Source organism: Hoplias malabaricus, chromosome 5 (genome assembly GCF_029633855.1).
Source record: "Hoplias malabaricus isolate fHopMal1 chromosome 5, fHopMal1.hap1, whole genome shotgun sequence".
NCBI classification, from domain to species: Eukaryota; Metazoa; Chordata; class Actinopteri; order Characiformes; family Erythrinidae; genus Hoplias; species Hoplias malabaricus.
This window is the reverse complement of record NC_089804.1, coordinates 43,495,688-43,639,866: the sequence shown is the minus strand read 5'-3', so window position 1 is coordinate 43,639,866 and position 144,179 is coordinate 43,495,688. Positions and strand designations below refer to the sequence as shown.

Sequence of the window (144,179 nt, the reverse complement as noted above, 5' to 3'; positions counted from 1 at the left end):
AAAGATTAAAACACATGGTTGGAATAACAGGAACAGCCCTATCATGGTTTAAGTCTTACCTCACAGATCGCTATCAGTTTGTAAACGTAAATAATGTTTCTTCTACTCATACAAAAATGAGATTTGGAGTTCCCCAAGGCTCCATTTTAGGACCTTTACTATTCATATTATACATGCTGCCACTGGGCAGAGTTATTAGCAGGCATGGCATTACCTTCCACAGTTATGCAGATAACACACAGTTATACATATCAGCCAAACCAGGCGACAAACCAACACTAAAGAAAATGGAGGACTGTGTTAAAGAAGTGAAGCATTGGATGTCATACAATTTCCTTCTGCTAAACAGCGACAAAACCGAGGTTCTCCTTCTAGGTCCAAAACCTGCTATAAATAAGGTATCAGACTTAATACATAATTTTGACTTACCTGTTCTCCCGAGCTCATCAGCTAAAAATCTGGGTGTTATAATTGATTCAGATCTATCATTTGATCAGCATATAAGTAACATTACAAGAACAGCTTTCCTACATCTTCAGAACCTCGCTAAGTTAAGAAATTCCTTATTCCTCCCAGATGCGGAAAAATTAGTTCACGCTTTTATTACATCAAGATTAGATTATTGCAATGCACTTTTATCAGGATGCTCCAGCAGAAACTTGAGTAAACTCCAGTTAATTCAAAATGCTGCAGCCAGGGTCCTCACTAAAACTAGAAAATTTGATCATATCAGCCCAGTCTTCACTGGCTTCCAGTTAAATTCCGTATTGATTACAAAATTCTTACTCACGTATAAATCCTTACATGGTCTCGCCCCTGAATACTTGCAAGACCTCATCACACACTATGAACCACCAAGATTACTCAGATCTCAGGGCGCCGGCCTCTTACTAGTACCCAGAATTCATAAGACTTCAGCGGGGGGGGGGAGCCTTCTCCTACAAAGCCCTTCAGCTCTGGAACAATCTTCCAGCTAGTGTTCGGGACGCAGACACAGTCACTATGTTTAAGTCTAGGCTCAAAACACACTTGTTCAGTTTAGCCTTTGGCAACTAACCTCTGTCTAGTTTAAGGTTGTCATTTCAGGAACTCATGGACATGGAGAATCAGGGTAAACCTGGATGATGTGCTCACAATTTCTCTTGCTTGGAACGAAAGGATGTCTTTGCCTGAGCTCCTTCTGGTTTCCCTACTCCCAGTCTGTTACAGTCTGATCCGTCACTATACTAAAGAAAATATTCACATGCTCTTATTCTCTGCTGCACTCAACTAAACTAACTGCTTCCATTTTACTGTTGTCTGAGAGAATGGTGGCCCACTGATGGAAGATTGTTTGCTGGATTCTCCTGCGGCCCACACTAGACCAGACCAGACCAGCTGCTCACCTTATTATTATTATTATGTAGCATAATGACACTTCATTGGTGATCATTTAAAATTCAATCTATAGTTTGATCAGAGGAGGATGGGTCCCCTTTGTGGGTCTTGGTTCCTCCCAAGGTTTCTTCCTCCAGCCTCGAGGGAGTTTTTTCTTGCCACTGTCGCCTTCGGCTTGCTTGCATTGGGCTTTGATTTAAATGTTCTGTTTTGAAACTGTGAAGCTGCTTTGTGACAACGTCAGTTGTAAAAGGCGCTATACAAATAAATTTGATTTGATCAGTGACGGACCGGTGTGGAGCGGACAAGGATATTCTATCTCTAGGACGGGCTGAGATGGATTAAGACATTCAACGGCGCTGCAGGGGGCAGTGTTAAAACCTCCGAATCAGAGTAGCCCGCTCTGTGCGATCTAACGAAATGCCTCGTCATCTAATTAGTGACCTGCATGAATGGATTAACAAGATTCCCACTGTCCCTACCTACTATCTAGCGAAACCACAGCCAAGGGAACGGGCTTGGCAGAATCAGCAGGGAAAGAAGACCCTGTTGAGCTTGACTCTAGTCTGTCACTGAGAGGCTACAGGGGGTGTAGAATAAGTGGGAGGCCCGCCGAAGGCCAGCACCGGGGCGGGCTGTCCGTGAAATACCACAACTCTTACTGTTACCTCTGTAACCCGGTGTTTTAAATAGGCCCACCGATGTCTATTCTTTTAATTTATGGTGAATTAACAAAAAGTGGCAGGAATTAGAACTTTTTTTCGCCATCCTTGAGAACTTTAGTCATTTAGTCATTTAGTGGCAATGGCTTGTTCGCAGAGCGGGCAGCTATCCATCGTGACAGAATGACGGCTCTTGGGAGAAGTCGACCCCCTTATATACCCTGGTTTGTCCATAAATTTATTTATTTTTTTTAAATGATTTATTTATTTATATGATATAGTATTTCACAGGGTCAGGGGGCCCTAGGGTCCCGCTCCGCGCCGCCTTTGGCAGCGCCCTGAGGGGGTCCTAGGGTCCCGCTCCAAGCCCGCCTGAGCCCTGCTCGCTCAGGGTGTTCTTGGCTTCAGAGATCCAACTAGGTTTCTCAAAGATGGTGGCTAAAATTTTGAGTCTGACCTTAGTCTTTTTTCAGGGGTTTGGTGCAATGCACTCTGGTCTCAAAGGAGCAAAGAACTAGATCATTTCAGGCTGTCCAATTTGCCTCACCCGCTCAAAAGAGCAGAACGTGTCAAAAGTGGGTAGTCCTACTTGACCCGTCTACACTGGGTGGAGCTTAGATCGCGCAAGTCAGAAAACTCTCCCAAAACAAACTCAGAGAAAGAAACATTGTTTTTCAGCCAGGTTTAATATGATAACATATCCTATGAAATGACTAAAGTTCTCAAGGATGGCGAAGAAAGCGCTAATTCCTGCCACTTTTTGTTAATTTACCATGATTTAAAAGAATAGACATCTGAGGGCCTATTTAAAACACTGAATTCACATGGCCTACAGAGGTTGCTCTCTGGCCTGGACTGCCTATTTCAATTGTGGGTGTGTCCATAGAAGTCATGTGATACAGCAGTGAGGAATTTTTAATTTTATTTTTTTTTGCCACACTGGGCGGAGCTTAGATCGCGCAAGTCAGAAAACTCTCCCAAAACACACTCAGAGAAAAAGACAGATTGTTTTTCGGCCAGGTTTAATATGATAACATATCCTATGAAATGACTAAAGTTCTCAAGGATGGCGAAAAAAAGTTCTAATTCCTGCCACTTTTTGTTAATTCACCATAAATTAAAAGAATAGACATCGGTGGGCCTATTTAAAACACTGAATTCAACTGGCCAAAAGAGGTTGCTCTCTGGCTTCTTGTGCCTAGTCAAATTGTGGGTGTGTCCACAGAAGTCATGTGATACAGCAGAGAGGGTGTATTTATTTATTTTCCTCTCCACACTACATTTTCATACATTGCATCTGTATTTGGCCAGGGGGTCTCAGTTCTAATAAATTAAAAATGATATAATATGTGAGACATAGGGATGTCAGAGGAAGCCTCACCATTGCAATATATTTAACACCAATAAATTTATTGAGAGAAAATCCCAGTAACATTAGTCCTCATATCTCAGCTTTGGGATGGGATAGGCTGATAATAATCACACCCCTGTGTAATCCCTGCTCAATCAACATCGTGAGTTTGGAAGAAATCTGAGATGGTCAAAAATTTAGTTTAAAAAAACACAAAGGGGTACCCCTCTGTTTTTTTGGGTTAAAAATGTGACCTCCTCAGATCTTCTTCAAACCCACACAATGTGTCAGGGAGGTCCTGACGAAGACAATGGTGTGGTTATTTTTGCCCTACCACATCCCAAAGCTGAGATATAGGGACATGTTGTGGTCCATAAAATGTATAACTGTAAATTTCATGATGGGATTCCTACTTCCAGTGAAGCTAGGTAAACACACGAGTAGAAGGGTGCGATCAGAAAAGCCTAGTCAGTCCAATATATCCTACATTGCATCTGTATTTGGCCAGGGGGTCTCAGTTCTAATACATTTAAAATGGTATAATATGTGAGACATAGGGATGTCAGAGGAAGCCTTACCATTGCAATATATTCAACACCAATAAATCTATTGAGAAAAAATCCCAGTTACATTAGTCCTCATATCTCAGCTATATCTCTATAGCTTTGAGGTGAGATAGTCTGATAATAATCAAATCAAACTTACTTATATAGCACTTTTCACAACTGATGTCACAAAGCAGTTTCACAGAATTCCAGTAAGACAAAGATTTGACATGAAATGTAAAAAAAAAAAAAAAAAAGTAAAACCCTCAAGTGAGCAAGCGAGGGGCAGCAGTGGCAAGGAAAAACTCCCCCAGCTGAGGAAGAAACCTTGGGATGAACCAAGGCTCACAAGGGGTGACCCATCCTCCTCTGGTCAATCTACTGGTAATAATAGTTAGTAGTCCATGAGAACTTCAGCAACCACCAAGTGCCTTGAAGCTGCCCCTACACTGCAGTGTGGGCAGCTGATCTGAAGCATGGAGGAGGATCTCGACAGTTATCCATCAGTGTCCAGACAGACAGGTGGGCAGTCGTTTACTTGGAAAGATGTAAAGGGATGGAATTAGTTTTGAACTGTTTGGTGTTTGTAAAGTAGAAAACATGAAAAATTTCCAGAGTGTGGCTAATGACTCGGGCAGATCTGACTATGACAGCTTTAACTAAAAGGAGAGAAACCAGAAGGACACACAGACACGGGAGCATCCTGAAACACTGGCATCCCTCCACTCCACCGTCAACAAACCTGAGTGATCGCGTGAAGCGGCGGGACGACAGCACCATATATAATTCCCTGTGTCCATGGACCCCCCGGATCTGCCACCTTTATCTTTTGGTAGCTAATGCTCCCCCATAGATAAACTAAACAAATGAGTTTTTAGCCTAGATTTTAAGATTGCGACTGTGTCTGAGTCTCGAACATTTTCTGGAAGATCATTCCAGAGTTTGGGGGCTTTATAAGAAAAGGCTCTTCCCCCAGCTGAGGCCTTCTGAATTCTGGGAACAATTAAAAATCCAGTATTCTGTGATCTGAGTGAACGTGGAGGCTCATAATAGGAAATTGTATCTTGAAGGTATTACTATATATGAAGGTATTATTATATATAATAATAATGTAACATGTATAATGTAAATAATAATGGTCCTAAAATAGAGCCTTGTGGAATTCCAAATCTTACTTTAGAATAATTAGAATTTAGATTGTTTACTTTTACGAATTGATAACGTTCTGTTAAGTAAGATTTCAACCATAATAGGGCTGTCCCTGTGATTCCAACCATGTTTTCTAACCTTTCTAGGAGAATATTGTGGTCTATTTTATCAAAGGCTGCGCTTAGGTCAAGAGGCACCAACAGGGATATGTGGCCTTGATCAGAGGCAAGAAGATCATTTGTTATCTTGACTAGAGCTGTCTCTGTACTAAGATGTGGCCTGAATCCAGATTGAAATTTTTCATATATATGATTCTTATGTAGATATGAACTAAGTTGTTGGGCCACTGCTTTTTCTAAGATCTTGGACAGAAATGGCAAATTTGAAATAGGCCTGTAATTACACAGTGTACGAGCATCAAAATTTGGTTTCTTGATCATAGGTTTAATAACTGCTATTTTAAAAGCTTTGGGTACATGGCCCAGACTAAGGGATGAGTTCTGTATATATATATGTATACACACATACATACATATATATACACATACATACATATATACATATATATTATGGCAAGCCAAACAGGAAATATTTAATGAACACTGATATATATAGAATGAACGCTGATATATATAGAATGAAAGCTGACATACAGGGGTTGGACAATGAAACTAAAACACCTGGTTTTAGACAACAATAATGTATTAGTGTTGTGTAGGGCCTCCTTTTGCGGCCAATACAGCGTCAATTTGTCTTGAGAAAGTCCTGTACAGTGGTCAGAGGGATTTTAAGCAATTCTTCTTGCAGGATAGTGGCCAGGTCACTGGTGGTGGAGGAAAACGTTTCCTGACTCGCACCTCCAAAACACCCCAAAGTGGCTCAATAATGTTTAGATCTGGTGACTGTGCAGGCCATGGGAGATGTTCAACTTCACTTTCATGTTCATCAAACCAATCTTTCACCAGTCTTGCTGTGTGTATTCGTGCATTGTCGTCCTGATACACAGAATCGCCTTCAGGATACAATGTTTGAACCATTGAATGCACATGATCCTCCAGAATGGTTCGGAAGTCCTTGGCCATGATCATTCTATATATATCAGCATTCATTCTATATCCCCCATACTCAAATAGCGGCCTCCTGGCCTTTTTAGGCCCATTGGGCATCTATTTCTGGCCCGAGAGCTGTTTTGAAAAGTTTTTTTTTTAATTTTAATTATTATTATTTTTTTCAATCGCGCTGTCCGCTCTTATTTTGAAATCGCGCACCGCGATCTCAAGGCGAGGCTGGTGATTGCCTCCATGGCAACAATAAACAGATAGCAGTAAAGCCTTCGGAAACGAGACAGTCACTCTCTCGCTCAGCAGCAGCAACACGTTTACCGACCGGAGCAATAATGACATGCCCGAAATTTGCCCCAAAAGAAAACTGTGTTCAATGTTCATTCTATATATATCAAAGTTTATTCTATATATATCAGCGTTCATTCTATATATATCAAAGTTCATTAAATATTTCCTGTTTGGCTTGCCATAACACACACACACACACACATACATATATACATAAATATAAAATAATATATATAGAAATATAAAATAATATTCCTAAATTAATCTTATTTTCCATAATAAATAACAGAATGTCAGTTACCTGTAGATTTTTGCTCAAGTTGGAGCTGCCTGCTAGATGTCAAACAAACATTGCTCTCAGTTGTTTGTGGTAAAATGGATCATTTTTCAGCGTTAAGACTCCACTCTTCTGATTTGCTGAGTCATTTATTATAAAATCAGATGTATGTAACAAGGGGGTTGGGTTGTAAACCGGGGTGGGGATCCTATACTAGCTTGTGCACAATCGTTTTCTGAAGGGAAAGAAAATGATTGTTTTTAAACCAGAAACAATTTTATCACTAAAACACTATTAATCATTTTGAATTCGAACTCAAAATTTTATATATATATATAAAAAACAATTTTATACTTGGGATGGAGAATTAGGAAAAGTGAGCATATGAAAAACATGAATGCACTTATTCATAGATCAGGCATGGGGCATTTCCCTAGAGGCAAGAACATAGAAAACATGTGACTGTAATAAACACATAATATAAAGACATGAGAATTATTTTAAACAAATGAGTTTTATGGCAAAAAGAAATATTAAATGGTCAAAAGGATACTTGAGTTTAAAACTCAGGCCTGAAAAAAGGCAAATGGTAGCATGAGATTGTTTGGTACAGCATGATAAGACATCCTTAGGAGATAAGGATACCTTTTTAATTGGGCTCCTATGATACACTGCATACTAAGAAGATGAGGGTACCATTTTAATTGGGGTTCTATGGAATACAAATTAATTAAAAAAAATAGGAGGGGCAAGATGATCTCTCCCCAAAAAGTGTATGTAAACTGTGGTTTTCAGTATGTCATTGTGAGCGAGTCTGCAGGAGGCCTTCTGTGATTGCTCTCCAAATAAAGAACCTGCTGATCTTCCAAGAGGTAGCTTCATCTTTCAAGTATTTTTTTTAAGAACTAGAAACTTTTATTAGAACTTATTCTTTCAAATATTATAGTTAGACTAGATACAAGATTAACACGTCGAGGTAACGACATTTTGGTGGCCCATCCTAATGGGACTCAGAGACCGGTGGCAAAAGATTGTTATCAGCACCAGAAATTTTTGCATTTCATTTTGGGGGTGAGAGAACCAACCTCATTGTAGCATGCACATTAATACGGGTAAGCAGAGCCTTTTTTCATATAAATTCTGCATATTGATGAGCTTGTGTCTCTCTGCCACAAAAAGTTGTAATGCAGTTTGATATGTAAAGAAGGCTTGTTGGAAGAGAGGCATGATTAAAAAAACTTTTGAGAAAAAGGAGTAAAATAAAAAAAACAGCCAGAAAAAAGTCCAAAATACAGTTGTTGGTCCTTTAATAAAGCTACTGAGACTTGTGTGTTGTTTGTGTTTGTTTGTTGTGTTCGTTTGTTTGTTAGGGATTAGCCTGGCCGTAAACCCTGTTTAGAAGAATGAAAGATTTAGAAATCAATAGGGAAAGAAATTTGTAATGGTAAAATTTAGGAGCTTCATTCAAGAACAGTTAGTGTAATTTATTTTTCATGAACCTCAAATTGAGGGTTAGGGTTAGACTGTAAATTAAGAAAACAATAGACAATGAGCTCCAGAAAGACATTTTTTGGATACTGAGAATAGAAAAAAGGAGAGCGAGGTGTTAAAGCTGAGTAATTAAGAGGGTACATTGGGGAAACTGTAAGGTTTAATCATGGGTATTAAAGGTAAATTAGTATTGGAGAAAAAGGAGAAAAATTTGAAATCTCCATATAATGGCTTTTATTGGGAGAAAAAAAAAGAGATCAAGTTCCTCTCAATTTCGCTGGAGCTTTGAGATCTTATACTTTGCTTGGGGGGTCTCCTCTTACAAGTGTGTAAGGCCTAAGTTTCACTCTTGAAAAAGAGAGAGATGGCAGGACTTTGATTTGTGACGTACTGATAAAAGCCATGTTGATTTGGTCTAAATAGAAAATAATAGTTATTTGGGCAAATATAAATGTATGGGTGCTGTGCAGAGGTGTGGAGCTCCTGAGACTGGGTGCGTTTGAACTGTTTTTTTTTTCAATGGGTGTAGTGCATGTATGGAGTTTGACTGGAATGAGGAGGCTGTGCTTAACCCCAGACCCACTCACAAGGAATGCAGCTCCAGGAGAGCATTGTGTGTGTACAAAGAGACAGGATGAGAATTAAGAGACACACGTGTGCTGAGCTTAAATTATGTAAATAATACCAGTGATAATTGGAATAACACACACATAAAATAAGGTAGGGAATTAATGTGGATAAATTAACATGTATATATTTTTGTCAAGCAAATTTGTGTTACAGGACCACCAGAATAAAGCTGAAAGCAGGTGGTGTCATCAATACAAAGTAGGAGAAAGACAGAGAGAGAGAGAGAAAAGCCAAACTGAGTAAAGGGAAGTGTGAATTTATTCTCACACATACACAGGATTAGTTTGATTACACTACAAACACACAGTTTAAGTTGACGTAGTGAAGTAAAAAATGGGGAATAAGTTAATGAAACCCAAAAAAGATGAGATTACACCATTTTTCCCTGATGTTGTCTGAAGGGGTGGGAACGAAGGTAGAATTGTCAGAATGCATGAAGCAGTGGAATAAAAAAACAGCTAAAAAAGAAAAGCAATGGCCGCTTAGAGGTTCATTTGATGTTGAATTATGTCAGGAGGTGAGAGAGATGGTGGAAAGAAAAATAACTAGAACTAAGGCCCAGGTAGGGAGGAAAATTATGTTGCTTAGCAATAAATACAAGCTTTTGAAACTCATGCAATTAAAATGAGAGGAAAAAGTGCAGGAGAAAGAAAGGGAAGTTCCTGGAAAAGATAAGAGACACAGTGACTAAGGAAGACAGGGAGTTAAAGATAGACCCCCACCATATGCCCCTGAAATAAAGTGTGCAGCAGACAAGACAGCCAGAAGCACAACAGTATCAGAGACCTCCTGTATACTGCTGGACTTGTGGTAAGCCAGGCCACTACAGTTGTGATTGCCAGAGTCAAGAATGGTATTAATGGTGCCCAGGAGACATAAGGGGGGAGTATTTAAATTTGGTTGCCTCGACAGTGGCAAATGAAGAACCAGTTGTGCCAATTAGCATAAATGGTCAACACTTTGTGAACAGAGTGATTCAGAAAATCTCACAAGCATTGAGAATCAAACACAGACTAGGGTGTGTTTATCATCCTCAGTCACAAGGCAGAGTAGAAAGGCAAAATGGAATAATTTGTGCAAAGATTATGGCAGATAGAAAACAGAAAAAAACCTTTAGCATTGATGAGCATGAGAATGCCAACCAACAGAGTCATTCACCTAACGCCTCATGAAATGTTAACTGGTCGACCAATGCCAGTAACATACTTGAAGGGACCCACCCGTGGCCCCAACTTTGAACAGTTGCAAAAAGAACTACAAGAGTATGTCAAAAAACAAAAAACAAAAAAAAAAAAAACACTCCCATCAGCTGCACCCACTGTGCAACAACAAAGCACAGACACAGGAGCAGAAGCAAGGGACCAGACAACGCCAGCACCAGACGTCATCAAGCCAGGTCCAAGTGGAGTACAAAGACCAGTAACTAGGAGTGTCACTAGAGCTACACCACCATCAGCTGAAGACTCTGATTGATTGATGTTGAGTCTAGGCAACAGCTGGCAAACAGTCATCCAGGCTCTTTTATTTTTATTTTATTAGCTCAGTTTGAGGAGTGAGCCAAGCGCCACTTCTGCTTCAGTAACAAAATAACAGGACAACTAATTAACTCTGACATTATGCCTGGTTGGCATCCATTTAGACATCCTGGACTTTGTGGACTGAGGGGAACCACTTGTGTATTGTTTATGTTGTCCAGCATCATTGTGATAATCATTCTGTCTGCATGCATTTCTTACACACGTTATGACCCACAAGGTAACTTGAATGATACATGTGTTCACACCACTAAACACATTCACACAGGTTAGAATAAATGACACAGGTCCAGTTCTAATTTCACCCAAAAAGTGAGAAGCGAGAAGTAGCCTTATCTATAGAATCTATATGCAGTACGACAAACTTGGAACACATCAGAAGGATTCGTTTGTGAACGCTACTGTCCAATAAATAGTCAGCAGGTTTGCATGGGGACATCAAGTCTTTCACCAGGAGAATACAATGTGCTTAATGAATGGACATTGGTGAGAGGAAATAAGAAGTACACGAGGTCAAAAATATGCTTACATAAGCCAGGTATATCAAATTGTACTCAAATTCCAAACTGTGTCAATCCAGCTTCAACAAAACCAAGACAACAGTTTCATAAGATACGTTGTGCCTTGGCACTAATAATGGTACATCACCTAAATCATTCCAAGATAGAACAAGATTATTTTGTGAAATATTAGAATTTAGGAGCTAATAATACAATTACAGACATAAAGGGCAAGTTCCACTCAACTGGAACTCAACAAAATTTACAATGCTCAAGCCACGGGATTTTCACTGTTAGTGCACATTGTGACTTGCTGATGTGCTATGAAAGTATACACCTTAATTATTCACACAGAGTAGTCATACACAAATGGGAAGCCCTAGAATTGTACATACTAATGGGAACTATTGATTCAGAGACTAAAAATGTTACTAATGTTGACAATGATTGAATAGCGTGTTACTCTAAAAAAAAAGGGGTCCCAACAATTGTTTATATTGGGAAGTTGTGTTATGCCATTTATTCACAGTATGGTGGGCAAGATTATGTCTGGACTCACAGGACAATATCCTGTACTTCAACCTGTACAATCCAGTAGATCTTCTAGAACTATTCATGTGACATGTCATGTCCGACCTTACACCAACTCGGATCATCAAGTCATTTGACTGAGGTGAAGTGCTAGAAACCTCTCCCTATAGTCAGCAACGTGCCTATCTACGTGATGTAAAATCACAATAGGTAGAAGACAACATCTTCAGGAGCAAACAGCTTCATTGCATGTTTTATGTTATCCATGTATTTACTCATATGTTATTCTTTTTTTATTATTTGCTGTACTCAATTATCCATATATTCATTTGTATTTACTCATGAGAAAACGCAGTTGCATATGCCATTCTTGTTTATTAGGAACAGGGATAGTTAAGCTTGCTAAATATTTACATATACATTACTCCCAGATAAACTCTGTATTGTAAGGTAGTCAATATTAGGATGTAATTTGGCCTATTGGTTATCGGCTGATTAGCCCCAAAGACTGCTAATGGGTGTGAAGGCTATAAAGCCTGATGGAGAAAGGAGGACCTGACGATTCAGCATTATGGACCTATTACCCAAAGGAGGGTTTGTGCTTGATTGATGAGCATGGTCTATGTATATAAGCTGTGCAAGCCTCCAGTGTTGACTGACTCTTAAAGTCACCCAGGACAGTTTGTCCAAGAACAGTCGACATTTTCTAAAAGTTGTTATAGCCGTCCGTGCTGGGATGTGTTTTATTAAGGGTACCTGCCTAGTATTCTATCATACAGTAGTATGACCTGTCTGGGGAGGAATGATGGTATGTTTTACTTAGTTTATTTTTAGTTCAATATTATGCATTATTCAGACACATATATCCAGCTATTATACACAGTAAATATTAACAACTATATAAATGCATATATGCACCTTTATTTACACTTATAAAAAGATGCAGGGGCTCACGACTAGTAGTCGTGAAAGTGGGGAATGATGGAGAATTAGGAAAAGTGAGCATATGAAAAACATGAATCCACTTATTCATAGATCAGGCACGGGGCATTTCCATAGAGGCAAGAACATAGAAAACATGTGACTGTAATAAAGACATAATATAAAGACATGAGAATTATTTTAAACAAATGAGTTTTATGGCAAAAAAATATTAAAATGGTCAAAGGGATACTTGAGTTTAAAACTCAGCTGCCCGTGCAGCTGCACAGAACACTCAGAGATCGCGCGCGCAGCTGAACAGAACACTCGGGCATCGCGCGCGCAGCTGAACAGAACACTCGGCATCGCGCGCGCAGCTGAACAGAACACTCGGGCATCGCGCGCGCAGCTCGAACAGAACACTCGGAGATCGCGCGCGCAGCTCGAACAGAACACTCGGAGATCGCGCGCGCAGCTGAACAGAACACTCGGAGATCGCGCGCGCAGCTCGAACAGAACACTCGGGCATCGCGCGCGCAGCTGAACAGAACACTCGGGCATCGCGCGCGCAGCTCGAACAGAACACTCGGGCATCGCGCGCGCAGCTGAACAGAACACTCGGGCATCGCGCGCGCAGCTCGAACAGAACACTCGGAGATCGCCCGTGCAGCTGAACAGAACACTCGGAGATCGCCCGTGCAGCTGAACAGAACACTCGGAGATCGCGCGCGCAGTTCGAACAGAACACTCGGAGATCGCGCGCGCAGCTGAACAGAACACTCGGAGATCGCCCGTGCAGCTGAACAGAACACTCGGAGATCGCGCGCGCAGTTCGAACACAACACTGAGAGATCGCACGCTCAGCTGAACAAAACACTCGGAGATCGCACGCTCAGCTGAACAGAACACTCGGAGATCGCGCGCGCAGCTGAACAGAACACTCGGGCATCGCGCGCGCAGCTCGAACAGAACACTCGGGCATCGCGCGCGCAGCTCGAACAGAACACTCGGGCATCGCGCGCGCAGCTCGAACAGAACACTCGGAGATCGCGCGCACAGCTCGAACAGAACACTCGGAGATCGCGCGCGCAGCTCGAACAGAACACTCGGAGATCAGTTTTGAACTGAAGCTATTCAGTTTTTGGTGTAATTGTACAAGAGTCACAAACCAAACCATGTTCTTATAAAGCATCCTAAATCAAAAAGTTAATGATCACAGACTATGTCTACATATACCCCATAAACGTCATCATGCTCAGCCCTTACAAACCCAGTCGTGTTCTCAAAAACCAGCCCTTAGTCAGGTATATACACACACACACACACACACACACACTACAAAACGCATGTGTTGAATTCCTTAAGAGTTCAGCTAACATTGACATACATTAATAAAACCTACAGACGATGGTCATTGATGCAACAGAGCCTATATTTTAGTTTTTGCTGAATATGAGTGGAATATAAAAAGAAATACTGCAATTCCTGTAATGAAATTGTTGGTACAATCGCAGAACCTCCCCTTAACACTTTATAAGCCAAACTGTGCTCTCAAAGCAGTAGGAAGTAATCCCAAACAAAACCATTCAAAGAGTTAATGATCACAGACTATGTCTACATATACACTATAAACACTGTCAGTTTCAGCCTTTACAAACCCAACCATGTTTTCACAAAGCAGCCCTTAGTCAGGTATACACATACACACACACAAACTCCTTAGCTGTCTGATTATATATAGATCATACGGAGCACAACTTAATCATAATGAATACCAATATGAAATATTTTCAGAATCTATCCCTAAACTGTTAAATGTACTGAAATCATCACTGTTTCTGAACACTTCTGGATACTACACTGACTTTTGTAGCAAGTCCTCACAAACCAAACAGTGTTCTTATAAAGCAGCCTTAAGTCAGGTGTACAAGTCCACATCCCTCACTACTGCCTTAGTCAAGTGCAGAATAGGACAACATACACAACATATCTATAACACTGTATGTCTGCCCGCCGACACTCACAACCTGTCACATTTCTTGAAGCAAATACAGTTATCATTTGAATCGTGTTATGGTTTAGAGAAATAAACTCTAAACAATGTCCCATTCGGTCCTTACAAACCCAGTCGTTTTCTCTCAAACCAGCCCTTAGTCAGGTACACATACACACACACACACACACACACACACAGACAGACAGGAGGAAGAGGACAGAGTGAATGTTACTTTTATTAGTCGTAGGTCCAATGGACCCGAACATCTTGTATGTAATGTAAACAATGTGGGGGGGGGGGGGGGGGGGTACAGTGTGTGTGATATATGATCTTAACAAAAAATGAGCCAAGTCAGCTACAAACAGGCTCCATAGACCAGGATCATGGCTCTTCATATAAGAGGTGAAAAACACACAAGAGAGCAAAAGAAGATTCTGACTTACCTCATAGACCCTGCTCAAAATCTGTTCAAGAGGATCACACTGGCCATACAGACTGTAACCAAGCCCTTTCAGATGTGAGTGGATTGAATGGAAAGTCTCTTTTTTAACTTCAGATGGATTCAGTTATTGCTCCTTACTGAATGGACCTGGGGAAACATAAAAGCCCTTTCAAACAACAAAGACCTGGTCGTCTCCAAACGTAACCCAACAGATTCCACAGAATAAAACCTCACAAAAACAGCGCATTTCGTCATAACAGAAAACTACAAATCTCCAATGAAACTAAAAACAATTCATAAAGAGCCAATGAACTTTACAATCTACAAACAACCCTTGTTTACAACCTTCATTGTGTCAAAATTGTACTTCAATCAAGCAATGAATAAAACAGAAATCTGACTCACATCAAACTCATTGACCCAAGAGAAGCCAAATTCAGCCTCATCTAAAGACAACAGCCAAAATAACAACAAAATAAAGTCCTATTTTCAGAAAGCAACAAGACTGCTGGGAAAGCTGCTGAACTGAACCAAACCGAGACAACACAGCTGACTCCAATTAGTAATCATTCAAGTCCCAGACAGGTGGAGGCTTCATCCTGATTGGCCAGAAGATTTAAAGGCTTAAAACAGTGACATCTGGTGGTTTGCAGAAATCACAACAGCCATACTCTCCAGACTGAGCACACACAGACCCAGGATCAGTGTTTACCATTTAGCTGTGAGACAAAGAATAGAAAATGGCTTAGTTGTGAACATCTGAGTGAAGCAGGAAATAGCTCTCACTCAATTTCTTTAATTTTAAAGTATTTCAGTTTTTCTTCGAAAATCAAGACATAAAATCATTTTCAAGAGCTAAGGAAAGTATTAAATGCTTTCGAACTTCGTTGTACACCTTTGTTTAACGTGTAATTCAAAATTCAAACACTCCTGAATTCAGTGATGAATTCTTCTTGCTCACCATTTTCAATCTACTCAATTTTTGTTGAAAAATATTACTAAGGAGCAGGAGAATGTTTAAACTTTGAATTAAGATTATATGCTGCACACACACACACACACACACACACACACAAAGAAAACACTTTAAAACCTCTAATACATGTCTAATCCATATTTAAATGAAATACACCTACTGTAGAAGTACACCTACGACCCCAAGACCTCATTTGTTTCTACCTCCACTCAAATTATACCTGCTCTGTGGTGGGCCTGACCATTGGAGAATAAGATAACGTAACTAAGCATGTAGAGCAATAGATGGACTACAACCTGTGATTGTTGAACTACTAAGTGCTCTTGTGTGGTCAGTGGAGCTGATAAAATGGACACAGTGTAGAAACAAGGATGTCACAATGTTGTGGCTGGTGCAGATATAAATCGTTACACGTTTGTCCAGGTTTCTCCATCAAATATAAAGTAAAATCAGAGAAAGTGCACATCGGAGCCTCTGTGAACCAGCTGCAGATAAACTGCCAATAACAGGCTCTAGAGGGCGTTTGGACCACCAGAGGGCATCTGAACTCCAAAACTGGGTCCAGCTGGTTCTACAGGTTGGAGTCAATCTTTGAGAAAGTTGAGTGTTGCCATAGACCAGAACATAGTCCTTCAGAAACCAATAACATTGGATATTTTTTTTGTGTGTGTGTGTCTGTATCTGTATCTGGCTGTGTGTGTGTCTGTCTGACTGTGTCTGTGTCTGACTGTGTCTGTGTCTGACTGTGTGTGTCTGTTTGACTGTGTCTGTATCCGACTGTGTGTCTGTGTCTGACTGTCTGTGTGTCTGTATCTGACTGTGTCTGTGTGTCTGTGTCTGACTGTCTGTGTGTCTGTATCTGACTGTGTCTGTGTGTCTGTGTCTGACTGTGTCTGTATCTGACTGTGTGTGTGTGTGTGTGTGTGTCTTGTATACAGAGCAGCACATGTTTGGTGTCTTTCACTGGGTTTAAATTTACAGTTAAGTTTAGGGTTAGACCTGTGTCACTCTTTTTTCAACATGTTTTTTTTTTAGCTCAAGAATAGACATTGTGCACTTAAATGTGCAGAAACATGTCAGATTTAAGTTTTTCTCCAGGAGAGATGCTTTCCAATATGATCTGTGCATATCTACAGTAAAGTATACGAAGCTATATATATGTTTGTGTATAAATATATTTAAAAAAAAGAAAGTGAAATGATACATGCGTGTCAGCGCATGGAGTGAAGATGTTAAAGGGTAAACATTTGCAGAGATGACACAGTTTTTAATATAGTCTCAAAAAACAAACAAAACACTGAGGTGGAACACTGAGCAAAGAGGACAGACTTCCAGGAGAGGGCTTTGAGGTTTAAAGATAAAAGGTTTAAAACATATACTATGTACCTATAAAACTGACAAAACTGGAATCCTCTTTACAGGTCAGTGGAAAAACCCATGTATCGGTAAAGAGATGATCACACCTAAAGGGAATGTGAAAAACTAAGACTTTATTAATTAAAAATTAAGACTTAATAAAAAGTGAAGGAAAAGGGAGTATGGGACACAGGATGGCCTTGAGGCAAAAAAAAAAAAGCATTTTGTTAAAAACATGAACTTCCAGAATTAAAGGCTGGTAATTCATTATTTTTATCTTTATTATTAAAGAGTCATCATCTGTTGAAGAAGAGCCACAGAAACTCAATGAACCGCGTTGACTTTAGGGTTTACGCATGCACGTGAACCCTGGTGTGTCACATGGTCTCAACCATTGACACAGGTTCATGATCAATAGACCATGGCTAACTAAGCCGGGGAAGACATCTGTTTTTTCACTTACACATTGCAGACAATCCAGAGAGGGTCACAAACATCAGCAGAAGAGAGGCCTGTGACAAATTGTACCCTTTTCCTGATAAGAAGAGAATGAACTGCGGATTTAAGAAAAAAAAACATTTTTTTTTAAACCATGAGTGTCTTTAGTTTGATTTTTCTGTTTGATTTGTTTTTATTTAAACTACAAAAATTTTATCAAAATTTTTCATATTTTATGACTGGAGTTTTTGGAATTTTAGTCACCATCGTTGAGAGGTAGTACGACGTAGATGGTTCTCCAAAGCCAAGAGCACCCTGAGCGAGCCGAAGGCGAGCGGAGCGAAGCCAGACTCAGGCAGCGCAGAGCGGAGCCCTAGTGCCCCCTGACCTTGTGAAATTACATTTAATTAAAAAAAAAAAAAACTCTCAGCAGTATCACATGGCTTCTGTAGATTTAAAACAGTTTGAGTTTCCTCAGATGTGTGGAAGTACACATTTGACACATATTCATGGCACTCATCAGTTCCATCAACAGTTTGCAAGCCTCTGCTGTGTTGTCACACTTTGTCAATACCTCACTGCCCTCAACAATGATGGAAATATCAGCTGTATCCTCATCTCTGTCAGCCTGGACAACAAGGATCTTCAGGATGTGTGGTGTAATGAAAGAACGCTCAAGTGTAGTCACTTCAGTTGTACTCCTTGTTGAATTCCAGCTCTATAATTAAACAGATAGAGATTATGTACATGTTTTGTTCTCTTCAATATATTTTCTTTAAAAATATTTAATGAAAAACTGTAAGCTGTTTACTCATGCAGATTCATTAACTACAGATTCATTAACACACTTCAAATGTAAAAGATTATCAGGTTATAGTACAAACGATTATGCTACAACCGATGCTAAAGATCTCATCTAAACGTAAATTAACCTTCTATCTGCTTTTCTCCCTGCCACCTGCATTTTTCACTGCCCCAGTAGTTTTCTTACTGCAGTCCATCTTTACATAATTACATAAAGAAAATGAATTAGTTCATGTTCATAGTTAATTTTGAAAAATTTAACTAACTTCACAGCTCCAAAAATAAATTTCACATGCTTTTGTTTATTTTTTTTCTCTCAGTAAATAGGCTTCTACCGTTTTCAATATAACCTTCTTCAACCCATTAATCCTTAGCCCAAAATCACTGCAATTCCCTAACACGGGATTAGTGTATGTGGAATTATATATTTAAAACATTACATTACACCAAAAAACCAGCACTGAGATTGAGAATGTATTTGAACCTTTTTAGCTAGTACCTTAAAGTGTTTAAGCAGTTTTATTTCTTAATTTATTTCTTATATTGAAGGAAGCGGTTCTGTGTGAGGGGCGGCACGGTGGCGCAGCAGGTAGTGTCACAGTCACACAGCTCCAGGGACCTGGAGGTTGTGGGTTCGATTCCCGCTCCGGGTGACTGTCTGTGAGGAGTTGGTGTGTTCTCCCCGTGTCCGCGTGGGTTTCCTCCGGGTGCTCCGGTTTCCTCCCACAGTCCAAAAACACACGTTGCAGGTGGATTGGCGACTCGAAAGTGTCCGTAGGTGTGAGTGAATGTGTGTGTGTTGCCCTGTGAAGGACTGGCGCCCCCTCCAGGGTGTATTCCCGCCTTGCGCCCAATGATTCCAGGTAGGCTCTGGACCCCCCGCGACCCTAAATTGGATAAGCGGTTACAGATAATGGATGGATGGATGGTTCTGTGTGACATAAAAACCCACAAAAATGCTCACATCGTCTTGTAAAATATGCCATCAAACCTCATTCATTATCTGTAACCTCTTATCCAATTAAGGGTTGCGGTGGGTCCAGAGCCTACCTGGAATCATTGGGCGCAAGGCGGGAATACGGACACTTTTTTGAGTCTACCTACTAACGTGTGTTTTTGGACTGTGGGAGGAAACCGGAGCACCTGGAGGAAACCCACGCGGACACGGGGAGAACACACCACACTCCTCACAGACAATCACCCGGAGCGGGAATCGAACCCACAACCTCCAGGCCCCTGGAGCTGTGTGACTGCGACACTACCTGCTGCGCCACCGTGCCGCCTATCAAACCACATAATTACTCAAATTAAAATAACTCATTTATGAGCGACTGTCATGTCATTTAAATGTTTTCTATGTCAGAGGGGAAAAAAGAGCTAGCTAGAGTTAAACAGGTTATGTAAAGTTTGTCATTTGAAAAAATAAACTGTTCAACATTACTTATGTAACATATAGCAGTTTATAGAATAACGTACATAACATTAACAATGTTAACTACATTTGGGCGATATCAAAATACTTATGTATCCAAAAATATAAGGTTAAATTGAAATACTTACAATGATGAAGGATGAAGCTGTTCCCTGAGGCTGGTGACAGCTGCTCGCGCACCGCGGTCACAGAAAAGAGCGCGAATCTTCATCGTCTTCTTCTTCTGTGTTTTTACAGCGGTTCACTTCTGCCACCTTCCGTTTTCTCATTCAGAGTTCGTTTATTTTAGAGCTGTCGTTCCAGTCTAGTTGTCTTCAAAAACTTAAATAACAATGTCCTCCCTTCAACAGGGCACTGTCTCCTTATTAACCCTATTTATCATAATCATTTCTGTCGTTCGTGTCCCAGTCATTTGGGACACTTGGACCATATACAGGGTGCCGCATTCACGCCGAGACGGCAGCCAGCCGACAGTGCCAACGTGCAGCCAAACTTGGGCCATATACAGGGTGCCACATTCACGCAGAGACAGCAGCCAGCCGACAGTGCCAACGTGTAGCCAAACTTGGGCCATATACAGGGTGCCACATTCACGCCGAGACGGCAGCCAGCCGACAGTGCCAACGTGCAGCCAGAACTAGGCCAGATGCAGCGTGCCGCATTCACGCCGGGCCTCAGCTAGCCAACAGTGCCGACGTGCAGCCGGACTTGAGCCAGATACAGGGTGCCACATTCCCGCCGAGACGGCAGCCAGCCTACAGTGCCAACGTGCAGCCGGAACTGGGCCAGATGCAGCGTGCCGCATTCACGCCGGGCCTCAGCTAGCCAACAGTGCCGACGTGCAGCCGGACTTGAGCCAGATACAGGGTGCCACATTCCCGCCGAGACGGCAGCCAGCCTACAGTGCCAACGTGCAGCCGGAACTGGGCCAGATGCAGCGTGCCGCATTCACGCCGGGCCTCAGCTAGCCAACAGTGCCGACGTGCAGCCGGACTTGAGCCAGATACAGGGTGCCACATTCCCGCCGAGACGGCAGCCAGCCTACAGTGCCAACGTGCAGCCGGAACTGGGCCAGATGCAGCGTGCCGCATTCACGCCGGGCCTCAGCTAGCCAACAGTGCCGACGTGCAGCCGGACTTGAGCCAGATACAGGGTGCCACATTCCCGCCGAGACGGCAGCCAGCCTACAGTGCCAACGTGCAGCCGGAACTGGGCCAGATGCAGCGTGCCGCATTCACGCCGGGCCTCAGCTAGCCAACAGTGCCGACGTGCAGCCGGACTTGAGCCAGATACAGGGTGCCACATTCCCGCCGAGACGGCAGCCAGCCTACAGTGCCAACGTGCAGCCGGAACTGGGCCAGATGCAGCGTGCCGCATTCACGCCGGGCCTCAGCTAGCCAACAGTGCCGACGTGCAGCCGGACTTGAGCCAGATACAGGGTGCCACATTCCCGCCGAGACGGCAGCCAGCCTACAGTGCCAACGTGCAGCCGGAACTGGGCCAGATGCAGCGTGCCGCATTCACGCCGGGCCTCAGCTAGCCAACAGTGCCGACGTGCAGCCGGAACTGGGCCAGCTGCAGCGTGCCACATTCACAGCGAGACGGCAGCCAACCGACAGTGCTAACGTGCAGCCAGAATTGGGCCAGACACGGCATGCCGCATTCACGTGGAGACGGAAGCCAGCCGACAGTGCCGAGCCTGAGCCGGAATCGGCCCAGATCTACCTTGCTAGCTGGGAATGCAACAGCTCCTAAGGTGCAAGTTTCAGACACTTCTTCTCAATTTTTTCCAAAAGATCGTTTAACACTCCAGTTGGAAAGTTTGAAAGTACAGCTTGGTGGGGACATTATCACCCTCTTATGAGGGTGCCAAATAGGCCTGCTCCTGCAGAACACTACTTTCATGAAGGGCTGTGTGATATGGAGATACTGGCACTGAGATTAAATTGCAATGTATTATAATTGTGGTACTGTTTGAAGTATTACAAAGGCATTGTTAATACGAGTGTGACTGGCGTTGGTAATAAGGTACAAATGATTAAATTCTTATGTCAGGCTGGATTGCATGTATACATTAAAGAAAATAGAGGACTGTGTAAAAGACGTGAAAGGCTGGATGTTGCGCAACTTCCTCCTTCTAAACAGCAACAAAACAGAGGTTGTGCTTTTGGGTCCAAAGGTGGCAAGAAATAAATGATCAGATTTAATTTTAAATCTCGCTGACTTTCCAGTTAAACCTGGTTCAGCAGCAAAAAATCTTGGTGTCATAATTGACCCAGATTTATCATTTGATCAACACATAGGTAGTATCACTAGGACAGCTTTTTTACATCTTCACAATATTGCTAAGATTAGAAATGCCTTATCCCTGCAGAAGCCGACACATTAGTACATGCCTTTATTACTTCAAGGCTTGACTACTGTAACGCACTACTGTCAGGATGCACCAGCAGCAATTTAAGAAAACTTCAACAAGTTCAAAATGCTGCAGCCAGGGTCCTCACTAAAACTAGAAAATTTGAACATATCAGCACTGTTCTATCATCACTTCATTGGCTGCCTGTAAAATTCTGCATCGACTACAAAATTTTGTTATTAACATATAAAGCTCTACATGGGCTCGCTCCTGAATACCTTCAAGATACAATTTCCTATTATGAGCCTCCACGTTCACTCAGATCACAGAATACTGGATTTTTAATTGTTCCCAGAATTCAGAAGGCCTCAGCTGGGGGAAGAGCCTTTTCTTATAAAGCCCCCAAACTCTGGAATGATCTTCCAGAAAATGTTCGGGACTCAGACACAGTCACAATCTTCAAATCTAGGCTAAAATCTCATTTGTTTAGTTTATCTTTTGGTAGTTAATGCTCCCCCATAGATAAAGGCGGCAGATCCAGGGGGTCCATGGACACAGGGAATTATAGTAAACTGAGACGCTGGTGCTGTCGTCCCGCCGCTTCTCGCGATCACTCAGGTTTGTTGACGGTGGAGCGGAGGGATGCCAGTATTTCAGGATGCTCCTGTGTCTGTGTGTCCTTCTGGTTCCTCTCCTTTTAGTTAAAGCTGTCATAGTCAGATCTGCCTGAGTCATTAGCCACACTCTGGAGATGTTCACATATTCTGCTTTTCTACTTTACAAACACCAAACAGTTCAAAACTAATTCCATCCCTTTACCTTTTTCCGAGTTAACGGTTAAAGGTTTCTTCCTCAGCTGAGGGAGTTTTTCCTTGCCCCTGGCTTCCTCAACTGGGGATTTTTACATTTCATGTCAAATCTTTGTCTTACTGGAATTCCATGAAGCTGCTTTGTGACAACATCAGTTGTAAAAAGTGCTATACAAATACATTTGATTTGATTTAGTTGCGTCTGTGGACTAAAGTAATTTATTATATTTTGTTTAGTGTTGTATTGCTTCAAAATGGCAAAACATTATGTGTTTTAGCATCTTCGTTATTTCTTGTCATGGCTATGCGACGGCCTGTGATTCGAGTACGTGTTCATACCCGGATATCCAGTGTCGACTCTTCGAATCAGCTCAAAGAAAGTTCTGAAGTGTTTTGGTTGTCCATAAAGTTTTCATTTTTCTTTGTTCTGGTCCAACAGGAGGGCTGTGGGTATGTTCTGCGTGTCCACAGGATGCAGGCCACAACTATCTCTCAGAGTTTTTCTAATGGTGAAAAGGTTTGTACTTATTTATGTATTAAGAGTGGACATCTAAGAACAGAGTGATAATACCATAGTTTTTATTCTTTCTCCATGGGTCATTACTGTTCATTACCTCTCTCTTAAAGTTCACAGCAGGTGGAGATGACAATGCAGCACAAGTCTGTGTATAGAGGCCTGGAAAGTGAACATTGGTGGGTGCTCACCAATGATTCTACCACCTGTTTCCCGAGGTAATGTTATAGAAATGAATGGAAAGTATTTTTAAGGTGTTCATCAGTCTGTCAATGCTTCTACGGTTTAAAGATAATAACTCACGACTTGATAAACTTTCTTTAATAGCTTTACATCTATCTGCTTTAAGAATTATAAATAAAGCATTGTTTTCTAGGTCTGTGTGCTAGTGTTAGCTTTGTGCTAATCAAACAGCTGAATGGAAAATTAGCTGTCTGCTAAAATCTGTCTATTACTTGTGCAGTATGAAAATAGAAGGTCTATCTCTTTTTCAGGACTCACAGCTCCCACCCATGTACTTTGCCACTGTGAAGGCTGTGGCCTACATTAAGGTAAAGCTAGTACCAGTTTCAATAGTGGAGCTTTTCACCAAACAGTGATCAGTGGCAAAATGATTGTGGAGTAATTGTGATTAAACACTTCCTCTGCTCTTTCAGTGCGTTGGACGCCAGATTTCTGTGCTGACCGCCAACCTCAGCACAGAGTCGAGCATCACCTCTGTGACCCGCTCACAGTTTCTTGTAAGAGTTTCCTGATGATGTACTCTCACTGAATAAGCAATTACTCTTGACATTCTGACTTCCTGTACCTTATTTATTCATTGTTTTTCTGTGTGTTTTTCCAGCAAACCAAAGTGTCCAAGACGTCCAGCAGCACCCATATCCTTGAGACTCCAGTGGTTCCACAGCTAGCTTCCAGACCTCTTGGACCACCACCTGGGTTCCACTGAACCACATTTTTACCATATCTTTCAATGCATCTTTCATTTTACTTACATTTTACTTAGTGTATTGTGTAGCATACAGTTTACTCTGTGACAGCTGTTCTTATTCTGCTTTAGTCATTTTACATGTACACAGCTGTTATTTTACATGTTTATTAAAATGTGTGTTTTTTCTTTTTTTACAGGTGTCACAGCTATTTCACCATCATATCTCTTTCTCTCTCTCTCTCTCTCTCTCTCTCTTTCCCTCTCTCTCCACTCTCTAACTCTACTTTTAAAATACTCTTTTGTTAGTGTTCGTTTTTGAGGATTCCTAAAAAAAACTAATAAGTTAAAAAACAAAAAGCTACATTAGACTCTGATAAACCAGACCTACCAAATAAGAAGTGATTTTATTGTACTGCTTTAAAATATTTAGAAGCCAAATTCTTCACATGGCCAAATGTGAACTTAACTTAATAATTAACAAGTTTTAGCACATTATAAAATTGTAGTTTCCTGTAAGTAGTTCCAAAAACTAGTAGAAACCATTGTTCTTTTTTTTCTCCATTGACTATTGGTGAATTTAGTAGATTTACAATTAAAGACTTTTGCTTTGCACACTGTTAGCCCCCTTTTACCCTGCACTTCAATGGGCAGGACCCCCACAGGATGACCACATAGCAGGTATTATTCTCAATGCTGCAAGGACATTGACATGGTGGTGGTGTGTTAGTGTGTGTTTCACTGGTATGAGTGGATCAGACACAGCAGTGCTGCTGGAGTTTTCAAAACGTACCCAGGCATTGTCCACAGTTTGTGTTAGTGATCCTCTGGTCTTTTGGTCACGGGAGGCTGTTGGGTGGGTATTTTTGGTTAATAAACTGTTCTCAGTCCAGCAGTGACACCGAGGGGTTTAAAATCTCAAGAAGCACGTCTGTGTCTGAGCCACTTACCACTACCTTGACCACACACACTGTCCTGGGGGGAACCTTACGTTTGACCAACAGGTTGAAAAATGGCTAGGTATACAGGACAACATCCTGTGGGGTTTAAAAACTACAACAGCACTGCTATGTCCACTCATACCAGCACATCACATACTATCAGACCACCACCAAGTCAGTGAGAATGACCCATCACATGTAATATCTGCTCTGGGGTTTTACACTGGGAGGTTCCGAACACTAAAGAACATGGAGTGTAGCAACAAGACTACAGTCTCTGTGTGTAGAACTACAAAATACACATATACAGCCAGTGAAAGTGGGCAAACAAAGTATGCAGAGCAACAGGTGGATTATATTCTGTAGTTGTAGAACTACAATGGGCACCCATGTGGTCAGTGGAGCAGCTGGAATGGACAATGAGTGTAAACCTAGAGATAATTTTAATGTAAAAGCTGATTGTAGTATATTAGTTTTCAAAAAGTAATTTGAAGTGATTATATTTCTGTTTTAAGCAATTGACAGCCAATAAAAATAAACAATAATAATAATCATAATAATAATAATTAAGCACTTTTGATATCACAAGATAAACAGCACTTATTAGGTTATATATTACTATGCATAAATTATTCAAAAACATGTTTAACTCTAACAATAGTTTCATTAATTAGGTTAGTAGATGAATCCTCTTTATATAATCCAATGTGCAGTAACAAAAATAAATCTCCTGGTTAAAGTATTAAATAAAACCTTTATAAACTCAGTGTCTTGTCTGTCTTTCATTTACCAGTGTGCTCTTTACTTGTTAGCATTATGATCACGTTATATTAGTTAAACACAGCTCAAGAGAATGAACAAATCACATATTTATTTTAGATGTAGAAGTGCAGACAAAAGAAGAGTCTGTGATTTGTTCACTGTCTTGAACTTTTATTTAACTGACAGATTTCCTGTGTTTTCAAATATCAACTTGATTGTATTTTATAAACATTAACAAATTTCATATCTGCAACACACTCAAAACATAAGTAAATACATTAGGACAGGGTAAAATAAGAGCGAAAATCTATAAAGTTTGCAGGAGGTTCTGCGTTGTTAGATCTTTGTTGCATTTTGACACGAGCATGTAACACATTTCATTAAGACCCCAGAACTGTGTTAAAGAAACAGTACGTATGATCTGGGTTTTTGGCTTCTTAGTCTCCCCCTAATGTCTTTTTTTTCCAGCACTGTACTGAGGAAGGAGTAAGTACATAGTGTACTCTCTGCAGTGCTGAACACAAAATAAAGCAAAAACAGAGGCTCTGTTCTCCATTTTAAAGCTCAGTGGAGCATCAGCATGAATTTGAAGCTGTAATTGTGAGGTAAAAATAGTACGTAGTGTTCCTTTAACTTAGAATAGAAAAGGTGTAGAATATGTCTCTTATCAGCTAAAACATCCTTGTAGGGAGTGCTTCTGCTCTGTTTTCTTTTTTTCCACCTGTCTGTGAGAGCTACTCAACACAACTACTAATGAACACAATCACGTGTTATCCAATGTTTAACACTTCAAATAACTGGACCAGCAAGGTCCTGCTGGACATACAGACTACTAGTGGACACTAGTGAACACTACTTGAGATAACTGGGCATTGCTGGATTCTACTGGACATTACTGGATTTAGCTACACGCTATTGTTTGCTACTGATCACTGTATACTGCTGAAAGCTACTGGACACATGCTAGACACCACTGGCTACTATAGTTGACACATGAACACAACTACAGCATATTGGATGCTACTGGACAGTTTACATTACTGTAAATAACTAGTTATTACAGGAGGTTACAGTACACAGCTACAAACTACTGGACGCTACACATTACTGGACACAACTGGATGCTACTGGACACTACACACTATACCAGCTAAACCGGACACTACTGGCTACAAGTTGACTCTACTCAACAAAACTGCAGGTTATTGGAAGCTGCTGGACACAGCTAGACACACTGGCTACTACTGGATACTGCTGAACACTCTGTTGTGACCGCATTTGTCCACCAGGGGACGTTGTTGTCACTCCTCCTGTGTTCTCCTGTTTGCCCTATTCATGTTTTTTTTCTCCAGCGAACGCGCGACGGGAGCTTGTGCCTGAAAAGCTGAGAAGCTGGAGAGCGAGTCGCCGACCAAACGCTCGGCTCTCTGCACCCGGTGGAGCTGCTGCTGGGACCTGAACTAAACACAGCAGGCGTTCACTTACAGGCGGTCATCTGCCGGGACCTGACGCTACGAGCTCCGGCATCTGGATTAGAAAAAATAAGCTGCATCACCACCAAAAATCTGGAATTAATTCATGTGTAAGCGGGAGAGGAGAACCGCGGCGGAGAGCATGACACAGCCGCCCCGGAGGCCGTAGAGCAGGTAGGGGAGATGTGTGCTGAAAAACTGCGCTTTATGTTCACAATCGAGCTGTTTATCTCTATGTTGGGCGGTGTGTTAGCGATATTAGCGACAAACACTGCGTTTCGCCGGACCCTCTGGCACATTTGGAGTCGTTTCATTTGATTTGTAGAAGGTTTGTTCCACGAGATTGTGAAAATGTAAGCTTTTGAAGACGTTTTCTGAGTAGCTACTAGTTTAGCGTCGTTGTTTGCGTTAACCGACGACGTTATCACAGTAGCAGTTTAGAGAGAGATGGGGCTGCGTAGTGCATAAGGCTAGCAACTTGTCAAGTTTACCTTCTGAGGGGAGGGCGATACAGAGAAAAAACCACTACACCTAGGGTTAAAGACACTAATACACGAGATATTATCACGAAATATTGTCATGACAAAAACCAGCCTTTGAAATCTATGTAAATCTATGTGTGCAATCATTTTTATTGTGGCAATTTAAATACTGTGTGTCAAAATTAACAAGACTAGCATACTGTGCTCCATTTATAATGTAAGACTAACATATTTGTTCTGTGTAATGTCTTACATATTACTTAGTTTTAACTGTAAATATTTGGCTTAATAGAGAACCCGCAAATCTATGAATATGCAATTATACCCCCACCTCTATCTCCATTTGCAGCTCTCCCACTCGCCTGCAGCTTCAAAGCCCCGCCCTGCTATTTGTCTTGATTGGTTCTCTAGGTTTATGACATCAGAAATATTGGCTGTCCCAGTTTGTTTATTTGAGTTGGCATATATATATATATATGTATATGTGTGTGTGTGTGTGTGTGTGTGTGTGTGTGTGTATTAACAGGGACTTGATTATGACCCCCTCCATGTTTTTATTTCTCAGGTTACTGAGGCCAGCAGTCATGTAAACAAAGTCAAAAACTTTACCCAAGAACAAAAATAGCAGTTTGCCTCCTGCAAGTGTTCCCTGGCAGGGGTCTCTCATAATACTATGCTCTGGATATTATAATTTAGCCGCGACCTGACATCATCAACCTGTGTGTTCCCATTCAGTCTGTCATGCCTACAAAGTAAAACCAAGAAAGCCCATGCTGTAATAAGGTTGGATGCCATGTTAAGCTTGTGGCAGGCCTACATCCGAGTTTGCATCACATTTCCCACTTGTGTTGTTCATCTTTCTTTCTTTTTTTCTTTCTAAAATGTGGCTTTCACAACGCAGAACCCGTTGGACAGGTTACAGAATGACAAACTAGAGAAAACACCCAAGTCTCAGACTTCTAGGAAACGAGTCATGTTGACGCAGCCCTCATAAGGGTCACAAATATTTAGTTTCACCATCACAGATTTTGTAGCTAATCTTTGTAGGTAATAGTTGTTTCATGTTCTACTGACTGACATGTCTCTTATCTTTTTTCCCCACAAGGATGTGCCTGTTTTTAGATTTGAAAATCACGGTATGTTTTCCTGATCTGGAACTGTTTTCAGTTTGGTTCAACACAGTGTTGTATGGCCACCAGAATGGGGTTAGAGTCAAGAAAATATTGGAAATATGCTGCTCTGTTTGTTGTGTTCATTTAGCAAACATAATGTGAGATATTTTAAGGTCGGTTTGGTTTGAAAAGTCTGATATATTGACATAGAATTTCCCTGTTGAAACTGGCTGGACTTACCATATACAAAAATGGTTGTACTGCTTATTTAAAATGTATTTCTTTTATAAGATTAATAATAGAGTAAACTTCCAACTGATACAGCTAATCAAAATCAAATTAAATATATAGTCACAGGCTCTGTTATGGGGCAATAAAACATAATATCAGTTTGTCCGTTAAAACCAGGTGGTTTATGACAGACAGCACAATTGCTCTTAGGACATTGAAGTGTTTACTTCTTGGACCCAGGCCTCGATCCAACTTCCAACTCTGTCTATGGTGAATCATATCCTGTGTTCTTGTAGCTATTGTATTTTTGTGTTTTGCAGCTTACATCTTTCGGCACCTGCCAGGTTCCCTTTTTTTATTTTTGGAAACTGCAGGCTTTTCAGTCTGTGTTGTGCTTACCTGTAGAAATGTATGTGTATTTTTCTTGAATGCCTTTAATAAACCCACCTCATGGTGTGAGCGTGTAGAGTGGGATTCTGCTCATGATTCTCTGTCTCACCTGGACACAACCAAGTTAAGGCTTGGTTAAATGAGTGTGTACATATAAGTTAGAAGCTGAGAGAGAAGAGTGTCAGAGTCAGTATCATCTAAGCTCAGGGTAGGTAGCTGTTTTTAGAGCTGGGAACCCCCTCATGAAGCTAATCTTAGCTGTATGTGTGCTGAATTCTCTTATTTTTTTGGCCCCATCATGTGTTAGATTTTTTTTCCCTTTTGTATTAAAAAGTAAATGACTTATGAAGTAGTAAATGTATAATATGTAGTTATTTATATGGCCTTAAACTCTTTATTCCCAAGTATAATTGTTTCTCAACATTGTACATTGATTTTGTTTTTAAACGTTGTCAGCTTTTATCATCAACTTTGTTGATGGCCAACTGACTTTGTCGACTAGCAAATCCTTGCATCTTATTGATTGAGCATGTCTGAAACACACATGGGAAAGAACACAGGCCACAATCAGCTGCCAGCGTTGTGTGTTTGTTGCAGCTCGTGGGGCTCTGAGATGTAAGTGTGTGAATGTGCGTTTTATTTGCTGGTGGGTGGGTGAGTGGGAGGTTGTCATGGGGGAGGGGGAGGGGCATGTGTGTGGGGGTGGATGGGGGGCAGGGATGACAGCGGTCTCTTTGTCTCAGTTTCTCAGAGGCGTGTGAACGTGTCTGGGCTGGTCTGGCTCACGTGATGCCAGTGCACCCCTTTCTTCACCAACCCCCTTGTCCTTTGTTCGGCCAATCTGGGAGCTACCTCTAATTGAATGGGATTATATCCCAGTGGGGGATTGATTCCGGGGGCCTGAGGCTGGGCAGGCCTGGGGTCCCGACAGAACAATGCGGCCCCACCCTTGCGCCCACCCTTCTTTTTGCCTGCCCCTGCTCCCCTCCGGCCAAAAGGCCCAGCTTGGACGCTCGGCAATACGGAGCCAATGGAAAAGGCACGCTCCTGGGAACGGAGGCCAGCCAGAGAGATGCTGTCTAGAGGCAGATGCGTGTTAGCGCGTGTAGCACCACGATCCATCTGTTGACGTCTGGGCTGTTTGTTTACAAACACGTCTGGGTTTCTGAAGCTTTCCTGGGCTTGATAATCTCTATAATGTTTTACAATCGCAATATCTCAAGGGGGTTCCTCTTGCCTGCCTTAGCTGTGCCTCATGAAGACTATGATTTTGACTAGCTATTTCATCACTGAGTGTCATATGCACCTTTGTAGTCATACATATGTTCAGCTGTGTGCAAACAGGGACAAACAGGTGCTAAATAGAGTGGTTGACAAAGAGCCAAAAGGGAGATGGTAATCTCAGTGGAGTCAGTGTGTCTTCCTTCTGTTCTTTGACTTGAGAGTAGCCCTTTCATTCTTTATTAACACTGATAAAGACCCCACTAACTGTTGCGTTAAACTCCAGAATCACATGTGCTTGTAAATTTTGGGTGGGTGCCTGAAGGGGTCAAAGTATTGGGCAGGAGAAGACTCGGGGAACGTGTGTCACACGTCTGCTTCTCTTTCTTTTTTCTCTTCTTCCTTCTTTTTTACCCTCCTGCAATCTGTCAGTGCTGTAAAGGGGGGCTGGGGGTCTGACGCTGCTCTTTTGGCATGGTGTGTGAGAATTTTCTTCACAGCATTGTGGGCGGAGGGAGCGACCCGCTGCCGCTGTTGTCACATTGCGATAGAAGATGGAGGTCACGGGAGGTTAAACGCTGCTCTCATCAGAGAGAGATGTACAGACACCAAAAACACCACAGACATATATTTTCTCCTACATTCATCAACCCCACTTTGGAAACGCACATCCCATTATTCGTTTCAATCCCAATACTTATTTGTCACCAGCTCCACCTGATAGCTAATTCCCTTAGTCACACATGATGCCACTAACCTTTGAGGATGAAGATAAACACATGCTTTCTGCGAGGCCTTTGAAGCCAGCTACTACCTCTTTTCAAGCTGCCGCAAATGCAATGTCATTCGGCTGATCAATTTACTGGAAGACAATGCAAACGGCTCTGGGAGTTCAGTCACGTCAGAAATCCATTAACAACCACTGAGCAAGAGGGATGCCATTGTTTCATGGGGCTGGACGATATGGCCAAAATGTATATCACGATATGTTATTTCGATATTAACTTCAGTCGATAAAGATGTATTTCCGGAATCAATACACAATATAACATCCACAGAACACACAAGAAATATGACATTACCATCAGGCACAAGCCTCTTGGCTTTGTCAATATTAATATTTTTAAAATAAGATTAAAAAATAATGCGGTGAACTGACGGCAGCACCCTGTAACGTCATCAGTGACAGATGCTGTAAATAATTATAACAAATCAACATTTTTTATGAAAACATTTTATATTGGGATATATATTGAGATTGAGTTATTGTCTAGCCCTGCTATATAACGTTCTTTAAGAAATATATTGCTAAAACTGAAATGCAGAATTGGAGTTTGTCAGTATCATGTTATACTTTTATTGAAAATTCCCCAGCACTAGCTCACTGGGATTTGAGACACCTGTGAGATAACAGCCATGCATTTTTTTCTAATCACCTAAATACATTAACCCTGTGCACAAATAAATAGCAACATTCAAGCACCAGCTGAGTCTCAATAACTATGGGTCAAAGACAAGATGCTGCATTCATCAAATCTTAGAGTAGCAGGTTTTAACCCAATGTGGACTTTTCAGCTCTCAGTCCAGTGACTATCCCTCTGCAGGCCTTTTATTGGATGCTTAGCTTAGTAAAGCTGCACGCCTGATTTAGGGCTGTCTTCTAAGATTCAGTATATTTAAGGACTTCCAGGTTATTTGAATAGTGAAAAATTGGTCTGACAGCCCTAGTTTGAATGTCATGCGCCAGGGCTTTTATGTAGAGGAGCCACCACCTGTGTTGAATTTTAGCTCTTTCCGTAGGCCGAGATGATTATTCGTTATTTTGGTGGTGCATTTAAGCAGTGTTGTTCCGCATCTGTAGAAAACCCACTGACCTCCTGGCTTTGCGCGGCTCTGTGCTGCCGCAGGGCTGTGAGTGGAGACCCACTGCTTTGCTGCAGATGGAGCTTCCAGTGCTGATGGCTGTGTTCAGAAAGCTGAGCAAGCAAAGACAATCAGAGGCAGACTACCTTTTTTCTAAAACAAAATCCATCTGGGCTTCTCTTCAGATAAATGTAGCAGCTGTAATAGAAAACAACAGACAGAGCAGTGTTCTTTGATAAAAATTGGACATAAATTAAGTGTTTCTGTTGTTTTATTGCCAATAAACCCTTTATACACAGGACTGTTGGCATAACATACACAATGGCATTTTATGTTGTCACTGATGGGTTTATTGGTGAACAGCTGCGGTTTACATTAGTTATGTTAAGGAATATCTACACAAAGATAAAGATCTGGGGAGTTTTTAACAGCTTATGTAGCCAGATAAGTTTATCCAGAGCTCAAGCTTATTTTGAAATATCCACCTCTTTTTAAAAATATTTGTGCTGTTTTAAGACAATTATATTATGTGGAGGCTATTTTATATTTTATGGCTGATTTTGTCTTGTCCTCTCTCTCACTCTCTTCACAGAGCTCTACGCTTCTTCTGTGGACCACAAATCAAACTATTACCCTTAACTTTTTTTAGTGCCCCGGACCTGGCACCGGAACCATGTCTGCAGCACAGACACAAAGTGACAGCGAGCAGCGCTGGGGCTGCCTAGAATCCCTGGGCTTGAGCCCCAGAGAGCTTGTCCTAGCTGAGGCTCTGCAGATGGAGTATGATGCCTTGTCCCGCCTGAAACAAGACAAGGGTCCGTCCGGGAGGGTCACTCCAGAGAGCAGCAAGTCTACTCCATCCAGGACCGAACAGCCCACACCCAGACCTTTGCCAAGCCCACCTGGGAGTAATCTGCACCGGGGTCTCTCAGGATCCGATCCGATGCTCGACCTCATACAGCCGGGCGTATCAAACCCATCAAGGCCTTGCTACAGTAAAGAACCCCTGTACATCCTGGACAACCAAGGTAAACAGGACTATGAGGGGACATCCAGACTGTTGTCAAAAGGTCTGCCACCTCCTGATGAACCGCCGCCTGCGGTGCCCCCCCGAAACCCCATCCCCCAGCCTGATTCCTTTTTGGCCCGAAGAAGCTCAGCTCCTAGAGATGTGAACTTGTTCACGCCTGAGGTGGACCAGCCCAAGCTTCCCTCCGGAGACGCTATGAACTATGACAACCTAAATGACTCTCTGATGAGGCTAAATGGAGATTGGCCTTCGCCCAGGGGGCAGAGAGTTAATGGGGATCAATCGGGGAAGCCAGTGGCTCGCAGTAAGACTCTCCCTCCACAGGTGCCCCCTCGCACATACTTGCCGGGGCAGATGAGTACTAGAAGCAACCGCAGGGTTTCAGCTGATCCTGTAAGTGTTTCACACAAACATGGTCCCAGCTCAGTAAAATGTATTTAAATTTAGTAAAATTTAATATTCGCAAATAGGGCGGCACACTGGGGCAGAAGGTAGTGTCGCAGTCACACAGCTCCAGGGACCTGGAGGTTGTGGGTTTGATTCCCGCTCTGGGTGACTGTCTGTGAGGAGTTGGTGTGTTCGCCCCATGTCCGCGTGGGTTTCCTCCGGGTGCTCCGGTTTCCTCCCACAGTCCAAAAACACACGTTAGTAGGTGGATTGGTGACTCCAAAGTGTCCGTAGATGTAAGTGTGTGAGTGAATGTGTGAGTGTGTGTTGCCCTGTGAAGGACTGATGCCCCCTCCAGGGTGTATCCCTTGCCTTGCACCCAATGATTCCAGGTAGGCTCTGGACCCACCGTGACCCTGAATTGGATAAGGGTTACAGATAATGAATGAATGAATGAATGAATGAATAATATTCGCAAATCAGACTCTTTCTATTCTGTTAGGTTTGAGGAAGTGGGTTTTTTGGGGGGGTTTTATGAGCAGTTACTGGAAGTATTCTAATAACAGAAGTTAACTGGAATGTAATTATCATATAATGCACCTGTGTTTCAAAGTAATTCAGCTTAACTTTCCTTTAAAAAAACAGGATGTTCCATTGAAACAGGATGTGAAAATGTACTAAAAGCAGACAACATTGTTAATTTATTTAATTACAAAAACACGATTTTAATTGTTTTACCTTATGAAATGAACATATTCCAAATTCAGTGGCTGCAGAATGTCCCAAATGTTCCATCACTTAATCTTAAGACTCGGTTGATCCAGTTTTGAAAGCAGAGTTTAGGCCATTTGATTTACAAAACTGATTTACAAATCACTGCACAGATATAGTACATATAACATAGAAGACTAATAAGTATATAACACACACACACACACTGATCAGCCATAACGTTTTAACCACTTACTTGGTTCTACGCTCACTGTCTGATCTTTCAGCTCCACTGACTTTACAGGAGCACTTGCCTGTTGCTCTGCATATTTGTTTGCCCATGCAATAAAATCAGCCGTTCTGTAGCTGTCACACAGTTCCAGAATCCTGGGAGGTATTGGTTCAAACCCTGCCTCTGTGTGTTGTCCCCGTGTCTGAGTGGGTTTACTTCAGGTGCTCTAATTATCTCCCACGGTCCAAACAAACACACATGTTGGATTGGCTATTGAAAAGTGTCCATATATGTGACTGTGTGGTGATTTTTGAGGGGCTGTGATCCTGGCTGGCTAGCTTTTTAATTGCAAAAAAAGGAGATCTGAGCATTTTCTGTCTGTCATCCAGGTGTCATTAGGTTCCAGGCAAAATGGCTTTAGCTACGAGCTTTTCCAGGTGTCTGAGGAACGGGATGAAGAAGTGGCTGCTTTCTGTCACATGCTCGATGTGTGAGTTCCCATCTTCAAAGCTTCCTTTCTTCGTAATCTATGTTCTGTGTAATTCAAGATTCCTAATGAACATGTGGTTTGGTTAGCAATGAGATCTTTTGTGGCAGCACTGTTTTCATATATTTGGTATGATCCTGATTGCTATGATCATTATGGAATTGTCCACTTAATATATTCTTCATTGTGTGTGTGTGTGTGTGTTTGCAGGTTACGCTCTGCCTACCCATGCACAGAGCGCTCTAAGAACCCAGGCTTCGTCTGGAGCCAGAGTGTAGCACAGGAGGAGCTGCAGCAGGGGCTAGGGGTTAGCATAAAGGTCACAGTCATTAGCGAGCATTTCCGGGAGCCCCTCACCTTCACCTGTGATGGTAAGCCTAAGTTTAGGTTTCAATTCCAAAGAGAAATTAAGTCTAGTTCTGAAATACACATCATTTTGGATTTATTTTTTTTTCCTTTGAAAGGAGAATATAACCCAGGACTAAGTGTAATCCCTGTCTGCGAAACCAGCTCCAAAAGTTTAATCATGGCAATGAATATATCAGTACATTATTTGACCATTGCTGTCGTCTGAGTTCTGTTTGCTTACTGATGGTTCACACTTGACTCAGGTAATAGTAACTTCTTGATGAGGTGTGGTGGAGCAGGGTGAGCCTGTTAATTTACAGCACAGGGCATGTCACTGTCAGTTTTATTGAACTTAAGACTTGGGTCGATGAGTTCATCCAAAAATATGTCCAAAAACATATTCCTCGTCTTTATTTTTGGCCAGATCACTGATAAACGTTTTGATCTGTTTTTTTTCCACTCTTGGGGTGGAGAATTTTTTTTGTGACTGGTTTGTGAGTGTTGTATATCACCCCCCCCCCACCCCCCACCCCCCCGCGTTCTAGAACTTTTTAACAGGACTGAAGGCTTCCTTCTCAAAGACTAGAAGGGATGTCTCCTCTGAAATCTCTTAATGGAATTACATTTAAAGGGCATCCTGCCAGGCATCTGTTTTGTGTTCTCAATTAAAAGAACCAGCTTCTCATTCAACCGGCTGAGAGGAACACACACTCTCTCACACTCACTCACTCATATATGAAAGAAAGAAAGGGCAGTGGGCACACAGGATTAGAGAAAGGTTAAAAATATCTATACATTGTAAAATTGCAGTCCTTATTCCCATATATTCCATCTCATGGTGTGACAGCTGTCTTTTACCATAGTAATGTAGAGGCTTGTGGCAGATACACGATTGTACCCGTCTGTAATTTGGTACATCTTGATGTTTTTTAGGGCTGACTTGGTGTATCTGCTAGCGCAAGGTTAAAGCGATGCATGTCACATGAAGGCTCAAAATTATGACCAGCATTTCATTATCGGCCTGATTTTATGTGAATTATAATAAAATAGGCTGGAATATAGAATGTGAATCAGTTTCAGGGCGGGAATACACCCTGGAGGGGGCGCCAGTCCTTCACAGGGCAATACACACACACACACACACACACACTTTCACTCACACACTCACACCTATGGACACTTTTGAGTCGCCAATCCACCTACCAACGTGTGTTTTTGGACCGTGGGAGGAAACCGGAGCACCCGGAGGAAACCCACACAGACACAGGGGAAACACACCACACTCCTCACAGTCACCCGGAGGAAGCCCACGCAGACACAAGGAGAACACACCACACTCCTCACAGACAGTCACCCGGAGGAAACCCACGCAGACACAGAGAGAACACACCACACTCCTCACAGACAGTCACCCGGAGGAAACCCACGCAGACACAGAGAGAACACACCACACTCCTCACAGACAGTCACCCGGAGGAAACCCACGCAGACACAGGGAGAACACGCCACACTCCTCACAGACAGTCACTCGGAGCGGGACTCGAACCCACACTACCTGCTGTGCCACCGTGCCACCCCCCAGTTATAATCCAAAATAATTTAAACATTGAGAATTAACTTACTTATTTCTGCCATCATAAATTATAACATAAACAGTTATTTCCAAAGATGTCGAGCTGCTAAAGCTGTCTGCCTTTAATGTAGAATACCTTTTAAATTTGTCATAGCATATGTTGTTAACATATTTGTATCTCTCTGGACTTACTGATCCATCCTCACACCCTCTGACTGTCAGTGTTCTCGCTGTGTACACTCTGAGTCATGCCACTAGAGACTGTGTTTATAAGTAGACGGCAGCCTTCCCTGTGTAAGCATGCGTGGCGTGCATAACTTGTGTGTACCATTCCAACTTGCTTCCCAAAGTCGACGCTTGTTAATATAAACCAACAGTATTTTATTTCACCTTGGATTGCCACAGTCCTGTGATGTCATTATCCTCACATCGGCCTTAATACATACATGGCCTTTCTAGATTGTGTAAGAGTCAATGTTCGGAAAGAACCACTTAGAGGAAAAATGGTAGGAAGAGGAAGAGGGAGGAATGAAAAGAGAAAGGGTGAGACCTTTTGGTGAGCAGCGTCATCCAACCATAACTGTATATCTGTCTAGTCAGGCTGTAATTAGTGATGGACAGAAGGGTGTGGATGAATCTCTTTTGCTCCAACTCCACCTCTGTTCATTCTGGTTTTGTTTTCAATGAAGGAAAATGCCCTTCAGTGGGAAGCTTTTTCGTTTTCTCTGTGATACGTTGGTTGGGTCTGTCTGCTTTGTTAGATGCCAGCTCGGTGTAAATGGCACAGATGGTCAAGTTTATGAGGACAGAACAGGCTGGACATGTGTTGCTAATTAGTGACTTTTCATTGAGCAAGCCACCAGTGTTCTAATATCTATTGTATATCTATGTAATTTTTTTATTATTCTCAAATGAAGGCAAGCACCCTTGTGTGTAATTCAGTGCACTTTAGTCACTGCCGTGTGAACATGGTTTCACAATAGGCCTAATGTCATGTGCAGATAAAGTAGTTAAGAAAACAGCGTGTGTTCGATGTGTCCTTTACTGTAATTTAGATGTGTAATGTACTGTCCTTTCTTTGTCTCTGTATTCTCAGGCTCATCCACAATTGACCTGCTTATTTATCAAACTTTATGCTATGCTCACGATGACCTGGATATGATTGATGTGAATGACTACCTGCTTAAAATATGTGGCCAGGCAGAATACCTCAATAAGTAAGTAACATTTTGTGCTACCCGCTTGCTTGTATTTATTTTTTCTAGTCTGTCACAGGGTTGTTGTTTTTTTTTTGTTTGTGAAAGCACTTGGTAAGAGACCTGGGGAAGGCTGTACATAATAAAAAGTCTGGGCCTCCTCTCTTCTGAGTTGTTTTGAGGAGATGTTGGCCGGTCCTCCCGAGCTCTCCTTGACTGACACCTGCTTTTTACCCAACCCTGCATACAAGAGCACAACAGGCACTGCTCAAATTGGGCATCAGGCCACATTGAGCACTGCAAACTCCATCTCATAAAGCCTTGCTGTTGGCAGCACAGCTCCCAGGCCTTTCCACCTCCCCTATGGGCTCTGTGCCCATCTCACCATGGCAAAGGGCCTTTGGCATCCAGCCCATATCATGGCCAAATAAAAAAGAAGGAAAGCAGTAATAAGAAAAATGGTGCGGCGTATCATGAAAATTGACCCCTGGACATCGGTGTAAGAAAAAAATACGTCACGGACGCTTACCTCGCTCTGTGTTGTCGGCTGCTGAAGCTGTGGACGAAGATGATTCCAAAGAAAAGAGCTGGGGATTGCTGCTTGTGGTCTGTGGTGCAGGCAAACCCTCTTCATTCAGCGGAAGGCCCTCAGTTGTGGCTGTCAGAAACAAGCTGTGCTTATGTCTGTGGTAACATGCAAACCACATTGGGAATCCCCTCAAATACGACCACCGGTCTGAGGAAATCTCAGTTTCCTGTCACTCAGATATTTACTTACATATTAAGACCCACAAATGTGGCACGAAAGAGGTTAAATACTATTTTATCAAGGAACTCTTATCAAAACAAATATATGTGCACTCATTAACCAAAACATTACTACCACCTCCTTGTTTCTACACTCACGGTCCATTCTCTCAGTTCCACTGACCATACAGGAGCACGTTGTAGTTCTCAAATTACAGACAGTTGTTCATAAGTTGCTCTGCATACTTTGTTTGCTCACTTTCACTGACTGTATGCATGCATTTTGTAGTTTTACACACACAGACTGTAGTCCTGTTGCTCCACCCTGTGTTCTTTAGTGGTCAGGACCTCCCAGACTAAAACCCACAGGGCAGGAATTGTGTGTGTAACGGGTCATCTTCATAGCTGCAGTGATATGATGTGACAGTGTGTGTTGTGCTGGTATGAGTGGATCAGACACAGCAGTGCTGCTGTAATTTGTAAAGAATATCTACTACCCAAATATTACCTGCTCTTTTGGGGTCCGTTGGGGGTCCTGACTATTGACAAACAGTGGGTGGAGCAACCAGTGGACTACAGTCTAATAGTAGAACTACAAAATGCACATATATATTCTCATATATATATATATATATATATATATATATATATATATATATATATTCAGTCGACAGTGAGTGAAGGAACAAGGAGGTGGTAGTAATGATATGTTTATTTTGTTTATCAATAACTACCAGTTTTACCAAGAAAGCTGTGTATTTAGAGGGTAACTGAGTCATTTCTGTTTAATTAAGATTGGGAGTGTGTCTGTCATTAATCTGGAAACTAGGAAGCAAGGTGGTTAATCATCCAATACATTTGTTTTAAGTGTGCAATGATAAAAAATAATAACTGTTGTAGTTACCTATGCTGCTAAAATGGCTAACAGTTTCATGATGGTGACAGGCCTGTGTGGACTGCATGTGTTTCAACTACTTGGGAGCAGATTAGAATTTTGTTTTAAATCCAGTAATCCTGAGTACAGTAGTAAGAAACCCACAGGTGTGGGTGCATCTACTTGTGGGTGTGTATGTAAGAGAGAGTTTAAGAGAGCTGGATGTTATTTCTAGGGGCGCAGCTGGTTGTTCGGAAATGTGGCTTGCGTTGATAACCCTGAAAAAGTGCGAGCATGTGCAGAGCGGAAGGGACATCCTGTGTGTAGCACTGTTGTTATTTTTCTGCAGTCGTTGCCAGCACACTACAGTACCTTTTTTCCCCTTTTAATTTTATTATTACAGCATTGCGGCCAAACAAACACTTCTGCTAATCCTAACGGGGCAGTGGGGATCTTGCAATGGCCTTGGTTTTGTAGGATGATGTCAGCCCTTGTAAAATATTAGTGTACATTTATCACAGTGGCTGAGGAGATGGGTAAACGCTTCAAAACCTGGCCTATTAGGAAGAGTGACCACTTTTTAACTTCACTAATTTAAAAGTAATGTATTTGTTGTTGGCAAATATAAGGCATTTATGTGAGGAGTAGACTGACATATTAGCTCAGAATATCTCAGCCCACTCCTTGGAATCTACAAGAAGTACTCTACCATGATTCTCTGTCTGATCAGGCTCCAGCTCTTATTTCTAACATCAACTCCAATTTTTCACTCCTATCTGGCTGTTGGATTTCATTACGTTACGTAAACCTGATTAATTCAAACGCATGAGTGTTTGTTGGCATCTGTTTGCATGTTCAGTGTTTTGAAGCTTCGTGTCTTGCTAACCCTTTAGATCCCAACAGAGGTATAGACCAAGTTTGTGGATTCTTATATAGCAGATTTCTGAAAACAATGGGGACCTTTTCCTATAAAACCAGGCCAGCATGGCATCTATGTAGTATGGATGTGAGGCTATAAATATAATATCCAGGTCATGTCTTCTTCAGGTAACGTTAAATATCTGAACACAAACTACATTTTCACACCACAGAAACAACAATGAGAACTGTGTCAGATATTAAAAAGACAATGTTTATAGAACATTAAAGAAAGGGAGTTTTTATAGTTTACACTTTGAAAGGCATTCAGGTGAGGGGATTTTTTTACACTCCTGATTTTTAAGGGCTGAGACATGGATTCCAAGAGTGATACGCTGAGCAGGGTAGCTCACTCACATGTTGGAATCATATCAGTTACGCCTTTCAGTTAGTGCACTTTGATCCATTGGAATAATGGTGAAGATAGGCTGTGTGTTAATATCTAAAAGGCCTGTATGTTTAACAAGGTACTCTAGGAGCAGGGGTGATTTGTTAGGATTATTTGGACTATGGGCTAAAATTATTTTTGTTTCTTTCAGTTCTCAGACCCTTGCTGGCCTGGAGTATATCCAGCAGTGCCTCAAGTTTGACTGGGACATCAGACTATTCCTCACCAGGAGGAGTTCTGTAAACATTGAGCTGGGGCGCACGGTGAGTGTTACAGGGCAGTTAGCCAATAGGCTTTTTCATAGTACATTAGAGACATTACATTACTGAAGTGGGGAATGGGGAATAATGGAGGCTTATAACAGGTGGAAGATCTTGTTCAGGTAGAACATCTGCGTATATGGTGGCATATTGATTACATAATGGTGTTTGGGTGTGTCCTGTTTGTACTATGGGATTGGTAATGGTGTTACATCTGCTGTTTCTCTGATGTTAGGTATTAAATATCATATTTAACAGTGAATAATCAATAGTCATTTTAGTTAGTAATGTAAAACTAAATCATGAAGGTCTTCTCATTTTATGCTATGTATAATTTGTTACTGTTAGTAAAGAAAAAAGGAAAGCGAAGCCCTATAAATATATATTCTCTTCCCTTTCTCCACCATGTAACGGCAGCATGACGATGACGAAACCCCTAGCACCATGAATCACAGTATCCTCCTACAGGAGAGACCCATCAAGCAGACGGTGACGAGGTGAGGGAGGGGAGTAGTATAAGATAGACATCATTTCTTAGGATCTAAACAGGACCATGCACTAATCTTCTTTGATCATGTTCCATAGGGAAGCACTAACTCTGCTACTGGACACCTTTCATAATGAGGCAGAGTTCTTTGTCCTGTCAGAGGTAAGATAACATGGAATGTATATCAGATCTCATTACCAGTACTATCCAGATAAACCTGTGATAATAACATATAGATCTGGCCACTTTGCTAGACACATGTAGGTGTTTAAAAGCTATTTCTGATGTTGTCCTTGATATTTTTTTTTGTGTTGTTCAACCCCAAGCCCTTCATCAGTGGTCAGTTTCTGAATACAGAAACACTGTTGGCTGAGTATGTTTGAATAGAAAATTCAGTGGCCTTGGAGATGTTTTTCGTTGTTGTTGTTTTCTGATTGTCTTTAAACAATCCTGTTAAATATGACCTCATGCATCAAATGTTGATCTCTGACTATTTCAGAATAAAAGCACCTAATCGGCTGCTAACTTTGTGTGTAGTACTTGCAACTCTGCAGTTCTACAAACTAAAAACAGAGTGGGTGTGACTCTTTCCCTCTAAAAGGTTGAGTTGCCTCTGCATGTGGAGCGCTTGGTTCAATCCGTGAAGGCCCTGTGCAGCTCGCTCGCTGCTGTGGAAACACCCGACATCACGTTAGCTCTCAACCAGCTGCCCGCCTGCCCCTGCAGACTACAGCCCAGGGTGCAGAAGGTGAGGAGACAGACACACACGCACAGACATCTGATGCATGTGTCGATGTGTTATTGGAAGACTGACCGTGTTCTACTGGTCTGCTGAGTTGCATGCTATACTGCGCTCATATTTCTGTTGGAGTCTCTGGAATAAACACAAACGCTAACATCTGCACTGTTGGCTGATGTAGCTAGTTCATCATGTGAAGAAACTGAAAGTGTTAACCTCTTCACTCTACTGTTAACACTTAAAGCTAAAGCGCTAGTGCTGCAAGAATTTTCCTGACTGCTGTGTTCTTGTCTGGTTTCAGTTCTGCTACACAATTAACAATGTGAAAATGTTTGTGCATTTCCTCTTACAGGATGTGAGCGTGCTGGCAAAGAGAGAAACACGAGGTACAGTGTCCATCACGCCACACAAATCAGGCTTAGATAATCAGTCCACACTTCGTCACACTGTTGTTTAGTGCTTTAATGTTATTCATTGCATTATTGTAAACACTGATTTCAGTTACTGGAAAAGTAGTCTTACTTCAAAATATGTTAAAGGGGACATAGGTTAAATTCACAAGTTCATGTTAATTTGGATGATCTGGAAACTACTAACCCATAAATTGTGAAACAAGAATGCGCGTTTTTCTTTCAGATATTGTGCTGCTTTATTTGTGTATAGAGGCCCTCTCTGCAAGACATCAGAGTTAAGATATAACTTCTATCTTCATTGCTTCTGTGAAGCAGCTGCTTTGCACTATGTGTGAGCTCTGAAAGGGCTGTGTGTGGCTCATTCCAGTAGTTCAGCACAGCACTCCATACAAAGTGTAAGAACAGCGCTGGTGCTGCGGTGTTTGTTCCTTTGGGTATTTTGATTAAAGCATGTAACAGACATTTCATTAAGGTCCCGGAACTTGTGGAGAAGGCTTATATGTCCCTTTTAAATATATCTTTATTAGTCAACTAGAGCTAGTAAGCTAGTAAGATGTTTTTTTGCAGGGGTGTCTTACTTGTTGAAGTGTGTTTGTGTGGAAAGGTTCCTTTCCTTTAGCTGTAAAAATATGTTTTTAAACTGTGATAAACAGGAAGGATGCAGATCAGGATGCACTCTACTCACCTTCCTTTGGAATGTAATCTGAATTCCGTCTGGGTCACTAACTACACGAACAGCCCCGGGACATCAACAACTATCTCAGTAGAGCCTTGAGCTTTTATTTTGTCTAATTAGAGTGTAACTCATTTACATAATCTAATACATATACATTTTAGGGGACAAAACCTACAAGTTTACATTTTCTGAAGCTATTTGACCTGTTGAAAACCCTTAAACCTGAGTAAGGCATGTATATTGCATACTTATGACTGGTTACATACAAGCAATCCAAGCAGTATGTATGCAGACAGAATGTACAAACAACTCCTACACAGACAAGCCATTTCTTGGTTTCAGTTGACGCCATATCTCTTTAAAGGAAGAAGTCCTGTTAAACAGGATGTCACAGTGCGTTGTGTGTACCTTGAATGGTGTACAGACCCATCAGATACTTGTTGCCAGAATGTGTTTATGTAGAGAAACCCTAGACCTACTCAGTGTTGCTCTTGCTCTTATTCCCTTATTAGAAAAAATAGTCGAGAAGTTGACCGCGGCCATTTTGGATCTGGTGGAGCTGTACTGCAGCACGTTCAATGCCAACTTTCACACAGTGCTGCCGAGCAGCCGGCCCACGGTGCCCATCCAAGAGGCTGGAATGGTCACCAATGTGCTGTCATTCAACATATACGCTGCTCACCGCATCCCTATCACATGGGCCGCAAGGTAAACAAACACTACAGGGGAGCCACATATAGCACTGTGCAAAAGTCAGAGCCCACACTTTAGTTTAATTTTTCATATTATTAGATTTTGATTGGAATGCGAATTTTCATGATTTTGTGCCATTTTTTTTTCTTCTGACACCGAACAATGATTAAACTGTACACTGTAGTCATTTCAGCTGATTTCACACTCCTAGAAAATCATGTCATTCATTTCCCTTGTCATTTTCTTTGTGTATTTTATTTCCTTTTCACTGGGGATTCCAGGCCAATCCCACATAATTCTTGTGTTTTTTACAGAATAAACAATGAAACACTCAAAGGTATTTTCTTGAAGGCGTAATGTGAGAGCGTGGTGTTTGTTTTCAGTTTCAGTTTTGTGTTGATGAACAAGTTTGTCCATTTCATTGGGAAAGAATAACCCTAACAATCCTATGATTGCAGTGTAATTATTGTGTATAATTTAAGTGTATTTTAATGTTTAATTGTGCTTAATTTAACTTTAAAAATTGTAACACAAAGCCTCTTTTTGATAAAATCAAAACAGAAAACCAGAAAGCCACCAGATGCTGAAAATGGAATACATAGGTCTAATGTTTTATGTGATACAGATAAACAGACACATGGAGAGAGAGAGAGAGAATAGTATATTCTATCTGTCCTAGCTGACCACGACACAGTTCTATCCAGTGGGATTACATGGTATTTAAGGGGGTGCAGACAGAATCCCCTGAAAATAGCAGGCATTCTTTTCAATTCTATTCAAGTTTAATGTGGTTTAGTGTGTGTTTCTTGAACACACATCTGAATAACTTCATATTACAGATTTCCAGCCTGATCAGCAGAGCTGCAAAGTACAGACTACCCAATATCTAAAACCATGACACTCTGCTTAAAAAATGGTTCAGCCCATTTCTCTCTCCCTCCCACCACCAATATGGTCTCCTCCGCCTACTGACCCTGACAGACCAGTGGCCTTTGTCTCCCTATGAAACCAATGCTGACTGCGGATTGGGCTGCCACAAAGGCTATGGCATGGGAATTCGCTGTGGCCTTTGAACCCTTGGAGGCTGGGAAGAGGGCAGTCCAGGCACCTGTCAAATAGTGTTTGAAGTTGCAGCAGCAGTGACACATGCCATGTGATAACAAGCCCTGTAGATCGTGGACATGAAAATGACAACATTAATGGAAATATAATGTATAGTGAATACAAAGGGACCTCGGACTTGCTGTTTTTGTCAGTTGAGTTAATAAAAGAAATCCCAGGCCTGATGGTTTTTACTGTTACATTTTAAGAGGCTCAAAAATCCCATACACAAAAAAATGAAAAGTAATTTCTTCGGGCCCTACTTACACAGCCAACTGACTGCGTGCATAATACGTGCAACAATTCATTCATTACAAGGGTGTTTACAAACTTTGGGAGATGCCATGTAACCTTTCTGTGTCAGGTTCTGGCATTCCGTTTAGCTGGAGAATGTTTTCCTTTTTATTTAAAAAGGCCCCTTGAGAGCGCTTTCTCCTTTAAACATTTTCCCAGTTCCAGTGTCTTGGATTAAAAACACAAGAGGGTTATTGCTAACATGGGGTTTATTTGAAGAGGACTTTTCTGTGGAAATGGCATCCCTTGCTCCTGCAGGTCGTTCACTCTTATGGAAGTGACCTGACTGACTGAGTGACGCACTGCCAAGGCACAGCTGCGGTTACATTGAATAAAATGGGTGGATTTCCTTTGATTTTATGAAAGATCACCCGTTGTTTTGAAACTGAAATTTGAAAATGAGTTTCTTTCAGCAGGTTACTGTATGTGTTCACTGGTTTTCTTTCTCGTTTTCTGTCTTTCAGTTTTGAAGGGTTCTTCCTGTCATGTTCCCTCACCCATGGAGTGGCTGAATTGTGCGCCCCACAACACACCAGCAAACAGTCTGTCAGCAAACACCTCTTTCATCTGGTGGTTTGGGACCAAAGGTGAGTTTTAAGTGTACCCAGGGTTTGTATTTATCTGCTCCACTCAGAGTAGAACAGCCTTCATGTAATGTTTAGTTTAATTATTATGTTAGGGCTGGCCAAAATATACAGGTCAGCCATAAAATTAAAGACAGCTCCTTGTTTCTACACTCGGGGTCCATTTTGTCAGCTCCACTGACCATACAGGTGTTTTTTTTTAGCTCTAAAATTACAGATGTAGTCCATGTGTTGCTCTGCATACTTTGTTTAGCCACCTGTTGTTCAGTTATTAGTACCCCCTCAAACCACCACAGATTTTACCACAGGTATTATTTTAATGGTGGATAATTTCCAGCACTGACATGGTGCTGGTGTGTCAGTTTGTGGTGCTTTTATGTGTGGATCAGACACAGCAGCGCTGCTGGAGTTTAAAAATCTTACTGTCATGGCAGGGCTGAAAATAGTTCACCAACCAAAGTACACAGCTATCAGCATCCTGTGACCACAGATGAAAGATAAGAGGATGAATTCTGTGCAGCTGCAAAACAAGGTCTTCATATAAAAACAAGGCCGTTTTTTCAAATAGAGTGTAAAGTGAGTGGGCACAGTGTTTAAAATTTCTAGCAGCAATGCTGTGTCTGATCCACACCGCAACATAGCACACAATGAACCAGTACTGATTTGTTCTTTTCTAGTTAGGATTTACATTACTGTATAATCATGTATTTTAAGAAAAATCTAGGAAAGGCTAGTTAACTGTAGCAGTACTAAGGAAACATGGATTCATGAACTGTATTGATGTAAATCTGAATATCACTTGATACCATTGTGATACTAAATTTCACCAGTACACTATACAGCACAGTGTTTTCAGACTTTTCATTCTGTGACTAACTTGTGCAGTGCACTTTCATTTTTTAGAGACGTTTGAGAGATTGACTGGTGTTATTTATAGCCTGTACCCTGGCAAACATAGCAAGGAATTGCTTTGCATGTATATTTTAAAGGCAGATTCATCCAAAGAATGTAAACCCTGCTGATAATGAAAGTTAAGGAGTGGTTTTATAAAATCATGCTTATCTTCAGTATGTTTTCCTTATTTTTAATCACACTAGCGTTTAACCTCTAACCTCCAAATCTCAGTGCTGAAATTTCATGCCGACCCATGTTGAATGCCTCTGTTAAGAGGCGAATCGAGCTTTTCTTTTTGAGAAGCCATCAGTTGCACCACAGCACTGATTTATCTTACATGGTCAGTGCACGAACTAACTGTCATTGACCTTTTTTTGAAGTGTATTAGTAAATAGTAAGCTTTGCCAGTGAGTACGGATTGTTGAGTACGCAGGAGCAGGCCTGGGGTCCTTAAGTAAACACACACTGGGCCTCATAACAAATACGTAATGGTCTCAACCTCATCTGCCTCATTGGGGTGGACAGTAGAGATATTTTTAGGTAGTTCTCTGGTAGCCAGCAGTTCCTCTTTGATGTGAAGTTATGTTGTTAATAGGAAGAGAATTGTTGGGTTCCATTTCATCTCAGAATAACTGACACAATTATTTGTGGGTGTAGCATGTTTTTGATTTTTCAAATTTATTAATGAAATATGTAACCATTAATGTCATACAAACTTTACATTCCAAAGGAATTGTGCCTTTTTTGTTGTAAATAGATATGAACAAGGTGTTTTGTGAAATCCCATAATGGTTGCTTGTAAAATAATGTCATGGTCTTTTGAAGAGTTATGATTGTATTTTTGTTTCTGGACGGTGCAAGAAGGAACTAAGAAACTATACCAATATATCTGAACTGATATTCACCAGCTACATTTCAGGGGAGACCCGTGGTAGTGAAAAAAGAACCAGGTGCTTTGTACCAAAAAGCGAGTGGATTCGAGTAGTGTAGGTACCATGCAGTGGAAAAGCACGTTTTCTTTCTTTGCCGATATACTGATTGAACACAGCAAATCGAGTAGAGCGAGTAGCACAGGACACAGCACACTGGCTACAGATAATGGCTGGTCAACAAGCACTCTTTAATGCTCTGATGATGTCCTATAGCTAGCATGGTGTGTCTGAGACCTACAGCTCTTCATAATCAGGCCTGGACAACTCCTGATCTAGATACCATGCTGTGTTGCTCTGCCGTCGCTAATCCGTCTTTCCTGGTATGTCTCCTTTAGGATTTGCTTCCCAGTGCAGATCAACCAGTTGCCCCGGGAGACACAACTGACTGTGACCCTTTATGCCACCCCACTACCGCCCCCAGGAGGAGCAGAGGAGAAGAGCAAGCAGAAGACTCGCAGCATTGAGGCCCTAGGCTGGGTCACTATGCCCCTGTTTAACTTCCGACAGTGAGTTATTAGAGGCTACTGTTTTAAGCAGACTAACATCACGCTTTCATGGGCTCACTGACTACACCAGGTACTGTCCACACATAACAATGTGGTAGTGTTATTGCAACACTGTGCGTCTACATTGTGCAAATTGCTTGAGGTAATAAAACAGGTCTAACATGTCGCTAAAATGAAGATATCTGGCTCTCTGCTGACTCTCTGTGGAGGGTAGAGAGAAAACCACTGAAGTGGAAGAGCATGACATTTAAGTGCAAGAATTTTACAGGGGCAAAACATAAACTCTGGTTGCAAAGCTACACTTTGACATTTAGACTGACCTCAGATCTTTTCTCTGTTGTGGGAAAGACACCACAGTGCCAGTTTTAAATGTTAAGAACTAAGAAAGGGTTCAGTTTTGATACAGTGGTGTCATATTGAACAGTAGTGAAACTGGAGGCGTAGAGAGATTCAGGGTGAATCCCATTTCAGCCTTTAGCCCTGCCACTTGGCCCTAATCCTCCGTTTGTTTTGCCTAGGGATAGCAGTCCCTCGATTCTCGTTCGCACTATATACCCCTTGAAATTTTCAAATGAAGGGCTATGAAAGCCATGTAAATCAGCAGCAAGGTGGCCTCGCAAGTGAATATATAAAGACACAGATATCTGTATTTTTCCTTAAAAACTATGATAACCATTGTATTATCTTGGTTTAATATAGTTTCAATTATTATGTCCCATTGCATCATAACAAACATCATAAAATATCTCTATTAGTTTGCCAATGTCTCGCCTTAAACGCTGATGCAATTACAATCTAGCATGTTGGAAATGGATGTTTCAAACAAAAAGCCACCAAATAAGCAACTGAATTCAGATTCATATCACAGATTGTTGGGCGGCACGGTGGCGCAGCAGGTCGCAGTCACACAGCTCCAGGGGCCTGGAGGTTGTGGGTTCGATTCCCGCTCCGGGTGACTGTCTATGAGGAGTGTGGTGTGTTCTCTCTGTGTCTGCGTGGGTTTCCTCCGGGTGACTGTCTGTGAGGAATGTGGCGTGTTCTCTCTGTGTCTGCGTGGGTTTCCTCCGGGTGACTGTCTGTGAGGAGTGTGGTGTGTTCTCTCTGTGTCTGCATGGGTTTCCTCCGGGTGACTGTCTGTGAGGAGTGTGGTGTGTTCTCTCTGTGTCTGTGTGGGTTTCCTCCGGGTGACTGTCTGTGAGGAGTGTGGTGTGTTCTCTCTGTGTCTGCGTGGGTTTCCTCCGGGTGACTGTCTGTGAGGAGTGTGGTGTGTTCTCTCTGTGTCCGTGTGGGTTTCCTCCGGGTGCTCCGGTTTCCTCCCACAGTCCAAAAACACACATTGGTAGGTGGATTGGCGACCGGAAAGTGTCCGTAGGTGTGAGTGAATGTGTGTGTGCGTTGCCCTATGAAGGACTGGCGCCCCCTCCAGGGTGTATTCCCGCCTTGCGCCCAATGATTCCAGGTAGGCTCTGGACCCACCGCGACCCTGAACTGGATAAGGGTTACAGATAATGAATGAATGAATCACAGATAGTTAGGAGTGTGTGACAATATATGATTAAGGAACTCTTTTGAAGGCTTATGATGCCCTAAATTTAACTATGTTAACACAAGCAGCCCTTCTCTGGTATCGCAGAAGAGTGCTGCTGAAACGCTGCTTGATGTTTTTTGATGTTCAGATAACGTAAAAGGATGTCCCATTTTGTAGGGGAACATGCTAACCACTACACCCTCTTACTCAGTTCCAAGAGGCTACATAACACTCCAAAATGAGGGGTAGGGTTAAAAATAAGAAATGGGATCCCCATAGTATAATATTGAGAAGGACGAAGACCCTGCACCTGCTGCTGATTGGCTGTATTCCTTGTATGTTTAACATTCCACAGGCAAAGAGATATAAATGAAGTTATTTACTTAGGACTACATTCATATAGCGTTAAAGCATCAATGTGAATATACAGCATACTTATTCTGTAAATGTTTATCCCAAACAGGCAAATATAGGTTTTCTGACTTTATTTGTGTAGCATCGCTCAAGAATATTTATTCTTTGTAAATGCATAAGGAGAAGAAAAATGCTGAAAGCTTGCCAAATAGGCCAAGCACGCGTGTATTTATATTCCATCCCTGTCTGTGTCCTGTTGTTGTGATGCAAACAGCACTTGGAGGATGTTTGGGTGGTTTAAGCAAGGCTGACCCCCTCTGTGTGTTTTTCCTCTTTTGCAGTGTTCTGACATGTGGCAGGAAGCTGTTGGGACTGTGGCCTTCGACCCCAGGCAGCGGAAACGCCCGCTCCAGCACGCCCAACTTCAGCCAGCCAGACAGCGTCATCCTGCAGGTTAATGTCTTCTGTAGAAAACTATACACACCCAAGTTTGAGTGATGTATTCATATTCAGTTGCCCATGCCTGGTTTATTTGTTTATTTTCTTTCTTCAACATTTATTTGGTGGGTGGCACGGTGGCGCAGCAGTTAGTGTCGCAGTCACACAGCTCCAGGGACCTGGAGGTTGTGGGTTCGATTCCCACTCCGGGTGACTGTCTGTGAGGAGTGTGGTGTGTTCTCCCTGTATCTGCGTGGGTTTCCTCTGGGTGACTGTCTGTGAGGAGTGTGGTGTGTTCTCCCTGTGTCTGCGTGGGTTTCCTCCGGGTGACTGTCTGTGAGGAGTGTGGTGTGTTCTCCCTGTATCTGCGTGGGTTTCCTCTGGGTGACTGTCTGTGAGGAGTGTGGTGTGTTCTCCCTGTGTCTGCGTGGGTTTCCTTCGGGTGACTGTCTGTGAGGAGTGTGGTGTGTTCTCCCTGTGTCTGCGTGGGTTTCCTCCGGGTGCTCCGGTTTCCTCCCACAGTCCAAAAACACACGTTGGTAGGTGGATTGACGACTCAAAAGTGTCCGTAGGTGTGAATGTGTGTGTTGCCCTGTGAAGGACTGGCGCCCCCTCCAGGGTGTATTCCTGCCTTGCGCCCAATGATTCCAGGTAGGCTCTGGACTCACTGCGACCCTGAACTGGATAAGTGCTTACAGATAATGAATGAAAATGAAAATTTATTTGAAATGACACCCAAAGAATTCACTATAAAATATTTGTGTATGGTCAAATCCATATATAAATTTGTAATAATATTATTACGTGTTAAATTTTATAAACTAAACGTGTGCAATGTAAGTGTTCCCTAAACATTGAGGTAAACAAAATGAGATAAAAGGTAAAACACAACTTTTATAAGAATAATTATTGAGTAGAAATATAGACATGGCTTCATTTCAAATTCCGAGCAAGGAAGACACGTTGGTTCACTCTCTCTGGCCCTGGTACATGTGACAACACTAACCCCTCTAGTTAAAACGTCTCTCGGAGTGGGTGCTGGCGGCTTTGGGCTGTATTCCTGGGCTGTTCACATTAAAGGCATTTAAGTGAAACTATTTATTTTCCTTATCACTATCAATGACATGTCTATCGAGGTACATATTGCTATTGTTTTATTGCACTGACCTCCTTCTAGTCCATGCTCTTTCAAAGTCTGGAGTACGGGTTGTAAGACAGACGAAATGTGTCTCCACACAGAAACATGCCTGCTTTGAGGGACTTTACAGTCAGGCTAACCACATTCATAGATTAACAACAGGCTTGTAGTCAGTCACAGAAATGTTGATGAACAGACCATCTTTCTTTTTCAGCTCTACCTTCACAAAACATTGGATAGGTTTAAAAAATATTCTGCTCAATGTGTTCTAAATATAATCAGTCTAAGTTCCTGCTCATGTTTATCTCGAATTTTCTAATGTTTTTTTGGCCTAGTGTGACTAACATTGAATCTTCTTCGAAAGTGACATGCTCCTGGCAGACACTCGAGTTCTTAGATTCGTTTCTCCCTTGGGACTGTTGTGTAGTTCAGCGGAGTCCATGCGTGGTTCATGAGCCGATGGGAGGGAGTCGTCCTGCTCTATACAGAGGGGACCTGAAAGTAGGTCAGATGGCTCAGAGAGAGGGAGAGGAACAGCAGAGAAAGAGGGCAAGAGGCCAAAAAATATTAACAACTTTCATATCTTGCGCTGCATAAACATCCCCTTTGGTGTATTCACTCTCTCACACACACACACACACACACACACACACACACGCGCGCACACACACACACACACACACACTGTCATCAACAGCACCTGAACTCTCTCACCCCCTGCCTGTAACACATACACACACACACACACACACACACACACACACACACACACCCTAACCCACATTAACACCACCTCATAACATATTCTGACATGACATTTTCACTTTACCCTTTTAAAATGGCACCCATCCACCCCCGCAACCTACAGCAAAGTCAGAGTGCACAGATCATGAGATGTTTTTGTGCCTTGTAGTTTTGTTTTTTTTATTCATCCTGCTGTGACCCACTCCCTCTGACGTTTTCCTCAGCTGCAAGAACAGTCCACCGTGATGCAGAACCCATTCTTTCAACTACCACTTTGTGCCAACCGCAGCAGTGCCAAAAGTTCTGCTTTGTGCCTGGCTGCCAAAGCTTTGTCTGAGGGCAGTGGGCTGTGCTGTGGAAACTGATGGAGCCCCATTGGTCTGGGCCATAGCCTCTGGCCTTGTTACAGCAATAGTTTGGCTGGAAATCAAATGTGCACAATTTTCCCCTCGGCTCCAAATGTTGTCAATCAGCCGAGACATATTTGCGTAGTGTATAGATTTGCACAAATACTATTTAACTCATTTCATTGCTTTGAAATATTTTATATTTTTAACAGAATTATGAACAGTGTGCAGCAATCTACCTTTACCTCCTTGTTTCTACACGCTTTGTCCAATTTTATCAGCTCCACTGACCATATAGGTTCACTTTGTAGTTCTACAGGTACAGACTGTAGTCCACCTGTTGCTCTGTATGGTTTGTTAGGCCCCTTTCACACTGTCTTTCAATAGTCGACCACCACAAAACGTGTATTATTTGGCTAGTGATCCATTCTCAGCACTGGAGTGACACTGATGTTGTGGTGTTAGTGTGTGTTGCCTGCTACAAGTGGCTCAGACACAGCAGTGCTTCTTGAGCCTTAAACGCTGTGCCCACTCTGTACAATTTTTGTTTAAAGAAACACCTACTTATGGTCCACCTTGTAGATGCAAAGTCAGAGGTAGTAGCTGATCATCCTCTAATCCTGACACTGAGGTGTTAGAAAAAGCACAACAGGAACAGCAAACAGTGTTTAAACAAGGAACAATAACCTAATACATGTCACTGTTGAACACTTATCTTTGAGGAACCAGAATTCACCCCAGTCTTTCTTCAACTCTTTGGGGCTTTCCATAAATGAAAGCTAAGACTGTGGCAATCCCTTGGTTTGCAGCTCTTCATGTGAGATTCCGCCCTTCCAGTCGAGCCGTGCATCTGCAGCCCAATCACACACATGGGCCTTATTAAAGCGCCTGGCCAACCTGCACACACAGTGTCTCCTACTCTGTCTCCCTCCTTCTTTCTTTTCCTCTCTGACCCCATTTTTCACATTTTTCTGTTTCTCCCACTCTCAACCCTCCTTCATCCTGGTCCTTAACCTATTTTACTTGCTCTCAATGTTTTTCTACCCTATCCTCTTCTTGACTTCTGCTGTATTTATTTTCCTCTCCTCCCCTCTGTTACTTGGTCCACGTGGACTGGCTTTGTGTGTGTGTTCCGCGGACTCTCTATCATGCTCTCAATATGCTTCCAGAATTACTTGGCCGTGTGTGCGCTTGTGTGATAGAAGCTGATATCTGCCATTAGCTTGAAGTGTTTGGGTTGGCGTGGTTTAGGTGAAACCCCTACTGTTACAGATGCCGTACCACACCAGGAGCTTCGGTTACTGCCCAACAGGCCAGCTGTTGACACAGCTGCCAAGAGTTACAGTGACATACAGCAGACTTAGCTGACTTACAGATCCCATGAGCTGGCAAGAGACTCTAGGTAATAGCCATGTACGTTTTGAAAGACTTATTTAATATATTTATTTTTCATTAGTTCACCTTTCTTCATCTTCTGCAGTATATGAATTGAGCTGAGATGTGCTCGGCTGTGCTAGATTTAATTATTGGTTGGACCACCTAAATAAAGTATTCCATTTTTAAATATTGCATTATATATCCACTTTATAAGAAGCCTCTCTACTCACTTGCCACTCAGCAGATATGCAACTGCAACTACAGATAAATTAGTTGCTCTGCTTGCTATCCAAACTATACGCTTGCCAGCTGTTTCATGTTGTTGCTGTTTCTTAAAAACTCTATTTACCGCATCTCCAGTCTGTTAGTCAGATCGAGGGTATTTACTATAATTAAAGTCTTTTAATTCAAAGCCAGTGCCACTGTGAGCCACAGAAGGATGATACTCGAGTAATGACAGCACAAGACAAGGAATGACAGGAAATGTCACACGTAACATCAACTACATTTAGCATGGTAGTCTTAATGGAAGCTGTTTAATTCAATTTTATTTTCCTGTTTCTCTTTGCAACTTTAGGTGGACTTCCCCACTTCATCCTTTGAGGTGCGTTTTAGCACCCCTCCACCAGCTGAATTTAGCCCTCAGTATGAGTTCTCGAGATTGGACCAGACCAGCCAGAAACAGCTCCAGGATGTCCTTCATAAGAAATCTCTCTTCTGGTGAGACAGCCCCACACTGTCATATTCATGAAGCATTAACACTAAATCACTGATGTGGGTGGAATTCAGTGAGAGGATGCTGCTGGGGTTGCACTGCACACGTTCACAGATGGTGGCTAGAAACCCAAGGGCTGTGCTAGAGCCTCAGAACTTCATGTCAAACATTCGCAACTGATTTGGTATCTATAGCTCAGGCTTTGCAAGAGTCATTTTGTTCACCAAATTAAAAAGAATAAATAACTGTAAACCTCTCTACGATGTGTCCTAATGCCGAGCAGCTGCACCGTTCTCCACTCTAGCGTTGAATTGGTTGTAGTGTTCAGAGCAAAAATGGAAAGAAGTGTCAAATCAGTGGTGTCTAATGGAGGAATATGTAGAGCTGTAGAGCAGAGAAAAATAAAACAAGATGCACCTCTTGAGGTTTACATGTCTTTCTCTAAAGAGGTCTGAGAAGTATGTTAGTATACTCTTCTTCCCAGGGTCATTCCATTGACATTTTAGCAGTATTAATCCCTGTTGCCAAAGTTGGCACTCTGCTCTGGGGCAGTTGGCATATGGTGTGGGGAGGGCTGGTGTGGCTGATGTGTGGGGCTTGTTCTCAGAGAGTGAAAGGGACAAATGACTCAGACCAGCTGCTGCTGGTGACAAACTCCACGTCTTTCTTTTTCCTTGTCTACTGTGCCTCTCTCATGATGTAGAATCTTCTACGGAGCAAAAGAATGACCGTCAAATGCAACGTCGTTTTAAGTTGAGGCTTCACATTATGAATGAATATTGTGATACACGCTGCAACTGACATCCACCTTACAGTACACCATATAATTGGTGGGGTGCAAATGTTTAAGGATTCTTCTTATGTCAGTGTGTGTGAAAGATAGAAACCACCTGGGATACCTTAGCAACCACCTGAAACACAATAGCATTCACTTGGAACACCTAGAAACAGGAAAAAAGCAGAACGGATGCCAAACAGCAAGTTGTTACTTATATACAGCATAAAGTCGGATATTTCTGGCTTTAATGGGTTTTCCACATATTGTTTTTAGCGTCCCAATATCTGAATGCTGGTGCTTATCTGCTGCGTAGCAGGGCCTTCTCCTGCACAATGCTATTACTGTTAGTTCCAGCTGCAGACAGCTGATGTGGATATCCTCCCAGCTGGTTTCTCTTCCTCCTCCACTCCTCTGCTGGCCTTTCCTTTTTCCATCTCTCTCTCTTTCTCTCTCTCTCTCTCTTTCTCACTCTCACACTGCCACGCTTTCTGCCTTGCTCCCTTTGTCCCACTGATTTTGCTGTTCAGTTTTTCTTGTGCTGTTTCTTTATCTGACTCTCTAGTAAACATATAACACAAGGTAAGGTTTGGAGATTGTCAGCCTGAAAATATAAATTACTGAAGGTGTTGGGGTCAGAAGGTAAAGTGTTTGAACTGGGTGTATGCTCTGTTATCGCTCATGGCTAAGTCAGCAGAGATAAGTTTCTGTTTATTTTTCCTTGGAACAAGCTGAATGTGTACAGTGCACAGAAAGTTAGCAACACACTGTACAATGTACTGTCAGCAGAAACAAGATGTTATTAGTGCAAATATTGGACAAATCTTGCAGTATCCAGAAACATATTTTATTTTTTATTTTTTAACATAAGCACAGTGACTTTCCAGAACAAATCAAAATGTCATGCAGTAATAACAGTCACTAAGGGAAAAATAGGGGCGGATTGAGGAGTGTGGTGTGTTCTCCCTGTGTCTGTGTGGGTTTCTTCTGGGTGACTGTCTGTGAGGAGTGTGGTGTGTTCTCCCTGTGTCTGGGTGGGTTTTCTCCGGGTGCTCCGGTTTCAGATAATGAATGAATGAATGAATGAATAAGGGAAAAATAAAATGAGTAAATTCTTATAGTACATCGCTGTAAATGAGTGTATGCTTTCTACTTTCTGCCATATTGCCGTCATAAATATGTTCTCCCTTAAATCTCTTCCCCCTGACTTTTCTGGGTTCACTCACTCTGCTGAGCACTTGCTATTTCTTTCTCCCGCAAGCTGTCAACATCTTTATAACATTAACATGTAAGCATTGTCACATCGTAAACTGCAGGTATCCGGTGTGTATGTGAATGGCTGAAAAGTGCCCACTTGTTTGCATTAGTGTTTTTGCTCCCACAGATATGTTAAATGCAAAGAATCAGGAGATTAATAAAATTAACTGGTATTAAACACTTGTAGGTAGCTGCAGCTTGATTTCTCCTGTCAGGAAGTGATTGTGTTAGTGACATTTTTATTTGGGCTCAGAAAAAGTAGAGCTCTTTGGTAACAGAGCCATGGAATCATGCATTTAAGGAATATTCCGAGATAATTAAACATTTAATTAGCACACAAACTCTGTCTACTATTTCTAGCAAAACATTACTGATGTATAAAGCATTTGGAAGCACATCATCCAATGCACCTTTTTCGGATTAGTATAAGACAGCTTTTATATTAGCCTTTCAAGCAGCTGTGATTTAAGAAACAATATCGGTTGTTCTCACACATTCAGCCCCTTTTTCTTAGAACATTTTATCTGTTGATTACAATAGGAGCTGGTAGATTCACGACCTGCTACCAAGAATCCACAGCAATGTGTGTCCTGAAAGAATTCTGGGAAATGTAGTTGTAAACACAAATTGCAACAGCAAAACACTACTCTGGCCCATCCCCCCCAGGCTAAAGGAGCAGTAGTGTGCCTCTGCATCAAGTGGACTCCGCAGGTCAGGGTAGTAATATGATGCAGGAGTCCTGCTCTGCAGCTGCCTTCCCTAGAGGTGGGGCCGCTCCCACAACGTGAGCTTGTAAGGCTTCAGGGATGTCTGGTGATTGATGGATACTGGCTGTATGACAAGCAGTCCCTCTGGCAGGCAGATGTTGAGTTATTGATCTAGTAAATGCGCGTCTCGTAGGTTGGAGGTTTCCAGTTGTCTCGGTGCTCCCAACATCTAATGCATGTAAAGATTTGATAAATAGCTGATGAGTTTAAGATTAAATTTAAGAGAGAAAACAACGCGTGGCAGTGTAGGATGACATCAGAGTTCCAGAAATGGAATAAAGAGCCACTTAGGCAATGGTTCAAATGAGCAGTCGTATGAAAACTGCTACAAAGGCTTGTATTGAGGCGTAAGTGAAATAATTTTGGGCAAATATTAAGGTCTCACTTTAAAGCACTGGGAAATAAATATTAAAATTATTTTGTAATGAAGGTGCTGTTCTACACAAAATTAATTTATTAAATATAGACATTTTGTTTTTAGCTGTTTAAAATCTTACAATAAAACATGGTGTCTTCTCTCTCTTTTATATATATATATATATATAAATGTCCTTTAAATTGGCTTTATTTTTTCACTGCCGGTTTTTAACTGTGTACTGATTATTAATCAGCTGCTGAAATAAAAAAAGGTCAGTTTGCTCCCCTTGAGTTGAAGTTTGCTTGGATGTTTATGTTTCCCTCCTGAAGTGAAGTCACTTATCTTGAGCTGTTTAAATCAGGTTTAACAGGCCTTAAACAGGAAATCTCCAATATGGGTGCACTTTAGATTCCCTTTCTTGATACTGTCAAATTTCAGACCAAAGCTGTGTGCTGTAGTGACCAGGATATGAGGCAAATTTCCTTGTTGTGCAAGAGATTCTAGAAGCTGATAATATTTATTGCTTTATTTTTGTTGTCAGTCCTTCCAAGTAGTTAACAACGTGATGGGACTGTAGTTATCAGTTGTGTTCACAGTGTGAGGAGACAGAATTACGAACACTGACGTGTACAATGAAGTAAACATGTCATAACATCTCACCCCTGCTCTGATTTTTGGCTACGAGGAGTTCCTGACCCCCCGGTCTTGATTGCAGAGTGTATTTTAATAGACTTTATGTTCTTGTCTGTGGAAGAGTCTAGTCTAGGTCTGCTAACAGCATTTAAATGATCTCCTTTATTTATGGACAATGTTTCTGACTTACTCACTATTCATGTGCCTGATAAAGCAATCAAATACCTAGAAAGATGCTCTAAAATTCTCTCTCTCTCTCTCTCTCTCTCTCGCTTTACTTCCCCTCCCCCGTAGGTTAACTCCAGAGCATCGCCGTTTACTCTGGGAGAAGCGTTATTTCTGTCACTCTGACAGCAGTCGGCTGCCCCTCATTCTTGCCAGTGCACCCAGTTGGGAGTGGGCATGTCTGCCGGATATCTACGCCTTGCTGCGCCAGTGGGCCTGCACCAACCACCTCGATGCCCTCGGCCTGTTGCATGCCACGTAAGGGCTTCTCTTTCCTCTGCTCCTAGCCACAGAAGCCGTCCGCTTGATGGTTCAGACCTGGAGTCATGTCATTGTGCAGCATGTGTTGGCTCCTGGACCGTTGGGACTGGACCATGAAATAAGCATTATATGGGTCCAATGGAATAAATGTGCAGTGCAGAAGCTGTGCTGGAGAGCTCAAGTGCTCACTCAGCAACTCTTTCTGATTCTCTAAGCTTGTGTCTGTGTTAGATGTTTGAGATAGAAATACAGTGTGAATTTTGGTGGTTTGACTTTGTGTTTGGTTTTGTCCTGAGTGTATAGAGGAAAAAAAATAATTTATATAGCTTAGTGATATTTATATAATATAAAACTAATAATATTTATTTATTTATTAAGTTTTCCAGATCAGGAGTGCAGACACACAGCTGTCCAGTGGATGGACTCCATCTCTGACCCGGAGCTGCTCGACTTCCTTCCACAGCTGGTGCAGGTAATATTTTTTTATTTGCTTATTTTAGTTATTTCTCCTGTTTTTTGTTTTGTTTTTGTTTTTTTCTCACAAACACATGGAAACTAAGGCTGCAGAATATGTTGGGTAACTGACATCACAAAGCAGTGTTTGTTTATAACAGTGTATGGATCACTTTGGTGCCATATGCACCTCTAATATTATTGTTATGTTCTGTTTGTGTTTTTATTATTATTATTATTATTATTGATTCTATTCATATTTTTGGAAATTCAATTCAAGCATTTACTCATGTTAAATCATGACTTTTAAATGTACATGCTCTCACACCAGATGTGAATTTGGTGGTGGAGTTATGCCAAAAATACAATAGATGAATATCAGACATTGAGGCAAAGTTGCATGTGCTCATTTTATGATTAGATTTGACCGTATGCAGCTGTGATGAATGAAGGCCAAATTTATTTCAGATTAAAGCTCTGAGCAGTCACATTGTATTTTTCCATGAATGTTGCTGTGGGTCAATGTACTGATTCAGTTTTGCATATGTATGTAGTATGTATGTTTCTGTCCTAACACACACACACACACACATTCACGTGTGTCCTCAAATGTGCACCTGCTCTCATTTTCTGTCTCTTAATTCTGTATTCCTGGTTTTTATTCTCTACACCAGGCCCTGAAATATGAGTGTTATCTCGACAGTCCCCTGGTTCGCTTTCTGCTCCGGAGAGCCATTGGAGATGTGCGAGTCGCACACTACCTCTTCTGGTGTGTTCCCTTTCTGTTTTTTTTTTCCACCTCCTCTTCAACAGCTTGGAAATGCTCATGCTATTTGCTGATGTAGCACATGCAGAAATCAGGTCATGTGCGCACACACACATCTGTCAGCGTCATATGGCCATGCTTAGTCGATGTGAATAAGCTCCTGTGAAATGAAACCCAAACACGTCTGACCATCTGAGGGTAGTCTGCCACCAGCACAGCACACGTCAAGATGAACAGCTGACATTCATTATGCTGTTTAGTGCACTCGCCAATAGCGCCATCTCCTGGACAGAAGAGGTCCTACTTCAGCCAGACCGCGTTCTCAAAACTGATCCTTGTAGTTCACTCTGTGGCAAAGCTCATGTTTATATCATGAATCTAATAACAGAAAAGTGTTTTGCTGCTTCTGAGTGTTGTGGAGCGTTAAACCTATAATATGGTGGTAATATGGCAAGACAAGCAATTATTTTTCTTACAAATGGCATTGAGAGGAGTATATTATTACAGCTTATTATTTTAGTGCACAGATTATTTAATAAACATTTTAGATTCAAAGTAAGTTACCTATACTTAACAGCAGAATTGTATGGGACTCTTATTATGATAGCACACATATTGTTTGCCCCTTTTCATCCTGTTCTTCAATGGTCAGGATGCCCACAGGAACCCCACACAGCAGCATTCTCAGCGCTGCAGTGACACTGACGTGGTGGTGGTGGTGTGTTAGTGTGTGTTGTGCTGGTGCGAATGGATCAGACACAGCAGTGCTGCTGGAGTTTTTAGTGACACGCCTTAGTGTCACTGCTGGACTGAGAATAGTCAGTTGGCCAAAACTATCCAGACAGCAGCATTCAGTGTCTACTGATGAGGGACTAGAGAATGACCAGCACAATCTGGGCAGCAAGAGATGAGCTACTATTTCAGATGTATTGAAAAAGCCATTAACATGTTAAGTACCGAGTCCAGTAGATGGCAACAGACCTTGTATGGTGTTCTGTTAGTCATTAACATGCAATTTACATGTAATGTCCTGTGTAATGCCCTGCAGGTTGCTGAAGGATGCTCTGCAGGACTCTCAGTTCAGCGCACGTTACCAGCACCTGCTGGCTGCTTTGCTCTGCTGCTCAGGTCGAGGCCTCCGGGAAGAATTCGACCGCCAGTGTTGGCTGGTCAGCATCCTGGCCAAAGTGGCCCAGCGTGTTCGAGACTCAACCCCTTCGTCTAGACAGGTCAGAGCCACATTCTGTCTTCGTGAACATATTATACTGTGTGGTGTGTTCTCCCTGTGTCCGTGTGGGTTTCCTCTGGGTGCTCCGGTTTCTTCACATGGTCGAAAAACACACGTTGGTAGGTGGATTGGCGACTCAAAAGTGTCTGTAGGTGTGAGTGAATGTGTGAGTGTGTGGGTTGCCCTGTGAAGGACTGGCGCCACCTCCCGCCTTGCGCCCAATGATTCCAGGTAGGCTCTGGACCCACCGCGACCCTGAACTGGATAAGCGCTTACAGACAATGAATGAATGAATGTATTATATATTTTCTTTGATTTTCATGTGCAGCTGTAAAGTCTGTTTTTTTTTTTTTTTTTTTTTATAAACATGACTGCCAAGTGCCAGCATGACTGCTATACTCTGCTGTGTTTTGTCTGTAGGCTGTTCTGAGAGAGGGTCTGGAAGATGTCAAACAGTTCTTCTCCATCAACAGCAACTGTCGCCTGCCTCTGAACCCTGGCCTGCTTGTTAAGGGCATCAACATAAAGGTAGAGAGCCATGTGTGGAATAGAGCCGTGATTCAGATGCATGCTTTTTGGAATGTTAAAATTAGATTGATCAGTTGTAATAATAATACTGAGAAAAGCATGTGTTCATTTTTAAGTATTTATTTGATGCTTAATTAATGTAAATATTTAGGTTACTTGACCTGGCATTTTTAAAAGCCAGGGTCATGAGAACGTTTAACAAACACTATATTCTTCGATTTTGCTATGTACCCATCTGTCTTTTGTCTTGCACTCCATCAGGGCTCAATACAAATGAGACGGAATGTCTTTGCTTTCCTCCCACTCATGCTCCGTCTTCCTTTTTATTCTTCTTCTTTTCATCCCCCCCCTCCCAAATTCCCTGTAGTCCTGCTCTTACTTCAACTCCAACGCAGTGCCCCTCAAGCTCTCCTTCCAGAACCTGGATCTACTGGGAGACAACGTCAACGTCATTTTTAAGGTACCTCCTCTCTGCCTTGTTCTGCTGCTTACTCTCTGTGAGGTCTGTTATTTGGCAGCTCCATGTGCTAATTGTAAGAGGCTTTCCGCAAACGTCTGTGCATCTCTCCAGTCAGGAGATGACCTGCGGCAGGACATGCTCACGCTGCAGATCATCCGTATCATGAACAAGATTTGGATCCAGGAGGGTCTGGATATGAGGATGGTCATTTTCCGCTGCTTCTCCACTGGTCGCGATCGAGGTAGAGATTGTGCATATATTACTGAGCATCTGTGCATTCGTGAAGAAAACATTGCCCTTTCAGAGGTTTCTGAGCATCCTAAATTTGCATTGTACAGATTAGAAAGGGAATAATGTCACAGCCCATGGGAAATCTTAGTTGAAAGTGTATTTGCGCCTTCATACCCTCTACTTGTATGTTCTTTCATACCTAAAGGCCTTTGAGGGGGAAATAAAAACAATATTTAGATCAGTAAATTTGCTCTGACTGTGAGGAAACTATTTATTCTGTATTCGTTTGTCCCAGGTATGGTGGAGATGATCCCCAATGCTGAAACTCTGAGGAAAATTCAGGTAGAGCATGGAGTTACTGGCTCTTTTAAGGACCGTCCACTTGCTGACTGGCTGCAGAAACACAATCCCACTGAGGACGAGTATGAAAAAGTGTGTGACTTCATCACCTTTCTTCCAATGAAAGTCTTATAGTTATTAGTCTTGGACTCCAGCTGTTGGGAGTTCAGTCTTATTCCAAAAAGAGTGCTGTGTTTAAAATGTGGTATAAAATTATAATTTGGATTTTGCTGGCACTCTTTTTACCTGCTTTATAATTTTATATTCAACAATACATAAGCATCTTTGCTTAATTAATTTTTTATTTCTTTTTGTTCCTCAGGCAGTGGAGAACTTTATCTATTCTTGTGCAGGATGTTGTGTGGCCACCTACATCCTGGGCATCTGTGACCGCCACAATGACAACATCATGCTGAAGACCAGCGGCCACATGTTCCACATTGACTTTGGCAAGTTCCTGGGCCATGCGCAGATGTTCGGCAACATCAAACGGTGAGAGCAGGAAAAGGGGCAGGCAGGATTCAAACGTATTAGCACCAGAGAGGGACTAATGAGTGCTGCCATACAGCTATTTACTCTGACTACTATATATATATATTTGTTGATTTGATGACAAACAGTGTATTAATTACACCTTTATGCAGGTTAATATAAGGAATCCAATACTAGTAAAAACAGAATTAACTGTAAATTATTATAAGAATGTAAAACAACAGTAAGAAATGTATAATGAACATCAATCGGAATCATACAATTTGCCACATCATTGCTAATATATTTAGAAAGTTAACGGAGTTAACGGAGTAATCCTGATGTCCAGATGTGTGATTACAACTACAAATGAAACAATCAATAATGTACACTTTGTGTCATGTAGGGACCGTGCTCCGTTCGTTTTCACGTCTGACATGGCGTATGTAATCAACGGGGGTGACAAGCCGTCTAGCCGCTTCCATGACTTTGTGGACTTGTGCTGTGAGGCGTACAATCTCATCCGGAAACATGCACATCTGTTCCTCAACCTCCTGGGCCTGGTGAGAGATGTAAAACATGTTAAGACACAGACATTGCAATTGAAACACAATATGGAATTTGAAAATGGGGCTCTTTTCTACATTAGAGTATCCTGGATATGTTTTTTATCTCATTATTATTTTGGTCAGACAAAAATATGCATTTCACCAATATGCTTGTTCACAAAGGTTAATTCAGTCATGTTTATCTTTGTGTGTACGTGTCTTTGTACAGATGCTGTCCTGTGGCATTCCAGAGTTGTCTGATCTAGAGGATCTAAAGTATGTCTACGATGCCTTACGACCACATGAGTCTGAGGCAGACGCCACCATGTACTTCACTAGGTAAGAAGCCAAATTATTTGTTTATTTATTTATTTTATTTAGATGCTCTTATTTATTAATGAGTAGCCCACAAGAGCCCATGGTGACTTTGTGAATTTGTGTACACGTGACCTCATTTAGAGAATATAGAGTACACAAAGACCCTAGAAATGTTTATATTTGTTTCTTTTTTTAACAATTCAAATGATTTCGTAACCTGTCCTTTGTTACATATGGCCATTCTGATCACATTTTCTGAACCACGTATCAAAATGCAAGTTAAAAAATGTTGTGATGTTTGTTATATCGCGATATTAATTCAAAAATAATTACAGAACACAGTAAGAAATGCGGAAACATGTTTTTATTTTAATTTGGTATTTTTGGTTTTATATATTTCCCATAATTTGGCTTAATTTTAAATCGAGTCTGGACCCAAATGGGTTAAAGAAAAAAGATGATCAGGAAGTGCAGCAAGTAATTTCTGATTTATTCTGTTATTTTGAATGCTGGAGGGCTTTATGCCCCATTAGTCTATGCTTAGTCCCGGGTTGGGTAACTTTAGCCCAGGGGTCGGCAACCTTTACCACTCAAAGAGCCATTAGGACCAGTTTCACACAGTAAAGAAAACACTGGGAGCCACAAAACCCTTTTGAATTTCATTCATTCATTATCTGTAACCCTTATCCAGTTCAGGGTCGCGTGGGTCCAGAGCCTTCCTGGAATCATTGGGCGCAAGGCGGGAATACACCCTGGAGGGGGCACCAGTCCTTCACAGGGCAACACACACACACACACATTCACTCACACCTACGGACACTTTTGAGTCACCAATCCACCTACCAACGTGTGTTTTTTGGACTGTGGGAGGAAACCCACGCGGACACGGGGAGAACACACCAACTCCTCCTTTTGAAATTCTAAATGAAATAACACTGCGCATTACAGGTTTTTTTGCCTTTGTGCTATGTATAAACAAACTATACTGTGTTACATTTATGAAATCAATGAACGACTGCAGAAAAATGAAATAACATTTCTGCAGGCAACAAAACATTTTTAACTCCGAAAAAAGACGTTGTGTTGAAGGTTATGTAAAATACTCAATGTCTATTTGAGTCCTTGTAGTAATGAAAAAAACGCCGAACTTAAATTATCCACTGGCAGCAAACAAAAACGCTGTTCTCTCTGCGTGCCGTCATCCTTTTACTGGCACCGTGCAGTCAGCGGGATCAAAGAGCTGCATGCGGCTCCGGAGCCGCGGGTTGCTGACCCCTGCTTTAGCCTAATATACAGCTAGTCCACGGCACCGTTTTTTGTTATTAGTGAATTCTTAAGGGTTCCTAGAACCTTTGTGCACACATTTGTTCAGCTTAAGTATCAGTTAATGGTCAACACAAATATAGCAGGACTTTTGGACATAAATGCTCATATAAGACCCTTCAGCACTGAAAAATCCTACACTGTGCAAGACTTTGAATCTAATCTCCACATGATCTCCTCAGGTTGATAGAATCCAGTCTGGGCAGTGTGGCCACCAAACTCAACTTCTTCATCCATAATCTAGCCCAGATGAAGTTTGCCTCGTCAGAGGAGAGGCCCGTGTTGTCCTTCGCTCCACGGGTTTACACACTGAAGAACGACGGCATCATCCTCAACCTGTTTGTGTGCAATTACATCAAAACCTACAGCCCCAACAAAGGATATGTAAGTTCTTCACACGGGTTCATGTAGCGTCCATTGTTTAGAAGCACGTGCAAATTCATGAAACAAGCCTGTCATTTGACCTAGACATATGTGGTGAAAGTGGAACGCGAGGGCCAACAGGGGGCGACATTGATTCAGAGGAGTTTTGAAGAGTTCCATGAACTGCACAGCAAACTGCGCCTCATCTTCCCTTCTTCCAAGCTGCCCAGGTAATGTTTTCAAGTCTCTGTACTGATTCAGGAAAGGCACAGGGCCGTTATTTATTTTAGAAATGATTTGATTTTCTGAGCCATGGCCCTGTCAAAGTCTGTTAACCTGTATCTGATAGAAGTAATTCATTTTAAAAAAAGAGTGTATTACAAAATGACCGAGCTAGATCCCTTAATGTTTAATATGGTATCATTTGCATTTAATTAGTTCAATACAAGTTTAATTCTGGTCAAATGATCACACCCAGAGGAAAATTGATTTTCAAAAGCACCATAACTTTTGTACAACCCATTTGTTAGGGGACTTCTAAATAATAAAAAAAAGGGTTCCTTTTGAGTTTTCCAAAGAAAAAGTGTATCTCCAAACTACAGTTTCAGAGACACATTGTATTTGCTGTTTTTCATTTCAATGAAAACTTAAGAGAATACCAGCTCTGTCTTTGTTTGATTTGCAAATATTCTTTATTTGTTGCCTCCTTAAATAAGAAAGCCCTGGATTTTAATATTTGCATTTGACTACAGTTTATTTACCAGTCGGCCATAACACTACAGTTACCTCTTCATTGCTACACTCTCTGACCATTCTCTCGGCTTCAGTGACCATATGTTATACACTTTATAGCGGTCCAAGTAGCCCTTAATAAACAGAGTGAAAGTGTGCTCACATAGTAACAGATAGAATAGAGTATATATTCACTCATACATGCCTACAGTATCTTATCAGGGTTTGGATTGTTAATGAACTAACACTTCTTAGACCATTTGAATTCCAACTTTTTATTCTTTCAAACCACTGACTTCAGTGGAAAATCCCCTATCTGCCTCTACACTCAGTTATCAGTGATATGTTTAATTAAGACAGGGTGGAACAGATATGCCAAATGGTAAGAAGAAAAAAAAAACCAACCAAACAGTTTAGTTCCTGGTGCTGCTTGTTTCATACCTCACCCAAATGATTTCACATGCCTCGCTGTCTCTCTAGCTTCCCCAGCCGCTTTGTGATTGGCCGCTCTCGCGGAGAGGCCATGGCTGACCGGAGGAAAGAAGAGCTGAATGGATATGTTTGGCATTTGATACATGCTGCCCCAGAGGTGGCTCAGGTAACAGTTTTATTTCTGACATGTCCCAAAACAATTTGCACGATTCAAAGGACAGTGGGTGTTGACAGATAAAGCACTAATGAATTATAATGGATGGATTAGAAGTATGTTATTTATAATATTTATTTTTTACATTAAATCCGATCGAGAAACATATCTCCCCTTCCTCGAACCTAGTTGCAAATTGTAAACAAAAACAGTTATAAATTTGAATAATATCCTGGTTATACTTCCTCATATCCACTTGGCTGTGTCATGAAGCTCATAAATGATCATGCATCTGCTTGCGTTGGCGATCGGTTTCAGTTTGAAGGCTACACTTCCTGGAACTCGCATGATTCTGAGAATAGACCATGTGTTGAGGTTAGACAGGGTTTCCATCCCTCCCACAGAGCTGTATCAGTACTGAGACGACACTGCTGCAAAGAACTAGCCAATCGTCGTAGTTCCTTTATCGCTCCTGCCTTAGGGAGCGTCTCAAATGCGTGTCCTCATTCTATGTGGTGCACACATTTTTGTGGTGCTGTCTGGATTGCTTTCAAACGAGTTATTCAGTTATTGTTCCTAGTTTGAGTAGTTTTAGTTGATGCAGACGTGCTAGTTTCAGCTTGTCATCTGTAGTGTGTAACACTCTGTTTCTGACCTTTCTTTCTGCAGTGTGACTTGGTCTACACCTTCTTCCACCCACTACCCAGAGATGAAAGACCAGTAGGGACAGCTGTAAACACACTTAATAATAAACCAGCAGGTGAATTTCTTTTCTTCCTGCTTCCTCAGTATTCTTACACTTACTCCATCATGCATTCAAAACAGGCTTAATTTAACTAATAATAAAATTAGGTCTAGTGACTAGTAACTAATTTTGTGAAAGACTAGTTACAAACAGATAAAAATAAATAAAATCAAGCTTCCCAAATCCTACAGCCAATTTGCTAATTTAGGTTTTCACTGAAGCTAAGATGCCACTCTCACATTATCCAGGTCTTTCTACGAATGCACACACTTGGTCTTGGTTCGTTCTATAGTTCACATTAAGCCATATTGTGTTCTAAATCACACCTTCACGTCTGGGGCCTTAAAGGTTTGGGTGTTAAAATACAGAAGCAACATTGACTGCACCGTGTAGCAGTTGAGTATGATTTCGATTTCGGGTGAGCATGTGGTGGTAGTGAATCATTTTTTGTGTGTTTTCAGCTCAAGGTCAAAGTCCATCCACCAACACACACCGTGATAATGTGACTCAGCCTAATAGTGGATCAGGGAGTGCACTTGTGATCACGGTGACAAATAACAGCCAATGACTGTTCAGATCTTATCTGTAACTGCGTGACATACGGCCGCCTGCCTCAGCAGAGCACAGGGGATGGAGTAGCACATAGTGAACTAGCTTGCGTGTTCTAATAAACCTAGTTAAATATTGAAGGGGACATCAAGCAGGTCAGAGGTGAGCCCCACTCGGCCTGGGCTGAGGCCAGTTCCGCCAAAGTCCCTTACTTCCCTGTGTTGATTGTGTAAAGGTCTTCTGTTGTTTTTGTGGTCAAATGTGTCTGTAGTCAGTTGTCTACATCTTAAACTCATTCTTCTCACCATGTTGCCTCTCTCAGCAACCCACAGATTCAACACAAACATGCACAGGCACACTGTCACATGTAGATCGCAGGTCAAAAGACTGGGGTAATATCCTCTGTAACAGTTCATCTGTGATTGTGTTTCCAATAATTATTCTCCAAATGAATGATGCTTAATACGCTACGTTTCTGTTCTCTCTCTCTTCTCCTGTAGAAATACCTTGGGCTCCAGTCCTTGGTAAAGTTGCAGGTGAAGTGAAGCTCTCCATTTCCTATAAGAGTGACAAGCTCTTCATTATGGCGATGCATATACGAGGCCTGGTGAGTCTTTCACACTAAAATAAGTGTGTATGGGTTTGTGATGTGTATCTCATATCCTAAAAAGAAATTACATGATATATTTATGCTATATTACTTCTCCAAACATAATGTAGCACATTACAGTTCATTTAACCTCTGTCATGTCTCGCCAGCAACCCTTACAAGACGGGACAGATCCAGACCCCTACGTCAAACTCTACTTGCTCCCTGATCCCCAGAAAACCAGCAAGCGGAAGACCAAGGCAGCTCGCCGCACATGCAATCCCACATACAACGAGATGGTAACATATATTTGTGTGTGTTTGTGTCTGTGTTCATCCGTGTTGTTATTATTAGACACACAGACAATGATAAAGCGCTGTTCACATGCCCAAGATTGTTTCATTGTTATACAGCTTTCAGAAAACTTCCTCATAGCTTTCTACTGAACACGCAGTTTTGTTTCTCTTTTGTTTCTTTCCTTGTAGCTGGTGTATGATGGAATACCACGTGGAGATCTCACTCAGAGGTCAATCCACCTTCGGGTTTTAAGTGAAGGAGCGTTCTGGGAGAACACCCTCTTGGGTGAGGCCTTCATCCCCTTAAAGAACATCACACCTGGCCAACACTGGGTCGACTGGCATCAGCTGAGCTTGGGTGGCTCCGAGGCCAGCCGTTAGCGAAGGAACAAAGACAGACGGTGTTTTTTACAGCACAGACTGATCCACAGACAATATTTGGGGTGTCCCAAAAAAAAAAAAAAAAAAAGAAAGAAAGATTTGTGTATTTTGATGTTTGTTGAGGAGTGTATAGGTGTGTCTGTCTTTGCGTTTGGGTCGGTGAGTTGGAGATGCCCAGCTGCTCAGAGGGAGGTATTTTTTCCCCACAGTGGGGGTGTTTGATTACAGATTCTCCTGCCCTGGAGACATGTAGACTCTGATGGAGAGCCATCACTGGATGCTATAGTTGTAGTAGGGTTGCTGCACACTAATCTGGACCACGAGGATGCCAGGACATGGCTAAAATGTCTACGCCCAACAAATACAATAAGGGAAAAAAAAAAGCATAATACCAATATATTTATTGACTCAATGATTCCGAAGTGTCATGGAAGTGTGTCTTGATGAAAGAGACAAAATGAGACTTTAAGTTATTTCTTTTTAAGATGTTCTTTTATTGTGGCTCGATTTTTGAGCTAGGTTTTGTTGTGACATTTGTTATGTCTCTGTGTTCTTATAGACTTTACAGAACTCACTTCGTAAATGGGATTTATGGATGGATGTGTATTGTAAAAAGTTCACTTTACTGGTGGCAGGGATTTAGCTGATCATGTTCAATTAAAACACTTGAGATTCCATAGCGAAGCAAACGTGTGTCTGCTAACACAATTCCCAAATCAGTCCAACCACTTCTGTGGAAATGACGAGAACAGGCCTGCATTGGAGTGGGCCATGTTCCTCTGTAGCAAACTATTTTGTTTTTCTTTTGTTATCATTTTATTGAAAAACCATGGCGCTGCCCTGTGAAGGACTAGCGCCCCCTCCAGGGTGTATTCCTGCCTTGCGCCCAATGATTCCAGGTAGGCTCTGGACCCACCGCGACCCTGAATTGGATAAGGGTCACAGACAATGAATGAATGAATGAACCATGGCGCTGGGCTTTGAAAAGTTTAAAAATGCAGTGACTAATTTTCTGAAAAAGACACTGGGGCTTGGCATTATTTTGTTAGCGTTTGTTGGTGTATGTGTAGATTTATAGCTTAAATTGTAACACTCATTTTAGATCACAGCATCCCTTCCCGTGACAGAAATGCTTTGATATAAAAACCATGGCAAAAAATTGAACAAATAAAGGTGGTGTTAAAAATGAATTGGTGACAGGCCTGGGCTGAATGATACCAGTGTAAATTCTAATCACCAATTCACACAATCTTTAGACTTGTATTGCACACATTACACATGAAATATTACACTTCACATCACTATATTTATAAAATCCTATGCCACTTTTCAATGTTAATTTTATATTTGTAACAGTCTTTACATTTAGATCACTACATTTTTATCTCACAGGCCTGGAATCAAGATGGCGCCAAATTTACACTTGCAGTGTGTCGCCCCGGCCCTGTTAACTTGTACAGTTTATTTACAGGTGTTCTGTAAAAGCATTTGAGGAGCTTACAATTGGCAGGCAGTTTGAGTTTGTGGTGCAGAAGCATTATTTCAAATGATCACCCATTTTTTCCAATGAAAAATATCGTGAATGGCTCATGTGCATGCTGTGAAATTTGCTACTGGATTCTGAAATAATTGCACTTCCTGGCCTTGTTTGCTTTCAAGTACTTTGCGATTCTGTTGTTTTTTTTTTTGTTTGTTTGTTTTTTTTTTCCTGGGATCAGTTCCTTAGAAGTGAATGTCTCCCTTTTTAAAAAAAAAACAAAGGGAATCAAAGATTAAGCCTTAAAACTTGAGCATTGCTGAGGTTCTTTTGTTGGACACCGTTGTTTCCGTCGTTGGAGAGTCAGGGAAAGAACAGATTCATCTGTTGGGAAAAGCTACACACAACAACTCTCTCCTTTAAAGACAGTGTTCCTCCCCCTCCCCATGGGTGCATGCAAATGATCCACTGAATATTTGACTACAGCTTCTCCTTTTTTCCCCTCATGGGAACATTGGTCCACATTCTCTTCTGGTTTTCTTTTACGTTAAACAGCATGACACTTCTCACTGTCAACTGAAGGAAATTGAAGGGCTCAGGTTTAATAGAACAGATCATTTTAATAGTACTCCAGTGAAGTAAATAAGGGTGAATTGCGGTGTTTTTGTAATTGGCTCCAAATCCATCATTTTTAACTGTTTGATAATGATTGCCTTGTGGAAAATGCCATTTGAACAGAGTTGTTGGCTGATTTTGAACCCCACATGCTGTAAGTAAAACTGACTGCAGGCTTTGGTGCTGTAAAATGCAAATAACCTTAGATAGAATGCGCTGTCATCTGTCTGAAACTAAGCAAACCAGTTCCACCGCCGCAAGCATTTGTATCGAATGCCTTGCTCATGGCATCCAGGTTGTACTGATCTGTCACATAAATCTTTTATTCAATTTGGAAAGTATGTAGTCACCTTCTTAAAGGTAGCTGATTGTAGTTGTGTGTGTGTGTGTGTGTTAATTGGTCGGTTGTTCAAGGATATAATTACTGGCTTTCTAACAGGCCGGAGACGAATTGCGCATTTTTCTTATAAAGCCATTAAGGACACTCGAGGGCTCAGTCGTGCTGTGGTTATGTTAAAGGTTTCAAAGGGAATTTGCCTCCCATTTTAAGATCAAATGAACCTCAAATGAATTTTGAATGACCACAACCCCTTTGACAAAGAGAACATAGGAAAGAATGTAAGTTCAAAATGAACACGTTTAGTGAGTTGTACATATCATTTTTCTGTGATGTTTGTTTTTTTAATTCCACTTTTTTTCTGACAAGTTGTTATTTTTGACCATGTCCTTTAATATTATTTGCACTAAATAAAATGACCTTGAATTTAAAAAGTGAACGTATGTTTTTGTTTTATTTTTTTTAAAGCAGAACACGATGTAAATGTTGTCTAAATGCAAACGCATGTGTAATTGTGTGTTGCACACCACTGCCCCACGTTGTTTGTTCATCTGAAAAAGCCAGTGCTGTGAAGTCATAATTACTTCCGTGTGCCACATGTCCAGGGCATACACACTAATGAAATGCCCTCATTTACTTCACTGCTTGGTTATAATATCTAAATGATTCGACTTGGGAAAACACACCTATGTGAAAAGCCCTTAATCTTTTGTCTGTGAGCCACACCCTGGGCTTATGTTACCATCTCACTGCAGTGAGAACTACATCAGCTCTGCGTAAGGGTCTATTTGTGTGTGTTTGGTTCTGTCCTGATTACAGTCATTATCACGACTACTATCCGGCGGGGACTAATTATGAATGACAAAAGTGTTAATTATCCAGACGCAAGGCCCCTTCCCTCATAGTGAACTATTTAAATCAACCGTATTGTACACTGATATATTATCAATGCAGATTTTGGAAGTTACATTTGAAATCTGGGGAAAGAAGAGACTTCAGTATATCACCAGATAGAAGACAGAAGAACCATGAAAAAAGTGATGAATGTTTCCCTGAAGGCACCATGTTCTTGCATATTTAATGAAAAAGACACTGGAAACGAGGTCATAATGCATTCTTTATTATGGTTAGCTTATAGGAAGATTTTTCTCTGCTGGTTGGGTGCAGCTTTAGATTCTTGCATTCTACTACTCCAACATCTGGAATGACAATACTGATCTCTAATTAAATCAAACCTAATATATATATATATATATATATATATATATATATATATACTGTACATGCTTTATTCGTCACTTCTGAGAAAACCAAGAAGAAAAAGAATGATAAATAAAATCCAGTTTTGAATTTATTTATTACAATTTATTGTCACTCTTTTTTAATATTTTTTTAAGCCTGCTGCTTTATTGTGTAGTACACAGGCTCATATCAAATATCAAATGTATTTTGGCATGTTATCTCACTACAGCAAAATCTATTTACCATTAAATTCATTCATTCATTATCTGTAACCCTTATCCAGTTCAGGGTCACGGTGGGTCCAGAGCCTACCTGGAATCATTGGGCGCAAGGCGGGAATACACCCTGGAGGGGGCGCCAGTCCTTCACAGGGCAACACACACAGTCACTCACACACTCACACCTACGAACACTTTTTGAGTCGCCAATCCACCTACCAATGTGTGTTTTTGGACTGTGGGAGGAAACCGGAGCACCCGGAGGAAACCCACGCAGACAAAGGGAGAACACTTTACCATTAAATGTTAAATTCAAAAGAAACAGACCTGTTTTTCTGAAATGATTCCAGACTTGAGAACAGTGGTAAAATCATCAGTTATCTGTTTATTTACTGATTTGTTATGAGAACATGATCTGATTATGTATTTGTGGTTCCAAATCTTTTTGTTTGGCGAGGATAACAAAATTCTTATTGTTGAGCCAAGGGCCAAATATATAAAGCAGTTTACAAATATAGAAGGTGGGCAGATTTCTAATTAAGTTATAGATATGTCTTATAATATTCTGTATATTTAAAAATAAAACCTTAAAATAGATCCATCAAAATGTTTTAAAACTAGTACTTATGGTTATATAGGGTATAAAAATATGTTTGTTCACTTGGGTGATGGTGCCACATGCCAGATTTAAAGCCACAAATGCTTTGACTGTGATTTAGACTTTAGTTAAGTCTGAACAGCAAGATCTAGCTTTATTTTGAACTCTGAGTGAAGTGTGTCAGAGTGTCGGTTGTGGTTATTGTCATTTATCACAAAGCAGTGTTTGACTCTCATTGGTCAAACTCTGTTAGGAAAGCTAGCAAAAATGTCCACATTTAAAACCAAATACATTTAACATAAATGTAGCTAAAATAATATGAAGTTGTTGTTTAGGGATTTTAAATAAATTAAATATTGTATATACACACACATTTATTATTTACAAAAGAATAGAGCTGTTTTACAATCAATATTGTCATGGGTAATCTATATCTGTGCAAACAGAATCCAGCAACGCATTGCATTATATAACAGGTGGTGTTCGTGCATGCACAGGCCACGTGCGCTTGTATTTTTGCGACGGTCCCTAGCTTCGCTCCCTGAACGAGAATTTGACGACGGTCCCTCAGCATTTCTGATGAAATCTCCTTTCTTTCTCCGTTGGCTTCTGCTTCTACTCGGCTAGCCTTTAAGACGGGGCGAAAAACGACGAACAGCCGTCGAACTACATTTATTCAAAGCCATCTAAAGTGTATATTCACGGATTTTATACCGTGGCGCTTTCCCGGGCTTTACATTTTATGAAGCCTTTCGCAGTAAAAGAACATTGGACGAACTAAAGGCTTTCCGTTAGCAACCGCGCTAACGTTAACGTACGTTTTCCGCGCACTTTATCGGAAGAGGAGCTTAAAAGCCGACATGGCCTTTCTGTCGACGTCTGACTTGGAATATACCGACTGTTTTGACTCGACCTTTACCGTGATGCTGCTTTCTACTTCTTTTTCTCCCGTCCACAATAAGTCTTTCACACGAAATAAGTGCTGTCTCTGCGCCGCTGTCAATTTAAACCTGATGAAGAGCTCCGGGGACAATATGGGCGAGCACTACGCTCACTGCTGGGCTACAAGGAGAGCCAACAGACAAGATGTCCCTGCTGTTTAAGATGAGATTTGTCAACATCACATATGTATATCAGTATTTATGGACAGTATTGTGAGCTGCAGAAAGTTTTGAAGTTGAATATAACGTCATCAGTTCTGCGGTAGCTAACATTTAGCAGTAACGTTAAGGTTATAAGTTGTAAAAATAAGTATTGTCTGTATTTCTTTGCTTGTTCGCCTCTATATTCCCGTATATCAGTTGGCATTTTAAATCATTTGAAAGTTATACGAGCTAAATCAGCTTTTATCTGTTTTAATTAGTGATTTGTCAGTGTCCTAGTTGCCAAAAGAGAAAGTAACGTTGCGGAAATTCCAGATAGTGGTTGCTCCACTTTTGGAAAAAAAAACAAGTTAGTTGGAACTCCCATCAGCACTACGTTAACGCCACCCAACACAGAATATACAGTAATATACAATAATGTTCAGGAGTATGAATTCAGAGAAGCACTTCTCCAGCGATGGTCCTCAGCCGACGACCACCGCAATGGAAGGCGGGAACGTGGCTAGGCCCGAAAGCTCGTGGATTAATGTGTTATCCACGGTCTCTAGACCAGCATGGTCGCTTCTGCAGAAGTATTTTCCTGGAAGAGTGCAGACACAGGCCCTAACACCGTGGGTCAGCGATCCTGGACAGACAAACATGGAGCTGGGAACTTCTCTTCATAGCCTCATGCCAGATTCCCCTCGCTCTGCTCGCCTGAAGGTGGCGTACGTGCACTGTCAACACGGAAATGCAGACACTCTGAGCTGGTTGACCCCAGACTCTCTGGCAGAACTTGGCATTCAGAACGCTGCAGGTGTGGATTTTGAAGCACAGCACTCTGCCCCAGCGGGATACCTCTCGTCGGCTAAAAATTTCCTCAGCCAGGTGTTGCTGAACACAGTGACGACACAGAAAGATGCGAGGAGCACGGAGCGCAACTCAGATATTTGGTTCGCTGAAGCGGCCCCTACGGGATGCGCCAGCAGTTGGTGGTGGGACGGACTGTGGGGACCCAGTGATGGCCCTCAAAACGAAGTGCCAAAAACTAGAATGTCAACTGACACAAAGTGGCAGCATTGTGGACAGTGTCACAGTAGTGTTCATTGTCAGGCAGCTGAGTGTGGTTCAGCGGTTGCTGGTGATGTGAAATCAATGCTCAGAGAAAGCGCTGGACCTACGTGTTTCAAAGAGCCAATAGACAATGAAGGCCTTCACATGCTCCGGCCAGAATCTCTCCCGAGCTCAGAGCAGCACCCATCAGTTCATCAGCACAGTGCAGTTGGACATCTGCTTAATATCAGAGCTGTCGCCGCCTGCAGCGAGGTGGCAGTTCTGACTCCAGATCAAGACAATGGATACTCCAGTCTGGAGGAGGAAAATGCAAACACTAAGCAGCTTACTATGAAACTCGCAGATGAGAAGCAGGAACCATTTGGTGCTTCTGCTTCTCAGGGAAATATGTGTGAGGAGACTGAAGAGGTAGAGGATCCTCAGTGTCGGGAGGTCAAGAGCGCACAGGAAGGACAGAAAGAGGAAGTCTCTGAACCTGCACATGTGGATGAGGAGTCCTCTTTCCTGTCCACACCTCAGTGCCAGAACAAGGCCATTGCGTATATCATGGGCAGCCCCTGTAGCGATGAGTCAGACCTGGAAAATGACAATGACAGTGACTGGGACAGCAATGATGATGCCGGTTTCGACAGCGAAGGCTCATCCCAGTTCTCTGATTCCGAGGATCTAGATGACAGTGATGATGTGGACGAGGATGGGGAGGACTCAGAAGCTGATGAACTTGACTCTGAGAGTGAAAGGCTGTGGAATACACTGTGCCAAAATACGGACCCCTATAATCCCCGGAACTTTACCGCCACAATACGGACAGCTCCCAAACATAGTGCGGCTGCTGCAACGGACTCACCCCTCTCAGCCTCCCCTGCAGAGTCTGAGCACTCCCTTTTTTCATCCCCTTCACCCCTGGTACCCCAGGAAGAGGAGTCCAGCGAAGAGACCTGCTCCATGGACGAGGCAGAAAATGTTAGGCTTTGGAACTCTTTTAGCTGCTCCTCAGATCCCTACAACCCCCTTAACTTTCAGGCCCCTACTAGGACTCGAGAGACAGCCAGGGGGCGCTGTAAGAAGGGAGCACCCATGGGGCCTCCGGTTTATAAGAAAGAGGACGCTGAGGAGAGGCTGGACAGTGGATTTTCAGAGACAGCACCTTTACAAAGGCCGGGAAGTTCCAGATGTGTCCGACTGAAAAAGGTTAGTAAATCTCTTCGCTTTTACAGGAAACCAAACGTGTCGGCCTTATGTTCAAAGTACACGAGCAGGTCAAACGATGAGGCATTCCCCTATATCCCGAAGAAGGCTTGAATGTCTCAAATCACGTTATGAAGCTTCACTTTACACATGACATCATTACAAAAACATTGTTACCCTTATTCTGTTTAAAAGCTTAGCTCAGGTCACTGTTAGTATTTAGAGTCCAGGACACGTTTTTGTTTCTATGCTATTGAGAGAGTGCTATAGAGTTTGCTGTGAAAATGATGTAAAGCTGTGCAAGCAGACCATTTCCTTTCTTTTTTTTAAGCCCTGTGATCATCTGATGCAATGCTTCCATTTTACAGTCTCCAGGGAGGCATGAGTGAGTGCTTTGCCCGTTGCTCATTATCACACGATTCCATGGCCCATTTTCCATTTGACTCCATGCAAGTCTGCGCTATTAGCCCAACACTAGATACGTGCGAATTCCCAGACACTGAGAGTGAACGACCTATCTATCATACATAAGCCCCTCTGGCTGGGAAATCTTGCTTCACTTTAGTGCTAGAATTTTCGGGTTTATTCTAAACGTTACTTGGCAACCGTGAGGGACCGGTGAGCAGGTGGGTTGGCAAATCCCTGCAGATACTTATTTATCGCCTTATTTCCTTTTTGATGTCATGTATGAAAAACATCAAGCCATGTAAGTGTACAAGCCATGTAATTTGATGGTCAAAGCAGACGTAGGCTTTCACTGAGGTGCCATTTTAAGCATTGTCACTGTCTGTGTTTTTGTGAAGGTGACCTTTGTGGAGGAGGTGGAGGAGTTCTACGCCAGCAGTGATGAGGACCGCCACGGCCCATGGGAAGAGTTTGCCCGGGACCGCTGCCGCTTCCAGCGCCGCGTTCAGGAGGTGGAGGAGACCATCAGCTATTGCTTGTCCCCCACTTTCCGCCTCGTCATCTTTCAAAGACTCTACCATAGTAGTTGATTACTTCTGTTTGCTCTTTTGTGGTTGATTTTTTTTTCTTTTCCTTGAATGCAAAGACAGAAATAATATATATATTGTTAGATATGTTGTTTAATTCAGGGCAAAAAAGGGAGTCCGGTAAACAAAAAGAAAGTGTAAGGGCTCTCAGGATACAGCTTGACATCTGTCACTTCACTTGCGTCATATGCTAAAGGCCCATAGTTTTATGCGGGCCTGTGCTACAGTATGCAGTAATCTTATGTTTTCAGATCACCACGATGACCTGTTCCTGCTAAATAATGAAACACAGCAAAATAATTTAATGTCAGAAATGTTATAATTCACTAATTGAAATTCTGAATGCTCTCAAAGTGGGACACTAAATTTTTGATGTACATTTATCCTCTCAATGGTATTGGTGTAAAGTATTGCAATCTGCCATTTGTAGTGTTACATTCCCTATTGCCTTCATATAGTTGCCAGACCTTGTTAAGTCTATGTTCATATCTATCCTCAACAGATCCTAGTCTCTCTTTAATCCCAGTAAAATGCAACATTTTTGGAACTATTAGCCATGTGGTGCTTTACTGCACGAGTGAATCAGTTAAATACAAAATCATAACAGTCCAAACATAGCTGTAAAACCCTTCACTTATTAATCTTAAAGCCAAAGATCATGCTTGTGCTCCGAACTGGATCACTAAGCAGAGCCTTGGTGTTCGACCACTAAGAGTATGGACTAACTGCTCCTTTTAGGTTATTATTTCTGCTGAGGCTGTACATGTGGTATTAATGTCCCACGTTTATTTAAGCCGTGTCTATTACTGGGTCTGAGGGCCGGTGGGTGTCTCTGTGTTTTAGTGCTTATGTTTGCATGGTCCTACCTATTTAAAACTCAAACCTTCACTATGTTCTGTTTATCTGGCAAACCCGCTTGACTTTCTAGTGCTTGAAAATCACTGTGGTGTATCTTGTCTCAAACAAGGGGTTGTTGTCTCTGTACTTTGAACTGTGGCAGCTGTGACCAAGTGAGTGAAACCATTTGTTTGACTATAAGGAGAAATGCAGGGACTAAACGCATGTTTTTGAAAATAATCTGCTTTGTTAATCAGTAAAAAAATTAACATGAAAGTGTTTTATTTTTGTAAAACATTTAGGAGTATAGTTATTCTGCATCTACTCTGGATTTTGTGACAAAACGTCATAATCAGTTTAACAAATAAACTAATGTTTATTCATTTCTTTGTTCTGTTATTTGGTTGTTATTTAGTTTTGTGCCACTGCAGACAAATCACTGAACGTTATTGAAATAATGGATTGTGTTAAAAGCAGTTGACGACAAAAAAGGCACAATACCTCGCTACTCAGCTGGAGTTCTTTGAATCGTGGACTTGCCTGTGCCAAGCTGGTTCCGAATTTCACCAACTGTGGTTGACAGACTTTAAAGAATGGAGCCTTTTCATGTAGCGTTTTTAAGTTGGATTGAGATTTTTGTTGTTTGCTGTTTTCCTTTTTTAATCGTACCATCTGGTATCCAACATTTTTATCTTTCTTGAGCAACGTATTGGCTTTGAATTAACATATTGCATTTACACATCTTGCTAACAGCCCATTAGCTGTTATTAGTTCCTACCAGAGTCTGAACACTGAACACGTCCTGAATAAACCGGAGCATGCTGCTGATGTTACCACGAGGCCAAACTGCTAACGCTGTCTCAGCTAATATAGTTTACATAGTTTAATTTAGAATAAAGATGTGTAATATTAAATCGCAACACAGAATATGTTCAAAACGTGTGGATTGCAGAGATCTCCAACAGATAATTTGGAAAAGCCAACAATGCACACCGTGGCACCAGACTGTAGTCCATCTGTTGCGAATACAGTGTTAGCACGCTTTCACCCTCTTCCTCAACTGCCAGGACCCCCAGAGATCATGTATTATTTGAGTGGTTGATCACCCCCAGTGCTACAGTGATACTGATGTGGGGCCCTGTTGGCGTGTTGTGTTTGTAAGAGTGGATCAGAAACATCAGTGCTGCTGGAGCTTTTAAACACTACCCATCATAGGCCACTCCTATTAGACACACTTTGATTGCCTAGATGTACACAGTGCAGGTTTAACAAGACGTTGTTAGTGTTTACCATCAGTCACTGCACAAAGAAATTAAATTTAAATATATTTATGGAAAAGTGTATTGTAGCATTGCTTGTCAGTAACTTTCAAGATTGTTAACGGTGGTAATTAAGTGTAAATGATGTTCTCTGCCCAATTAAGATTCAACCATATCATTACAAACTTCAAGTTCAAAACCTCGTGTTTATCATGGTATTACTAATAAGGGCATGGGTAATTTTAATGATGGCACCAACACCACTGAAAAATGTAATGCACTTTGGAGCATCAAATTTGCCTTCCACAAAAAGAAAAGCAGCTATTGCTACACCTCAATTTAAAACTTCCTAGAGAGAACACACAGGAGAAAAAGAAATAGTGTTTGCTGAGGATGACTTTGAACTAGTAGGGCATTACACAATCTTGAATACCATGATCAAAGGCTAAAAGATGAAATGATAGATCATGAAAAAGAGAAGGAAATAATGGAAAAGAATTAAAGACATGGAAATGAGTTTCAGTTTCAGAGACTTGATGAAAGAGGATGATTTTAATTTGACTCGCGAGATGAAGGTTTTATCGTGCTGTCTGCAGGTCAGGAGTAGTGTAAGACTGGATACAGAAGCACTGTGCCAAAGCCTGCACGACAGCAAGGCCAAGAAAGAAAGAACATTCACAAATGGGGAATTAAAAGATATTGGGGGGAAAAAAGTGCCAAATTACACAAAAGTAAAGCTGAGGAGAACAGGGTGGGGAGCAGCAGAAGGCCATGAAGGACATGAGTGAAGGAGCAGAGCGTGAAGACAAGGGATTTTGTAGCAAAAGCATTTTAGAAACAAATTACATCCACTCCAGGGTACAATATTTAAGCGATCTCCTCCAAAGGTTACACAGTGCAGGTTTTGCAGTGATGAGCAGAGCAGCAGCAGCAGTGTCTGAGCAGTAACACACCACAACCACATCAGTGCCATTGTATTCTGCTGGTCCTTTAACTGTCCTGACCATTTAAGAACAGGGTGAAAGGTACGGAATCAGATTTGTGCCAAAAAGAATGGCACAAAAAATATTAATCTCAAACATAAAACAAAATATCCAGCTATGACGTTTGTGCTCCACGACCTTTGCGCGAGCTCTCAGTGTTGTGCGCCCGATCCCTGAGTTTTGCGAGCAGTTTTGGCACAAACCTCTCGCGTGGGCGGGTTTCTTTAGGGGTACCTGGCCATTGGCTAATGAGTTTTTAAGTGACAACTCAGTGTCCAAGTTATTTTGGACTGCGCATGCGTACTCCACGTTACAGCTCATCAATGGAGAGACACAGTGGGGATTTTACATAAACACGAATGCTCTCTGTGATTAACTGTTTTAAAACGCTGAAATACCTGTTAAGTCCGACGATATCAGTGTAGATATTGAGGTAGTTTCGTCTAAAAAAATAATAGATACATTTACTGTGAAAACACACCTGTCGCACTGATCTGAGGGAAATGCACAGTGATGTCTGTGTTTACTCAGGATACAACTGAATAAATTAGTATTTATTTGTAAAATATTTTTATATGAGTGCTTGAGCTCCTGCTCAGAATCCCGTGTACTAACGTATTGAACTTATTCCACAACGGCTATTATGATTTAACACGACAGTGTTAACAGTGACAGTTGTCACTCAAAAACTCATTAGCCAATGGGAAGGCACCCCTGAGAAGACCCGCCCACGCGAGAGGTTTGTGGATATTTTGTTTGCAAATTATGTTTTATGTTTGAGATTAATATTTTTGTGCGATTTTTTTGGCACAAATCTGACTCCATAAAAAGGGGGCTAATAAACTACTTAAGTGGACTATTTTTAGCAGATAGTGTGTATTTTGGATCTATCAGCATTCACAGCTGCGGTTGAATATAACTCAAACAAACACAGTAAGACTTTCACAGCGGCTGTGACCTAAAGGTTTGAGACGAGGCCGTGGAACCGGAAACGGGCTGTGGGGAGTGATCTTACACCCAACTGCTCCCTAGACGCTCGGTATGGCTTCACAATGTTTTAAAATGAGATGTTTTGTGTTGTACAATGACTAATAAACGCATGTTGATGACGTATTACATTAAGGTCTATAGTGGGTGTGTACAACAGACCCGTCAAATTCATCGGACGAACACTGCCCCCTAGTGTTTATTCCAAACACTTGAATAATCCTCTCCACTGTTTACAAAGATTTTATTTTGACATTTTTAATATACAAATATTTTAAATTTAATTTAATTTAATTTCAAGATAAAAATGTATAGTAATTAATAAACACACATTAATAAAATTAATAGATGCTAAGTTATCCGCACCCCTCTTTATTAAATATACAGCAGAATGTACACAGCTTTAAATGTGGCCTGTTTAGTTCTAGAAAAAAATATATTTACAGCTTTTTTACACAAAGATAAACAAACGGCGCAGCTTTTACAGCCTCCGTTTTGTTTAAAAACAATGACTCATTGATTATCATTATTATTATTATTATTATTATCATTATTATTATATTTTATGTATTTATTTATTTTTTTTAAAGATTTTTTAAATATATCTTTTCCTTCTCTAAAAGAGCGTGTGTCCAGTGGGACCCATCGCTTGATCTTAAGCCGGTAGGTCTATTTGTAATAAACACATGTGATTATGACAGTGGACCACTAGAGGGCAGAGTAGTCTTCTATATACAATTGGAAACAAAAACGGCCCAGTTTCCCACAAGCGCCTCAATCATCTGAAATGAGAGAGAGAGAGAGAGAGAGAGAGAGGGAGGGAGGGAGGGGCTATCGAAAAGCTCTTAGCTCATTCCTTAGACAGGTAAGACCCATTTTAACTGCACTATGTCATAGGTTTACCACGAATTTCCAAATGATCAGGCATCAGTTCTTCCGAGACTCAGTGTCTTCTGGGAATGCTTTAGTTCTATTACATTTCTGTGAAGATTTGATGCCACTCAACCATGAGAAAGTGAGTTGGGTCAGAGATGGATGGTGGATGTTTACTTTTAGATCATAAAGGCCAAGCCAACGTGTCCCGAAGGCTCTTCAGACCAGTACTCGGGTACTTAACTGGACACTTGTTTTTGAGCATGGTTAATTCATTTAAATGAATGTTTTTCTGATTATACAAGCTGTGGGTGCACATTAAAGTAGTTTATTCAGTTCATTGCAATGAGTCCAGCCTGGAATCACTGGCTGCAAAGCAGGAGCAAAAGCCAGTGGTTCTCATCGTATCCCACACACTCACTCGGGGACACATTTGCATAAAAAAATCCACCTACCACCATGTGTTTTTGAGTTGTGGGCGGAAGTAAGATTTAATTTAAAATTTAGTAGAAGGAAGAAAATAACATATGAGAGAAATACTTGTACTTTGTTTCTTTCTACACTGTTAAGAACTGTAGATAAAAATGAACCGATGACCAGTGCAACAGCAACAATGTCCCTAACAGTGGTTCTCACAGCATCAGGTATCAGGAGGACAGTACGGAATACTACAGTGAGTATTAGATTGGATTGGGGCAAGAAGTTGAAATTGGATCACGATCAGCTGCCCCTGCTTTTCATTTTCTGCTCAATGCTTTGTCTTTGTCATTTTCCTCTTTCCACTGCTGTGGACATCACCTTGAGGATCAGCCTGAATCAACAAGATAAATAAAATAAAGAAGAGCACAATGGGCCATATCTATAAAGCCTCAGAAATCAAACTGAATATGTGCAGTAACAGTTACCCTGTTCCTCTTATAGGATGAGAATAAAAAACGGTTTGATTCTGAGCTGCAAAGAAAATGGACTGCTTTTGTTATATTAACCCATCATCATCCTAAAAATGTGAATACAGGAATAATGCACTGCAAATAAAATACAAGAAACAACCTTGAAGGAGGCCATTGTGTTGGAGCCTTTGTTGTTAACCAGAATCTAGCTGCTTTTCTGTTATTGTCAGGTGTGGTCCGGCCAAGAAGGGGTTAAACCTGTTCTAGAGGGAATCATAAAAAAATATCGAGCTGCCATTGGCTGGCGCTGGGAGATTACAGGGTCTCCTGTGTCTTTAATGAAAGGAGGGACCAGCCGCTGTGATGCACCGGACTCATCAGCGTAGAGACTGCTCAGACCCCCCCCCCCCCCCACCGCTGACTGACAGCTCCCAGGGAGTCATGTGACCCATCAGGATTTACAGCGGGCATGCTCAGTGCTGTCTTTCTCCGCCCCTTCTCCTCCCTCCCTCCCTCTCTCTCTCCTTCCATCCATCCTTCCCTCCCTCCCCCCACTGCTGTGCTGTGCTGTCACTCCCTCCTTTCATCCCTTCCTGAGAGGAGGATGCTTGTTATTGTACAGCATCCCAGCCCCGCAGTCCGTAGCTGTCCTCGCTGCTCTCTGCCGCGACTCAGTGAATGGCTGTTTTTTCTCTCTCCTCCGTTTTCTTTTGAGTAGAATAGGAGCATCTACTGAACGCTCATCATTTGTGGACATACTGAAGACAGACAATCCTCACGCATCAAATGTCAAGCAGCAGGAGGAGCCTGTAGCAGGTGGCTGGTGAGTGTCCGTTTGTGATTATGAATGGAGCTTGCATGGTGTGGAGCTTTTAAAGCAGAGCAGTGATGCAGATGACTGTGTTGTTTACACTGGGGCTTTAATTTTGGAATGTGAGATGCTTGCAAATGGCCATATGCTAACAGAGCCATGTGCTACAAACACCCTGGTAGTGTTTTGATGTGCTTGTGTGCTCCACACTGGATTTACATACATAGGTTATGCATATTTACTACTACTACTATTATTATTATTATTATTATAGTGCAACAATGTACGTTTGGCATAACTCCATATATAACACCTCAATTGCATAACGTTGTCTACATACATTAAAATAAAAGATACAGGCATGGTTTTGTTTAATACGTCGACTGTAGCTATGGTAACCTTTGATACTTACAGTATTCTGTGTAAAAGTCAGAGACCAGCCTTTATTCACTTCATTTCCAGTCAAAATGCCCATTAATCGCAAGTTATGAATTTTTCATGAGATATTTCAGAGGAGGAAGGACTTAAGATAATGTCCATAAAGAGCAGCAATGTTAAAGGTAAACAGTGGAAAAACAATAGGTTAAAACTGTGATAAGATAAAGAGTCACAACCGTGTGATACCTTTTTATCCCACCTCTCAGCACCTGATAAACTCTACTTTAGATCTTTATCTCGGAGATGCTTTGGTTCTGAAATAATCCACAGGTGTTTGTGTCCATCCTCCACCTGTGAGATAAAGGAGAGAGCTCTTAAGAAGCTGCTACTGAGAAATGTATGTGTGTGATATATAGAACTATACGTATGAATATTTGCGAGCCAAACAAAGAAGATGCTGGTGTTCACAGAACAATAGACTGTCCGTCCCAGAGCTCAGACTTCATTATCTTTTCATATGTCTGCAACTGCGTCGCATCATGAGAAGCAGAAAATGCAAACGACGTTTCCGACTGAGCTTTGCAGATGCGGTGAAACCTTCCTGTGGATTTCTGAAAGCAGACAAGTCTTACGAAAAGAGTGAGCTGTAATAAAGACAAGTCACTCTGTGTACTTTTCTGTTCTGTTTAAAGCCACACCAGGTAATATTTCAGCCTTAAAATTACAGCTTCAAAATCATGGTTAGGCTCCACTGAGCTGTAACTGGGAGCATAGAGCTTCTGTTGTCACTTCTCCAGGCTCAGCACTGCAGAAACTGCACTATGTAACTTTTGGAGGAGGGTGGGAAACCAGCTCCGTCCCTTCTCCTTCCCATTGATTTCAGTACAGCGCTGCAGTGACACTGACGTGGTGGTGGTGCGTTACTACGTGCTGCTCTGGTAGGGGTGGATCAGACACAGCAGTGCCGCAGGAGTTTTAACCCCCCCCCCCGTATCACTGCTGGACTGGGAATAGTCCACCGACCAAAAACATCCAGCCGACTGCGTCCTGTGAGCAGTGATGAAAGATTAGAAGGTGACTAACACAAAATGTGCAGCGACAGATGAGCTCTTGTCTCTGTTGTTGGGGCTGACTGTTGAATAACAGGATGAAAGATAGCTTACTGAAGCATGCAGAGCAACAGATGGACTACAGTCTGTAATTGTAGAATTGCAAAGTGTAACTGTATGGTCAGCAGACTGCATCAAAAGGACAATGTGCGTACAAACAAAGGGCATTTTAATGGTAAAGCTGTAGTGCATATATTCACTAGTTATATATTTCTTACACTTGCTGGGGTGTTATCAAATGTGTCCCTTGCTTATCCCCCAGAGTGCCAGCACCTCTCTCTCTCTCTGTCTCTCTCTCTCTCTCTCTCTCTCTCTCTCTCTCTCTCTCTCTCTCTCTGTCTCTCTCTGTGTCTCTCTCTGTCTCTATCTGTGTCTCTCTCTGTCTCTATCTGTGTCTCTCTCTCTCTCTCTCTCTCTCTGTCTCTCTCTCTCTGTCTCTCTCTGTGTGTCTCTCTCTCTCTCTCTGTCTCTCTCTCTCTCTCTCTCTCTCTCTGTCTATCTCTCTCTCTGTGTCTCTGTCTGTCTCTCTGTGTGTCTCTCTCTCTCTGTCTCTCTCTCTCTCTGTCTCTCTCTCTCTCTGTCTCTCTCTCTCTCTCTCTCTCTCTCTCTCTCTCTCTCTCTCTCTCTCTCTCTCTCTCTCTCTCTCGGGTTTGTTTGAGTCATGCGGCTGCTCGGAGCCCTGTGTTGTCCAGCATGCAAAATAAGTCATTGCAGGGCTTAGCTAAGCTGAGCCCATGCAGCATGGCCAAAGCACACTTTCATTTCCAGGATAAGCTCAGCTGACTTCAAACAGACGACCTGTTTAGCGGATTCGACCTGTGGGGTGTGGGGTGGTGGTGGTGGGGGGATCGAGTCTGCCCTAATCTCGGTCAGGATAAGCACAGAGAGGCACTAATGCAATTAACTCCACTCATATTTTATGTTGTTGCTGCTGTAAACAGCGTGTGTCACATGCGTGTGCTGGAAGTCGTCGTGATGCTGCCGTCAAAGGCAAGGGATGGTGTGTGTTAATGAATGTGTAATATTGGTTTTGCTGTATTTGTTGGGGCCAAATGGAGACTCTGAGGTCTCCTTCGTCATGCCTCGTTTAACTCCCTTTGTGAGGACCAATTCAATATCCCTAAGTTATAGGGAGGTTCTTTGCACAGGTTAAGGTTATAAAGAGTAGTACGCAAAGCAGTAATCACATTAATGCAGTGGAAGAGTGCATGGGGACCGTGATACAGTGTGAATGCATTGCTCAGAGAGAACACGTGTGTTCTGTGATGAAGACACACTAGCTCCCTGTCTCTAGCACCACACATTTCAGCTGGCTCTGTTTTTGTTGCTGCTGTCTCCTCTCTCTTCCACAGAGCTCTTTTGTGATTGGCTCGTGCCAAAGCAATGAGCTGTTGTCTTTGTCTCTGATTGGCTGCAGTGGAGACGGTAGTGAAGAAAAGCTGTGTGTGTGTGTGTGTGTGTGTGTGTGTGGTCGCTGGTAAGGGATCTTTTGCCTCAGCAGCCGAAAGCTAAACACTCTCCACGTTCAGACCCACTAGTCCCATTTGTCACATTGTGATCATTGTATTTTTTTCCAATCAATTTTGAGCCTTTTATTTTGCCATTTTAAAACATTAAATGAGTTATTTATCCAAAGAACCAATTCCCAAAAGGGTTTTAAGAAGTGAAACTGAGCCAGTGTTCTGTAACTCATTTTCATAATGATATTAATAATGGCCCTAACCAGGAGGAAGCACTTTAAGAATAGGAATGAATTATAATGTTACATTTACACCACTTAACAATAACATTATGACCACCTCCTTGTTTCTACACTCCCTGTCCATTCTCTCAGCTCCACTGACCACGCAGGAGCACTTTGTAGTTCTTCGTACATTGTTTACTCCCTTTCCCCCTGTTCCTCAGCGCTCAGGACCCCCACAGAGCAGGTGTGATGTGGTGGTGGATCATTCTCAGTGCTGCAGTGACACTGACGTGGTGGTGGTGTGTTAGTGTGTGTTGTGCTGTAGAGTGGATCAGACACAGCACTGCTGCTGGAGTATTTTTAAGCATGGGTCTCACTCACTGTCACTCACTCACACAGCTTTCTCGTTGGTCTACCTTGTAGATGTAAAGTCAGAGACAGTAGCTCATCGGTTGGTCGTCTTAGGATCCTTCATCATTTGTCAATGAATGTTGCCCACAAGAAGCTATTGGATTGATATAGAAACTACAGATACTGGAAGCCTGTGCTAGCATTTCTCCTGCGGTGTTGCTATCAGTGTGTGAAGAGTGGGAGAAGAGGGTGGCATTGACAATCCAACACAATGGACAGCACTTTGAACACATTTTATAAGTGGTCAGAAACTTGTAAATAACTCATGATATAATAACGTTACATTAAAACCAAGCAGACCATTGTTTTTCTTGTGAAATTCCCAATGAGTTTGATGTGTCACATGACCCTCTTCCCATTGAAACAACAAAAGTTGGATCCAAAATGTCCAACTTCAAAATGGCTGCCATGGTCACCACCCATCTTGAACAGTTTCCCCGCTCCCATATACTAATGTGCCACAAACAGGAAGTTAATATCACCACCCATTCCCATTTTATTAAGGTGTATCCATATAAATGGCCCACCCTGTATTTGTTTATTTGTTTTACAATCTGTAGTTTAATAATAAACAGTTTAGTAATAGTAGAACTGCAAAAGTGGAGCTGAGAGTGTATGTACTGTATATAGCACCCTTTCAAAATTCAAGGTCACTCTACAGAACGTCAAAAATAAATAAAAAATTAAGCACAAGAAGGAAAAACAAAGGAAAAAGTTTAGTGTACAGTCAGGTTACATAAATTTAATGGATTTTCCTTTGATATGTTCTCATACACTTTTTATCTTGTCAGACATCCAGTAACTCTTTCCAAACTGTTTCTGAGCTAAATTGTTTTAGATGAAGTGAGTAAGGGGTAGTAACTTCGCTGAGGTGAAAGTGGACAGCAGACTGTTTTGTCTTAAAGCCTTTATAAAGACACGTTTTTAATCTAATGTTCAGTCCCCATGTCATACACCTTGGTTTTGTGGCATGGGTCTGGGATTAATAAAGTACAGCATCTTCTTGATTTGAAATGCTGAGTGATGTCACTTCCTGTTCTGGTGGCCTGTTGCCTTTTAATGGAGTGCACAGATCCACCACAGAACCCAGCTGAAATGCCATGTTCTACATGTTCCCTTTCTGCATGTGCGCATTTGGCTCTCACGCCATTAGCATGTGCAGCCGACTCATGCCTGTCACATCACATCAAGCCGCTTGTTTCCCTGCAGCGATTTGCCATGACATCAGAGTAAGCATGATACAGACTGAGATTTGTTACATAAGCCTTGTCATGCGTGCCAAAAACCAAAAAGAAAGGACGTCACATGTTAGGAACTGGGTAATAGTCCACCATGACCTTGGAGTACCACACAACATCGAAGGCTCATGCAATAATTATAGTGCCTTTCCTACCCACAAGAGCACTGCTCACAGTGTGGGGAGCACTGAAAATAATGATGTTATCGGTTGTATTTTAGGCAGAAAATCATAATCTGGAATAAACATGTTGGGAGTAAACATTACGGCTGGTGAGATGTATTGAATAGTGATATTATTGAATAATATTTTTTTTAATTTATAGGAATGCTAGGTAAGATTTGGGTTCTTTTGCTCCTGGGCTCTTTCTAATGTAATTCTTTTTGACAACACTCCACTGAAATTAACAAGGAGAGGGAAGGCAAACCCAAAAGTTAACCCAAGAGAGGTAACCCAAAGTTACATAGTGCAGTTTCTAAAGTGCCTGTACCAGGGCTAATTGTATAGTAAGAATATTACATAGTGTTCCTTTAAATGTTCTAGGTACAGATTTTTTCATAACCACAGGTTTCACATCTATGTATTCAACCTAGTGAATGAAAATATAAGTGAAAATTGAATTTGGGATGCTCTGAGCACTACGCTGATTCCACACAAATGAAGTGATAGGAAGCGTAGCCTAGTCCACTGTCATATCGCAGACCCTCAGTCTTTCTCCAGCTCTCGTTGTAGGCATTGTTTGCCATGCATCTTGTTTATTCACTACTTGTGTTCTGTGAAACCATATTTATAACAGCTATTTACAGCATTTGCTAGAGATGATTTAAAATATATGTGGGATGTGTGTAGGTTATGTGCAAATATTAAGCTATTTTATATAAGGAACATGAGCATCCGCAGATTTTAGTGTTCATTTTGGATCTGTGTGATCCTTTGAATGGTGTCCTGAATAATCATACCTGAACTGAATTGTTCTGTAGTGAGGAATTTATATTCCTTCTGTTTTGGCATAATATACAAATTGTGTCACTAATTAAAATATTTTACAAGCATCTGTGGAGTTAAATATTACACCACCACGGAAGCATAAGTCATTTAGACATATGGAGTTTCCCAGAATCTCATGGTAGGTTGAGTGATTGATTCTTGCACTTCAACATCAGGCAATCAATCTCCAACACTGTGACATACCAGTTTGCCCCATTTAATTTCCCCTAGTTGAATATTCTGATTCACTGTGTAGAAGGCAATAAGCAGAGTCTCATTCACTATGTGCTGCCAGTATGTACTACATGTCAATACAAGCAGTGTTGTGAGTTGATATCCTTCAACATAAGCTTAATTAAACGTAATTATGCATGGATTGGGACAAGCACTTAGTTAAATGGGCTCCGGTTGTGTGCATTCGGCTGAGCAGAATGTCCTTCGTGGGTCGATGTGTGCAAGACGGCAACGAAGAACCGAAGATTAAAAGGTTAATCTCCGGCGCTATTCACCTTAACCATGAGGTTGGGATTTACCTGCCAGGTTTCCATGGCAACACATCAAATCACCTATACCAAGATGGTGGAGGGTGTCATCTGGGGATGGAAGGACAAAGAAGATTGAAGATAGCGTTTGAAGATGGATGATGGAGGCGGTGGTGAAGGATAAATAAGGGAGATGGTAGGAAGAGATCCAATCGTATACAGTTTCCTCAAGGCCAGTCATGTCCTTTTGCTGCACGCAGGGCTTTAAACTGAACCCATGTTAATGAAGCAATGTATACACTTACCGTGCAGTAGCCTCCTGTTATTTCACATATTCTGCCTCTCTCCAGAACTCTGGTTTTGAGCATTGTTTGTATTTAAAGGAACACTACCATTGGTGGATGCTGGTCTTTCAAGGAGGGCAAGCTCAATTTCGGCCTACATCATAAAATGTGTCGGTTTATTTATACGTAAATTCTACCCTCCATTCCTTTTCAAGAAAATGATCTGTGACCCTGTCGTACCAACAAGGCGTCTTTTCCAGGGACTTGACTAGTGTCCTCTCAATGGCCAGCAGAGCTAGGCTGCTTAAACGGCCTTGGCCCATGTGAAGTGTGTCCACCTGTGCTCCCACGGAGCTTTACACCAAAGGATCGCTGATTCGCTCATTTCGCTGTCAATCAAAAAGGGATCCAGCCTCAGACAGATCATCCAATCATCATGCAGAAGCTGAGCGTCCGGGCCAGCCGAGGCCAGCCCACTGCCCCATAGACCCCCAGAGACGCTGAGCGTCCGATGGGCGGGACACAGCCCAGCGTTTATCCAATGTCTCGTCTCGTTTCGCTGCACTTCGCTGCTTCACTATTGAACTCAGTGGACGCTCAGCGTCCTCACTGTTTAAAGCTCTGTGAAGCTGCGGGAATGATTGAGAGGAAAGCCGTGTCTTTACCAGTGATAAGAAGCTGATTCTGAACAAAAGTTGAGCGCGTTGTAGTCCATATTTATTCAATGACGTACACACAACAGAATATATTTGATCACTTATTCCACAAATTCCAGCTTCAGAAATCATTGTGATACTCAACTGACCGATAATAGGAGAACTGATCCTCTGCTGTTGCTGTTCTGGGCCCAGCATTGCAGAAACTGCACTGTGTAACTTTTGAAAGAGGGTAGGAAAATATCGCCCTCTTTCTCCCTCCTTATTGATTTCAGTACAAATTTAAAAATGAATTACACTTGGGGGGGACCCCAGAGGCTAAAAAGAAAAAAAAAAAAGGAATCTAAAATCAAGGAATGATTTAAAGGAATAGATGATATGTTCATAGGCTGTATGCAAACACATCAAAGTGAGAATCTGCAGATTTTAGTGTCTTCAGGGGTCCTGGAACATATCCCCTGAGGGTATCGAGGGCTGAGTGCACAGGGAAATTACTCTCTGTAGTATTCAACCTTACAATTCTTATGTGTCTATGTGATTAGGATCAAAGTTTTCCTTCAAATATGCATTTTAACTCTTACCTTCCCCCATTGCTCTCATGCCTGCACCAGTCCCACACTGACAGGAGATAACTACTAACAGTTTGAGTTTTAATCCCTCACACGGATCACGGCAGGGATGTATTCCGAACCATCCAGAAGTGCCTGTCCTGGTGGCCTGGACCCCTCACCCAATCACCCAAACAGTCTTCTGTTTCTTTATCAGTGATCAGTCATTAGGAAGCCCTTTGAACGTGTCCCTGAGTGACATTAGTTTGACATCAGTGTCATGACAACAGCAGCACTTTGGCATAAGTGTCCCAGCATCGCCTACTGTGCCTGGCTATTCAAATGAGAAATGATTTCTGACAGGCTCATTAATATGGAGGCCAAGCTGCAACAGAACCCTGGTTCAATGCGTCCTGATAGCAAGCACGCTGTTCTACATAGGACTGACTTAAGACCCTGCGTTCGTTTATCTGGCAGTGGCCTAAAGACAGTCAATCATTGTTTGCCCCTCAGAGATGAAGAAAATTAAGAATCATAAAAACGCTCTTTGACTGCTTGGTTTTCTTAAAGCCACACAACATCTACTTAGTGAAAAGAGCATTGTGTCGGACACTGGCACGGTTGACTCTATTATTTCAAAAACTGGAACTAACTGCCATGTCATATGTCATTTCCAAGGCCTTTGATAAGATTTGCTTCACAGTCCTCTGTGAAATCCACTGTTTTGATTTAAGCCCTCTGTGGGACATCTAAAAAAGCAGACGTCACGATGAATTAAGTGTGATGGAAGATCTTATGCTTTTAGAGATCGTTCGCAATCATCCCTGTAAAAACGGAAAGTCTGCTTGCTGAAATATAGATGTAGACTTCTATTCCATCTCTGTAACATCACTAAAATAAGAAAACCAGACTTTCCTAACACCAGACTTATCAGAACTCGATCATTTCCCTCCTAGCTTACCATCCAGTACTGGTTTGGGGTTTTGCTCTTTGCACCCATGCTGTTATGTTTAGAACGCCAAGCCACATGAGCTTTGCTCGCATTAGCATATGAATGGCACTCCTGTGCTATGCTCCACTCCCCATGGGCTTGCAGGGCACTGTGGGTCGGATTCAGACTCCTGGGCACCCACGCATTGCTCCCTCAAGACCAATTAGACTGATTTTTTAAAAAAAATGTAGACTGCTTTCTCAAAGATGATACTTCACATCTGTTCCTCTCCACACCCTGTTTTTCTTTTTAATGCTGGGTTCTGGGGTGGAAGGAGATCAGGGTGTCCTAGGTCCAGCGTTTGAGGCCCACCTGCAAAACCAGAAGCTCGTTAAGGCTGATCAACACTGGACTCTCATAGTTAAGTTCTTCTGTATATTTTATTTGATTATACTGTATTAGGGTATTATTCCATGCTTGGGCAGGGACACCATGCTTCACTAATAGAAGTCAAGATGGCCAAGACTCATAAGGTCAGATCCACCCGTGCAAACTTTGATTAAAATGTGTAAGTTGCTCTGGATAAAAGCATCTAACGTTGGGAGGTGGATTGGAGACTCTAAAGTGTCCGTAGGTGTGAGTGTGTGTTGCCCTGTGAAGGACTGGCGCCCCCTCCAGGGTGTATTCCTGCCTTGCGCCCAATGATTCCAGGTAGGCTCTGGACCCACCACGACCCTGAACTGGATAAAGGTCTACAGATAATGGATGGACGGATGGACTCAAACAGAAGTGGATGGATTGATAGTTAGATAGATATTATCTATATATTATTATACAGAAAAACCCCATGCAGGACCTCCTGATTGGAGTTATTTCAAACTATGCAGTGGATTTTAGAGCTGTCTTTTCTTTTTGATGATAATGGAGTCTGTGGCTAAAATGGAGTGTGAATGCATGCGTATATAAATAGCTGCAAACTGATGGAGATTTCTTCTGACTTATACTCTATGAATATGTGATGGAAGTGCTACGACTCGTAATTCAACTTTACTTATCACAAACTGTCAGCTCCCAGCCTCAAATTGTGACTCTTTTACTCAAGCCATATTCTCTCTCCACATGAGTCTGACCCTCCATAGCGATCCAAGCTTAATTGGGTAGGTCAGCATTTACCCGCACCACTGAGCTAAATGGCTGCTCGCCAGCTTTGCAGAATATATCCAAAAGAGTTCGAAAGAAAGAATTAAGATGACAATATTATATTCAATTGGAAGTAGCCAATAAGCGCTGTCGATCACTGGGAGAGAGCTAACGCTAGTATCTTAGGTAGCAGAACAGCTAGCGCCTTCAGATGGTGTGTGCGAACATTAAGTCATTCATTTTAAAAATGCAGCTAATGTCCTATATTATAGGAAGATGAATGGTTTTTCATTTTACGCTGCAGAGAATTCTGATTAATTCAGGCATGATTCATTAGTTAAATATGTGTAATGGCGCTCGAATGGCTATTATGCTAAAAAGGCCTTCAGGCTAGCTTACAGGTTTGGAAGGAGTGTTTTGTTAATTGGAGCTGAAAAACAGAAGGTCCACCCCCCTCCCCCTCCCCCATCTTCTTTTCTGTCCTGCACATGACATTAAGGGTGGGCGATATTTTCATTATGCACAATATATTGCATTATTTTTTATTTTACCACCCCACAGTTAATCTAACTATGGATATGAAACAACAATAATAAACACTTCAAAACACTTCAACTTTATCAATCCAGAGTTCACTGACTCATTTAAAGACTCCTACCACAGAAATCTCTGCCTAAACTACACCGTCCCTCTTGTTTTCTCCTGCTAATAGCATTGCATGTTCACGATCTTGTCCAATCCGTAGAGACTCATTCTATGCCATCTGGTAGTGGAAGCCTCCTTTTCCTCCTCCTCCTCCTCCTCTTCCCCCACCTTCTGTTTCGGATCCTGTCTGTTGGCTATCGTCCAGTGTAAGTTGAGTTTGGGCCAATCGCAGAGCTCATGTCCTTTGCTTGGTCAACCTGTGAGGTGTGCACTGACCTAGTGGAGCTTCTTAAAACCCAGATTATTCCCTAGATTAAACCAAGCCTTTCTGTGGCTAACAATTACGTGGCTTCCTCTTTGGATTTAAAAGACAAGGTACTGTACCGAGTTGTAATATCACCGCTGGATCGATTGACTAAGCCTGGTTGTTGATGACACATTGATGTGTTAATGATGAAGCCTCGTTCAGATAATCTTTCCCTTTTCTTTACTTTCCCTCAGGTTATGTCCCAATGACCCGATTTACAAGCAGCAGATTATTTGCTGCCGCCATTAACGTGAGCATGCAGAGAGTTTAATCTCTCAATTTAATCTTTCCCTGGAGCTCTTCCTGTCTGCGCTAACTGCAGAAATGCAGGAAATCAAGACTGTGTCCAACATGCATCACGAGGAAATGAAATTAAAAGAATTAAAACATCCCAAAACTACAATATTACAGGCAATAGATTAAGATATTATGCGCTGTATTTGTATATAGGCTAGCGGAGATATGACAGATACTTTGAAGTGCATTCTCTCCTTCTTATTCTTTTAAATCAGTCTGATGCTACATAATCCACGATGCAGGCTAGCACAGCATCTAGTCCCGAATAACAATTACTTTCAGCTTTGCTTTACACATTGTTATGGTCAGATAAGATTATGGAAATTGCAATAGGAGAATGATTTTAGGCTAAAGGCCAAAAAATATACAAATAAGGGAAGCTATGTCCTGAGAACAGATGACCAATCGTTTTCTCCATCACAACTAAAGGCTAAATCAGTTCCTTTGATAATGCTTTTACAAACCAGGCCTGAGGAACTAATGCTAAAGAATCATTGTGCTTCCTTTTACCAGTGCATCACAATGCCTTCCCAACCTCTTACAGACGAACTAATCCTAATCTCCAAGCTGCACGAACACAAATCAAGCCACAAAACCAAGAGGACAGGGATTAAGGCGACAAGAGAAAGCCTTCAATAGCCACAAGTAGCCATTTGCTCTGCAGTTAACTCCAGGTTTTTTTTTTTAAATCTAATTTAGAATGGGCATTAACCTCATAACAGGAATTGATTGATGATAGGTGACAAATCGTGTAAGAAATCGTAGCCTGAAATAGAACTCACTTTCACTGTTTCATGTGATAGTTAACTTTGGGTTAGTACAATGTTTGAGAATCGCCTCTTTTTAAAGTGCCTTGTCAGTTGCATCAATTTAAGATTTAAGGTTAGGAGTTACCGAAGGAAATAATAATCACAATGGCTCAGTGTCAGAAAATGCACAAGTTTAACTGGCATCGGGCTGTGATTTATATCAAATAATTGATTCATTCAAAAACATTTTCATTTTTTTACCATTTACTATACAATTTGACCATTGTTTTTGTGCAGTCATTCTAAAAAGAATATACAATTGAAATATCACATATTTCTAGGCCACACAAACAGAACTTAGCAAAATTTAAACACCACAGAAAGCAGGTTTTCAAGCTGGTAAGGAAGGATGAGGACATGCAGATGAAACAAAGAAACTCCTGTACATAAAGTCTGTACTCTAGAGGAGAGTAAAGCTTGTTCAGAGAATGGTGCCAAAATGGCAGTTTGGCAGATTTTTTTGGTCCCAGTGAAACATAAAAATAGCTATAGTGTCCATAAGTGTTTAACTGAAGCTAGCCCAGTTGCTACATTTGTATGCAAACGTTAGATGATCCCAGGTCAGAAGAAGAGCAGTGTGTTCAGTTTAGAGGATGTGTACTTATTTTCACCTGTGTAAAGACACCCATGTGGTACTCCATAACTGAACTTGGATTGATATCATTTTGTAATTTAAATAATGTCTGTTGAAGAGGATGTCTAAAATGGTGGGTAAAAGCTGTTCTCTGTAGTTTGTTGACATTTAGATCCTCCGCGACTTTAAAGGTAGAACAGTATGTTTGAGGGGGAATAAATAACTGTTGCTTTTCATGTCTGAAGTTTAACTGTCTTTATATATATATATATATATATATATATATATATATATATATATATATATATATATATATATATATATATATATATATATATATATATAGTGTACATTGTACATTTTTAAGAAATGACCCAGGCTTTGAACAGCACAGATAATACAGAGCTATACACAGTGCACATAAATACACAGTAAATGTATCTTTCTGTATTATGTGTAAAATAATATGAGGTAAATAATTTCACATGGTCTCAACTGTCTTGGGTTTGATCGTAACTATGGGTCACTGTTTGGAGTTTGATGTGTTCTCTGTCAAGTGGGTTTCTTCCAGGTCCTGTGGTTTCTTCCCACAGTAACAGTAAACATATGCTGGCAGTGAATTGTCTGTGCTAGGTGTGAAATTATCCACAGGTGAGAGTGTGAGTGACTGGGTGAATGTGTGATGTTCTGCCATGGACTGTTGTCTGGTCCAGGGTGTGTTAGAATAGAAATAAAAAAGACCTCATATTTCTGAGCTATGCAAAAGATGAGGTCACCTAAAGTGTTTTTGCTTGCTGTTGTTCAGAATGTGTGTGTGTGTGTGTGTGTGTGTGTGTGTGTCTGCTCTTATGGACTGGAGGATGTGTGCTTAAGAGCAAGTATGTAAAATGGCACATCTCTGAGTCACCAGGCTCTGCTTTTTCCAGCCATGTTTTGCTCATTGATTTTTGCTTATGTGTGGCACTATGCTCCGAGGGCAGGGACACAGTGATGTTGCCTGTCAAGAAACTCCACGGCATGTAACGTTTGGTTGGGTGTAAAGAGAACATTTGATCACAGTGTTTATCGCAGTACCCACTCAGATACACACCAACAGGGCGAGTCATTAAATGCCACATCAGTGAAATCCTATCCTATTTAAATTAAATTGATATAGATTGCGAAACATTTTAAAGCACCAAATCATACCCTTCACTCCCCCTCAGTCAAATGTGCCCAGTCCCTGGATCCAAATGTGCTGAGAAAACCAACTCACTTTGAATGAACTGAAGCATTTGCATCTTAGCGTCATCCATTCACAGTTATACATTAGTGATACATGCAGAGCTTTTTTGTGAGGTTTACCACAATTTCACTGTTGTTAATGCTACATATAAAACCTCAGACGTTAACTGAATGTTTGGGATATTAAAAAACAGGTATATTTTGGTTTATATCTCAGAGTAAATTTGGTGTGAAAATGTGAAATGTTCCTATTGTTAGTGTCCTACCAGCATCTCAGTACATTGCTCCAGAACTACGTTTTTATAAATCATTTTTCTGCTTATGCTGAGATCTTACCTTAAGGCTTTAAAGATGCAGCCCCCTCGTTCATATCAGCAACAATTTAAAAAATGCTGAGTCTGCATGCTTTGTTTACATCTCAGGGAAATTGTGGGGCACAGAAATATTGCTTGAATATCACAATAAAAAAAGCAGCCTATTTGAAATAAAGTGTGGGGGTTGGAAAAAGGCAGTGTTTTGGTACATAATTTGACATGTCATGTAGAGTGTTGCTGAAGTGCCTCTTCAACTCTTAAAATGATATTAATAACATAGAAATAAATAATATTGATAATAATCTTTAATTCATTCATTGTCTGTAAGCACTAATCCAGTTCACGGTTGCAGTGTGTCGGGAGCCTACCCGACACTGGGCACAAGACAGGAACACACCCTGGAGGGGGCGCCAGTCCTTCACAGGGCGACACACACTCACACATTTACTCACACACTCACACCTACGGACACTTTTGAGTCACCAATCCACCTACCAACGTGTGTTTTTGGAGTGTGGGAGGAAACCGGAGCACCCGGAGGAAACCCACGCAGACACAGAGAGAACACACCACACTCCTCACAGACAGTCACCCAGAGGAAACCCACGCAGACACAGAAAGAACACACCACACTCCTCACAGACAGTCACTCGGAGGAAACCCACGCAGACACAGGAAGAACACACCACACTCCTCACAGAGAGTCACCCGGAGGAAACCCACACAGACACAGGGAGAACACACCACACTCCTCACAGACAGTCACTCGGAGGAAACCCACGCAGACACAGGGAGAACACACCACACTCCTCACAGACAGTCACCCGGAGCGGGACTCGAACCCACAACATCCAGGACCCTGGAGCTGTAACAGACATTACCTGCTGCTCCACGTTGTATATACAATGCAGCTCTAATATGACAGACATTTCTTTTTTAATAAAACCATATATGAATATTAAAGGCAGAATGAATATGGTAAATAAATCTGAATCTGCTTCAACCCCGATGATGCAGTATATGTATTAAACCCATCTGATAAACTCAGTCATAAAATTGACTGTAAACAGATCTAAGGCTTGGACTAAGTCAGGGCCAAGGAGTGAATGTGGGTAGGTTGCTGTAGACAATGAAAAGCTGAATGTCAGAAGAAGTGTAGGTGTGAGAGGGTGTAGTGTGTTTGTACGGCAAATTTAACCCACACCCGGAGCAGGACCATTCTTCTGTTTCTCTGACAAAGGAGGGATAAAATGCTGTTCTTCTTGCTCTCCTGAGTTAAAGATGTGGTATGCCTCGGAGTGTTTTAACATGCACCAAAAAGACTCTACAGAGCTCATTCACCCAGTGACGGAAATGGAAGACCCAGGAATTTCGAGTCACATAGAGACACTCAGGTGTGCTTTCAGCCGACTTGCTGAAACATGATTGACGCAAAGACTTGCTGACAGCGTCTCGTTAATACTAATAGCTATCGCTCATCTCCAGTGAAGCTGCATCTGTTCCCTCCACTAATGGGAGATCACCCCGACTTCTGAGCTACAGTGTGTGTGTGTGTGTGTGTGTGTGTGGGAAATCTTCCTCTTACTGGATGATATGACTCATCACGGCAGATGAAGAACGCCTTTTCTTCTAGGGATTATATATATGTATGTGCACAGTAAGTAAGCCGTTTGAAGTCTCTGCTGAGGTTTGGAGTTCTCGTCAGGGAATCTGTTTACCAAACCCTTTTCTAGACATTTGCATAGTGCAGTACACACTGCTTCATTAGTGAATCTGCCGGATCGCCTGCTTGGAATGAGGCTCTTGGGATTACAGAGTGCAACTGATGCCTTTTCATTTCACACGGTATTGTTTAAAAGATCACGTGTGTTTACAGCATTCTTATCCTGCCGTGTTTCTAGTCTACTACGTTTTCTCTATGTTCACACTACTGTTCTGTTTAGAATCCCGTATAGTCGTGTAATTTAAACGTATTTATATACAATAACAGCAGGTGCAGAATTAATTACTCACAACTAGACAACAAACAGTACATTTAGATGTTAACCCAGTGCACTCTACCGTGATTAACCTTCTACATATTAGTTTCTAACTAGTTATACACACTTGTGAATGTGCATGGAACAACGAACAGTAAGAAAACCTTCAAATGGTAGATTTTGGTTGTTCTACATAGTCTTGGTTATGGTTAGTTTGGTTTCAGTTTTAATTTTCATACTGGATCTGTTGGGTTTTTATGGCCATTTGGTTCGGTTTCCAGTGGTATTACATACATAGGGCTGGACAATAATTCAATATCGATATATATCACAATATAAATGTTTCAGTAACAATGATACTGTCAGTGTCATTCTTGGTTTCCTCCCACAGTCCAAAAACACACGTTGGTGGGTGGATTGGTGTCTTAAAAGTGTCCGTAGGTGCGAATGTGTCTGTGTTGCTCTGTGAAGGACTGGCGCCCCCTCCAGGGTGTATTCCTGCCTTGCGCCCAATGATTCCAGGTAGGCTCTGGACCCACCGCGACCCTGAACTGGATAAGGGTTACAGATAATGAATGAATGAATGAATAGGTTTAGAGGTTTTGATTAGTCAAACATATCCTTCTTGTCCAGTGTATTTTAATACGTATATTTAGTGCTTATCCACTTCAGGGCCACGGTCTGTGTATATCCCACTCTGTTCTTTAACGCCAAAACCCTTCAAAAGTAGCTCAAAGCAGCTTTAATCTAGATACCGTTATAGGGCCATGAGCTTTATTTACATCTTCTTCAAATTATGCTTGCGTATCATTTCTGAGGCCCGAGTGGAAGAGCCTTGCTGCTGATGGGACACTGTGAAGCGAGAGAGAGAGTCTAGGATTCACAAAATCCACACGTCTTTAATGACCAGAGCTCACAGCCTGCGACTCCACAAGGCAGCCTTCCACAACACAGAGCAGATCAGGCCTCACTGCAGTCCGTCAAAAGCTCATCACCACTGCTGCAGTTTGATGTACGCTGACCTTTTCCTTTTTTTGGGTTCTGTTCAGTGCAGTCACCGCGGCGTCACCTTTGCTCATATCAGGCCGTGGCCAACAGCTTCTCCAACATCTCCTCTGAAAGGAAGGGTTTTAATGGGTAATTTACTGCAGCAAAGACGTCTTCTTGGAAGGCTTTAAACAACATTGAAACAGAATTTGATTGCATTCAGCCATGAGAACACAAGTGAGGTCAGGTGCCAATGTGGGATCGTTAGATCGAAACACCAGTCCTGTTCATGCTGAAGGTGTTGGTACTTCACAGGTGAATAACTGGGGGCTTAACAGGAATGTAGAACTGCTCTCTTAAGGTGGAACGGTAAGATTGAGTAAGAAGCCGACTGTACCTTGTGCGCGGTTGTTTATCTTGTCTGGAAGTTTTTATACTCTAGATTTTGTTAAAATTTTATACAATGTATTTGGAATTACCACAGAAGCCCATTTGTAACTCGGGCTGTTTATATTTGTAGCACATTCGCGATGCATTTATCGTCATGGAATGTTTGCGGTAGGAGTCAGTTCCACCTTAAATTGAATAATACATCTAAAGCAGCGAAAACAAGTCAATATTATGCACCTAGAGCAATATCCTCAACCCTTTTAATGCTTTTCAACAGCTAGAGATCACTTTACAATCCAGTGGCCTCCAGATGCTGTTTGTGAGACAGAGACAAAGAGAGACAAAGAGAGACAGAGAGGGACAGAGAGAGACAGACAGAGAGAGAAAGAGACAGAGCAACAGAGAGAGCGAGAGAGAGACAGAGAGAAAGAGAGAGAGACAGAGAAAGAAAGAGAGAGAGAGAGACAGAGAGAGAGAGAAAGAGAGAGAGAGAGAGCGAGAGAGAGAGAGAGAAAGAGCGAGAGAGAGAAAGAGCGAGCCTCAGTCAGTTCGGAACAAGCCACATATTTTGTTTCCCTGTAGCGCACCTTTAATACCACTGTAGCCAAAGCATGCCATGGAGCCTGGTGACTGTAAGATCATGTGCAGCTGCTTCAGAGCACCACATTGAACCACATTATGCTTTCTGTGGGGAAGCTGTGTGTGTGTGTGTGTGTGTGTGTGTCTGTGCAGTAGAACATCTGTGTACACAGTGGGTGCACATTAATGCGGCTGAATTCTCTAATTATGAGGGGTGTTTATATATTGCTCGATGTGTGTGTGATCCTTTGTGTATATCACAAAAGAAAAGCATCCCCTTTGTTCTTCCACCTTCCTCCAAGCCTGTGTGCACAGAGAAAACAGGGGTGGGGCTAAGGCTATGGATGGATGGATGGATGGATGGATGGACGGATGGGTGGACGGATGGGTGGGTGGGTGTCTGTGTGTGGGAAGTCATTAGAGATCAGCCCCAGCAGTGGCATATAATGGCTCTGATAATGGGAGGCACCTGCCCTCTCTGTGGACCCTTCTCCACACAAAGGCCCTCATAGTGTCTGGACATCTTCTTCAAGCCCTCTCTCTCTCTCGCTCTCTTTCTTTCTTTTTCTCTTTCTATCTCTTTCTCTCTTGCCCCCTCCTCCTCAGAGCCACGTGGCAGATGCTTTTCTTCTGCCACCGACGCCTGATTGGGATCTGGTTTAGTCTTCATTGTTGTTACTGAGTGTGCTTTTTTTGAAGGGAATAGAATGATGTGATATTGTGATATCTTCATAACAAACGAAGATAGACTGTGTGTGACGTTGTTTGGGTTTGTGATGTGTTGATGTAGCGAAGATTAGAGAATCGCTGTTCATCTCTGACAGAATACGCCACAAAGCACAAGCACCGAGTTGTTGTTTTTTGTTTTTTTTCGCTTCCCGAGAGAAAGCTTTTCAAGGGCCTCTTGGCTGAAGCAGAGACGAATGTTAATTCCCACTTAGTCTGTGACATCCTTGAATTTATTGAATTATTTCATTATTCCCAGACGTCGATGAATGCCCTTTAACCCTTTTTTATTTTCTTTTCAAACCTGTAAGCCATTTTCTTGCTGTTGTTTCTTTTTCCCTAAACCTAGAAACTATCAATAGCCATTAGTGACCGCAGGCCGTAAAAGCCCTTTTTAATTAAATGGAAGAGGAGATGTTGGACAAATCGCTGAATGGGATCTCCTCCTGGACACTACTCACAGCAAGGACAGCCCCTGGATGAGTGTGTGTTTACCTGCTATGGTCTTCACGAGTCGATTTTGTCTGCTTTGATAAAGATCGGCAAGTGGGGGTCCGGTCATTAACAATTGTACCGAACACACACTGGCAAATTGAATTAGATTAAAGCCCTTCTTGGGACCCCCTCTCTGCTCGCTCATTTCACCCACAGCCCCATCGATTTGCTCTCTCCTTTGCCTTGATGAGAAGTGTGGAAGGCAGCATGAGGAGGTCTGAAGCCCTACATGGAAAAAAGCCCAATCAGCAGGATGCGCTTGTTTTCCAGGGAAGGAGAAAAGGAGCTGACTGGGCCTGAATGTTGCTTGTCAGCATCGAGGCTTCGTGGCGTGCTCTGGGTCTTGCATCCCGAGAAATCTGGCACGCAAACAAGGCTCCTGCTAAATCATGACCTGAGGAAAGGCCAGAATCACTGTGGAGTGTTTTAGTGCACTCAGTTGTGTAATCTCGCCCTACATGTTGACCTTTCTCCATCACTCGTTTCCCTCCGCTGCTTCCGAGTGTCTTTTCTCAGGCGTTGTTTTTATTTTTTATGGGGAGTCTTATGTAACCCGGGCTCTTTGAGTGATGAGTGTGCAGAGGACATGTTTCCTTGCATTGCTCATTGTCCCTTCTCTTGTTCATGTGTCTGTTAGTTGTTCATGTACTGGACATCTTTCCCCAAGGTTCTGCCTCTTCTTCTAGTCACTCACCACCACAAACTACTCTGACCTTGTGAATCATTTTCTCCTCAAGGCAGAGAGAACGTAGCATTCGATACATTTCCAAAACCAGAATCAAGCATTTGTTCTTGATGTTGTTAATATGTCTGTGGCCACAAGGGGTGCCAAACTGCATCTTTATTACTGTGTCTTCAAATTGTCAAAACATTGGAGAGAACAGAGATGCTCATTATTCCAGCTATAGCTCATATGTAGATAGCTGTTGGATTATTTATATATTAGGTGTATAAATATGTTTTAAGATAAAATTGTAATTTTTGTCATTTTTTCACCATGGTAACTGCTCAATAACATTAAAAATGACAGTTGTCATTTTATTAAAAATTCATTCATTTCATTCATTCATTGTCTGTAACCCTTATCCAGTTCAGGGTCGCGGTGGGTCCAGAGCCTACCTGGAATCATTGGGCGCAAGGCGGGGATACACCCTGGAGGGGGTGCCAGTCCTTCACAGGGCAACATACACTCACACATTCACTCACACACTCACACCTACGGACATTTTTGAGTTGCCAATCCACCTACCAGCGTGTGTTTTTGGACTGTGGGATGAAACCGGAGCACCCGGAGGAAACCCACGCGGACACAGGGAGAACACATCACACTCCTTACAGACAGTCACCCGGAGGAAACCCACACAGACACAGGAAGAACACATCACACTCCTCACAGACAGTCACCTGAAGGAAACCCATGTGGACACGGGAAGAACACACCAACCACACCAACAGGAGTGTGGTGTGTTCTCCCTTTGTCTGTGTGGGTTTCCTCCGGGTGCTCCGGTTTCATCCCACAGTCCAAAAACACACGCTGGTAGGTGGATTGGCAACTCAAAAGTGTCCGTAGGTGTGAGTGTGTGAGTGAATGTGTGTGTGTATTGCCCTGTGAAGGACTGGCGCCCCCTCCAGGGTGTATTCCCGCCTTGCGCCCAATGATTCCAGGTAGGCTCTGGACCCACCGCGACCCTGAAGATTATGATCTTCATCTTAATAAGCCATGCAACTCTACTCTTCCATGCAGAAAAAAAGAAGAACTTCGCATAGCAGAGCTCTGTAAAATGCTTGATGGAGCATGAACTAGTTTTCCGAACCCAATGAGTCCTGACTGTATTCTTTTGGCTGAGGATGGCTCTGTTTCACTGGCTGAAATATGGACAGCATTTTCTTGGCCTCAGATCAGTTTAAGACTCAGATTTGTACATGAATCATAAATCGTCTGCTTTGTATTTTTTTATAGACACGTGGTGTCTGCATCTTGTGTTTTAGGCCTCCGTTCAAAGATGAATTTCAGTGTCGCTAGGGATTTCCTGCTTTAAATAAATAAACAAAGAAAACAACCCCTGAGCAGCAGCCTGTGATTCAGTTCTCTCAAACCTAAGGACAGCATCCCTGCGTTTCAAACGCTGCCGTGACATAAAACGTAAAGTCGCTTGATTAAAACTGAAGGCAAAAAAATAAACAGCACTAAAGCCTCGTAATGGCATTAATCTTTCTGTGTCTCAGCTCCTTCTAATCCAATCCACCCTCACTGCCCCCAGTTCGCAGGGAGCTATGGGACTAAGCCTCCATCCGAACAAGACGTCCAAGGTTTGGGAAAAAGTCACAGGGAGCCAAAGGAGGATTTTATTGACTTTGATGTTGGACAGTGTTGAGAGGTTGTATTAGCACTGCCCTACATTTGATGTCATCCTTAGTCTTATTTCGGGGAGATGTTGTTTTGCACAGTAGTCTGGGGTTTAAGGGTTTGTCTTTTTCAAATAAACAATGCGCTGGACTACAGCAGAGGAGGGAAGAGCACTTGTAACTGGTAAATATCCCTCTGTGATCTGGGAAATGGAAGTCTCTGAGGAATGAGGACACAATCTTTCCTTAGGGAGGATGGGGGGGGCAGGATGAAGTGAATCAATGTAGGTTGTAGAGTGCAGAAACAGAGTCAACCTCTCTGCCCCACTGCCCACAGCGGAGAATGAGAGCAAGTGCAAATGCATTTTCTTATATGGCTCTGATTCTGGACATGAGCAGCCCATCTGCATGTTAGTGGGAGAGCAGGAAGGATGTTGTCTGCTCTGTCTAATGCTCACTGTACTGAATTATCTCCCACTCACTCCATCATTTAGCAGTCATCACTCTACTGTCCTCAGTGAATATTTCCTCTCGTTTATGCAATTACTGCTTTCTTCCACGTCGCTGGACTGATCCGGCTCTCTTCTGAGAGCAAGAAGGTATCAGCTGTCCTCATTCTACAATTTGCAGCTCAACTCCCAAAAGGGCAGTGAGTGAAAAATTAGACGTTAATCCTCAGCAATGGCAGCTGGATCAATGCATGTGTCCCCTGTCACCACTGTCCATCCTCCTTCTCTTTCTTTTTGCTTTTGGGTCAGAGAGGGTGCTGGACTGTTATTGCCTTCTCAGTGAGCATGAAGGGGTTAAAAAAAGACATGGAACGGATGACTTTTGAGGATTCGAGGTACACTCTGAGAACAACTGACACTGTGGTGGTACCCACAAAGGTACATATTCAGTTTGGTTAGGGGTCAAAATTGTACTATATTCTATATTCATTGTAGATGTTTCATTTGTGTTGATTTCATATTTCATCCACTTTCATCACCAGGATGTCTTTACTTTTACCAAAATTAAATGTGCATGTTTACATTAAGCTCATGTGCAATCAAATGTTTTATAATAAAAGCATAATCACGATTACCTCTTTCTCTGGAGAAAAGAATGTAATTTTCCTTTAGGGAACACAGCTGGAGTCTAAAACCACTGTTTCACATTTCAAGGTACATTTACAGTGTTTGTAGATTTAGTGAACAGTATATACAATATTTTACTATATAATACAATGCAATATATTATATACTCTGTAGTATATTATAATGTACTTGTACATTATATAAAATGGGCAAGTACAGGATGTTTTTAATGTATTTTATGACAGTTCTGGCTGCTGAATACAGTACACCTTTTTAGAATGTGGAAATATACAGGGACATTGAAAAGATGACAGGATTTATATGGAAACGGGACCAACAAAAATATATATGTTTGGGCTAATGTAAGGCACATTGGGCCGGCCCAATAATAAATGGCTTCGGATGCTTATTGTCTGTCCCTGCTCACTATGTTACTTCTCTTTCTGAGGTTGTGATCCAGTTGCAGTCTCTAGGATACCACCAGGACTCCATCTTTTTTTTTTTTTTTAATTATATTATTGTCCAAAATCAAAGGCTCCAGTTTTATGGTGAGATACAACAGGACTTAGATACTCTAAGATGTCCTCCTGTGCCTTTGAACTAGCAAAAAAAAGGCAGCTAATGATAGTTATTAAGACATTTACAGCTGTTTCTCAAGCTACTAGCAATAGGCAGGTTCTGGTGTTCGTTTGGGTCATGTGATTTTGAACGCAAGTGGGTTGAATGTCCAGTGGAAAGATGCCCATAAAAAACCCATCTTTCTTGCTCTTTGGAAGTCTTAATTGCTGCTCATTTACCTCTGGCTCTCTGAGGCCATGAGAAAATTGCCTGATCTCCTGTCTACAGGGCGATTAGAGTAGATAGATTGCCAGCCATAAATGGAGAAATTTCCATCATGGTGACACTCTTTCACCAAAACGAGTCTTTCTGGTCTAGAGAACTGTCAACATTCAGCTCACCCCACCCCCTTTAAAAAGAAAAAAAAAAAAGCTGGAGATCTGTGGATTGGGTAGGGCTTTTCTTTAAAGTACTGAAGACAAAGTAAACCCCTCTGGAATTCGAAATGCTCTAATCCAAGTGAATCCGAGGAGCAGAGCATGCTAGGACTGTTTGCGTTCTAGTGAAAGAGTTAGCTTTGAAAGTAAATTCTGCAGTGTTGCAAGATTTATCGGAGATGTGTGGTGCTAAGGTGATGGATCTGCAGTCGAGTAGATAATGGGTCTTTGTCTGTTTGGCAGATTTAGTGTAATCCTCCACTCAGGCCCAGTAGCGTCACAGACCACCGCTAACAGCTTTGCCCTGCGTGTCCACCCATGCTTTGACTAGTGTTAGCGCTAACGCTAACACTAACACTGCAGGTTGTTATGTACCATACCAGCATGGAATTTGATTTCCTCTTGAGCTTAACACAAGGTGTGTGTCATCTCAGCCCCTTCACTGCAGCCTTGTTTGACTGCCAGGCCCTTTTTGCACTGATCATCTAAAGGCACTTTTTGTTGTCCTTTTGAACTCAAATAAAGCAGTGTGTTAGCCACAGAACAGTTGTTAGCTTTTGAAAGTTTGCTCAACCTGACGTTTCATACGGACATGCCCTTTCCCTCAACGGAATTCTGACTTTCCGGATAAGGTCACTCTGTTCAGTTCAGTTCACTCTCCAGTTCTCTGTCGTTTATAAATACACTGCAGAAAAGAGCCACGGTGAGTAATGTCACGCAGAGTTCTCTCTTTCTGACTACTATTATTTAAGCAGTTATTGCTTGAAAAAGATCAAGTTGTAAAATCAAAGCTGGGGAGTGGTACCCCATGGAGATTTGTCCTTGAAGTGTTCATGTTCTCTCACACACCCACACCACTGAAGCTCACATTCTCCTTCTTTATTTATTTAAAACCAAGCCCACAGAGGGTTGAAGCCTCATGCAGCTGAATTTTAAGGCAGGAGGCATTTTAGACCGTCTCTCTTCACTCTTTAAAGTAAGATTACACAGTAAGGGCCCATATTAGAGAAAAACTTATATTTTTTCCCTTTTTTTAATTTGGTCATATGCAGTTTAATAGTGACTTGGGTAAATGTGAGAGTTGTGTTTGAAGGCTCAGGTGTAGTGCAGTCTGTGCTCTATGGTAACTACATTTAACCATCTTTCTTTCATTCTTTCTTTCTTTCCCTTGTTCTCTCTCCACCCACATCTGTAAAACATTTTCTGTTTTTATCTCCATTCACCCCAGCCCTATCGCTCTCTCTCTATCTCTTGTGGCTGTAGCTGTAGGTGGACGCTGTGTGGCAGGCCAGACCATTCAGTCAGGCGGCTGAAGAAAGGAACCTTTGTGTCCTGCGTTAACAGTGTGTCATTTGAGCAGAATCAGGTAGCAGGGAAAGAAAGATGTGCACATACCCTCCTCAGAGACAGAGAACAAGAGCTTCAATAGGTGCTCTCTGTCTTTTTCTTTTTATAAGAACAATGGAGTTGTTTTTTTTCACTCTCTCCGAGTGTCAGAACACACGGCCTTAGTTAATATGAGGACAGCTGTGCAAGCTAACTTCTGTTCCTATGAAAATACACCTGACATCCTGTGTGTATCAACAGCCCTTTTTTATTTTCAGAAACCAATTTCTTACTGATTTCAATCAAAACCAGAACCCCTCCCATCTGTCCCTTTTAGAAGGGGATCATTTTCTCCAAGATTTCTTGTATCTTTTTCTTTTCGCTGATTTCTGATTCCAGACAATATCCTGCGATTAATAAAGTGTTGTTTATTAAAGAAAAAGGTTCTAACTAAAACAGAACCGTGTGTTGTATATATATATAGTTCTATGTAGTCATTTTTAAAAACGGTTCTATACAAATGCATACTTTTATAGATACAATGTCCATCTTGTTTGAATGGAAGAAATATGTTGGTGCTGTAAAGAACCATTTTCAAAAATGTACTACATAGAACACCTTTTAAATGGTTCTAGGTTGAACTCATGGATCTAAATAGAACCAGTGCTGTCAATAAACTACTTTTGAAGAACTACACGCATTAAAAATGTTCATTAAAGTCCTCCTCTACAGAAAATACAGTGTGAGTTCCATTAAAACCACCATGAAATATTTGGACCATATTTAACTGTTGAGAACGATTGATTCAATGAGTGAAAACACACAGGTCACTTAGGGACACTCCCTGAAACCGCAAGTTCCATATGACATCATAATATAGTAGTAAAATGAGTTTAGAATAACTTATAACATTAATGCTTATAAATAATTGCAATATTGTAGCATGGGAGCTCAACATTCTAGAATTATTTAATGTATAAAAACATGACATGAAAACGCAATATCAGCAAATAATATCAGACACCAATATATCAGTGAAGGCTTAGTCGGGATGCCTTCTTACACACTGCAGTATTGGAGTAATGATTTATAAACGGTACAGCGTACAACTGCAAATGTAAAGTTGGTACACGTTGGCCACGTGTAGGATTTCAGTGTCTCTGCAGTAGAACTGAGTGTGTACCAGTGGACCTGACAATGATTAACCTCTGACCTAACTGAGCCTATAAGTCTAAACACAAGCGGAAGCTGGAGAGGGTTGAGTAGTCTCGAGTGGTTTGGGCTGTGGGTGTGTGTGATTACAAGGGAAGAAAGAGCCACAGAAAAATTTCAGAGCCCACAGGTAATTACACATACACATACATCAGTGTCTTTTCTGTGTTATTCGAAAACAAGGTTAGGTGTTATGCAAGACATCCATGACATGCACGTGCGCATTTGAATGTGTCAGGTTGGGCATTATCGATCAAAATTAGCACTGTGATATGTTAAAAGTAACCCTAGGTAGTATTTTTTTTACTTTAAAGTGGCAGCTTCAGAATCATTTTGATCTTTCATTGACTATTAATAGGCGCAATAGGTCCCCTGTTGATGCTGCTCCAGGCTCAGCAATGCAGAGAATGCACTATGTAACTATTGGAGGAGGGTAGGAATCACACCCCCGTTTCAAGACAGTGCTGTAAATGTGAATGTGTGAATTACACTCTGTGGACACCAGTCATTCATTCATTCATCCAGTTCAGGGTCGCGGTGGGTCCAGAGCCTACCTGCGGCAAGGCGGGAATACACCCTGGAGGGGGCGCCAGTCCTTCACAGGGCAACACACACACATACATTCACTCACACCTATGGACACTTTTGAGTTGCCAATCCACCTACTAACGTGTGTTTTTGGACTGTGGGAGGAAACCCACACGGGGAGAACACACCACACTCCTCACAGACAGTCACCCGGAGGAAACCCATGCGCACACGGGGAGAACACACCACACTCCTCACAGACAGTCACCCGGAGCGGGAATTGAACCCACAACCTGCAGGACCCTGGAGCTGTGTGACTGCGACACTACCTGCTGCACCACCGTGCTGCCCTGTGGGCACCAGTCCAGGAACAAAAATAAGAAATCTCACGTAGTGTTACTTTAAGTTGTTTTATATTTTCTTTTGTTTTGCTGTTCAATCAGAAGGTCTTTATACCTTCAGAGATTTTGGAGGGCAAGGGCTCAACGGTGAAATAAGGGGATTTTACTTGAACTCCAGTGATGTTGATAACTGTGCAGTCTGTTAATAACATGCACCTTGTTCAAAATGTGCCGGCAATGTTCTGTTGTTCTAGTTACAGGAGCTGACTGAGGTGAAATATTCATAGCGCGCCAGAGACTGATGAACCCCTCTAAGCAAAGCTGACCTCACCTACTGTATCCCAGTGTTGATGCTATAAAGAGCTTTGGTGTGATAGTTCTCAGAAACAGGAGGAACGCTCGCACATGCCTGGACCGATCCGCTCTTCACAACCTCGAGGTACGAGGTGAAAACAATGTGGGCAGCTGATGTCATTTCAAGCTGTGTCTACCGTGGCATCTGTGCAGTGACCTCAGCGTTGAAGACTGCAGTGCAGCGTCCAAAAATTACAACTCATCCTTTTTAATGAAGATGCACACATTACATCACGGCCCTGTGACTTGCAGCACTGCTTGGTTTCTCAGAGCACCACAGCGCCCCACTCAGCTTCCTGCTGTTATTGCATTATGTGAATAACCTCAGAACAAAGTCCAAAGCCTTTTGTTAGTTTTTCACCTCCTACATTTCACATGAAAACACGGATCAGCCATAACATTAAAGCCACATCATTGATTCTACACTCACTGTCCGTTTTATCAGCTCCAGTGACCATACAGATGCACCTTAATGTTCTACAAACTGTTATTATTATTATTTGAGAGACATTATTTGGGCTGTGGATCTTTCTCAGCGCTGCAGTGACACGGGCGGATAATGCTGGGCTTGTATAGCTCTTTTAGGATTTAAATGCAGAGTACCGTATGAACCTGGCTTGTAACTCATTCACATTTAAAGTAACTCTATGTAAGATTTGGGCTCCCCCTAGTGTAATTCATTTTTTGCAACACTGTACTGAAATCAATAGGGAGGGGAAGGGGTGGATTCCTACCCTTCTCCAAAGTTACACAGTGCAGTTTCTGCAGTGCTGAGCCCAGAGAAGCAACAACAGAGGCGACATTCTCCCTGTTATGGGTCAGTAGAGCATCACAAAGATATTAAAGCTGTAATTGTGAGGTAAAAATTCTACTAAAAAACAAAACTACTTCATAGTGCATCAGTGTTCATTATTCATGGACGCTCTGTGTTCTTGTATTTTCTCAATATATAAATCAGAACCGCAATGTAGCATCCACGCTGGTGTACAGAGTGTCACCCATCACGAGTGTGTCAGTATCAGTGTGTACTGTCAGTAAAAACCTGATCAGGAGTTGCATCACCCTCCATTGACTTTGGATAGTGAGGCGTATTTTGCAATTGCAGTCCGGTCTAATATTTGGCATGTCACTCACATAGAAAACAGCCTGTGTGTGTGTTGTGTGTATTGCATAAGAGTTCCCAGCTATGTGCCCATCTGATCAGGAGTGCGTGTCTGGGCACGTGAAAGACCATGGAGGGAAAAACTGGCTTGAGGAAAACAGGAAAGGGAAAAAAAAACATCCCACGAAATGAATCATAAACTGTCGTTTGTTGTGAAAGTCGTCACACATCACTTTCCCAGCGTCTGAAGCAATAGTTCAAGCACTTTCCACCTTGCACCTGCCTTGGGACCTTCTCAGTGTATTAACCGATGTTGGCACAGTTGCTGGCATTGTTTACTTTGGAAGAAATCGAGGCTGGAATAATGAAAAGCTGTGTGATTTCCAGTGTTTATAAAAAGCACACCATCTTTCGGTTAATATTTTTACTCCCAGGCCTCATTCTGGCTGTGTGTTTCCCATTCTACAAATCTTCTCATTTTTTCCCCTTTTTCTTTCTAAATCTGGACTGAGAAAAGAAAAAAATCCCCTTTCTCTTACTCTTTCAGCCAGGGAGGTTTCTATTTGGAGATTTGGAGGGAGAAAAGCGAGGGAAAAGAGGAGAGGGGGGGAATGATTGTTCGAGGGCCGCCGGTGGTTTCATGTTTCTCTTCTGCCCTGCAGCTTTCGATCCTTCAGCTCACTCACCCACTCTCTCTCTCTCTCTCTCTCTCTCATTCTCCCTTTCCCCCCCTCAGTCAAGCCACACCAAGCTGTCTAGAAGAAGGGAAGGAGGCAGACGAGAACACATTGCTAGGAAAACAGACAGAGAAAAAAGATCTCAACAAGGTAGGCGCTGTTTCTTCCACCCTTTCATTATTTCCAGAGGTAAGGACTAAGGTTTCTCTGTGTCCTTTTCATTAGAAAACTCCTTCTACATTCCTCCCTCGTTCATTAAAGTGAGGGATACTTCTCTCAATCACTGGGCACTTCGGAAGCACCACATTGCCAGGATTGTCAATTGTGGGAGTGTGTACGTTTCTACGTTTCTTAGAGACCGTATGAGATGTCGAGAGAGATATGGTCACTTTTCCTTGCGTTACCTGTTGGAGCAACTACACTTTTTAAAAGGAAGGTACCGTGAAGGGATCTCTGAAAGATACCAGAAGAATCACAGCACCTCAGAACAAACACCTTTCTACTGAGGGTTTCAGATGTGTTCCTCAAAGAACCGTCCACTGTAAGGTGCTATTTGGAGCACACTTATTTTAAGTCGGTAGTTACTTTTTGGGTGTTATATCACTTCTGAGGTGTTTGTGAGATCATTTGAAGATGGAAGCTGATGGTAGAATCATACGCCACAATCCACCTTCTAGTAAAGTGGAGTCTGGAGAAAGTTTCCGCTAAACTGTGTTAGTGTCCAAGTCTAGGACCAGACACCTGTGTTCCAATCGACAGCACAGATACTTGGGTAGGTCTAAAGTGGTGTTCCCAAGTCTGGTAATGGAAAACAACCGCTCAAACACACCTGCTTTCACTCAGGAAAATCTGCTGAAGGTGATTACTGGGATAAGGAATAGTGAAGCAGGGAAATACCCGAATATTAAATGCAAAACTGTGGCATGCAAGACTCTTCTATTCTTCTCAGTTCCGGTTTTATAGAAGTGTTTCAACAGAAACAAAAGCCTGCCCTCCAGGAAGAGGATTGAAGTTGCCCGGGTCATGACTTGTGTGCATGTGTAGTGCCTACGGTAACCAGTAAAATCTTGGCAGTGATAGGTCTACATGTCTAAACCAAAACGTTCATGTGCTTCTGTGTGGTGCAACCATCTAAGAGTAGCAATGCTACTCTTATTCATCATTAAGGGACCATCACTGTCCACTTTCTGCAGATCGGTAGGATAGTCCTCCCTCTTCCCAGTCAGTGAGCTTGATGCTAGCCTGTGTAAGTGTCTGGAACAGGGATGCGGTGGTGTATCACATGACACAGCAGGGTAATAGCCCATGCTTGGTGGCATAGCCTGGGTGCTCCAGTTTCCTCTCACGCTCCAAAAACACACATTGGTAGGTGGATTGGTGGCTCAAAAGTGTCCGTAGGAGTGTATCACCCTGTGAAGGGCTGGCGCCCCCTCCAGGGTGTGTTCCCGCCTTGTGTTCAATGATCCAATGATGGTAGGCTCCGGACCCACTGCATCCTTGAATTAGATAAGAGGATACAGAAAATGAATAAATGAACTTAATGAATGAATGAACAAACATCAACAGGATGTGGACAGATTATATAATGAAGAACATTTCCATGTTTTTTCAGAACCATTAGCTGAGTTGAGGGACCATTCCAGGGGACCATTTTTGGCATCTGGAATGTGTGAGACTTTGGAATACCAGGTGTACCTCACAGCCATCTTAGCCATCAGAGACACTGAAAAGCAGGCACAAACATACAGACAGATGTCTGACATCATACAGCGAGCCAGGTGTGCTCCAGCATAAACCTGATGGCGATGATGTGTCCTTGCTCTTGGACACTATAATTATTAACATTAATTGGGGGGTAGGCCACATTCCTGGATAGTGTCTCATTTCCTTTCAAACTATTTCTAGTTTTTTATGTTTTTTAAGGTTAATCGTAGTTCGTTCTTTTCATTGCTGAGCTTGTTTGTGTCAGACAGTAATTTAGGCTAAGTCTAAGTATAGAAACATATTTAGACGCTGGTGAGCAGTTCATGTAGTTCCTGTATAGCACCAAGCTTATCCCAGCAATGTGGCTTTTAACATATAATTAGCATAAGCCAGTGGAGTGCTCCAGAATTTAAATGGGCATCCTAAGGCTCATATATTTCGTTTTACAGTGCTCAAAAGCAGGAGCTCCGCGTCAAATAGTGGAGCATGTGGTACTGGTGTGAACTTTAGATTTGCTAATTTCTGGTATATTTAGCATGTAATGGAAATGCTAGGATGCTAATTTGTGCCACATCAGCCACAGAGAGAGAGAGGGAGAGAGAGAGAGGGAGAGAGACAGAGGGTGAGCGTGGATTAGTGAGGTACCACAAATCACATACTTCCATTTTTATTACACAAAACAAAGCTTAATTTGCTATGGTTAGATGGTTAGAAACAAAGATAAACCAAGCGAAATGCAGCGCTTGTAAGCTCTAATGCCATAAGGATTTTAATCCCCATAGCCACCTTCTAACCCTCAACCAGAGAAAGCTTTTAATAGCATACAGATGGTATGGAGATGGTCCTATTAGCGCTACTCTTACCTCATGGTGTTTGTTTACTATAGGTTTCCAGAAGAGGGAAGTTGACAGATGTTCAATGCCAGTGAAATCTGAAAATTATACCAATCTGATACCACAACAAGAGCAAAAATGCATTAAACATGTTATTCAAATTCACAGTGACTAGCAAATCACATGCTAAAGTGGGAATCTTGAGGCTAAATTATAAGCATTTCCAACGCAGTAATGTTGGGTCGTGTCTGGTGTTCGTAAAACATGGTTAATCCAGGGAGCCATAGATTAAATGGAAGATACTCCACTACCAGAAATTACATTCATTTAGGATCGGATTACTAATGTCATGTTGTACACAGGTCAGAAAACTCATACAATATTTTGCGTCCATTGCTGGTCAAGGACTCTGGCGTTATGACATAACTAACATCCAAAATATTAAATGGCAGCAATTGTAGCCTGGGTTTTGAAGTGCGGTAAATGATTCTTCTAATGTGCCTCTAATACAAAGTGCTTCCAAGGCTCTCTGCAAAGAGCGGAAAACCAAACTGAAACTGAACCAGCAATTTGACTCTGACATTTCTTTGAAAAACTCTGTTAGTCATTCTGTTAGTAATTACTTGCAGTAAGTTACTCAATATCCTCACTATGGCTGAAGAAAACAGAATATGACATACATAGACTTGGCAACAAAGTAACAGTACTCTAGATGTGCTTAGTAATCTGAAATCAGTACTGGGAATTGTTGTAATTAATGGCAGATATAGTCATTTGTTTAGTAATTACTGGATAATGCAACAATTAAAAATCAACTTTACACGTCAAGACAATTAATGCAATGTCAGAGCATTCATTCATTCATTCATTCATTCATTCATTCATTCTTTCATTCATTGTCTGTAACCCTTATCCAGTTCAGGGTCGCGGTGGGTCCGGAGCCTACCCAGAATCACTGGGCGAAAGGCAGGAACACACCCTGAAGGGGGCGCCAGTTATATCAGAGCATGCGCACATTAATTTGGGGATTCAGAGCCTACCAACCCACACACTGTGAAACAAAGATGGTCAGTTTTTCTGATTTTCCTCTGCTTGAGTCGTCTTACCCTCTCCAATCACAGCGTTGCTGGACCTGCGATTATGTGCGAGCACAAAGATGAGGTTAAACAGAGCAAACAAACAACAGGAAAAAACAGAGAAATAACAGCACAGAGAAAGTGAAAATAGTAAAAAGAAGAAAGTAATCGAAACAAAACAGCTAAAAACAGAGCTTCTGCTCCTCACTCCTGGGTTCTCGCGCTGAACTGAGCTGTGGCTCATTCTCATTTAAAGGAACAATTGCTGAAACCAGCCGGTCTGAACAGGGCTGGGGTTGGTGCGTGTGGGTGTGTTTGTTTGATCCTTGTGGTGTTTTGACCATGGAATATAGCACATCTCTCATTAAGGCCGCAGAATTGTGTTCACTGGTGGAAAAGAGGTATAATATGCCTCCTTTAACGTCACTTCTTTAGTTTTGAGTGGGAGCACATGGTGCAAATATAAAACAACAAAAATGGCACTGAGTTTTTTTTATTGATTTTGGTGGCAATATATTTCACATAAATAAACAAGCCTTTTTGAGTTCACGTATCGGTTCACTTCTGTTTTAGAGTGTGATGAATTAGGCCTGCGGTTACCATAAAATTATTTTATTGCTTGTTAAAAAACTCGTTTTTTGGTGCAAAACTAAAAGAGCATCCTAAACCTGCCTCTGCTTGATTTGATTTACTTTAAAAGGCCTGGCACATTGGTTGGAAGGGGATGTATGGATGATTCTAATGCTATTCTCTCCGTGGACAGGGTCAGAACCCCTAGGAGGTGGCTGGCAAGGGGTAAATAATGACTATGTTAACTGGATGGTCCCACTTGGCACTAGTCTGGAGGTTGGATGAGGTAAACCAAGAGCTTGGCAATGACAGACATTTTGAGAGTGAAGAATGCCCCACTTGTCCTCTGTGACTGAGGGGCTTTAATGCATGCGTCTGCGTGTGGTGTAGAGCACTGTCATAGGGACACTCCTCCTCTAAAAGCCTTCTGAATGTAAACGAATCATTTATACACTCATTCTGTGGATGTATGTGCAGTATCTTTGCATTGCCTGGCTCTCTTTCTCTCTCTGAAGATGCTCTCTGCCTTTAACTCAATCACGTTCTGATTCTTACTGAAGCAGCACATCGTTAGAGTCCTCATGGCTTTAATATGTCTTTCCAGAGGATTAGAGGGTGTTAATTAAACACCAAAGTTAAAGTGGAGACACACGATTTGAGATTTATTTACAACACAAGTGGGTGTGCTGAGTGGATTTAAAAAATGCTTAGAGGAAGAGTCACGTTTAAACAAGTGTGGCGGAGTTTTTGAAGAAAGAAACTGAAGGAATGCCTTAATGTGGTTTGTAAATGTAGAGATAAATGTCTGCACTTGCCATTCGACGCCGTAGCAATCAGGAGCAGCATACCTCCTGTTCATTGGCCACTGCTAATTTCCTACTCCCCCACGGCCAGAGCTAATTACAGGCCACAGTCTCTTAGTCCAAGTCCACCCCCAGACTACTCACCTGTTCAGGGTGTCTTTGGGATAGTTAATAAGAGGCACAAGAAGCAGAGGAGTGGGGGGAAGAGAATTAGACATCTGAGAGCAGAGTAATGATAATGATGATGAAGATGAGAGAGGAAGAGAAGGAGAGAGAGAGATAAGGAGAGAGAGAGAGAGAGGAAGAGAAGGAGAAAGAGGAAGAGAAGGAGAGAGAGAGAGAGAATGAGAGGGAGAGAGAGAGATGAGGAGGGAGAGAGAGAACGAAGGAGAGGAGAGAGAGAGAAGGTGAGAGAGAGACAGAGAGAGAGGAGAGAGAGAAAGAGAATGAGAGAGAGAGAGAGAAAGAGAGGAGAAAGAGAAGGAGAGAGAGAGGAGAGAAAGAGAAGGAGAGAGAGAGAGAGAGAGAAAGAGAAGGAGATGTCTGATTGATAGTTCACTGATACGACTTATTTCTTTCAAAGACAGATCGGTTCTCAGAGATGTGTTGCCCTCTTTAGCCCTGCTCTACTTTGGTCCCTTTGGCAGGTGCCCAACAGAAAGAACCGTTATGAGCGCTACGCAAAGCCTCTGAGTTATTAAGAACAGGGTTTGTGCTGTTAAAGCTACATCATTTGGGATCGTTTCATTCGTCAGGAAGCAGCTTTGCCCAGAACCTGGAGCCGGAAGGCAGATTCTTTGTGTGCGTCTAGTCGGCTCAAAAGCTTAGTGGGTTCAGAGACATCCGGGGCCAGTGCAAAATGTCCTTTTACACTGAACTGAGACCAGTTTTTTTGCTTTAATTTTAATATAGCTTAGCTTAGAATGTCTGTACTCTTTAAAAAACAATACAGGTCCATAAATGTTGACTAGCAAGTATGGTTCTATGGATTAAACCTTTAATTAATAAATATATATATAGTAAAAAGACTAGAGATCCACATATTCTTTTTGCTGCAAACAAAACATCACTGAACAGCTTAACACCCTTGGAGGAGAACACTAAGTGCCCAGATCTGCTATATCAGCTAACAGACACCCATATTAGCTAGCATCGTGTTAATTAATAATAAATAGTTAGGGCAGTCCCACCCACATAGACCAAACAAGGCCAATTGCGCAGCTCTGGACTTGGACACCACCGATGGCATCAGGTTTCGAAACATAGTTTTTATTCACAGTGCGTTATTCCGAGAACTACAGCAGCTACTTAGTTGGACTGACAGATTTATCTTTCTAAGTAAAAGCTTAAAATAAAAGTACAGTTTATTTGATGGTGACTTAGATTAGGAGTCCTTATTTAAGTAGATCCTTTAGTAAATTTTAGAAATGATCTTTCGGTGTATCTCTTTTTTTACTAATAACTCGATTGTTAGAAAAAAGGCAAGGGGCCTCTGCCTTTTGCACAGTGTTGTATTTAAAATGGTGTAATCTGGCGTTGTGTTTGAGTTGATCTGGACCTGAAAGCTCAGCCTAGATCAGTGAGTGTGTAAACGTGACTTCCAGCTGGAGTTTGAGGCTGAGCAGCTTGTCCGGACCTGTTAAATACACACATGCCGTATAGCCCGAGGCACGAGGAGGTCCTGAGCTACGGCTAAATACCTGTCTTATGAGGCATCCCACAGACAGAATCACACCTTTGTCTTAATATGGCGGATGTCATCAGGGTAGCAGGCGGGTGTTGACACGCAGCTTAAAACACACACGCCACACAGGCACACGACCACAAGTGTGTGCACACAAACACAGAGACACACCACAACCAAACACAAAGACACCACTACAAAACCCAAACACTGTCGCCATGAGCTCATCTCCAACTCTGCATTCTTAGCGCTCAACTGAAACTACTTCACTAGTCCAGTATGTGCAGCCTACAGTACACTGTAGAAGTCTGGAAGATTGAATATTATTTATTATTTTGTTGCACACACAGTGCTTGTTCTATATTCAAGTCTGTTTTAACCAGACACACAAACTCTTCAGTATAGTGACCAGACTATGCTTAAATGGCCACAGGGTGTCAATGTTAGCCTTCCCAGGAGCTGTTAGCTTTTGACAACACAGTGCTTTGTTGCTGGTTTGAAGATAAACTCATTTCACTGTGAGCCATATTGCTTTTAGATCAAGGTTTAACAACAAATTCATGAGACAAATTATTCATTTTGTTTAGGAAAGTAAGATTTAGTAACTGTATACTGTATTATATACTCCTTACATATGTGTTTTATGGAGTAAACTGGATTAATGTGGCTTACACTGATCCACTGTTTTAAGCGGGAGGGATTTAGAACCCTAACGTCTTCAGCCTTATGAAGTAACCAGCTGTACTCCGTAGACGGACTTTATATGATGCAAAGGTATGAGCTGTTTGTTTTTTAGCTGCCCTTGGAAAGTTGCTTAATCTGTGTCTGTGTTCAACTTAAGACAGTCTCGGGTTGCTGAGCAACACTCACGGGGACTAACTTTGTCTTTTACATAATTTTAAATACAATTGCGTAATACAAAAGCCTTCAACAACTCCCTCGAAACTTGTTTGAATCTCAGATGCAGCTAACTTTTTGAGACAGGTTTCACAAAACAGTCAATTCAGTTGCAGATAATACACCATGTGATCACATCATACATTTGCATTTGAACTGAACAATTTCATTTTGCATAGAAAATAAAACATTTTGATCGGTAACAAGCTGACAGGCAACTTCATAGCAACTATAAATACAACAAAATCTTCACTGGAACACTTTAGACTATTGTATTATTTACTTTCATAGCATGTTTGATATATATCTTATTACTGTGACTTAACAAAACGACATTCATTTATTCATTCATTCATCTTCTGTAACTGCATCATCTTGTTCAGGGATGTGGTGGCTCCTAAGCCAGGAATCCCTGGGCAGACTGTATTTGGACTAAAGACACCGTTAGAAAACACCAAACTCCTCATAAACAGTGTGTCCTGAGGCGAAGCTCGAACCTGGACCCTAAGAACCTGGGGATGTGTGTCAGTGACACCACCGTGCTGTATTTTAATATATGTAGTATATAAAATGTGTTCCCTTTTTGTGTTAAAACCTGTAAACATTATTAATTCAACAAGTAGAGCACAATATCACTGTCTAACAAAGCAAACAAAACACATGCTGGTTCAAAATATCATTAGTATCAATACTACCTGGCTAACTAGCTAGGTAGCTAGCTGAATTTGCCAACAGAACAAATGCTAAAAGGTTAGTGGTTAGAATATATGGTTAACTAGCTTGGTTGCTAGTTAAATTGCTATCAGAAATGATTAGCGAATAAAAAAACAAAACAACAAACAACTATGTATTACTCGGCTAACTACTTAGGTGGCTAGCTAGACTTGCTAACAGATCACTAGCAACACAAGCAACGTTTTAATACTTAATTCTGTTTGTGTGCTAAAACCGTGTTGTGTGACCTTTAGCATGTTATAGTTGGACTAGTGGTTTGGTCAAATCTGTTTCACCAGGTTGTGATTGTGGAATAATTTTCATGAGTCTTGCAGTTAGGCTTTATGCTATGTAAAGCAAGATTAGTTCGGTTTAACACAATTTAAAGCAACTAAGGTTAGCTGAAAGTTTATATAAAGCCAGCCTTAGTCACACATCTCTGTTGCTCAGCAACCTATGAGCACAGCTTCAGTTGAACAAAGGTGACCTACAGAAGAAGCTGTTTTATGAGGAGAACTGAAACCTATGGCCTCCGTTCTGTTTGTCCAGTGTCTGGCTGTCCACCACCGCCTCCATAAGCTGCTTGTCAGCTATCTCTGTTACTGTGCAGCTTCGAGAATCTCTAGGGAAGCCGAAATTAGCACCTCTGTTGTTGATAAGATAAAGAGTTTAAGATCGCTTGCCTTGCTGGTTTTGTCCAGTCAGGAGCTGTGCAGTGTGGCCTCCGCAAATAACTCACATTCCTCCACTTCCTGGAACTTGCCGTTACCTGTTCTTCTTTAAGCTCACTTCACCACCTACCCTGCCATCCCTCCATTCCTCTCCTCCCGTCTTGCAGACCAATTTTTCCCATGAACTGGAGCAGCAGACCTGGAACGATAGCACTGTTCCCAGAATCAAAGGGTTTGGTCTTATAATAATAAAATCTAACTGTTTGTTTTGGAGCAATTCCAGTCTGCCTGCTGTGTGCTGAACTCATTTCACCAAGATTGCTGAGGACTTACTTTGCATTTGAGTAGACAACATGGGCAAAATGGTGAACAGGCAACATCAGGTGCCACTTTATAGTCTTTTTGGAGCTCAGCGGGAGTTTGAAGTCATCTTGGTTTACAGATTAGTGGTAAATTAGGAGTTAATGGGCCACAGTGAAAACAAAGGCTGTTGTGCTGGAATGTTTTAATTGGCCGGTGAGAGGGGAGAGAGCGGTGGGTCTGTGAGGAGTTTGACCCCAGGCGCTTCTCTGAGCTGCTGTCTGGCCAGACTATAATAAATAACCATTCCCCACAGGTTTAGCAAAAGCAGTGTGTTGTGGATTATCTGAGATGGATGTTCTGTGTTTTTAAGTGGAGTGTGTGTTTTTGGACGTTTTTCGGGGCAAAAGTAAAGACCAGACAAACGAACAATATCAGAACCACAAAAATAATCTGATGTAGATGCTACATAGAGTATGGAGAAAAGACTTTGCTTTAAGCATGTATACATTTGTGTGTGTGTGTTGCTGAAGCCTCCCAGAACTGTTGACGTGCTCTAGATAAAGACACTGAGCTTCAAGGCTGAAGTTATTTCAGTGTGTGTGTGTGTGTGTGTGTGTGTGTGTGTGTGTGTGTTGACCTTGAAGGGTGGTGGGTGATGGCGCTGGAGGTGAAAGCTCAAACAGTAAATAACACCACTGTAGTCAGTGCACTGGGTTGAACTGTGACTATTCTTGAGAAGCTACACAGTAAATTCACCAGAGTTAAATGAACACGGTTAGTGTAATAATGTAACACTCTCGGTGCTAAGGTAACTCTTGATTTAACACTGGAGAATTTGCTGTGAAGGTGTAACAAATGAACTCAACTGGGTTCTAATCAGTTCAGTGAAAACAGTAGTGAATCCCGCTGCTTTAAGGTGAGGTGTATGCCCATTTGTTATGCATGGCTTATGTAAGAGGGGTTATATAAAAGCCCCTACCTCTGGGCTTGTGTTCCCTTGAAGTGATGGAGCATCACACCTTGGAATAAGTAATCAACTAGTTACAGTACCTGTCCTCACTAATGTTCTAGTGGCTGGATGTTTTCATGTCCTCAGAGAAGATTCCAACTTCCAGCCTACGCTCTCCCTGATCCTTACAGAACAAAGTGAAAGAAGGCTAGCAAAGTAAATATATACAGAGAGAGTGAGAGAGAGAGAGAGAGAGTGAGAGAGAAAGAGAGAGAGAGTGAGAGAGAGAAGAGAGAGAGAGAGAGAGTGAGAGAAGAGAGAGCGAGTGAGAGAGAGTGAGAGTGAGAGAGAGAGAGAGAGCGATAGGACGAGAAACAAAGACAGAGACCCTTTTCTGTTCTATAGTGTTATTGCTGTGAGGCAGTGATGCATTGTCACATTTTTTCCACTGTCCTAGTGACTTTGCTACCTCGTGGTCAACTTGCATGTTAATGATGTGTGTGTATGTATGTGTGTGCGTGTTTGCCAATGGCAGGGCTTATATAACCAGAACAAATACACTCAGCTGCTGTGTCCCCCTGTCTACACTCAGACAGACACATTCACGTTTGCAAAAAGAACAGTCTGCTGCATTTGCTCTGTGGGGATGAGGGGGTGAGTGGGGTAAACAACATTTTTACTGTGGTCAGTTCTGGCTCTGCAGAACCCCTCAGATTCATTTCTGCTATAGACAGATTATAGGAAACATAGTTAATAGCCTCTGATCCCACCGCCTGATGACAGTAGCCTTGTGTCACCTCATAATTTGAATATGCATCACAGTACTAGGTTTTCCCTCAGGCTTGATATTTTAATAATTTAAAAATGACTGGGTGTGAGTGTGTGCATGAATGTGTGAGTGTGTGTCACCCTGTGAAGGACGGGCACCCCCTCCAGGGCCTTGCACCCAGTGCTTCCGGGTAGGCTCCGGACCCACCACGACCCTGAATTGGATAAGCGCTTACAGACAATGAACGAATGAATGAATGAATAAAATTAAGAAATTTGTATGCCGTTCCTCCTCTACTCCCTACCACATTGCTGTTGTCATTAGACTTTTACTCTGCACATAGAAAATATCCAGCAAAAGCCATGACACTTGGTGCCACAGCTAGTGCAACTTCCCTACACCCTGTCATGCGCAGAGGCATCTAAACAGTGTTAGCGACTGTTGTCTGTTTACCCCTGGGTCAGCCTGTGTTCAGTCTTGTCAGTCTGATGTGCGAACGAAAAGGTAAGTGGGCAGCAGATGTGTCTGACCTTTAGCAGCTTTGCTATGTGACTGCACACCTTCTACTTGTGAAATCCCCGGACTGACAGGGGACCTAGCCATGGATCTGGTAAATGAATCTCATTTGTAAAAGAGAAGGAAGGTCAAGTTCATGTGGTATGGCCTACTTACGTTACCCTATATAGCAGGACGTCCTTTTCTGCAGCGAGGGGATGTAGTTTTATTAAAATAATATATAGGCATATCCTGGTTTGGGATTTCTGTGCAGGTTATTTTCCCCTATATAAATATCAATCTGTCAATACTGACTGATACCAACATTAACAAACCTTTATAACCATTGAGAACAACATAATGTTTGTTTTCAGAGTGATACAGATGGTTTCATTCACCTTCCAGAACGTAATAAAAAGCATAATCAAATATCAGTTAACATTCAACAAATAATATTTTGCTTTACAGCAAGTGGAACCAATTTTGAGAGATAGCTCCCTTCAGGCCTGCTGCATGTCCTAGATACGTTACTGACCAATGCGGTTCCAGCTGCTGTTATAGATTCTATAAAATGTTAGTTTGGTGTTGTCATACTATTAGAACCCCAACTAGAATCATCAGAGTTACATTTGATTTTGATTTTGTTTTGTCATTTACTGCCTGAGTTGTAATTATTTTTATTATTAATATTAATATTATTATTATTATTATTATGTTGTTGTTGTCGTTGTTGTTATAGCTACCTCTCTGCATAATGTAAAAAAGTATCCTATTCCAATTTCATTCATTCATTATCTGTAACCCTTATCCAATTCAGGGTCGAGGTGGGTCCAGAGCCTACCTGGAATCATTGGGCGCAAGGTGGGAACACACCCTGGAGGGGGCGCCAGTCCTTCACAGGGCAACAAACACACCCGGAGGAAACCCACGCAGACACAGAGAGAACACACCACACTCCTCACAGACAGTCACCCGGAACGGGGATCGAACCCACAACCTCCAGGTCCCTGGAGCTGTGTGACTGCGACACTACCTGCTGCGCTATTGTGCCGCCCCCTATTCCAATTTATAAAGTAATAATGAGTTCCACACAGTCACAGTATAGATAAAATACTACAGTCCATATTATGGGATATAACTGGTGTTGATATTATTGCTATATTTCACTCCTTTAGCGCTTCATGTGAGTAATTATGCTACTGAAACATTACACAAATCAGAGTTTACTATTGTATTTGAACAGCGGTTCTGAAGTGCAGTGTGTACCATGAGGGCCATTATACGTGATTCTATGTATATATAACAAAATCAATGCAGTGTTTATATAATTAGTCATGTGTAAATACATGGTCATTAAGTGAATTGCACATTAATCACCTCCTCAGGACATATTCTGTTATGTGCACAGATGCTCTGGCAATGAATATTCTGCTGACCTGAATTTGAGATCTTAATTCCGCTGTCCTGCAACAAACCTTATCACGAGTTTTTTTCTGATCTCTCTGTATATAAACAGTGCTATCAACTCAGGATGTAAGACAGATGGAGTGAACTTATCTTGCCCTTAACATACGCAGTAGAAGAGAAATATCCAATTAGACAATGACCTCTGTATTTAAGTTCATCCTGCAGGAACGCAGGCTTTGGGGTTCTGGCCTGTTTCTGACTTCCTCCCCTGTCCTAAAGTTGGAATATTTGGAGGAGGCCAGTCAGAGCGTCTGTGCAATAGTGTGGATCACGAATTATTTGAAATAGCATTTGTCATTGGGGAATTTGCCATCGAAAGCAGCGCGCATTGTGACAACAGAACTTGCCTGTGTGCATCGCTGAATAGAAAAGGTTTGGGAAAACAAATCCTGCTTATGATAGTCCTTATGTTGAATGGATGGCCATCGGGCGCCAGGATGAGTTATGGTGACATGCCTCATAAGGAGTTTGTTTTGGCAATGAGGAGCAGAGACACGGGCCTTGTGTCTTTTGACTGATGAGGTTAGAATAGGGGAAAACAGCAGGAATAGATGAGGAGAGGCATGATGGGGGTAGCTGTGGAAAGAAAAAGTGATGTTACATCTGTGGTTAGTTAAGAATGCGCCTAGTCTAACCAGGCAGCCACAAGCACCCAGAGAGGTTAAAGCAGACTGTGTGTGGGCCTCCTGTGTTTTTAGGGCTCACAGTGAATGGATGATAAAACAAAAACAGGTACAGGACAGTGATGTTTCATTCAGAGTGCAGAAGAGGAACTGTGAAGTTCGTAGTTAGCATTTGCCTTATTTGCACAAGGTAAACTCTTCAGTTTCCAGGACTAGGCGCATTGTCTACCACCAACGTAAAGTGAGATCAAAATGGCTGTATGTGTCTGTTGTAAATCATCACTGGCCAGAGAAAAACATGTATCTCAGTGTAATTTTTTGATTTTTAGTTTACTACGTCATTTGAAAGCAGCAGCTGTTTTTCACACTGTGTGTACATTTCGTGATGAACGGACCAATAGAAATACTCCAAAATATATTGAAATAAAATCTTTTTACATTGATTTCCATTTAAACATAAGAAAGTTGTTCCCTTCTCCTATAAAGTTAGTGATTTGTAGATGCATGTTTTTCTTTGGAAAGCGACGATAAATAAGTACAGTGTCTTAAAAGCTGGGCTTCATCTTGAATACACTGGATGGTACAAAACCTAAAAAAATATGTTATTGGTTTAAAAATGATAGACAGGCACAGTTCTGCAAACAGATATTCTGGTGTAATACCATGATTTGTAAAAATGTATTCTTATTTTTATTTATTTAAAAAAATAATATTGAGGTTTCATTTGTTTTACCCATTCTCACGACTGATTTGCTCCTGAGGCAGTTGTCTTTCTTAAACAAACCCCAGGGCCTTTGCACTAACTTGTTCCTCAGCTTATCTCCTGAGCTATTCTGCCAAATCAGGGCGCACCACAAGCCTGTTTTGAAGTTCAGTGTTTGGAGCCTAAGATGTCTGATTAAATTCGCTGATTGTTAATGTGTGGTCTAATTTCCTAAATAAACCCCGGGGCTGTTACCTCATAATCACTTTCAAGCTGTCATTTTTACTCGAGCTTACCAACTCCTCATCAAAGACCGAACAAGGAAACGGCTTGTTATAGACTGAGAGTGAAAGCATGGAAGCAATTAATGGGCAGAGAAAAAAAATCTTCCTCATTAGTCAGAAGAGGCTCAGTGCTAAATCATTAAAAACAAACTCACTTCTAAAACTTATAATACGATTTTCTATTTTATGTAGTTACTTTGTCATTATTGGTGGTTAAATATGTAGATGAGCCGTTTCATTTTCAACAAAGTGCTACCTGAAAAAAATGTTTAAGAATTAACTTAAATTATTTGTAAATTACAATAAACCTCACTGGAATCATTATATATGACATATGTTGTGGGTGATAACACTTTTTATTGTGGTGGTTTAAACTGTAATATTAGTGGAAAGAACACCAAATGAAAAAAAAAACCCTGCAGAGCTAGCACTCTGCAGCACTATATTTTATCATGTTGCTAAAACACCCGGAGTTTTATTCCTTATTATTACAATAGTTTATATACATACAAGGCATATATTATCATATAATGTAAGTAAATCTTCACAACGGTCGTCTCTAAAGCTCCTTTAGCACTTCAGCACCACCTGTTATACCGTGTTAGCTTCTCAAGCTAATACTTCTGTCAGAATACGTCTATAAGCATTAGTATGATTGTATGGTATGCAGATGTATATATATTTATATATATTGTTTCATTAAAATATATATCATATTGATTAAAAAATCTAAATGAGTAATTAAATTACTTGTACTTATTTAAAATATATATATTTAATAATTGTGGTCGAGCGTGTGAAGGGCGGTTGTCAGGCCAACCACAGTGACCTGGACTCTATTTTAGTAACGGACCCCACAGCTTCTGCTATGATCCAAGAAAATATGAGCATGATTATTTCAAACGGCACCAATCCTCAGTAATATCACCTCTTCAGTCCGATAATCTCAACCATTAGGTGGCACCTGACCCACCTTCGGTTTTGAAGAGAACTTCAGTGAAAAGCTGAACCACAGCCCAAACCGTGCTTTATGGTGTTATGTAATCTTCCGTGGCTCATTAGTTATTTACTCGCAGGGTCCAGTTGGATGGCTGGACCCTCAAAGCTTTGTTTCACTGAAAAGTCGGGTATAAAACGTCTAACAGGAGGCCACTGAATGGGTTAAGCACCAGGCGCCCGCCCCAATACAAGTTAATGATTAGAGTAGAGTAGAGCGCTGGGGTGGAGGGAAGGGAGCAGGCTGGGGCCGTGCTGAGGGTGTGTGTGTGTGTGTGAGTGTGTAAGAAGAGGGGGGTGTGTTGTAGGGAAAAGACAGACACACACAGAGAGAGAGAGAGAGCAGGAGCCGCGGTGCTTAAATCCAGCTGGCCGCTCCGCTGGGAATGTAATCCATATGTGCGCGTGAGTTCAGCTGCAGGAGAAAGGAAAGATATTACCCGCAAAGAAGCGATTGTTTCTGCTTTTTTCCTTGTCGAGATTCCACTCCTACTGGCCCCTGGATCCTGGCGAGGTTTCCCCAGCCAACACACACACACACACACACACACAAAAGAAAATAGGCGCAGAGAGAGTGAAAGAGGCTGAAAGTGAGCAACAGTGGGACGCAGACGCAGGCAAGAAGTGTGCAGGATGATGGAAGGAGACGAGGCAGTGGACGAGGGCTCTGCGAGGTGGGTCTCTTCTTGTAAACGTTTGGATGTCGTCGCTGGATTTAGTAGTAGCACTTCAACTTCACGCTGCTATGTTTGGACTGTGTCTGGAAGGGAGGTGAAAGCATGCTATGCAGTGTGTGTGTGTGTGTGTGTGTGTGTGTGTGTGAGAGAGGCGTGGAGCTCATGTATCATCCAGCAGAACAGTTCTTTGCAGAAAATAACAAATGCAAGATAATGAACTGGAACGTTGCTCATTTACAAGTTCCAAGTTAGTTGTTTGAATATTTAAATTGTGTTTAATGTTGATTTAGACTCATTTTTGACACCATTACATTCATCCTTTCCTTCAAGAACAGCCTTGTTAGGTTTCTACTGAAGTTAATGTCCAACTGCCTGCCTTTATTTCTGCTCCACACCCCACAGTCTTCACAGGTTGCAGTTGCTGCCTCTGTTTACGTAGTCCTCACTTTGCCCGATATCAGCTCCTATCAGTAACAAGTGGGAGTTATGGGAGAATGAATGGATTGTTTTTCACTCAAAACATCTCTAGACGGCAAGTTTCTAGCCAACTGCAGTTCAGTTTCCCAGCCAGAGGCTTCACATCCCACACAAGATGATTCTTGTACAGTATTTTTGAAAGCCAGAAGTTGTTTTCTTTATTCCCCCACCTTATTTCCTTAGCTAGGTAAACAGTCGAGACCACCTACCCTCCTTGACCTTGGCCCCTCGCCTGCTTGTAAAACTTCACAGCTAATTGCAGCAGAAATGACCTGCAGAGACCTTAGAATGAACTTTCTGCACTTGAGTTATTGCACATTCTCCTGAGCATCCTGCAGATTTTTCAGCAGCTCCTTGTATTTGGAAAAAACAGAGTTACCATCCAAACTCTGAGGTGACCTGCCGTTCTTTTGAACCCCACTCCATTTCTGTGCTTTTTCCTAATCATCACAACACAGTAAGAGTGTGTGTGCTGCATCATCACTTTACGTATTTTTTATTTAAAGAAAAATAGTAAGAACTCTACGGCTTTGTATTTAATGTGCGAACCAACATGGCGGTTTTAGGTTCTTTCAAACTTTCAACAGGCTCGGTACTCTTGAGCTTGGGCAGCTTGAGTTTGGCTCAGGACTTTAAGCTGGAGAGGGTGGTCTTGAGCTTGCAGAAATAAAGGAGGCTGTCCTGGGACTGACTACTTCTTGGCTCAGAGCTGCCTTGAGTGTTTTGACTGGAGGAATTTCTCTCGTTTAAACACAGCTCACTTGCAATAAAGTTCAAACCCCAGACAACAGTAAAGGACAAGAACAACAGTGTGTTCAAGAACAATAACGCAAAAAAAAAACCCCAAAATCTCACTCATAAAAGCCAATAAAAATAATTCTCTTAAATTCCCCGTGGGACTTTAGACGGCCTCTAGGTTTTAGGCGTTTAAAAGCCAGTAGGTTGAGAACGGTACGTACTTAAACACCCAGGCACACCTGTCTACCTGCTGAGATGAGATGTTAAAGTTCTCTGACGTCAGCGACATCGATATTGTGTACCGTCTCTTTACACCTAGATAAGACCGACGTGACATGTTTGTGAAAGCTGGTGATAGACGAGCTCAGCACTTAATGAATGACTAGCTGTCGGTGGAGGAGAGCTTCCTTGGGTGAAGCTATTTGTCGAGTGTTGGATTGGAATCCCTCTGTGCTCCAGTGTTGGCACGAGACACATCGTTACTGTAAGCTGGCAACATGCCACTCAGTTTGCCTCTCTTTCTCTCTCAGGAGAGGCAGAGTGTGTGAGAGGAGCAGAGAACAGGGAGTTTGGTGCCTGTTGGACAGAGGTATTGTTCTCAGGAATGCTTTGTTAACACTCCTCTCTTCTCCGCGTGCGTGTGCCTGAGCAGGATTCATCACAAAAGAAGGCATTCGGAGCTGAGAAAGAAGTGCCGGAAACAAGCACAGTGAGCTCTCTTAAAGATTTCAGAAGATTCTGAAAGGTTTTGTCCCAATGTGCTGTACCTTTTGAAACATGGCCGGAAAGTTTGGAATAGTTCGGAGGTGAGATCACTCGCTGTTCCATTTTTCATTGGCTACCCCCCCCCACTGCTTCACAAAGTTGAATTGAACCTGCTAACTTTCATGCTGTCTTTGGCATCACAGAGTGTCAGTAGCGCTCTCTGTGATCCATTTCACTGCACCCATGAAGTAAGGGGGAAGAGACTCTGATTATGCCTGAAAGGAAAACACAGTGCAAGCATCAAAGTGATTTTCAAGTTTAATAAGTGCACCTAGTATCACAAGCCAGACTTCTGCCTGTGATCAGAGCGTCACGGCCAAGTACCACCTTCATTGACAGGAAAATGCCACTTCACCGACAGGTATCAAAACTAACCACAGGCCGTTTTGTGGTGTGATACGAGGCTACAACGAAAACAGACCCACAGGACACTGCTTAAAGTAGAAAGGGGATTTTCTCTGACCACCAAAGGAGAAAACAATACGTATAAAAGTGAATGTTTTTCTTTAAAATGCAGATGACATTGCTTTGTAGTGCCTGCCTTGGTGTGGGTCCTTCACATGGGGGGTGGCCATGGTTTAAATAAGTTTAGCCTAGCACTGAATTAGAGATATATCCAGGCCAGTAGGTTATAGTTTAAAGGAACAGTAGATAGTAAGTGTTAATATAAAATTACAGCTTCAGTATAATTGTGAAGCTTCACTGACCTGTAATAGGGAGAATAGAGCCTTTGTTGTTGCTACTCTGAGCTCAGCACTGTAGAAGCTGCACTATGTAACATTTGGGTGAGGGTAGGAAACCACCCCCACCTCCTTATTGATTTCAGAACAGGGCTGTAAAAGTAAATTACACTCTGCAACTGAAGAGGGGGCCCAGTATCAAAAATGCCAAACCCTACCTAGTGTTCCTTTAACTTATAATTGATATCAGATGCTTCATACATGGGGCAGAGCATCTGAGGATAAGAACCTCGGTGTAGGCTATGTTCTAATGGCTCTGGCAAACAATTGGTGCTGCTTACCGTACTCTGCTCGACTCTATTCACATTTTGGTCCCTGGTACCTGGATCATTTTAAACTATAAATGCTCTCTCCCAAAATGTAGCACCGCAAAACAGTCTCTAACAGGGGACCATGGGCTTTGGAAATCACAACAATGGCGGTGGTAACGTTATGTGTTGTTTACTCATCATGGTTGCCGTGTTGTTGTTGTTTTTTGGTAATGAACGCGGCTAAGCGCATGACTTCAAAGAGATCAGTAGAGTGTTTTTGTTCTTTGTTGCACTGTCCAGCTTTCGCTGAAGTCGTTTTTCGGCCACCCTCAGTGCCCTGCAAGGGTTAATTAACATGGTTTAGTCTCTAGCTTGGAACCACAAACGAGAAGGTACTAAGACGTACCCAGTTCCACGTACCAGGAATTACATTTGCCTAATGGAGAAGCACAAAACCAAAGTAGGCCCCCTGTAGTGGGAATGTGCCAGACGCGGTGATGTTTTACTCAAAGGTAAATGTAGTTGTGCTGGTATTGGTGCATATTCAGACTGATCTAGAAGCAGCTTCATTAACTTAACTAAAAGAATATTTTAAAAAGTCTGGATTAAAGGCTCAGTCTATGTCTTCAAAGCAACTTCCACATGTGCGCATGCCCTGTGCTAAGTCTGATTCACAGTGCCCTCATCAAAGAAGCACTTAACCGTGCATTAATGCATGTTTAGTATCTACAGGTGTCGCACTCCAATCCTTAGGCCAAATCCAACTTCTGTTTTGCCAACATTTGTTGACCAAGCTAATTAAGTCCCCCAGTGCTGAGGCTGATGTTTACGTAGACTTTATAATCTTGTAATTGTGAAGCACTGAATGGAGGGGGCTTTCCTGAGCACAGTAGGCTTTTTGTGGCTTACTCAAGATCCACATGTCAGGAGGTAAATAAACGTGGAATTAGCGTGCGTTTCCTGAATTATCCCAATTGAATCGTACACCCATGACTTGAACAATAAACCTGGCTGCTCAGATGGAAAACAGATCAATTCAGCTTGGTTTTGCTGTTGTCTTTAAGAAAAGTGTTTGAATGTTTATGTAAGAGGTTTGGAACTACACACCAGGGCAGTAGACTGATAACCGAGAGAGATTTGCTTTTAATCTTTGGCCCAGTGAGGGACGCGAGTGTGAGATTGCTGCTGCCTCCGGTCCATTCTTTGTCTCTTTAATTATTTCTATAAACTGAGTTTCTTTGTTCTCTGTAATGATTTAAATTTGACTTTCCACGCGCGCTCAGCGTTTTCTTCAGGGTACGTTCAGGGGAGTGTATGGTTCTTGTTAGCTCTTGAAGGAAATTACGGGAAATAATTACCCCGTCCGTGGGTGTATAGCCGGAGCCCTTTAACTAAAAGCCAGGATGAGTTGCTCGCCTCTCTTAACCGAGTCATGATAGATGTGTACGCATAAATCCGACTACAGCACATTTACACCGCTCTCTCGTAGCTGGCCCAGCACAGGGCTTCGCATGTGTTATGATTTAAATCATCCATGGATGTGGGCTCCATTCTAGCCCTAACATCGTAATGGAAAAAAATAAAACGTCACCATCATCATCACTCATCCAGGACGTCCCAGCAATTTTCCTGTTTTATTTGCTCATATATTACCAGCTTATATATACTATACTAGTTCTGTATCATTTTCTATACCCACACGAGAATGACACTGTTGTTTTCTTTAAGAACTGAGGTGTATCTATCTTTCTTTTGCACAGCTACTGTCTGCACTGTCCGTTAGTGGGATGGGACCACCCCAGGACTATTCCTGACCAGATACCAATGTGGACCAGATAATATTCTGTGGAACATACTTGTCACAGCAGAGATACCGGACACCAGTTGTGGAATATCAGTGTCATGTGACAGACACAGAAAGCCAGCCAGTGTTGGTCATGCTTTCAGAAGATCGCTTGCTTCATTACAATCTCTACAGCATTTAGCATTCTCCTCCAAGCGTGTTGAGCTTCAGAGTGAAATGAAATTAACGGTGATTTTAAATAATCTTGTGGCTCACTTCCCATAGATTCAGATTCTCAGTGGAAGCGTGCTTCTGAAGGCTGGTTTATTGTTAGTGTAGGCGTGGCGTGGCAGCGAGCAGAACTGTCTGCAGTGCTTCACGTCACTGTAAACTGAACTTGCCAGCGCAGTAGAAATGAGGGACAAAGGAGACCTGAACCGTTAACATGAACAGATCACACACACCGTCTACACTTCATCGGTATATACAAGCGATCGATATATTAAGAGCTGGACAAATGTCAGTCCACTTATAAAACAATAAACATGTTTTCAGAAAGGACGTCTTTGCCGACATTGTCAAGGAAAAACAATAAAACCTTTTTTCATTTTTCATTAGTGCACGTAAGGACTGTGTTTTTCCTGCTGTACGTTCACAGTGTGATGCTGCACAGTCACAATATACAGAGATGGTGAGTGTCATTGGCATTTTATAAATCTGACGCTTTCTCTGAGAGACTTTTCTCGGCCGACCCCATCTTCTTACTTCCTGCCGCACGAGCGATCAAGGCGTTTTGGCGTCACCATGTGGATTGTACGTTTCATTCTGGCTCTGGTACAGGCCTTTAGCGTGTGGCCTGTGGCTTAAATCACATCATTTAGATGAATGCTAAGCTAATAACAGCTGGTCAGTAGTTTTCCTGGAGTGGTCCCTTTCTGTGAACTGTGTCGATGAAGATTAGTATCCATAGGCACAATGTAGGTGCGTGTAAAAAAAATCTTAGACCTCAGTGAAGTTAACAATGGCTTAATGGAGACTGCGAGGAAAAAACCCCAAAAATATTTGAAATAACTAAGAATTGCTTCACACAACTTCACTGGCAAGTCCTCAACTAGCCACTTAACAGTGACCTTCTGTAACACCGAAAAACACACTTATTTTGATGTTTTCACTCTGGTTTGTCGGTCGAGAGATTGTGAAACACTTGTTTGCTTTATTTGGATGTCTGAAGCCCTCCTTCCATCAAATTCATTTTTGTTAATGGATGTTGGGAGGAGGAAGTATATATTGAAGCTCCATTTCCTTGACGTCTAATGCTGGCAGATAAGAGGCAGCAGAAGCGATTTGGTAAAGGAATGATTAAGATATTAGACTCCTTGTAAAGTTTAGTGTGTGGTGTGACAGTGGTTTTTCGGCCTAGCTGTGCTTGCTCTGTCGAGGAGGTGGACAGATTCCTGCTCTAATCTGTATATTTGATTTACAATGCATTCCTAGCCCTGACCTTTAACTCTGGCCTGTGCCATCTCGTATTGTCAGGGACCTGTTGACGCCCTTGTGTGCATGAAAGAAGCCTCCGTTGCTTTTAATCTCTCATTTTGTCTGTCTGGAATGTTTGGACCACGCCGCCGCCTGTTGAGACAGACGTTGCTCAAGAGTACAGGTCCTGCAGGGCAGCCTTGAGAGATCATTAGCACAAAGCAATGGAGGATGTCAACAACCAGCCAGAACAAATAGCTGCAACCTCAACTTAATACTCCAGAGCTTCATATACCTGATACACTGATTCCAGACCTCCTACGTTTCTTGTTATTAGGAGCAGTCGTTTATAACTCTGTGTGTGTGTGTGTGTTGCGGAAACAGGAGAGTACCTTCTTTTTCTTCAACATCAGCCTTATGTGAAATGAGCAGAGCCGTGTTGAATATTGTTGTTGGCGAATAACACAAGTAAAGCATGAACACATCCTCCTGTTTGATTTCGTATGAAAACGGACCTGGACAGGATATTTTGGACTAACAGGGTCTGCATCAACATTGTTCTTTTGTGAAAAGTCCAGTTACCTCATGAAATATTAGATGGATATTATTTCCTTTTTTTAAATTGAGTTCTTAGTGTTATATTAGGCCTTGTTTGTAGGGTTTGGTAATTTAACCCTGATATAACACCACAGTATATAATGTGTAGCAGGATATTTGGTTTTCTGGGGTTTGATGGGAGTTGATGTGTTGGAACAGACTCAATGCACTGGTAGCGTCACTTTAAACAATGTGCTACTGAAGACTATGAACATAATAATGTTTTTGTATTTCACATACTGAACTGCATCAAATGAAACAGGACTAATTATATAAGCAGTTTGTCATCATTTGAGTACCGATTATATGCTGAATTTTTGAGGAATACTGTGCAAATGAATTATTACAAAGCTCATAAATATATAAAAATCTCAAATTAATGTAAGAATAGGCAGCTTTTTAACCTTAAAAATACAGCTTCAAAATCATTGTGACCTGTAACCATGAGAACACAGCCTCGCCAGTGCTACTCTGGGTTCAGCACTGCAGAAACTGCACTATGTAACTTTTGGAGTAGGGTAGGAAATAGGAGTATATATGCATGTTAAGCAGGGCAGCATGGAGGGAATGGAGGGGGAGTGTGGACAATGGGCATGCTAAAAAGAATTATGGCTGCCTGTCGTACAAAAACAGTGTGTTAAATTTTACAATATGATCCTTGATGTGATGGACAATTACAATATCTTAATTCTTTCATTGTCTGTAAGTGCTGATCCAGCAAGAACACACCACACTCCTCACAGTTACCCGGAGGAAACCCACGCAGACACAGAGAGAACACACCACACTCCTCACAGACAGTCACCCGGAGGAAACCCACGCAGACACAGGGAGAACACACCACACTCCTCACAGACAGTCACCCAGAGGAAACCCACGCAGACACAGGGAGAACACATCACACTCCTCACAGACAGTCACCCGGAGGAAACCCACACAGACACAGAGAGAACACACCACACTTCTCACAGACAGTCACCCGGAGGAAACCCCCGCAGACACAGGGAGAACACACCACACTCCTCACAGACAGTCACCCGGAGGAAACCCACGCAGACACAGAGAGAACACACCACACTGCTCACAGACAGTCACCAGGAGCGGGACTCAAACCCACAACCTCCAGGTCCCTGGAGCTGTGTGAATGCGACACCTACCTGCTGCTCCACCGTGCCGCCCACAGTATCTAATACAATTTGATATTGATGGTGATGTAATGATGCTAGTGTTTATTGCTATAAGTATACTACAACTGCAGCCTATTTTCTTTCAAACTACCCCCTATGGTAATAATCTGATTTTAGTTTTTATTTAGACAAATTAATACATTATTCTATTCCACTGCATCAACTGCTTGTTTGGAATTAATATAGTCACTTATTGGATCACTTACCCCAATCCTACTGTAAAACAACAAATGTCTGACTCACATCACTGAGGGGAAATTAATCCTGTAGCCGCTTCAGGCATCAACAGGCAGTACTCAGTACTCTCTCACACAGGCCACTGAGGGAATGTGCTGCTCTTTATGCTTTGTATAATAGGCCGGACTCTAGCAGACGTTGAAATCTCCATAGAAGGCCAGCGATATGGAAGCTGTGCAGATTTACAGCCACAGGAGTGTCTCCCAAGTGCTCTGATATTTTCTGAAAAATTTCTTTGCTTCACTGAGACACAGCATTGAATGAAAGAGCAAAGTTTAGCATTGGCCTAGGTTTCAAGGTTTTTCACCTGTCTCCTGTCTATGAGCTTGATTTATGCAGAGCAAGATTAGTTTCATCTCTGTTGATCTGCTCATGGTGTAGCACCTGCAACTCAGTCAACACATCTTTCTTTTCCTCCTGGTTTCATAAAAGATGGCCTGTAAGCCCTGCTTTGTTCCCTTTGGCTACCGCGACTGCAATTGCAATTTTGTTTGACATTTGGCATGAGAAGTGTGTGTAGGTGTGTGTGTGTGTGTGTGTGTGTGTGTGTGTGCGTGTGTGTGTGTGTGCGTGTGTGTGTGTGTGTGTGCGTGCGTGTTTGCTCTTGTTTGATCTATGTGAGCTTTCTTTTTGCTACAGTTTCTCTTTTACATTCCACAAAATGCTTTAATGCTACATTGAGGACTGCCATGGTATGACTAAACTAATGATTGGAGACAATCCTAAATCCTCCTTTTGGACTTATAAACATTACAAAAAGTGCTCTTTAGCTTGATTCCCCTCTTTTAATACTACGAATTGCAGTTCATAATATTAGAAGAGGAGAATCAAGCTATTCACAGTGGGATTTTCTTTAGAGAGAGAGAGAGAGAGAGAGAGCAATAAACCAGACACTGGGCATTAAGCACTCCCTATTGCATGATGTCATCAGGGTGCGTCTGACAGATTTACTCCTCTCCAGACATTATAGGAAGTAACCCAGCCTGGAATATTGATGGGTCCCTGATTCACTAGGGTACCTGGGAAATATTCCTGACCGAAGAACAAGTATAATCCAGACACAAGCATGTTATATATTAAGCTGTATCATAGGTTACTGCATTTTTCAGGTTGAATATAACAGTGGATTCCTCACAGATTTTTTAAAAGAAAATTCTTCATTGTGTTAAGCCCAAATAAGCATTAAATATAGTCATTGGGGGCATTCCGCTGAAGTTAAAGGATGTTATGGTACACCGAATAGGCTGTTTATTACCTGAGCTCTCAGTAGAGGGCCCGGTCAGCAGAACTTATTGATCCAGTTGACTGAGCCCCTGTAATCAATGCAATAGGACAAAAAAGAATAGTGGTTTTTTTTGTGTTATAATTTTCACTAGTGCTTTAGGGCTACATTAAGCCTAGCAGATATCTCTAAAACAAAAACAATCTGATTGGTAACTAGCTGCCTAAGTAAAACTTTCCTGATATTAACTGCTAACTGCTTTTTTGGCTAATTTTGTTAGCCTCAGTACTTTGTAAGGAATGTGGGTAGTATGGCTAGTATCTAGCTGTTGTTAATTTGTTTACTAGTTTGCAATTGTTAACTACTGTTTTTCGATTAGCCTGGCTAGTCTAGCTAATAGTCTTGTGCTTTGTGTTTTGCCTCAGACTTTTAGAAGGGAACAGTGTGGAATGTGCCTATGGCAGAGCAGACAGGAAAGTCAACATCTTGGTGTCAGAAGTCTTTAAAAACCTGTACGATATTATTCAGAGGCCCAGTTTTTTTTTTTTTTTTTTTTTTAATGTGCTGTTAGCATGTGCACTCACAGTTCAAGATTAGAATTTCTTAGACGACTCAACCTATTGTGTGTCTTATAGTAATTTAGAAAATTAGTTATTATTTATATAATTATTATTATATTTTTTTTATATATAATTATTATTATATAGTTACTAATTTAGTAATTTATTTTATTCTGTAATTCAGGATCTGTCAGTTTGCCTCTTAGTACTAAACATTATTGTTTGCTTTCCCGTATTTACCTGCTATTGGACACTTTTAATTTGACAGTGACACTCTGCTCTTTAAATTGTGTATAACAGGGATTGTTTTAAAATTGTCCAAAAATAACAAAGGTTATGTCACTGATACTTAGTGTGCTCTGTAGACAACACAGCAACCATGGCCAGTCTTTATGTAGTGATTCATGGTGTAAGTGTGTGTCACTGGAAGGGAAGCCACAGACATGTTGTGTTTGTGTTTCTTTTCCCCCCATGCTTATTAAAAGGGAGAAATGGCCTCTTAACATGACCACAGGTATTAGTGTTGGGAATGATTCACCTGTATTCACTCTTCACTGTTTTCATTTGGTATAGGCATAATTGGAAATGTTAATATACATTATGAACACAGTGGATTCTGAGGTCAGTGGGAGAAAGCTGTAGTTTTTAGCAGCATGAAGAGACTTGCTATGCGATATAGCTGCTACAGCAGGCTTATCAGTGACCTGCTGTGCTGCACTAGAACATAATTATTTATCGCCCCACCTCTCTCTCCTCCACCTACTCATCCTCCGGCAGCCTACTGCTGAGGATGTGGCCGCTGTGATGTGGCAACGGTTATGTGTGTGTGTGTGTGTGTGTGTGTGTGTGTGCCTGTGTGTGTGTGTGTGTGTGTTTTGTGCAAGCCGCCACCATCTTGGCGATGCAGGAATTGGGAGGGGCTTGTGGCTTCATCATCTCTCAGCGTCTGCATAAATGGAACATGCTGGGCAGAAATAAACACATAATATAGGGATGTGATTACTTACTTAGAGACTACATCTTTAATTAAATTTCTATTCCGAACTGCCATTAAGGACAAGTAATTATTTTCTCAGTGCCAGGAAACATGCAGAAAACATACACTTGACAGACAATGACACAGATCCCTCAGCCATTTATTATAGGGCTGGACGATACGGCCACAATTTATATCGCGATATATTTCTTAATTCTGGTCGATACATCATTAGAAAATCCACTGAAAAACTTCCAAGAACAAGCAAAAAACATGACATCACCAACAAACATAAAGCTATTGGCTTTGTCAATATTAATATTTTTAACTAAATTTAAAATTGAGTGCTGATCTGATGACCAGTGTTCCCAGGAATGACCGTGAGTCAGTGACAGATGCTGTGTTTAAAAATGTGTTTAAAAATCATTGTTATTGTAAATAACTGTGAGGAATATTCCCCATGTAAACCTAAGCCTAGCCTTAAACTTCAATTTAATAAACAAAATCAAATGGTTTTACTCTTTCATTTGAAAAAAAAAAGAGTTTTTAAAAATGATTTATTGCATTTTCTTTTTGCTTTTCGCACAGTGAAAAACCTTGGCCTAAAGTTTTATGTAAATAACATTTACAAAACTGGCCACACTCATGAATGATTTTGTCATGATTCTGAAATGGGAAATATAATTACTAAAAAACAAACTGTTAGTACTGCACAACTCTTAGGAGCTCACTCTTTATCAGGGCCTTGCTAAGGTGGCTTTCTATGAATCGATATAATGTAATTTAGTTGACACTATAAAAACCTACCCTGGGGCCTCATTTGTCAGAAGAAATGAAGGATATGTCGAGGCTCAGCAGATGCACGGTCAAGCACTGTTTTCCTCTTTCTGACTTTGAGACTCGACTTCCCTCAAGACATTGTTAAAGGTCAGTGTTTCCCCAAACGGTCATATTCACATTCCTGTGGTAGGACTGTCCTTTACTTTACTGTTGACAGTAGCATTCTGCGTTGTCCAGAAATATTGGGGTTTTTTTTCACAATAAACTCAAGAATGTGGTTTATTTATATATTATTTTTTTAATTTCTTGAAGCTTTATGTAACTGACAAAATCACAAACTGAATATTTCCAGTGTTTTGACTGGTCGACTTCACTGTGTTTCTTTTATGTAACAAAATGTAGTCCGTGGTCACGTAGGAGACAGGTCTGGACTGCAGGTG

At 41.8% G+C, this 144,179-nt stretch overlaps 3 protein-coding genes across 3 annotated transcripts in view; all 3 read left to right on the top strand.

Annotated features, from left to right (window-relative positions):
• The first annotated feature begins 27,463 nt into the window (after positions 1–27,463).
• On the top strand, positions 27,464–73,986 carry pik3c2b (phosphatidylinositol-4-phosphate 3-kinase, catalytic subunit type 2 beta). Its single transcript, XM_066670716.1, has 33 exons — positions 27,464–27,721; positions 33,439–34,269; positions 35,596–35,696; positions 35,904–36,064; positions 38,711–38,831; positions 41,889–42,000; positions 42,415–42,494; positions 42,583–42,646; positions 43,086–43,232; positions 43,576–43,609; positions 44,825–45,020; positions 46,865–46,987; positions 49,146–49,316; positions 51,540–51,651; positions 55,820–55,962; positions 60,042–60,230; positions 60,612–60,705; positions 61,361–61,455; positions 62,501–62,681; positions 63,101–63,208; positions 63,576–63,668; positions 63,780–63,909; positions 64,195–64,331; positions 64,561–64,730; positions 65,116–65,272; positions 65,487–65,596; positions 67,081–67,282; positions 67,367–67,491; positions 68,474–68,591; positions 69,249–69,339; positions 70,374–70,480; positions 70,633–70,761; positions 70,948–73,986. The coding sequence occupies exons 2-33, from the start codon at positions 33,520–33,522 to the stop codon at positions 71,137–71,139; spliced, it is 4,743 nt and encodes a 1,580-aa protein (XP_066526813.1). The 5' UTR covers positions 27,464–27,721; positions 33,439–33,519; the 3' UTR covers positions 71,140–73,986.
• Positions 73,987–76,135: 2,149 nt separating this feature from the next.
• On the top strand, positions 76,136–81,181 carry LOC136697125 (protein phosphatase 1 regulatory subunit 15B). The gene is made up of 2 exons (XM_066672075.1): positions 76,136–78,973; positions 79,774–81,181. The coding sequence occupies exons 1-2, from the start codon at positions 77,147–77,149 to the stop codon at positions 79,963–79,965; spliced, it is 2,019 nt and encodes a 672-aa protein (XP_066528172.1). The 5' UTR covers positions 76,136–77,146; the 3' UTR covers positions 79,966–81,181.
• Positions 81,182–131,610: 50,429 nt separating this feature from the next.
• plekha6 (pleckstrin homology domain containing, family A member 6) overlaps positions 131,611–144,179 on the top strand; it is an 86,404-nt gene continuing 73,835 nt past the window's right edge. Inside the window, exon 1 of the mRNA XM_066670427.1 lies at positions 131,611–131,947. Coding sequence (XP_066526524.1) covers positions 131,907–131,947 — 41 coding nt within the window. The 5' untranslated portion in view covers positions 131,611–131,906. The remainder of the gene's footprint in view (positions 131,948–144,179) is intronic.

What these genes read in the sequence shown, in the direction of transcription:
- pik3c2b (XM_066670716.1), top strand. Translation starts at nt 33,520, where the DNA reads ATGTCTGCAGCACAGACACAAAGTGACAGCGAGCAGCGCTGGGGCTGC. An exon ending in ACATTGAGCTGGGGCGCACG is followed by an intron (nt 42,001 to 42,414) that starts GTGAGTGTTACA and finishes ATGTAACGGCAG; the next exon opens with CATGACGATGACGAAACCCC. An exon ending in AGTTCTTTGTCCTGTCAGAG is followed by an intron (nt 42,647 to 43,085) that starts GTAAGATAACAT and finishes TCCCTCTAAAAG; the next exon opens with GTTGAGTTGCCTCTGCATGT.
- LOC136697125 (XM_066672075.1), top strand. Translation starts at nt 77,147, where the DNA reads ATGTTCAGGAGTATGAATTCAGAGAAGCACTTCTCCAGCGATGGTCCT. An exon ending in GATGTGTCCGACTGAAAAAG is followed by an intron (nt 78,974 to 79,773) that starts GTTAGTAAATCT and finishes GTTTTTGTGAAG; the next exon opens with GTGACCTTTGTGGAGGAGGT.